Source organism: Microcaecilia unicolor, chromosome 3, assembly GCF_901765095.1.
Source record: "Microcaecilia unicolor chromosome 3, aMicUni1.1, whole genome shotgun sequence".
Lineage (NCBI taxonomy): Eukaryota > Metazoa > Chordata > Amphibia > Gymnophiona > Siphonopidae > Microcaecilia > Microcaecilia unicolor.
The window spans coordinates 198985985-199108211 of record NC_044033.1 but is presented as its reverse complement, the minus strand read 5'-3'; the positions used below and the strand labels follow the sequence as shown (position 1 = coordinate 199108211).

The 122227-nt window shown below is 45.5% G+C and overlaps 2 protein-coding genes across 3 annotated transcripts; both read left to right on the top strand.

Annotated features, from left to right (window-relative positions):
• The first annotated feature begins 19916 nt into the window (after positions 1-19916).
• On the top strand, positions 19917-58938 carry RAVER1 (ribonucleoprotein, PTB binding 1). Its single transcript, XM_030197077.1, has 14 exons — positions 19917-20193; positions 39197-39263; positions 39354-39823; positions 40615-40806; positions 41250-41379; positions 43452-43555; positions 45458-45569; positions 46256-46485; positions 47182-47329; positions 47654-47799; positions 48106-48204; positions 55098-55256; positions 56202-56282; positions 56616-58938. The coding sequence occupies exons 1-14, from the start codon at positions 19948-19950 to the stop codon at positions 56760-56762; spliced, it is 2331 nt and encodes a 776-aa protein (XP_030052937.1). The 5' UTR covers positions 19917-19947; the 3' UTR covers positions 56763-58938.
• A 7263-nt stretch (positions 58939-66201) lies between these two features.
• ZGLP1 (zinc finger GATA like protein 1) lies at positions 66202-84345 on the top strand. 2 transcript variants are annotated; one of them, XM_030195294.1, is made up of 7 exons: positions 66202-66942; positions 67093-67454; positions 74405-75163; positions 78965-79077; positions 80769-80862; positions 81949-82080; positions 83286-84345. In XM_030195294.1, coding segments are annotated over exons 2-7 (1458 nt in total). In that variant the 5' UTR covers positions 66202-66942; positions 67093-67095; the 3' UTR covers positions 83287-84345. The 2 variants fall into 2 exon arrangements, with proteins under 2 accessions (XP_030051154.1, XP_030051153.1); XM_030195293.1 differs by having other exon boundaries at positions 66202-67454.
• Positions 84346-122227: the final 37882 nt, after the last annotated feature.

The window sequence follows — 122227 nt, the reverse complement described above, 5'->3', positions numbered from 1 at the left end:
AAACATTTCCTTACTGTGAAAATTGGGTGGTGGTCTGCACTTGTGTAGCATTGAATGTGATGACCTCTTACGAACGTAAGGTTCATCTGAGTGAAGTACTAGCCAGGCTTTTTCCGGTCTCAGATATGATCAGAAGGAGACTCAAGGTTTGGAACAACTCCAATGGCCGTCCCACTGGGATCTGATGAGTTTGGGTTGACTTGTGATGTGGCACGTGACATCATCAAACTGCATGGGCCAATCAGATCCCTCTGCATGTAGGTTGCTGCTACAGCCAGGGCTTCCGAAAAGACCCACCAGTGCCAGGCTCAGAGGATCGTGTAGAGCTACAAAACCATCCCTGCCTCTGGTCGTATCTGCGCAATTGAAATTCAGTAACGCACTGCTGATCTCTTCATGAGAAATCACTCGGTATTGTCTGGTGCAAAGTTCCCAGGACGGAGCCACAGGTACTTGAAATGCTAATTTGTGAAGTTCTGTTACGTCGCATGTTGGAAGTTCACTTGTTAGGATTTTTTTCAGCCATTAAATAAACAGAAGTAAAGTAGAATTGTTGTCTTTTAAATCTTCCATTTAATTGATAATAAAACAGAAAAACAGTTTTGTCTATACTTCTGGATACTGATGTTCTTACACCTAAACTTCTGAAAAAAACTGAAAACCAACCTGTTCAAAAAGGCATACCCCGCAGGCCCAACTTAAATGCCTGAACTCTACAACACAACATAAGTAAAGTTCGTAATGGACATACACAACTCTTCCGTTGACTGTGCCACATGAACTTTGTCTTACCACAACATCATTTTGCATTTGTTCACACCGGAGTCTGCGAATGCCTCTCCGGTACTATGTAAGCCACATTGAGCCTGCAAATAGGTGGGAAAATGTGGGATACAAATGTAACAAATAAATAAAATAAATAAAACATTAATTCATCAGCAAATTATAGAACAAGGTGATTCAGCACTGCTAGCGATGGGACTGGTTTCAGGAAAGGGTGAGTAGGGTGACTCAGCACTGCTCTAGAGATGGGACTGGTTTCAGTATAGGTGACAGCATGGCTGTTGAGAATGGGGCTGGGTCTAGAGACAGGACAATCAGGGTGACCGTTCAGCTCTAGAAAAGATGTTGGCTTTAGGGATAGGGTAAGCAGGGTGACAGCACAGCTGTAGAGATAGCGTTGGTTTCAAGATAGGGTGAGCAGTCTAAGCATGGCTTTAGAGGTAGGGCTGCTTTCAGAATACAGTAAGCAGGGTGACGGCACAGTGCTAGAGATGAGGCAGTCACCTGAAGAAAGCACATACCTCCCTATACCTCCCACTCCCCCGATCCAGCCTGCCTTGGGCATAAGCTAACTAGGGGAGAATCCCAGGCCTTGCTGGAGACCAAAGCCACAAGGATTCGATTCTGGTCTAGGGCTCCCTGGAGATCACAGCAGATATCAGCATCTCCAGTACATCTGTCTTATCGACAGCTGTGCAGCCAGGGAAAGGACATAAGGACCACTACTACTACTTATCGCTTCTATAGCACTACAAGGCATACGCAGCACTGTACACCAGACACAAAAAGACAGTCCCTGCTCAAAGAGCTTACAATCTAAATAAGACAGGTAAACAGAACAACTAAGGCAAGGGAATAAAGAGGTGGGGATAAAAGGACAGGGTTAGGAGTCAAAAGCAGTGTCAAAGAGGTGGGCTTTTAGTCTGGACTTGAAAATGGCCAAAGACGGGGCTAGCCGTACAGGCTCGGGAAGTCTATTCCAGGCGTAAGGTGCAGCGAGATAAAAGGAACTGAGTCTGGAATTAGCAGTAGAGGAGAAGGGGACAGACCAGAGGGTAAAGCAAGGTATCGAGAATATCATTATCTCTGCATAAATCCCTGGTGTGTTCACTAGGTGAAGTTCTAAACAGTGCAACTAGAAAAGATTCAGAAAAGGGCACAAAAAACTAATAAAGGGGGTGGAACCCCTCCCTTATGAAGGGAAGTTAAATAGATTCAGGCTCTTCAGCTTGAAGAAAAGAGGACTGGGAGGGGATATGACAAAAGTTTATAAAATCACGAGGGAGAAGGAATGGGTAAAACTAACGACCAGCAGACTGGAAAGGCGTTGTAGAAAGATTTTTTCACGCAGCCCTTAGTTGAACTGAGGGAGTAGTTAAGACTGACATAATGACATTCAAAAGTTCCTGGAGGAAAAATCCATAAAAATGGTTAGCCATCGTGAATGAGGGAATATTCCGTGACACTAGCCGGGTGCCACTGAATATTCCCTTGGGGCACGGCTCAGCACGTTAACCTGCCAAGAGGCTTGTTTTTAATTTGTCCTTATTTTGTTTTATGTATGTATTATTGTTAGAATCTTGGCTAGTGCAGGTAATAAATATATTGCATAAATTAAATACTTGCAACCCAGATTGGCCAATGTCAAAGTATGCAGCAGTAAATGTGGTCTGACTCAGCGTGTTGGCAAGTTAATGCTCTAGTACCAGTAGGGGGCAGTCTCTTAACTGGAAGGGCTGTCTCACAGGTGCTGTGATGGCCATAGCAAGGATGGCTGTAGTGAGTCTTTCAATGCAGTTGTCCTGCTGCAGTAAAATCATCCATGCAGAGGTGGAGTCGTTTTGCTTCAGCCTTGATTTGCCTGTGCTGGGTTGTGTCTATTTTTTGTTGTTGTTGTTGTTCTGCATTCTTAACTAGTGAAACAGCAGCTTTCAATGTAGCCTGAAGCAATCTCACCCTTCTGATGTTAGGGCAAAGTGCAGCCTGCTCAAACTGGCAAACCTCGATCTGGATTCCAAGAGGTGGGGTTTACTAAGCCTAAAGCTTAAGTTTTGGTTCTTGTAAAGACATAAAAGATTAGCAAACCCGGTTAGTGAGATCTTTTCATTAGCCAAAGCCTTAAGGATGAATTTCTAAGAGTTAGACACTGTTCTTCAAATCAGTTCTTTTTTTTTTTTCATTGTTTATTTTCTTTTATTGAGAAGGTAGTACGATAATACAAAATTATCAATAAAAAATACAACCAAACCAAAAAACAACCCTATTGAATAAAGCATAGGAATAAATGCTAATAGCAGTGTAACCCCAAATCCCCATTCCCTCTACCTCCCCTCCCAAGATGGAACTCTCTGATCTAGGTATTAGGTGACTAGGAGGTGTCCGGTCGTGAGGTCCATTTAACATACAAGTCCCAAATTTTATGATATTTAGTTAAATGTCCTGTGCGCATAGCTGTGAGTCTTGACATCGTGAATATTGTCCAGCTTACGTAAAATTGTTTGAAGGCCAGGGAGAGTGGGGCTCCTCCATGCCGCCGCTAAGGCCATCTTGCTTACCACAAACAGCTGTGTGGCAAATTGGTGAATAGGCCTTTTAACTCCACGAGGCTTAAAGTGTAGGAGACAAGCATCCATTTTCATAGGATAACTAGCAGCAGTTACATTAAAGATAAATTTCAGAAAATCCACCCAGAATGTCTGGGCATGTGGGCAGGACCACCAAATGTGAAACGTATCTCCCTCTTAACCACATCGGCGCCAACAAAGTGCTGAACCCAGAGTGGAATATCTTAGCCAAGCGCTGGGGAGTATAGTACCAACAGTAAAGTATTTTGTGCCCATTTTCCACCATTGCACTTGAAATAGAAACCTGAAGTAAAGATTGAAATACTTGCTCCCATTGTGAAAACTCGTATGTTACACCCATAGCCTTCCCCCACTTAGATAAGTACTCAATAGGTTTACAGAATGAGAGGAGAGCTCTATATAGTCTAGAAATGCCATCTCTCCCTCCCCCACACATAAGCCCTTATTCAATTAAGGTTTCTGACAAGCTTAAGTCATCTTTTGCCCTACGTATGATGAGGTCTCGTAGCTGGTGATATTGAAAGGCCTGCAAGGGGGACAGCCCATATTCTTTACCTAGCTCTTCAAAAGGCAAAACTACACCCTCTTCCCATACTTGACCCAACTCACAAAGACCCAGGCCCTCCCATAAGCAATAACAAGAATCCTGGGTACCTGGGAAAAAGTGCGGGGGGGGGGGGAGGGGCAAATTGGATAAACGTGTAGAAAATATGTACAGCCTGGGAAAAATTTTTTCTCGTATCCTACTCCGTGGTCAAAGGCCATTGGAGCAGAGGTGGGCAATCTCTAATTATCTCTCCCTGGACCTGCCTAGGTAGCCATGGTATTGCTGTCAGCGGGTGAGGATCTAACCACCCCTGCTCAAGCCGCTTCCAAATCTTCTCAGTACCCTGAAGTCAATCTGCTTATATTCTAAGATGGGGCTGCTTGGTAGTACAATAGAAAGGATGGGACTCCCATTCCCCCCCCCCCCCCCCGGACTCTCAACTGGTACATCACCTGTTTATGCACCCGTGGTGGCCTTTTCTTCCTTATGGAGAAAACTGTACATTGCAAACCCCGTAGCAATTTGTCTGGCAAGGAAATAGGCAATGCCATGAATACAGTAGTTTAGGTAGTATGATCATTTTTACTGCGCTGATCCTCCCAACCCAGGAGAGTGTCAACTCCTCCCAACGGTCTAGCTCTAGGAAAAGTTCCCGCACCTTAGGAGGGAAGTTAACCTCATATAGCTCATCAATCCGATGAGTTATATTCATTCCCAAATATTGTATGTATCGGGTTGCCCATCGAAATTGGAACCGAGATTGCAATATGGCTATGTGCTGACTAGACATGCTCACATCTAGGGCCTCTGACTTATCAAAGTTAATCTTAAAGCCTGAAACTGCACTGTAGTCTCACAGCACGTCTGAAATTACTGGAAAGGAAACCATCGGTTCCACCAGGGTAAGAAGTACATCATCAGCAAAAAGTAGAATACGGGTATCAATGTCCCCATATCGCGGACCCTTAATATCTGGATGTGACCGAATAGTGATGGCAAGGGGCTCCATAACTAGTGCAAATAGCAAGGGGGGACAGTGCACATCCCTGACACGTGCCTCGATACAAAGAGAAGGAACTTGAGTATTGGCCGTTAACCCGAACAGAGGCACTTTGTGTTTCATATATTAACTGGACCCAATGAGCAAACTGACCCGAGATACCAACCCTTTCTAGGACCGCAAAGAGAAATGGCCAACACGCCCGATCGAACGCGTTTTCCACATCCAGCGATAGGAGACATAGGGGAGTATTCCTAGCGTGGGCATTATATATCATGTGAAGGGCTCTACGAATATTATCGAATGTTTGCCACCCATGGACAAATCCAGTTTGGTCTTCATGTATCAGGGAGGGAAGATACCGCTGCAAACGGGAGGCCAAGATCTTAGTGAAGATCTTATAATCTACTCCCAGCAGAGAAATAGGTCTATACGAGCTGCATAGTTGAGGATCCTTGCCTGATTTGGGTATGACCGTTATAGTAGCCAGATTCCAGGTTTCTGGTATCGGTTGACCCGCCTCAAAAGAGTTAAATATCTTTAGTAACAATGGAGCCAACAATTTTCCAAAAGTCTTATAGAACTTATTAGTGAAGCCATCGGGTCCCGGAGCTTTATTAACGGCTAATCCCCTGATTACTTGCTCTATTTCCTCCAGCTTGATAGGCCAAGATAGTATCTGTCCAGCGCTTTCCGGTAGCCTCGGTAGATCGATTTTATCAACATACTCAGCAATAGAGTCTACAGAGGGGTCAATATCTGGGGAATATAGGGTTTCGTAGTAGTCCCTGAACACCGATTTCATGTACTCAGGTTCTGAATGTATCTCACCCCCCCCCCCCCCCCCCCATGTCTAAGATTCACAATTTGGGTTCAACTAGCATGTATTTAAGTTTGTAAGCTAAGAGTCTGCTAGCTTTATTGCCAGATTCAAAGTGGGATTGACGAACCCGCTGGAGTTGTTCAGAAAGATCAGCCAATTCAAGCTTGGTGGTTGAGACTTATGCTGTTGTAGCTGGCTTTCTACTCGAGACAGCCGCTTCCTTAAGGTGTCCTCAACAAGGGATCGTTGTTTCCACACATGAGTTCTCAGCGCAATAAAATTACCTCACATTACAGCTTTAAAACCCTCCTAGAGGATTCCTGGTGTGACCTCCCCATTATCATTAAACTGTATGTATTCCGTAATCTGTTGCTCAAGTTTGAGATGTTTGCCAAATCTGAGAGTAGCGTATCATCTAAGCGCCACTGACGGGAAACCCGATGTATCCCAGCAAGAGTTAATTGCAACAAGACTGGTGAGTGATCTGACCATGTGTGGGATATTATTTGGTGTGTACTAGCCTGGCCCGAAATTGATGCATCCCCCAGCCAGAAATCGATCTGGGAAAAAGACTGATGAACTGGTGAAAAGTATGTATAGCTACGTGTGGTGGGGTTATCCTGGCGCCAAAGATCTGACAACTGGCAACGTGCTAAGAACGCATGGAGTCTCTCTCTGTCACACCGGACGTGAGGAATTATCAAACTGTGGGCGTAGGGTGAGGTTGAAATCCCTTCCCACCAACAGGGAACCCTCCCCATGGTTCAAAGGTAACTGATCTAGGCTGGAAAAAATATTCCCCATGGTCAGCATTAGGGCCATATACATTCACTAGAGTGTAGACATGACCCCTAAGTGAGAAAACCATTAGTATCACCCTCCCCTGTCTCTTACGACTTTCAAAATTTCCCATGGCTTGGAATCACTAAAAGCAATCAAAACTCCCCTATTTTTAGAGTTATCAGTGTTAGGATGCAAAATATTTAGTGGAGTACCTTCGGTGGTGGCACAGATGCTCATGGGTTGGTTTTAAATGGGTCCCCTGCACTAGAGCCACGTCCACCCGAAGGCGGAGCAACTCCCGAAAAAGGAGCTGCCTCTTCCTAGGTATATTCAACCCCCTAACATTCAGAAGTAACAATGTAATATCAGACATCTTGATCAATACATGTCCTCCTTCCACTCACCTCCAGAGAACCCCATGCATCCATCATTCCCCCAAGTCCCTCGCTCATTCCACCTCCTCCCATTCATCTCCCAAACCCTCCTCCCTCTCACTCCCAAGTCCACTCCCAAGACTCCCCATCTGAATATGGAAGGTTGTCAACAGAGGAAGTACGAGTTAAATACCTGTCCACCTTATAGCCCACAGAAACAGCAAACAAAAATTTGGCTATCATTTATACAAGGCAGCCTTAAATATTATACATAGAACTGTGAAACCCTGAATAATACAGGAAGGAGCAACATCAAAGGCTCCCCACAATACACCCCAAACCCTCGAGCAAACCACCTTAAAAGGCATGCTTGTTACCCGCCTCCAGGAACGAGCATGGAAAAAAATGAAAGACGAATACACACTTAACGCATGGAAACAACTACAAAGGAAATACAAATACTCAATAAGACAAACCAAAAGAGTATACTACAAAACCAAAATAGCACCAGACTACAAAGACACAAACTCTACCAACTCGTGAACAAGTTAATAGACACCACACCGATGACCACGGCCGGCACAGACATTCCATCGGCAGACAACCTTGCCAAATACTTTAATGAGAAAATTATAAAATTACAATCCACGTTACCACTCTATACCACTGATCACAAAAAATTCATGGAATGCTTGGACCCAACCCCAGGTGAATACCCAGCAGATCGAACCTGGACTAACTTCGATCTGTTAACCGAAGAAACCATCACTCAAGCAATCAGCAAATTCTGCAAAACCCACTCCAAACTGGATATTTGTCCCAGCAACCCAATAAGGCTCGCTCCCCAACGCTTCATAACAGATCTTACATCATACATGAACTACATGTTGCAACATGGACTGTTCCCCAAGGACAAAGGAAATATACTTCTTACCTCTATATCCAAAGACTTAAAGAAAAAATTAAACGATACAACTAACTATCGACCAGTAGCATCTATCCCCCTGGTAGTCAAACTAATGGAAAATATGGTAACCAAACAACTTACCAACTACTTAAACAAATTCACTATACTACATGAATCACAGTCAGGATTTAGATCCAACCATAGCACTGAAACAGTTCTAATCACTCTCATAACCAAATTTAAAGAATTAATTGCAACTGCAAACAATGTGTTTCTCCTACAATTTGACATGTCCAGCGCGTTCGACATGGTCAGCCACCAAATACTCTCGAACATCTTGGACTACTTTGGGATTGGAGGAAACGTACTTAGATGGTTTGAAGGCTTCCTAACAGCAAGAACCTACCAAGTGATATCAAACTCAAAAACATCAACTCCATGGAAACTTGAATGCGGAGTTCCACAAGGATCACCGCTCTCACCAACTCTTTTTAACTTAATGATGACAGCATTAGCCAAATCGTTCTCCAACCAAGGACTCAACCCATACATCTATGCAGACGATGTCACGATATACATCCCGTTCAAACAAGATATAACTGAAATCACAAATGAAATCACACGCAGCATCCAAATAATGAACTCGTGGGCGGACACATGCCAACTAAAGCTAAACGCTAAATGCTACAAATAAATAAATAATATGTTATGGCCAATATAGCCAGGTAAGAATGTCGTTAAAGTTCAAACCAGTCATGTGACCCAGGTGGCAGATTGCTGGCGCTGCAGTTGTCTAGGGCCCTTCCTCACTCGTTGCCATTTAGGAGGGGGTGCCAAAGAAGGAGCTATCTTTCCAGGGCCCGAGGGTGTAGGCAGCACTGTTGGGCCCTCTTCTGGGAGAATCTCCCGGGCCTCTGATATCGATTTAACTTGATGCATCTTCCCATCTTTATAGAAAACTAGTGCAAAGGGATGACGCCATCTGTAGCGGATGTCTAGTTCTCGAAGCCTCCTGGTGACAGGTTTTAACTCTGCTCGATGTTTAAGTGTGGCTGCTGCCAAATCTTGGAATATTTCTATATTGTAAGAGTCACACCGAAAGTTCTGGACCTGATGCGCCGCCTTCATAACTTGTTCTTTAAGTTTATAGTCTTGAAAGTATGCGATATCTTTAGATAGACTGTTTCGCGGTGGGCCAAGCACTCTATGAGATCTTTCCAATAGGATAGTTGTGGGTCGAGCGTGACCCAACAGATCGCTTACCAGCTTTTGAACTATGGACTCGCAATCTTGGTAGGTAGGAGTTTCGGGAAGACCCCTGAATCCTCCAATTTATCCAGTAGTTGTTGTTGACCTGTCTGGAGATCCGCTACCTGCTGATCTAGAGTTCCAATTGCCTCTTGAGTGCGCATCTATATGATTTTTCCGCATCTTCTAACCTGGATCCCAATTTGCGTATCTCCCCCTAAGATCCGCCCCGAGCATCGCCAGGTCAGCCCGAAGCGCTTTTAAGTCTGACCTGATTTCTTGCAGCCATTCCTTCAGATCTGGGAGAATCGCCACCGATTCTTTTCCTGAGGTAGGTAAGTCTATTTGAGAAGAATTCCCAGAGATTGCCTTTTTGTGCTGTGTCGTGGCCTCCAGCATGCTTCCTTGTTGCGTCGTCCCCCCACCGGGGTAGGCAAATCGAGAGAAGTCCACTGCTTCCTGCCGCAAACTCATCGTTCGTCAAGCTTATCAACTTCGTTATTGACCATCTTCTCATTCATAAATTTAACGCAAGGTGCCTGGATTTTGCTCAAAAGTTCCTGTGGGCTAGCGGGAGCTCAGCTCTTAGGCGGCCATTCTGCTCGATGACCCAAATCAGTTCTGAGTGTGAAAAGGTGCTTACTTCCTTGCACTGCCTTATGTAGCAAGGTGTTAGGGGAGGGAAGGAAGAGAAGAACCTTAGCTGCTTTTTTTATATTTCAACGGTTTTTATTGATGACTCTTCATACATAACTCACATTCCACATTCTGATTATACATAGATGTTTCCCAAGACATGTAAATCATTGAATCAGTACGTTACTAACAGTCATCAAATTTTTTTATCATTTTATCTCCTCCCCCCCCTTCCCGTCCCTCTTAATATTCTTCAACTATTAATTAAACAAGTTTCATGGAACCTACACAGAAACAATGCAACCATTAACTCATGTCAAGTGTTCAATCCCCCCCCCCCCCCCTTTTACATTATTATTCTCACTTCCGCTGTTTGCGAAGCATAGTCTTATAATCATCAATCAATTTTGTAGACAATCATCAGTCATCACCAATTCAGTAATGTCGATAGGTCTCCAATGCTTCAATGACTTAAACAATGGAATCAAGCCTCCAGGTCTTCCCTAGAGACTAGTATGTGTCCCATCCTTTAAACATTAGTTATATGTTCATCCCATAATATCATTAATATTGATAGAAATTGTAGTCCCCTACTATATTCTTTGCCCCAATGATACCCATCACCTCAGTAGCTCCCTTAGGCTCCCTTTATATCTCTTCCTTGTCCCCCCCCCCCCACCCCCTCCCCCCTGATTCACCGCTCATGTCTGATTCCAACCTAATCAATTGCATCCCCTACAGTGTATTAAGGACCAAGCTTCTCCCTCTTTGAGACAAAGAGTCTATATATTTACCCCAAAGTTTCAAGAATTCAATTTTCCGTTTAGGCCCACGTTTGGCTTCTTTTGCTTCCCACATCATCAACTGATGAACCAGGTTTCGCCAATGCCAAAACTCCGGCCCAGTATCAGATGTCCAATGCTGCAAGATACATTTCTTTGCCAGTAAGGTAAGTTTACAAAATAAGAGTGTCCCTTGATGTGCTCCCTCCCCAACCGACCCCGGCATATTCAACAACAGCTGCTGGGGTGATCCCACTATCCTGTATCCTAATAATGTAGATAAGTAGTTAGATATTTTCCCCCAAAATGCTTTGATTTTCCTACAGCCCCAAAAGCCATGATAAAAGGTGTTTTCCGCATTCCCACAACGCCTACATATCGATGTCTGTGTTCCTCCAAACTTTGCTAGTTGTACTTGTGACATATATGCGCGATGGATAAAACGAAAGGCACATTCCCTATATTGCGCACCACCAACCACCCTTGGTATTCCTTTCAACTGCTTATTGATATCCCATGTCGTTAGACTAATCCCCAAATCTTTTTCCCAGCGCTCTTTCAATTGTTTCAGATTCCTAGTCCCTGCACACTCCCACAGCGCCTTATGTAACCTGGAAATGGAAGGATCTGTTATGGAAATTTTTTCAAAAAAGTGTTTCACCTTAGCTCCCAGATTCTGCACAAGTCGTTCTTTATTTAATGATTGAAGAAAATGTTGCAATTGACAATATGCAAATATGTCCTTCCATTGTGCATTATCAGTACCTAACAATTGTTCCCGAGTTTTGATCTCTCCATTTTCATTCAAAACATCTCCTAAGGTGATCAATCCCCGATCTTCCCAACTTCGAAATACCTGGTTTGTTATACCTGCTTCAAATAACGGGTTCCCTCTAATGCTTACAAGCTCAGTTATGCCTTTTCCTAGTCTCAATTTATTCCCCATAAACCTCCATGCCCTCCTCAAGGGATACAACAACACGTTTTGCTTGTATCTATCAGGTATCTGAGATTTCTCCAATTGCAACAAGGTTTGCGGTTGGTAAGGTTCAAAGAGTGCTTCTTCTATTGCAAGTGGAGTATGGCAACTGGTTCCAAAGATCCAGTCTCTAATATGCCGTAATAAGCAGGCCATATTATACAATTGCAAATCTGGCAATCCTAGCCCTCCTTGTTCCCAGCCTCCCTGTAACCATGTATATTTCACCTTTGCCTTTTTATTTGCCCAGCAAAATTTCCCCACCAACTTGTAAAAGGCATTAAGATCCTTGCGCAGTAAGCATATTGGGATAGTTTGCATCACGTAGAGCCACCTGGGTAGAATTACCATGCGAATCAGACAGATGCGTCCTATTAACGGCAGTTGCAGGATGCTCCAACTCTCTAATTGTTGTCTAGTCTGGGCTAGTAACAACTTAATATTAGCTGAGTAAAGATCCGCTGTCCTGGGGGTTAACTGTATTCCTAGATATCGGAATGTATCTGTCGCCCATCTAAGGGGAAATCCACCTTGCCAAGCTTCTCTGTAGCCAAAGTTACTAGCCAGTGCCTCGGACTTTTCTAAATTTAATTTAAACCCTGAATAAGTTCCAAATTCTTCAAATATTTCTAATAGGGCACGTAAAGACTCTACTGGGTTCGTAAGCATGACTAACAGATCATCGGCAAAAGCAGCTAACTTGAATTCTTGATTATTGATTTTAACCCCTCGCACTGCAGGCATAGAGCAGATATCTCTAAGCAGGGGATCCAAATAAAGAGCAAATAACAAGGGTGAGAGTGGGCATCCCTGTCTAGTACCTCGCTCTATGGCAAATTCCCCCGAGCAGTTATCATTGACCATAATACGTGCTATCGGTTGGGCATATAAAGTTGTGATCGCCTCTACAAACCACCCTGCGAACCCATATGCTTTCAGTGTCTCAAACAGGTACCCCCACTGCACTCGGTCAAAAGCCTTCTCTGCATCGAAGCTGACCATTATTGCAGGTTCTGTTTCCATCCCTATTTTCTCCAAGGCTGCCAAGATCTTTCGTAAGTTTTTTGATACTGATCTCTCTTTAACAAACCCTACTTGCACCTCCTGCACGATATTCGGCAAAATTTTCCCCAGTCGTTTAGCTAGTATCTTAGCAAATAATTTCATTTCACAGTTCAATAATGATATTGGTCGATAGGACTCTGGTAAAGTTACATCTCTTTTAGGTTTAGGAATTAAAATAATTTGTGCCGTATTTAATTGCCCAGGCAAGTTACCCTCTTCCACCCATTCCGTAAAGACTTCTACTAGAATTGGTTCTATCTCTGCGCCCATCAACTTGTAAAACTCAACTCGCATTCCATCCGGTCCCGGTGCTTTCCCCATTTGGCTATTAGCAATTGCCCAGTGAACCTCCTCAACTGTAATAGGGGCATTTAACTCATTTCGTTCGTTATCTGAGAGTGTTGGGTGTTTCACAGCATCCAGGTATAGATTACTCGGTAGACCTGTATCTTCTTCTGCCTGGTATAGTTTCTGGTAGAATTTTTTGAATATGTCTCGTATCTCCTTATCTGTATGACATAGTTTACCTGTTTCATCTTTTAGAGATGTGACTTTTCTCGAAGCTTGCTTACGAGCAATCAGTCGGGCCAGCATCTTCCCTCCCTTACTACCATATCTGTACAGCTGAAATCTGTAGTAATCCTGAGATTTCTTCTCCCTCTCATGAATGAGAGAGTTCAGGGCCACTTGAACCGACATAAGATCTGTTTTCAGCTGTACAGTTGGCCTCTCCCCATATATTTTCCTCAATTCCCTAATTTGCTTCTCTAGTCTTAATATTTCTTTATCTCTTGTTTTTTTAAAATGGCTAACAAAACTAATGATCTCTCCCCTTATCACTGCCTTTGCAGCTTCCCAGAACATCATAGAGCTCGATGTAGTGTGCTCATTGAAACGTTTGTATTCCTCCCAACTTTTCATCAGGTGTTCTCGAAAACCACTGTGATTGGTTAAATAGCTGGGAAATGTCCACTGTCTGTTCTTGGTTCCCACTCCCTCTGGGTTCCATATCGCCCAGACCTCCGCGTGGTCTGAAATGCCATACGGTCCAATCTGAGTGTCTTGTATTTCTCCCATTAGGGAGGGAGACATCAGCAAATAGTCTATCCTAGACTGCGTGTTATGAGCCCTAGACATGTGTGTATAATCTCTCTCCTGTGGGTGAAGGACCCTCCAAACATCTAATAGATCCAACAGGGAGCAAAGATTTGGCAGGCCCTTTGACATCCACCGGGATGGCATGGGAGTAACAAGTGATTTATCTACCTGTGGGTTCCAAACCATATTGAAATCCCCCCCCAGGATCAGCGGGACAGAGCCTTCTTTTGATAGATGTCCCAGCAGTTGCTGATAGAAATTATTATCTATTTGGTTCGGAGCATAGATACTTCCTAGTATAAATTGTCTTCTAGCCATCTCTACCTTACAAAAAATGTACCTTCCTTCAGTATCTTTAACAATATTGCTAACATTCCCAGCTACTCCTTTTCGGATCAAAATAACCACTCCACCCTTCCTTCCTTTTGCAGATGACTCAATGTAATCCCCCACCCACCATTTTGCAAGCTTAGCATGTTCTGTGGAGTTCAAATGTGTCTCCTGTAAGAAAGCCACATCTGCTCGAATCCTCTGCAAATATCTTAGAATCTTAGATCTCTTCACAGGGGAACCTATCCCTCCCACATTCCATGTTACTATTTTAATCATAGCTATCAAAATTTTTATTCCCAATCCATTTTACTATTATTTTATCTCCAGTGAAGCGCCACCCCAGCCCATGGCCCTCCCCACTTTCTTTATGCCACTGTGTGAATTCCCCAGCTTCAGCATGAGCGGATGAATCCCTCCCCCCCTCCCTCCCCTCCCTCTGCATCCCTATCCCCCCCATTTTACCCGTTCCTATGAACCGAGTCACTTTAACGCTTCCTCCAACATTCCCCTATTTTCAATACTTATGTATTCATTACCCCTCAAGGATATCTTATAATCTCCCCACTCTATCTCCCCTTGGGGATTTTCCACAACTGCTTACATTCCCACCTTCGACTGTCATATATAATAATCACATATCTATACATTCAACTTTATAACAGTCTTAATATGCAAATCTCAAGACTCTCCTATAACGTGTATTATAAACAGTTAACTTGTAATAATTTTTATCCGTGGATCAGGAATTTCTTATCCCTACGGATTGAGGTACACATCACCAACATAGTTCACCTGTGAGTCATCCTAACCTTCTCAACCCAGCATCAGATCTATTTCAATGCCTTGCTGTCCCATTGATTAAAGATTAATCAGGTCATTCTGCCCCATTAGCATTTCAATAGCCATCTATCAACATGTCTCCTTTATCTTTTAACGTTGTCCTTATAGTCTTACACATTACACCCTACCACATGGACAGGATCCCATTGTAGTTGGCTCTGATGAGCATCAGCCGCAGAATTGCCATGTGGTGCGGATTTATTCCCCTTTTTCTTCAGGTGTTATCCTCTTATTGCATTGTCAAAGCTCCCCATTCCTTGTGCATTGCCAATCCTCTTTAGTCACCACGGGTCACTTGTAAATTCTTATTAGAACTGAACAACAATTGTAATCCAAAATCCAACTGGTAACTTACTCTCCGGATCTACTATAAATGAATCCATTAGTCAACTGTTCATTCATCTCCACTGCTTAGTATTTGTTTAACAAATTGCTGGGCTTCTTGAACCGAATTGCATATTTTAGTGTTGGATTGGTGAAAGATTTTCAGCCGTGCCGGGTATAATAAAGCAAATTTTATTTTATGCTGTATAAGTTGGGAGCACACCGGGGCAAAATTCTTTCTCTGTGCAGCCACCGCCATAGAGTAATCCTGAAAACATAGAATTTTGTGATTATTGTAGCTCAGCCCCGTTCCTCCTCTTATGGCTTGCATTATTGCGGTTTTCTGCACGAAGTTGAGTAGCCGGCAAATGACGACTCGAGGCCTAGTGGAATTTGGTCGCACTGGCCCCACTCGGTGTGCCCTCTCAATTATGAGAGGGCCCATCTCTGCTGTTAATTTTAGCTCCTTTACAAGCCAAGATTCCAAAAATGACCGAAGTTCTTTCTCTCCTAATTCCTCCGGAAGTCCAACGAAGCGTAAGTTGTTGCGCCTTGACCGATTTTCAAGGTCTTCAATTTTTTCTGCTTGCGTCTCCACCATTTTTATTAATTTGGAGCACTGCTGTTCCATGCTAGTTACTTGGTCCTCCAGAGTTCCTGTTCGCTGTTGGAACGATATCATATCCTGGCTTATCTGTGACATATCATTTTTAAGCCCTTCCAGCTTTACATCCAAGCCCTGCAATTTTTTATCCAATATTGCTTCTAGGGCTGTAGTCACTTCACCAACAATTTCAGCGGCCCACGCCGAGCTAACTGATGTTCCGGGCGGGCTCGGTGGCGCCGCCATCTTGTCTTCTCCTGCCTTACTTTTTTCTTTGTCTCGACGCAAGGTTTTAGTCGCCATCGCCGCTCCTCAGCCCCCAACTCTTTTTAAGTCAGAGTCTAGCTATGTTTATAGTCTAGTTCAAATCCTCAATCTTTATCTTGAAGGGATTTGTCAGCGGGAAATGTGGAGAAAGCACGGAGCAGCGCGATCAGCAGCCGCTCGTGTGCATCGCGTCACGTGACTCCCCCTAGCTGCTTTTTTTAAAGATTTTGGTAATTTTAGCCCACCGCCTGGCCGTGATGTGTTTGATAGTAGCAGACCACTGCAAAATCCAGTCTACAGCAAGGCTACAGCACCAGCTGCTCCCTTACCTGTATTAGCCAGGCCTGCTCCTACTGCGTTTATGTTCAGGCTTATCCAGCAGTTCAGTTCCAGGGTACCCATGGGACATGATTTTAGGTGCATGCACCCCTCTTCCTCCAGCCCCAATAATAAATGATACATCAAAATTATATTGTTATTGGGGCTGGGGGGAGAGGGGGGTGCACCTAAAATCATGTCCCATTGGTACCCTGGAACTGAGCTGCTGGATAAGCCTGAACATAAACGCAGTAGGAGCAGGCCTGGCTAATACAGGTAAGGGAGCAGCTGGTGCTGTAGCCTTGCTGTAGACTGGATTTTGCAGTGGTTTGTTACTATCAAGCACGTCACGGCCAGGCGGTGGGCTGTGATTACCAAAATCTTTTTAAAAACAGCTACAGTACTTCTCTTCCTTCCCTCCCCTAACTCGCACCGTTTGAGCAGCAGTGCATGGTTCTGATCTAGTAGGTATCTTCCTGACCTCTGAAGACTTACAATGTAAGGGGATCCTTTTACTAAGGCACACTAACAGGTTTAGCATACACTAGAGAGCTGCACAGGAATGGGGTTAGCAGAAATCCCGCAGGGATGGATATCCTGTGGGGATGGATACAGGTTCTGCTGGGTTCCCAGGAAGTGTAACTTAGTAGATGACGGCAGAAAAAGACCTGCATGGTCCATCCAGTCTGCCCAAGACAAACTCATATGTGTATAGCTTACCTTGAATTTGTACCTGTCCTTTTCAGGGCACAGACCGTATAAGTCTGCCCAGCAGTATTTCCCGCCTCCCAACCACCAGTCCCGCCTCCCATCATCGGCTCTGGTACAGACCGTATAAGTCTGCCCTCCCCTATCCTAGCCTCCCAACCACCAACCCCTCTTCCCCCCACCTGCTCCGCCACCCAATTTCAGCTAAGCTTCTGAGGATCCATTCCTTATGCACAGGATCTGTGGGGATGGATACAGGTTCTGCTGGGTTCCCAGGAAGTGTAGTGCCAGACCAGCTTACCTAGCCTTTCCTTGTGCTTCTAAGCTAGCTTAGCTATTATAATAGCACTCAAAAAATGTAATGGATATGGTTGATAGCATTGAAATCCCTATAAGCACGTTATCAATATGGGCTACTGTTAAGTTGGGTTATTTTACCACAAGTCAGGTTATTTTTGTACAGGGGATGGGTGGGATGGGTGAAATGTCTGTTCTCGTGCAAGTTTCTAGCCCGTCTAAATCTGTTAGTGTGCCTTAATAAAAGGACCCTAGTTTGTATCCGATGCAATGGAGAGTTAAGTAACTAGCCCAAAGTTTTACTTCCTGTTCCTCTAACCACCAGGCTACTCCTACTGGATGGGACTACTAAACATTAATACATTTTGTCTAAATAAGCACACTAAGGGACTTTTTATTACACTAGCAATAGTTTTCTTGGCTAACTTTATGCCTTTTTCATAAAGACAAGGTTTAGTTTCAGATTCCTTTATTACCATGACATTTACATGTGCTGCCAATGTAAAACATTTACTGGTATAGGAAGCCAGCTCTGTGGATGCTGAGCACCTCCATTATTGAAGCAAGTTCCCTGTGTCTAGGGAGGGGAAATCTGTATTGTTTGGCACTCCCAATCATTTTTGTTGGATAGTCAGGGCTTTTTTTTCCAAGGGGTACTCAGGGGTACTGAGTACCAGCACCTTTTCCACCATTGCCTGCTAAAATTGACTCATGGTCCCCAAGTATTAATGAAAAAGGCCGGGCTTTCCACACCAATGCTGCTTTTCCTATATTGTATGGCTGGTTGCAGGGGGTCTGGTTAGTGTGTAGGGTAGGTTCCTCAGTTATCACCCCACCCCTGAAGGACAGCTTGGCATTTGAGTACTGGCACCTTTTTTGTTAGAAAAACTGCACTGGCTACAGTAATGTGGCTGCCTTGTTAGTTTACTTTAAATGTAATGGTAAAAACAAAAGAAAGAAAACAAGGTGACACCTTTTTTAATTGGACTAACAATTTTTGGCAAGCTTTTAATGGTAGAACTTTCCTAAGGTTAAGTATGAGCAAAAGATGAGAAACGTCAAAAATTATCTGCCACTTTTTTGAACAAATTCACCCAAGGCAAATAAGCTGAACCCAGGCATAAGGCAATTGCAGCATTAAAAATATTCACATAACAGTACATAGCATAGCACAATCAATGGTCGACCATAAGCCACATAAGTATTGCCATACTGGGACAGACCAAAGGTCCATCAAGCCCAGCATCCTGTTTCCAACAGTGGCCAATCCAGGTCACAAATACCTGGCAAGATCCCAAAAAAAGTACAAAACATTTTATACTGCATATCCAAGAAATAGTGGATTTTCTCCAAGTCCAATGTAATAATGGTCTATTGACTTTTCCTTTAGAAAGCTGTCCAAACCTTTTTAAAATGCCGCTAAGCTAACCGCCTTTACCACATTCTGTGGCAACGAATTCCAGAGTCTAATTACACATTGAGTGAAGAAAAATTTTCTCCAATTCGTTTTAAATTTACTACTTTGTAGCTTCATCGCATGCCCCCTAGTCCTAGTATTTTTGGAAGGAGTAAACAAACGATTCACGTCTACCCGTTCAACTCCATTCATTATTTTATAGGCCTCTATCATATCTCTACTACTACTTATCATTTCTAAAGCGCTACTAGACGTATGCAGTGCTGTACACTTGAACATGAAGAGACAGTCCCTCAGCCGCCTTTTCTCCAAGCTGAAAAGCCCCTGCCACTTCAACCTTTCCTCATCGATGGAAGTGCTTTGTGGAGTTTGATGTGCTGCCTATGTGAGTTGCTTCTTGTGTGTCTCCCCCTTCACACATTGCTTTGCAGTAAATACAAAACAAAACATGTGAAGGAGAGCATGAGTGGAAGGGGTGTATCTAGGTGGTTGGCATGGGCCCCCACAGATTTAGCCCTGGCCCCCTCTACTTTCGACCCCCCCCTCCCTCCCTCCTGACGCTAGGTAGCTTTGTTGGTGGGGGTCCCTAACCCCCGCCAGCCGAAGTCATCTTCAGTGTCGGAGACCGGTGCTGAAGACGACTTTGGGGTGGGGGGGGGGGGGGGTTGGGGACCCCTGCCAGCAAAGGTACCTGGCAGCGGGGTGAAGGTCAAAAGTGGCGTGGGAGTGTCGGTGGCTAGTGGGGGGAGGTGGTGGACTAAAATGTGCCCCCCCCCACCTCGGGCTCTGGACCCCTCCTCCTGCCGAGGTCTGACTACGCCAAGGATCCCATTATGAAGACTGGGGGGGGGGGAGAATATGCGCTCGCATAATTTGCAGTTTGCTGTGCACTGATATACAAGATAAAAATGACAAACGACGTGGGATCGTCCCCGTTGCTCTCTAACGCGGCTTGTGCTCACTTCCCCTAACCAGCGCCACCATCCACTACCCTTCCCCTAGCCACGCCCCAGAACGTTCCGTTCCTTACGTTCACCGCTCCCCTTTCTAAGTTCCTCCTTTATGACGTTCACTACCTCCTCCTCCCGAGGTCACACCATTGGACAGGACAGTAGTTCGGAGGTCCAATGGGAGAGTTCCTTGTTGCGGAGCGGCGAGTTGTTTTAAACTAGGACCAATCGGCGAAAGCTTTGCTGTTGCCGCTGCTCGGCGCGCGTCGCACTTCCAAGATGGCGGCGGCGGGGTCTATGTGGGGCCGCGGCGGGGCCAGGGGCTCTTCGGGAAACGAAGCGGCGTCGGCAGAGGAGGAGGAAGATACCGGGGTGCGGCAGCAGCGGGTGAGGCGACTGGTCGAGGAGGAATTGCCGCCCCTGGAGCAGGAGGAGATCGAGGTGCGGCTGGAGCGAACCCGTCGCGAGTTCTTCAACCGCCGCAAGATTCTCATCAAGAACCTGCCCTCTGACGTCACCAACCAGGTACCCGAGGGGGGGAGGGGAAGGAGCTGTGGAAAATAACCAAAGCGGGTGGGGATGGGGCATCAGTTGTCACGAATAAAGTGGGGGGGATATCTAGGATTAGGATGGGCCCGTGAAAAATGCGTAAAGCGGAGTGAGGGGAGGGGCTTTAGTCGTCACAAATAAGGTGGTGGGGGAGGGGGGATTAAGGGGTGGGATCGGAGAGAGAGGGGGCCTGGCCTGTAGTGTGAAAAAATTATGTAAAGTGAGGGGGAAGGGCATTAGTTGTCACAAAGGGGTGGTGTGGGGGGTTAGGTGTAAGTAGTAAAGTGGGGTGAGGGAGGATTGGGGAGTGAAAACTTAGGAGAGAGGGATTGGGCCCCGCTTGGCCTGTAAAAAAAAATAAGGGGGAGGAGCATAAGTTGTCACAAAGTGGTGGGGGAGGGGTTAAGAGCTAAGGAGGCTTGGCTAGTGATGGTGGGGGAGGGGTAAAGTGCTGAGGGGAGGGGCATTGGATAGTTAGTGATGGTGGGGGAGGGGATTGGGCTGGACCTGTGAAAAATACATAAAGTGGGGTAAGGATAGGGGTAATAGCTGTTAATGGTAAAGGAGGAGAGGTGAAATGGCTATGGGAAATAGCTAAAGAGGAAGGGGGTGAGGAGCATTAGCTGTCCCAAATAGTGGTGAGGTTGTGTGCTGAGGGAAGGGGCTGTAGAAAAGAGCTAAAATGGGCAGGGCGTTGGGTTTCAGTAGTAAAGGGGTAGGGGAGGAGGAATTGGGCTGTGTCTGGCCTGTGAAAAATACATAAAATGGGATGAGGGGAGGGGCATTAACTGTCACAAAGTGGTGGGGGAGGGGTAGAAGGCTAGGGAAGTGTCTGTGGAAAATAGTTAAATCGGGGGGAGGGGGATTCATGTGTCAGTAATATAGGGATGGGGGAAGGGGAATTGGGCCTGGCCTGTGAAAAATGTATAAAGCGTGATGAGGGGCATTAGCCATCACAAATAAAGTGATGGGGGGGGGGGGGGTAGAGGGGCTGTGGAGAACAGGTAAAGGAGGGGAAAGTGGCTATGGAAAATACCCAAAGTGGAAGGGGGGGGGAATTAGGTGTTGGTAATAAATTGGGGAGAGGAAGGATTGGATAGTGATCACCCAGTAGGGCTGGCCTGTGTGTTAAAAAATAAAAAGGGGCATTAGCTGTTAATAATAAAGTGAGGGAGAGAGAGGGACTATGAAAAATATCTAAGGCAGGGTAAGGGGAGAGATTAGCTGGCTGGAAACTGTTCCTTGGTGGCATGCAGGGCGTAGCATGAGAGGTGGTGGTGTTGGGTCCCCTGGGAAACAGTGATCATAACATGATCAAGTTTGAACTGCTATCTGGGATGAACCCACAAAGGAAATCTGCTGTAGCTGCATTTAATTTTTGAAAGGGCGACTATATTAAAATGAGGAAAATGGTTAAAAAGAAGCTAAAAGGATCGGATGTGGACGTTATTCAAAAATACCATTTTGGAAACCCAGACCAGATGCATTCCACATATTTTCAAAAGTGGAAAGAAGAGAAAGCAACAGCCAGCATGGTTAAAAAGAAAAGTAAAATAGGCTATTACAGCCAAAAGATTGTTGTTCAAAGAATGGAAAAAGGACCCAAATGAAAAAAAGAAGAAGCAATATAAGCACTGGCAAGTCAGATGCAAAGCATTAATAAAGAAGGCTAAAAAGATATGAAGAGAAAGTTGCCGCAAAGGCCAAAACTCACAGTAACAACTTTTTAAGGTACATCAGAAGCAGAAAGCCTACGAGGGAATCTGGGGGACTGCTAGATCACGAAGGAACAAAAGGGACACTCGGGGAGGACAAGGCAATAGCGGAGAAACTGAATGAATTCTTTGCTTCTGTCTTTATGGTAGATGATGTAAGAGATCTGCCTGTACTGGAAATGGTTTTCAAGGGTGATGATGCGGAGGAGCTGAAAGAAATCTCGGTGAACCTGGAAGATGTATTGTGCGAAATTGACAGAGTAGTAAATCACCTGGACCGGATGGCATACATACAAAGGGTACTCAACGAACTCGAGCATGAAATTGCTGATCTGCTGTTAGTAATATGTAACCTGTCGCTAAAATCATCTGTAGTATCTGAAGATTGGAGGGTGGCCAATGTGATGCCGATTTTTAAAAAGGGTTCCAGAGGTGATTTGGGAAATGACATATTGGTAAGCCTGACTTCAGTGCCGGGCAAAATAGTGGAAACTATTATAAAGAATAAAATTACGGAACACGTAGACAAACATGGTTTAATGAGACAGCATGGGTTCAGCCAAGGGAAATCTTACCTTACCAATTTGCTTCATTTCTTTGAAGGCGTGAATAAACATGTGGATAAAGGTGAGACGATTGACCTTTTTCTAGATTTTCAGAAAGCTTTTGATAAAGTTCCTCATGAGAGACTCCTGAGAAAGTTAGAATCATGGGATAGGAGGCAAGGTTCTGGTGTGGATTAGGAATTGATTATTGGACAGAAAACAGAGGGTAGGGTTAAATGGTTATTTCTCTCAATAGAGGAGGGTGAACAGTGGAGTGTCGCAGGGATCAGTGGTTGGACCAATGCTATTTAACATATTTATAAATGATATGGAAATTAGAATGACGAGTGAGGTGATTAAATTTGCTGACTACACAATACTATTCAAGGTTGTTAAATACGTGCGGACTGTGAAATACTGCAGGAAGACCTTAGGAAATTGGAAGACTGGGCATCCAAATAGCACATGAAGTTTAATGTGGACAAATGCAAGACGATGCACATTGGAAAGAATAATCTGAATCATAGTTTCCTGATGCTAGGGTCCACCTTGGGGGTCAGCACCAAAGAAAAAGATCTGGGTGTCATTGTAGATAATACACTGAAATCTTCCGCTCAGTGTGTGGCGGTGGCCAAAAAAGCAAACAGGATGCAAGGAATTATTAGGAAAGGGATGGTGAATAAGACCGAAAATACTATAATGTCTCTGTATTGCTCCATGGTGCGACCATACCTTGAGTATTGTGTTCAGGTTGCCGTATCTCAAAAAAGATATAGTAGAATTAGAAAAGATTCAAAGAAGAGTGACCAAAATGATAAAGGGGATGGAACTCCTCTTGTATGAGGAAAGGCTAAAGAGTTAGGGATCTTCAGCTTGGAAAAGAGACAGATGATGGGGGATAGGATTGAGGTCTACAAAATCAAGAGTGGTGTAGAACAAATAGAATTAAATTGATTTTTTACTTGTTCCAAAAGTACAAATACAAGGGGACACTTGAGGAAGTTACATGGAAATACCTTTTAAAAGAAATAGGAGGAAATATTTTTTCACTCAATGAATAGTTAAGCTCTGGAACTCTTTTGCCAGAGGATGTATTAACAGCGGTTATCATATCTGGGCTTAAAAGAGGTTTGGAGAAGTTCCTGGAGTAAAAGTCCATAGTCTGCTATTGAGATAGGCATGGAGAAACCACTGCTTCCCCTGGGATTGGTAGCATGAAATGTTGCTACTATTTGGATTTTTGTCAGGTACTTTACTATTGTAAGAAGGCTACTGGGCTAGATGGACCATTGGTCTGACTCAATATGGCTGCTCTTAATTTCTTATGTAAATTGGGGAGGAATGTCCAGGGAGAGGGTGGGAGATGGGCCTGTGAAGAAAAACTGAAGTGGGGTAAGGGGAGACACATTAGTTGTCAGTAATAAATGAGGGGGGAGGGGGTTGGGACTGGGATGAAGTTGAGAAAAATAGCTAATGTGGGGTAAAGGAGCTGTCAGTAATGAAGGTGGGGGTGGGAGAGATTGGGAATAGCTGTCGCTAATAATGGGGCTGTTTTACTAAGCCGCATAAGCGTCTACACGTGCCAAAATGGAATTACCGCATGGCTACTACGTGTCTCTTGCAATAATTTCATTTTTGACGCATGGCCAAAAAATGATTTTTATTTTCTGCCACATGTATTGGAGGCGCACCAAGTGGCATTTGGCATGTGTAGGTCATTACCGCCAGGTCAATGGCTGGCCGTAAGGTCTCAGACCCAAAATGGACGCGTGGCAATTTTCACTTTGCCACATCCCAATTTTTGGCAAAAGTTTTTAAAAAAAGGCCTTTTTTACAGGTGCGCTGAAAAATGATTCTGTGTGCGCCCAAAACCCATGTCTACAGTTCTGCAGGCCATTTTTCTTCCTGCCTTTGTAGAAAGACCCCAGTGTGAGGTGTGGTGAGTGATGACTTGGGGAAGAGAATGGGATAGGGATTAGTTGTCATTATTAAAGTTGGGGGTTCAGAGTGGTGGCTCTGGGGCAGAGTAGGGGAATATGCTGTCAGTAATAAAGTAGGATCGGTGTAATGATCTGGCAATATTTTCATCACTGATAGCATTCCTTTCCTTTTCTAATTAGATTGTAAACTGCTAGTGTCCCCTGTCTAGTTGCATATCAAGCACCTTGTAAACAATAAACAGTAATGATTTATGGACTTCCCCCAGGAATGTGTCTAAACCTTTCTTAAACCCAGATATACCAACTGCTTTTACCTCATCTTCCAGCAGTGAGTTCCAGAGCTTCACTGTTCATTGAGTGAAAATATATTTCCTCCTATTTGTATTAATATATAATTTCATGGTGTGGCCCCTCATCATTGGACTTTTTGAAAGAGTAAACAATTGATTTCTGTTTTGCCTGTTCTGCTCCATTCTGGATTTTGTAGATCTCTCATATATCCCTTCTCGGCCCTCTGTTTGCCAAGCTGAAGAGTCCTACCTCTTAAGCCTTTCCTCGTATGAGAGGACTTTTGTTGCCCTTTTTAGATGAATTTCACACAGTGCTTAACTTATGGTTGCATTATAGAGTGATAGAAACATAATATTTTGTTTTATTTTCTGTACCTTTTCCTAATATTTCCTAACATTGATTGCAGTTTTGTTTTTGTTTTTTTTGCTGTTGCTGCACACTGAGCAGATTTAAATGATTTGTCCAAGATGACATCTAGATCCTTTTCCTTGATGGTGACTTCAAAATGTGAACTTGCCATCATATAGTTGTTTTGAAATGTAATATGGATATTTGTAAGAATAATCCATCTACCATCCGGATGCCCAGTTTCAATCTTTTAGTCGTCCTCAGTTTCATGCAGTGTGCATGCTGTTTAACAACATGGAATAATCTTGTCATCTGCAAATTTGATCTCTTTACTCATTGTTCCCATTTCCAGTTCGTTTATAAATATGGTAAAAATCACCGGTCCAAGTATAGATACTTGTGGCACATCACTATTTACTTTCTTCCATTGAGAGACTTGTCCATTTAACCCTACCCTCTTTTATCCATTAAGCAGTTCCCGATTCACTGCAGAGCTTTGTCTCCTATCCCTTGGCTTTTTAATTTTCTCAGGAGTCTCTCATAAGGAAGTTTATCAAAAGCTTTCTGAAAATCTAGATAACTACATCAACCGACTCACCTTTATCCACATATTTATTTATGCCTTCAACAAAACATAAATTGAACGAGGCAAGACTTCCTTTTGATTGAATCCACATTGACTCTGTCCCATTAAACCATGTTATCTGCATGTTCAGTAATTTTTTTCTCTATAATAGTTTTTATCGTTTTGAGGTCGAGCTAGTCCTTTAGTTCTCTGCCCTTGGGGTGAAAGGAGGAAATGCTTGGCTTACTGGTTATGTCACTGGTCACTGGGTATTAGTGTTCTCTGTGTGTCTGGGAGTAATTTTGATTTGTACAGCTGAGATGGGATGTTTTATCTGTAGGGCACAGGATGAGCCCCTCTAGATCTTTCAGCAGGGCAGGATCAAACTGTAGTGGGCACCAGGTGGTGGGAATTCTTGCAGCGTTCGTGATCTGTTTTGGAAATCTGGCACGCTACGTGTTTTTCCTAATATTAGCATACGGCATGACTCTCATTAGCAACCAGCATATTCTAAAACAGATTTGATTTTGCTGCTGTAGAGATGGGATTCTCGGGGCTACTGGCAAAAGGCCTGCTCTGGAAAAACTAGGAATTCATAGTAGGACTTCCTGTAGGTGGTGGTTTGTTGCGAATGTATTTAACAGGAGACTTTGAATTCATTTTGCACCTTTTCAGTAGCAGCTCTAGGCAGGTTTCATTTAGGTACAGTAGGTATGTTACTGCCGCCAGGGACTGAACATTCTAAATTTATACCCGAGGCAATGGAGGATTAAGTGACCTGCCCAAGGTTTCAAGGAGCAGCAGTGGGATTTGAACCAGGCACCCCTGGTTCTTAGCCCACTGCCTTAAATAATAAACTGTTCCTTCATGTCTTGCAGTCTCGCAGGGCCCTTGCAGATTTCTAGCAGGATTGATTGGTCAAATCCAGAGCAAACTGAATACTGCTGGAACCCCTGAATGAAGGGGGGAGGGGGGTTGTATCTGAATAAAAGGCTTGTTCTGGTGGCAGGCTGAGGATTGGACCAGTTCACACATTCCTCACATGACTAGTCTATCATCAAACTCTTAGTTCAGAAATAAGCCACTTCTGCAGACTGGTACAGCGTGTGTCCTGTGCTTCACAGATTCTTAGCATGTTTTGTTTTGTTTTCTTTTTTTTTTTTTTAATTCGTTGATTTTAAAATTAAACTTGCAAGTGTGTGGCTGCTTCTTTTTTGGCTTTCCTTCGGCAACTTTGATTTCTGCTTCAGGGTTTTTTGATTGTTTCGTAAGGGTGGCCCTACTTGCATCCTTTGTTAGGCAGAATGAAAACCAGCATGCCCTATCCCTGAGAAGGAGCAGCCTAGCAAGCAGGAAGCCCAAAGCAAGGTGCCCTGCAGGGTAGAGCTTCACACAAATCAGGAAACAGGCCTCTTGCTGTCTGTAGATTTACTGCATAAACGTACATAGCTAGGTAAAGTCACTTATTGGGTTGATAGAGTAGGGAGCTCTGTTCTTGGTGTTTCTTGCTGAGAGGCATTTGATTGTAAGCCTTCTTGAGCAGAGACCTACCAACTGTACCTGAATTTGTAAACTTACCTTGAGTTCAGATTTGAAAAAGGCCAATAATTAAAATGTTTAAAAAAAAAATCCCTAAGTAGCATTTCTAGTCTTCTGTTTTCACACCCAAAGATTTGCACCTCTGACATAATTGACTAGAATGTTTTCTGAAGTTTAGTAGGAATCTTTCTGCAAGTTCATGGTTCAGTGCTTGGGGAAGCAGGGCATCCTGGGATTGGTGCATGCGCTACAGCATAAGCTGGAAGCATGTGAAAACATTTCAGTATTCCTTAGCATTACTCCAGACCAGTCTAGACATACAGGTTATGCACTCCTACCACCAGATAGAGACCGAGAAAAACTGACTTTTGAGAATCCTATACCCACCATGTGCAGGCCTCAGGTAGTCAATATTTCTTAGTCTTCAGCAAATGGTAGGCTTCCTCCACGACCCTCCAGACTGGTCAAGATGCGTGGTTATGTCCTCCTACCAGCAGAGGGAGACTGAGAAACACTGAGCTTTTGAATACTGTATATATAACCTGTGCAGTACATCCACTAGCCAGTATTTTCTCCGTCTCAGCAGAGGTAGAAGGACAGCCTGTGCAGTCTTCAATAGTCTGGTGAGGTAGTTTGGATACTAGGAGGCATATTTTCAAAGCACTTAGCCTCCCAAAGTTCCATAGAAACCTATGGAACTTAGCCTCCCAAAGTGCTTTGAAAATATGCCTCTAGGTCACGGGGACTGGTTGGTTTCCTGACCATTTTCTGTTTCTTGACATACCCTGTACGTGTGTTTAAAAAAAAAATCAGAAGAATAAGTGCTTCGGGGCCCTGGGTCCGGTGGGGCCCAGTGTTTTCCCCCTGGGGTGTCACACCTATTTTGGGTCCCTCCCCCTGTGCTGCTCTCTGTTTGAGAACTTGGCAGCTTTGTGCCTCGGCTGCTTTCCTGGTACTGTAGCCTTGAGTGCCTCACAATTCTCAGCTGCCAATTTGATGTTCCTGTCTCTTTAGGGGCAACAGTGAATTTTCTCCTGCTCGGAATGAACGGAGTTTCAGTTCTTTGTTAGAGCGTGAGAGCAGCGCGAGTGTGTTGAGTGAGGGAAAGCATTTTGGGTCCGGCTCGCGCGGAATTGTTTTTTGTTTTGCCCTCGTGTTTGGATGGCGGGCAAACTGCTCCGGTGTCGCGCGCGCTGTGGTGTGGAATCCCCGGGAGCTCAGTGCCGTCTTTGTGACGAGGCGAAGCAGGTGCCGGTGGCAGCGGCTCCACCCGAGTTAACTGCGGAGGTCCTGGCAGTTTCGGGAGTTGCTGGGGCAGTGGGGACGCCGCTCGGGACATCGTCGGCGGTTCTGGTTTTGGCGGGAACGGCCGCCATTTTGTCAGTGGCACGCACTGCGGAATCAGCGGTTTTTGGGCTTGCTTCCCCCGTTTTGGTCGCAAAAGGCCCGTCTGAGGCTCCTGGAGGGGTTGGTTTCCCCCCTGAGTATGTGTGGACCCTCTATCAGGCATGGAGGACGGGACCCCCCCCAATTGGAGGAGGGGGCTAGTACCTCGTTGGCAAAAAGACCACGGGTGGATTGGTCAGAGGACGGGGAGTTTTTTTTCTCTGGGTGGTTCTGACGGAGCGCTTAGTGAATTGGGGGACCCAGAGGGGTTTGAAGGCTCGCAGGATGCGGAGTGCTTAATTCCTGGTGAGGATCCCTCGGTGGTTCGTATTTTTCACAGGGATGAGCTGTCTGAGCTTATAGGTCAGGTGTCGGCCACCCTTAAGTTTGATCAGCCAGAGGTAGCCATGGGGGAGGCTAGACAGGTGGATCCCTTAGTTAAAGGTATCCAGAGGAAAGCCCGGTCCTTCCCCATGAACAAGGATCTCCGGGATATGGTTTTTCAGGAGTGGAATGTTCCGGATGCGCCATGTAAAGTCGCGAAAGTCATGGCGAGGCTTTATCCTCTTCCGCAGGAGGATAGGGATTCCTTTAAGGCTCCCACAGTGGATGCCGTGGTGACAGCAGTTACTAAAGCCACGGCAATCCCGGTAGACTGAGGTACCGCTCTCCGTGACCCCCAGGATAGGAGGCTGGAATCATTTCTCAAGCGTAGTTTTGATCTGTCTGCTCTCGCCTTGCAGGCATCGGTGTGTGGGGGCCTGGTAGCTCGGGCTTGTTTTCGCTGGGCTGAGAAGCTTCTGGATGATTCGGTGGATGTTGGCTCCTCGGGGGTCCAGGAGTTAGCCAAGCTGGAGATGGGATCGTCCTTTTTGTCGGACGCTCTTTATGATTTATTGCGGACTTCGGCAAAGAATATGGCTTTGGTAGTGGGGGCGCATAGGGCCCTTTGGTTACGCGGTTGGGTCGCGGACGCGGCCTCTAAGGCTAAGCTGTGTTCTCTTCCCTTCAAGGGGTCTATGCTTTTTGATGAGGAATTGGATAAGTTGGTGAAAGGTCTCAGTGATGCCAAGGCCCCTCGGCTTCCGGATTTTCGTTCCAAGGCGGCTTCCAGGGGTACTTCCTCCCGAGGTCGGTTTAAGGAGGCTCGTCGGTATAGGCCAGGGAGGTCTAGTGGGGCTCCTAGAGGTCGGTTCTTCCAGCGCACCCAGTCCTTTCGTGGGAGTCGTCGCGGAGGGCGTGACTTTTCCACGGGAGGTCAGGTCTTGGGGCGTAATGCACAATGAAGGTGTGTGGGCCCAGGCTTTGGTTCGGGTAGGGGCTCGTCTGAGTCTTTTTTACCAGAGCTGGGCCCAAATCACTTCAGATCAGTGGGTTCTCGAGGTGGTGCGAGACGGCTATGCCCTGGAGTTCGACAGTTCGCCTCCCGAAAGGTTCTTGGAGTCCCCTTGTCATTCGATGCTCAAGCGGGCAGCAGTGCGGGACACTTTGGCTCGTCTGATCAGGCTGGGGGCGGTGGTACCGTTTCCCCTCGCTCAGCGCGGCTCGGGCTGCTATTCGATCTATTTTGTGGTCCCAAAGAAGGAGGATGCCTTTCTGCCTATCTTAGATCTAAAGAGGGTCAATGCAGCTCTCAAGGTTCCCTCGTTTCGCATGGAAACGTTGCGGTCGGTCATTGTCGCGGTTCAGGACGGAGAATTTCTAACGTCTTTGGATTTGACGGAAACTTATCTCCACATTCCTATTCATGCTGCTCATCAGCGATTTCTTCGCTTTTCGGTATTAGGGAAGCACTTTCAGTTCTGTGCTCTACCTTTCGGACTAGCAACGGCTCCCCGAACTTTTTCCAAAGTTATGGTGGTAGTGGCGGCGGCTTTGCAGAGGCAGGGTGTTCTGGTGCACCCGTACCTGGACGATTGGCTGATTCGGGCCAAGTCCAGGTCGGAGAGCAAGATGGCTACTGCTCGAGTGGTTCAGTTTCTTCAGTTTCTGGGCTGGGTAGTGAACTTCGGCAAGAGTCATCTGGTGCCGTCGCAGTCTCTGGAATATCTGGGGGTGCTTTTCGATACCAAGAAGGGTCGAGTATTCTTGCCGGGTCCCCGGATTCGCAAGTTGCAGGGTCAGATTCGTCGGTTTCTGGCGGACTCAGCACCGACGGCCCGGTAGTATCTGCAAGTCCTGGGGTTGATGGCGGCCACCATAGAGGTAGTTCCGTGGGCCCGGGCGCACATGCGGCAGTTGCAGTCAGCTCTTCTCAGTCGTTGGTCACCACTGAGTCTAGAGTTTGACATTCGTCTTCAGCTGGCGGTAATCCCACGCCTCAGTCTCCGGTGGTGGTTAGACACAGACAATCTGGAAAAGGGAATGCCGTTGGAGGCCCCGCAGTGGGTGGTCCTCGTCACAGACGCCAGTCTACAAGGCTGGGGAGCTCATTGTCTTGGGCAAGTGGCTCAAGGTCGGTGGACTCAGAGGCTCAGTGGTTCATCAATCGTTTGGAAACTCGGGCCATTCGGTTCGCGCTTCAGGCTTTTCAGAGTCTCCTGTTCCGGAAAGCAGTCAGGGTGTTCTGCGACAACGCCACCGCCGTGGCCTATGTCAACCGTCAGGGGGGCACGAAGAGTCAGGCGGTCGCGGAGGAGGCGGCGCTGTTGTGCCAATGGGCGGAGAGTCACCTGCTAGCGCTCTCTGCGGCACATGTGGCCGGAGTGGACAATGTGGACGCAGATTACCTGAGCAGGCATACTCTAGACCCCGGAGAGTGGTCTCTGCATCGGTCGGTGTTCGAGCGCATTGTGTCGGTCTGGGGTCTTCCCGAGGTGGAACTGATGGCAATGGCCCACAATGCTCAAGTGCCGAGGTTTTTCAGTCGTTGGAGGGACCCTCGAGCGGAAGGGATCGACGCTCTTCTGGTGCCCTGGCCTCAGGAGTTGCTGTATGTTTTTCCTCCATGGCCGTTAGTCGGACGCGTAGTTCAACGCATAGCTCGGCACCCCGGATGGGTGATTTTGATAGCCTCGAATTGGCCGCGTCGGCTGTGGTTCAGAGATCTGGTACGGCTGGCGGTAGCAGACCCTCTTCCATTGTCAGATTCAGTGGTGGTGTGTCAGGGACCAATAGTTATGCCAGATCCGGATCGGTTCTCGCTTACGGCCTGGCTCTTGAGAGGCACAGGTTAAAGAAGAAGGGTTTTTCGTCCAGAGTTATCGCCACAATGTTGAGCTCTCGTAGGCAATCTACTTCGTTGGCTTACGTCCGGGTCTGGAGAGTTTTTGAGCATTGGTGCGCAGGTAGACAGGTTCTTCCTTTTCGTGCGTCTGTGACGGATGTATTGGAGTTCTTACAGGATGGTATGGACAGGGGTCTGGCCTTGTCCTCTTTAAAAGTACAAGTGGCAGCTTTGTCCTGTTTCGGGGGAAGGTTCAGGGGAAGTCTTTAGCTTCTAGTCCTGATGTTGTTCGTTTTTGAAGGGTGTTAAGTTGCTGCGACCGCCCCGGCGGCGGATGGTGCCTCCGTGGGATTTGAATCTCGTTCTGGATGCTTTGGTTAGGCCGCCGTTTGAGCCCTTGGTTGCGATTTCGGACAAGAATCTTTCCTTAAAGACGGTTTTCTTGGTGGCCATTACTTCATCTCGGAGGGTGTCGGAGCTTCATGCTTTGTCTTGTAGAGAACCCTTTTTGATTTTTTTCCAAGGAAAAGGTTTCCTTGCGGCCAGTGCCGTCCTTTTTGCCCAAGGTGGTCTCAGAGTTTCATGTTAATCAAGTCATCTCCTTGCCAGTTTTGGGTAATTTTGCGGGGGATACGGAGCAGCGTCGTCTATCAAAGCTAGATGTGCGGAGAGTCTTGCACTGTTATATTTCCAGAACTCGGGAGTATAGAGTTTCTGATCGTTTGTTCGTTCTGCATGGTGGTGCAAAAAAGGGCGCGGCAGCTTCCAAGGCAACGATAGCAAGGTAGTTAAAGGAGGCGATTGTTTCGGCTTATTTGCTAAAAGGTCGCTTGGCTCCTAAGGAGTTTTTGGCCCATTCTACCAGGGGAATGGTGGCCTCTTGGGCGGAGTGTAGTATGATTCCTCCGTTAGATATTTGTCGAGCGGCGGTTTGGTCTTCTTTGCATTCCTTTGTTAAGCATTATAGGATTGATGTGCATGCCAAGGAAGAGGCAGTCTTTGGGGCTGCAGTGTTGACCTCTGGCCTTCGTGGATCCCGCCCGTAGGATATTTACTGCTTTGGTACGTCCCAAGCGTCTTGACCGGTCTGGAGGGTCGTGGAGGAAGGTGAAATTAGATCTTACCTGCTAATTTTCTTTCCTCTAGACCCTCCAGACCGGTCTGTCTGTATTTTAGGCCAGGAGGTATGTTTGGTCTGTTGTTATTTCTTGGCAGCTGTTGATTGTTGTGTCTATGGATTCAGACTCTGGTTTACCAGTTTTTGTTGGTTTGAGTCTGGACATGTGTGACAGTGTTTGGTAGTCCACCTGTGGAAGCGCACACGAAAAAAGGGACACAGTAAGAGAATTAAAGAAAGTGTCCAGTTGGCAGTGACCATGTACGGGGTTGCTCAGTATAGTTAGTGTTATGGTTTCTCTGCTTTGTTAGTGTTATACTGGCTAGTGGATGTACTGCACAGGTTATATATACAGTATTCAAAAGCTCAGTGTTTCTCAGTCTCCCTCTGCTGGTAGGAGGACATAACCACGTGTCTTGACCACGCGTCTTGACCGGTCTGGAGGGTCTAGAGGAAAGAAAATTAGCAGGTAAGATCTAATTTCACCTTACCATGTCTGCAGACCATAGGGGAGTGGAGGGGAGATTTGGGGTTGCCCTGGGTGTTCTGTTTTGGGGTTTACAGGTTTAAAAAAAATAGCTTTTGCTTAGTTTGTGGTGTGAACCCTCTCCCGGTTTAAGTGGTACCTTCGAGCCAGTGGGACAGAGATTCCTGGGGGCTTCTAGTGCTCCGGGGATGTCATACCCGAGTAGCCGTGTCCTTCCTTTTGCATTTTTGCCCTCCTAGGAGTCCGGATTTCATGGAGGGCTGCACTGACCTGTGGCTTCTTGCTCCCTGTCTTAGGCTTTAAGGTTTCCTACCCAATTTCATACTGGCAACAGAAAACTAAAAGGCTAAAGCAGTTGTACCCTTTTACCAGGCAAAGACATTCCAGAAAAGTGAGTGGGTTACTGCACAAGCGGTTCAGTTTGTGGAGCATCTGGGCTGGGTGGTCAACCTGGCCAAGAACAGTCTACAGATGTCGCATGTATAGAACACGCAGCAAGGATAAGTCTTTCTGCTGGTGGTATGGATAAACAAGTTGCAGGATTGTTTTTTCAGTCTTCTGTCTGAGAGGGCTTTGCATCCTGGCAGGTACCCGGGTTGTATAGCAGTGACTACTGGAGGTGGTTCAGTGGGCTAGGGGCTCACATATGACCACTTCCTCCTAGGAGCTCTTCTTTATCATTGATCTTCCAGTTGCAGGAGTTTGGATATGAAGTAGCTGCTCTGGGGTAGGTGAGATGAGCCCTGCAGTGATGGCTGTACAGCTCCAACTTGGACAAAAGCATGAGCCTGGAGCCTATGGAATGGATGAGAGCAACAGTCTCCTTAGATGGGGCACCTATTTGTCTCGGATAGATGACATAGAGCCTATGGACACAGGAGGCACATTGGTCCTTCAACAAACTGGAGACTAGGGTGATATATTTAGTGTTAGGGCCTGCACTGCTTTTCTTTCCGCCAAGGACTGGAAGTCCTGCCCAGCAATGTAATGGAGGTGGCTTACATGAATCTTCAAGGGGGAACAAAGAGTCATCAGGAAGTGGTAGAAGGCAGCAGGTCTGATGGTGTGGGCAGAGCAGCACCTGTTGGATCTGTTGGCGACACAAGTGGCAGGCATAGACTGTTAGAGCATGAACACCCAAGACCCAGGAGTCTGGGGCATCAAGATTTGATCTGCATTATGCAGACCTGGGGTTTGTCTGTGATGAATTTAATGGTGTCATCTGCCAATGCGAAGGTTCCCAGATTTTTCAATTGTGGGAGGTGGTCAGAAGGCATGGATGCTCTGGTACAACTGTGTCCTTGGAACGACCTACTCTACATTTTCCTCATTGGTCCAGAGGATTGAGGGTCAAAATGGGCAAGTGGTCCTGGAGGCCTTGGTTCGGCTGGCGACAGGAGTCCCTAAGATTTCCAGGGACAGTAGCCATGCTTATCCAGGGGCTGATACAGATGCCTGATCCATCTGTTTTGTCTTACAGCCTGCTTTCAAAGGCTTGACTGCAGAAAAGAGGATAGTGAGAGTGATTGGCACCATCTTGCAGTTGTGCAAGCGGTCTGCTTTGTTGACTTACGTTAGTGTGGCACATCTTTGAGGATTATTGCCAGGACAGGAGTTGCGATACCTTTAAATTCATCTCTTGTGGAGGTCCTAGAATTCTCGCAGGGTGGTTTGAATTGAGGCGTGGTGTTGGCGTCCCTTAAAGTGCAGATGTCAGCTCTAGTATTGGGGCCTGGTTCACGGCAAGCCATTGGTCTGGCATCTGAATGTGGTGAGGTTTCTAAGAGGAGCTAAGCTTATTCAGCCACTGTGACATTCCATTGTACTGCCATGGTATCTGAATTTATTCTTGTTTGTTTTGGTTCAATCTCCCTTTGAACTTTTGAGGCAGTGTACTCTAAAAGATGTAGCTATGTTCCAGTCAGAACTTATGCTAGAGGGATGGTGAAGTTAGTGGCCAAGCTTGCCACCTGTTATGGCTCAGAAACTGATCAGTGGATACGGCCGCAAAAGTTTGCCTTCCCTCTAAATGGTAGCCTTTGTTTGGAGAGAAGCTGGAGAAGATAGACTTGGGAGGAGAGCCTAGTCCTCAGAGCTTATCCAAGGATAAGCCAGGGTTTTCATCTTGAGACAGCTTTTTAAAGCAAGGTTTTAGATACAGACTAGGTAGTTCAGCGACCTTTTGGTGTCCTCATTACCAGTCCTGGGCATTTTCCTTTTGTGGAGTTAGGAAAGCAGCAGACTAGGGAGCTCAGCCATCTGGGTCACTCACTCACTTTTAATGATAGGTTTTGAATCCATTTCCTGATGCAGATAAGATGGCGTCTCTTTCTTAAAATGGGCCAAATCACAGGATCTGGATGTGATCAACTATGGCTATAAATTGGAATTTGCCGGCTGGTGGACTCCTTCCTGATATTACTGTGTTGAGCAGCCATAAAAAACAGTGCAGTCTACCCTGCAAGACTTCCTGTACCTTGGAGCAGTGGTCACTGTTCCAAAAAATGAGTGGGATACAGGAAGATACGTCCATTCCTTTTTGAGAACCACAAAATAGATGGCATATCATCTTATTTTGGATCTAAAATCAGTAAATCTAGCTCTGTATGTGCCTCATTTCAGAATGGAAATGCTAAGAACTGTTATTGTGGTGGTGTGACCTGGGGGAGCTCCTCACACCTCTGAGAGCCAAGGCTGTATCTGCATATTTCAGTTTTGGCCACTGCATGTTTGTGATTCTAGGTCAGCATTTTCAGTTCAAGGTGTTACCCTTTTGGTCTAGCCACAAATCCAAGGACCTTTTCCAAAGTGATGGTGGTGATAGTGGTCTTCAGAGGGAGGGAATCAGTCCATCCCTGTTTGGACGATTGGCTGATAAAAGCGAGTTCTTATTCAGAAAGCAAGCAAATGACCTCCCAGAGTTATTCATCTTTTACAGTCTCTTGGATAGCTCATTAACTTGGAATATCTGGTGGCCAAATTCTTATCCATCACTTGAGTGAAAACCAATTTGCTGAACACCCAGTTGGGAATTTTTGCCTTTTTTCTGCACAGAGAATAGAGAAGCTTCAAGTTGCTCCTTTCCCAAAAAGCTCCCCATGCTTGGAGTTGATGTGGCTGCCATAGGTAATTCCTTGGGTGCAAGTGTACACAAAAATCTTATAAGCATCTTATCTTGGTCGTTGGTCTACAGACTCCCAGGGTTTTGACTGTCACCTCCTAGGCACAGCATGAGCCAAAGCCAGTAAGATGTAGGTTAAGTCTCAGAATATGTATTTGGGGGGGGGGGGGGGGGTAAGCGTGCCTACTTACTAACGGATAGTAGTGACAGATGTCTGCTTGTATTGTTGGGGAGCATGTTGTCAGGAATAGACAGCACAACATGGTTGGATCAGGAGAAATCTTGGTCCATAAATTGTCTGGAACTTGGAGTGATTGACCTGGCACTCTGTGTTAAAGAACAAAAAGGTTGAGTTTTTCCCAACGGTGCCACAGCAGTAACTTACATTAACAAGCAAGGAGGCACCAAGAGCGTGGTGGTGTCAAAGAAGGCAACCCTGTTTTAGTGGGTGCAGAAAAATTTGCTAGTGCTCATGACAACCCACATTGTGGGCGGGCACAATATCTAAGTGGATTTTCTGAGTAGGAATTCGGTAGATCTGAGAGAGGCTGCCTTCAAGGTCTGATTTGTGATGGAGACTCAGCTTCATTTTGTCTAAGGGCCTGGCTGTTGAGTGGTCAAGACTTAGGTGCAAGGGCTATTCTGAAGTTGGTTGTCACCTTTCTATAAGCTAGAAAACATTCTAAGTCCAAAATGTACACAAGAGTATGACGCTTATTTGAATCTTGTTGTGCTGAAAGAGCAATATCGCCTTTTCAAGCCTCTATAGGTCACATTTAGGCGCTTTTGGGGGCTGGTCTACAAAAGGTTTGGCCTTGGGTTCCTAGGGTTGAAGTAGGCCTGTTTCAGAGGTCAGTTTTCCTTAGCGGTTCATCCGGATGTCATCTGTTTCTCAAGGGAGTGTTCTGTATTCATCCTCCATATCATTGTTTCCAGAATGGAATTTGAATCCGATGCTCGAGGCATTTGAGCTTCTACCATTTGAGCCACTGAGAGTGCCCATAAAAGATCTCATTCTGAGAACAGTCCTTCTCTTGGTTATTTCTTTGGCACAGAGGATTTGAGTTTCAGGCTTTTGTCTCATAGGGATCCTTTTCTCAGAATAACTGAACAGGAGTGATCGTTATAACTGTTCCCTCTTTTCTCACTAAAGTAGTATTTTTATTTTATGTAAATCAGGATGTCTTCATTTCTTCTATAAGGAAGATCATGAGGATGAATTCAAATTGTTCTATTTGTTGGTCCTTCTCAGATATTTGGAGGTTGCTAAAGAGTTTCTCAAGTCAGGTTATTTTTGTTTGGAGGATCTAAAAAAGGGAGAGGCAGCCTCTAAAGCCTCCATTTCTAGATGGATTAAAAAGATATCTTCCGCTTACATTTTGAAGGGAGAGCAGCTCCTTGTAGGGGGATACAAGCTCATTCTACTAGCGAGGGGGGGTGCTCAATCCAGTCAGGTTTTCAGAATATCCACAATGAATACGCATGAGATACATTTGTATACATTTTCAACCTTTTTTATGCAAATTTCTCATATGTTTTCATTGTAGGTATTCTGAAAACCCGATTTGCATATAATGGAGGTAATATGAAAACCCGATTTGCATATAACAGGTAATATATGCAAATTTACCTTGCACATATTCATTGTGGATATCTTGAAAAGCCTGTCTGGCTGGGTGTTTCCTAAGGACTGGATTAAGAACCCCAGGGATGTCGGCATTCTGGGCTGAATGCAGCTGAAATTTGTAAGGCAGCCAGCCACTGGTTGTGTCTCATATTTTTGCGAAGCATTACAGATTATACATGGAGGCAAGAATGGAAGCTGCTTTTGGCATGGAAGTCCTTATGGCAGGGAATTTTCTTCTTCCCACCCATCTTGACTGCTTTGCTACCACCCACAGGTTCTGGACTGGTCTGTTATGGACTATAGGGAAGGAAAAAACTATTCAGATAAGTCCTAATTTCTTTCTTTAGTCCTACCAGACCACTCCAGGATCACACCCGATGACTGTACTGTTGAATTCTACATGATAAGAAGGTTTACAGTTTTTTCTCTTGCTTTATCGACATCCTTTTCCAGGTTTACAATGTGTTTATTTTTCAATTCTGTTGAATTTTTCAAAAGTTGCAGTTCTTGTATTAGTAGTCTCCATTGTTTTTGTCATTCGAAATATTGAAGATATATGGCTGCAGAGTTCCTAAATAGAGCAGGTTGCACAATCCTTTGTTCTCTTTCTCCATCTACTGGTCGATGGGCACAAACCCACAGGTTCTGGACTGGTCTGGTAGGACTTAAAGGAAAGAAAATGTATCAGGTAAGCCCTAATTTCTCCATTCTTTGCGCAAGAAGCATAAGCATTTGGGGAGATGAGAATATATAACTATTAAATATGAATTGTAAGTCTCATAACAAGAGCCCCCTATAAGAAAGGTTTTAAAACCCACAGTAGATTGGTGCAGAGGCAGCCTTAATGGTCTGTCTGGAATCACATAGTGCATGAACTACTGGATTGCATGCTGTGCAAGATTCTCAGTAGCATAGCTCTGGGGGATTTAGCTTTAAAGTTTGCTGCCTGTGTTTTGGAGACCTGGCATAGTTCACAATTTTAAGTACATAAATGCCTCTATCCTAGCAGTTGAAGGGTTGGTGCCCAGGTCTGTCCATACACAGCTTCCTTTTCTTTTTCTTTTCAAGTCGGTTCTCCTGGGTTCCTTCTTTACTGGCCTGACTTTCTCTTTTTCGTTATGTTTTGACTCAGGATGTTCATGATATGCTGCGTGACTATGAACTCAAATATTGTTTTGTGGACAAGTATAAAGGGACAGGTGAGTGCTCTACTGATTATTATAATGATATCTTTTGGAGATGCCCCTTCTTCTGTTAAGTAACCAATTCTTCCCATGTTTTCTGTGCAGCGTTTGTGACCTTGCTGAATGGGGAGCAAGCAGAGGCTGCCATCAAGGAGTTCCACCAGAGCTTCATGCGAGACAGAGAGATCACAGTGCAGTTGCAGCCCACGGATGCCCTCCTCTGCATTGCCAACTTGCCCCAGACCTATACACAGCAGCAACTGGAAGAGCTGGTCCGGCCCTTTGGCAACCTGGAGCGCTGCTTTCTGGTGTACAACGAGCAGAGCGGCCACCCCAAGGGTTATGGCTTTGTGGAATACATGAAAAAGGACTCTGCCTCCCGGGCTAAGTCAGACCTGCTGGGCAAACAGCTGGGCACACGGACGCTATATGTCCATTGGACAGATGTGAACCAGCTGACCTACGACCTCATCCACTCCAGGTGCCTTTGCGTGGAGAAACTGCCCCACGCCTACCATGACTTGGAGGAGCTCAGGCAGATTTTCTCGACCATCTGTCCACCCGTCTTCTGCCAGGTATGTGCCAGCTGGTTTTCTGTAACTGCAGGGCAGAGCAGAGCCACTGGAGTCATTGTGTCCTGATCGGGATACTAAATGTTGTGCACCAGGAGTGTTTCTTATGGAGCCTCCCAGGTGAAAACTTCATCACATTTCAAGGTAGTAGCATCTTGTCACGCAGTGGTCCTTTTCATTTAAAAAGGATTTTTGATGGCTGGGTTGCTCGGTAGAAGCCTACTGGGAAACAGTCTGAGAATACTTGGAGGAAGTTGTGAGCTTTTGCAGCATAGGCATGAACTGTTAAAGTTCGCAGCTGCTGATGGGGTGGGGTGGGTGAACTCATGGTAAAATCTGGGATAGCACAGTGCGGGGGGGGAGAGCTGCTTATGACCCATGTTCTGCCTGGGTAACATTGCACTTCACGGTCTTTTGTGGGATGGTTTTATCAGCTGGGCCTGCCAGGTGATCATGTGTGAGGGGCAGTAGTCCTTTGTTTCAGGAAACAACCTCTTTCTCCTCAAATGGCTGAATAATCACAAAGGCTCAGCGGAAAAGTGCCTCTGGTTAGCCTAGTTTTCCTTGTCTGCAGTTGCCCCTTCCCCTGCCTTTACCTTTGTCCCTGGCATGCCTGTGTTGCTATTACAGTGAATGAGTATTTCCTCTGGGCCTTCTCAATGTTATATTACGCCTCTTTTCATTGGTAAATGCTGCCTTATGTTCTTCCCCCCTTTTTCTAGCATGCCAACTCATTTTTCTCTATATTCAGTGTATTGTGCTGACGTCTCATTTTTCTACCCCCATTTGCATAGCTGGCATATGGCCAGGATGGGCAGTTTAAAGGATTCGCTGTCGTGGAATATGAGTCGGCAGAGATAGCAGAAATGGTTCAGGAGGAGACAGACGGGCTTCGTGTGGGCGGAAATCATATCCGGGTCTCCTTCTGTGCCCCTGGCCCCCCAGGGCGGAGCATGCTGGCAGCCCTGATAGCAGCAGAGGCAACGGTAAGTCTGTGGTTTTATTTTAACACCAGACGCAGTATTTGAAGAGAGACTGCACAGTGTTGTATGCAGATTACTTTGTAGACTTAACAGGGAAATGCAGGCACATTCTGAGGTGTCTACAGAGAACCTCTGTTGCAGGTAAGCAGCTTCTTTCCCTTCATCTTCTGCAAGGTAGTCCGCTTTTGTGAGGTAGAGTCCAGCAATTACAGAGCAAACCCTGAAGATCAGATCAGCAGGGGCCTGAGTCCAGCCTTCCACAAGAGGGCTTTTTCAAACATTAACGGAACAACTTCAGGAATAGTTATTATCCATAGACCTTGATTGCTTATTAGGAGAGAAATTTGTGCTGGTGGGGGTCTCTTGTCTTTTGTGAATATTTATGTGGTAAGTCGTAGCTGAGCTGCTGTTTAAACGGTGCTCATTTCTCTGGATTTTTTGTTAAGGCACTCAATCGGGGGAAAGGTCTTCTCCCAGAGCCCAATGTCCTTCAGTTCCTGAACACGCTTGGGACCTCTGCTTCCTTGCAGCTTCTGCTGAACCCACTACTCCATGGGGCAGTAGGAGGGAAACAAGGTGAGAACACCTATAAATCTAATCAGATAGCGAATATTAGGAACATCATATTGCTGATTTGGTCTGTGCCAGCTGATTTGGTCTGTGCCAGGGATTTTCAAACTTTTTGGACTGAGGATTACATTGAATCTTTCAGATAACTGAAAGGGCCGTTATGTTTGCTGAGCAGAGGGAGGGAAGTGCCTCTTGGTCCGCAACCCATGTAACATGTTCCATTATTCCAGAACCTGTGGAATAGTTGTATTCATCAGCCAACAGGTGGAGATAGAGAACTGAAAACTGAGCTGAGACATATCCCTCTTGGCATCCAATCCAGCTCCTCGGTATTTTCTGTCTCTAGCAGATGGATGAGCACACTTTTCAGCCTATGATTCTGAGTGATTTGTTCCTGGTCCAGTTGGTCATTTCAAGTTTACATTTATTTAATACTAGTAAAAAAGGCCCATTTCTGAAAGAAATTAAACGGGCGCTAGCAAGGTTGTCCTCTAATGGCAATTACGTTTTTAAGGGAACTGTTAGGAGTGAGTATGTGTGTGAGAGAGAGTGAGTATGTGTGTGTCTTTGTGTGAGTGAGAGAGTGTAGTGTGTGCACCAATTATGCTCTCTCCCCTGCATTCATCCATATGCAGGATCTCTCCCCTGCCCCCTCCATCCATCGTGGTGCAGCAAGTCTCCTCTGTCCCTTGGCCTCCCCCCCTACATGTGCATCACACCTCCCCCTTCCGAGTTCCAGGCCCTCCTCCCTCCCATTTCCAGGCCTTCCTCCCTCTCTTTGAGTTCGTGGCCCTCCCTCCCTCCCCTCTCTCTCTCCTTTCCCTCCCCCCCATCCAAGTTCCAGGGTCCTCCCCTCCCTCCGACCCTCCCTCCCAGTTCCAGGGTCGTCGTCCCTCCTTTCCTCCCTCCCTCCCTCCCTCCCTTCCAGTTTCAGACCCCTTCCTCCGATTTTTAAAACTCATCTTCACTCACCACATCGGCGTTACGGCAGCAGCGGTACAACACACACAGGCTCAGCCCGTCTCTCCGTCTTAGCTCTGGTCCTGCCCTTGCGGAAACAGGAAATGAGGGCGGGACCAGAGCTAAGACAGAGAGACGGGCTGAGCCTGCGTGTGTTGTACCTCTGCTGCCGGCTGCTGTAACGCCGACTTGGTGAGTGAAGATGAGTTTTAAAAATCGGAGGGAGGGGGCCTGGAACTGAAAGGGAGGGACGACGACTGTGGAACTGGGCGGGAGGGAGGGGGTACCCTGTCACTAGCGTTAAACATCTGAAGCAGCTCCTCGACAGCAACTTCTCTGTAGTAACATCTCCTGATATCAGGCAAGCAGGTTTCTAGTGCGGGCCAGTGATGTCTGGAGATGGTTACGATCCCAGTGAGACACATTCGAACGTTGAAGGAGCAAATTATTATATTAGATACCGCACCAACAGTACAAGCCATAAGAAAAGCCATACTGGGTCAGAGCAATGGTCCATCTAGCCCAGTATCCTGCTTCCAATGGTGGCCAATCCAGGTTACAAGTACCTGGCAGAAACCCAATTAGCAATATTCCATGCTACCTATCCCGGGGCAAGCAGTGGCTTCCCCCAAGTCCTATTTTCGAAGGCCCCCGGCATAAGAGGTAAGCAGTCCAGTGCCTGTGGTCCAGCATCTATTCTTTCCTTTCCCTCAACCAGTTCTCCTCTTTACCTTCCTTTCTCATCGTAGTCCAGCATATTTTCTGCCGTCTGTACACCAGATGGAAGTCTTCAGGCAGGTAGTATTTTCTTAAAGTTCTGCTGTAGTTATGGGGGGGAAGGGGTAATGGGATAGGTGCTACATGTAGCAGGGTGGTGATGATGGTAACATTTAAATGAGCCAGGATCCACGTGGGCTGTGATAATTGCTTCTGCAGGCTGTAGTTTGGGGACACCTGCCCTTTTACCAAGTTAAACTGCTGAATCTCTGAGCTGGAGCCTCATCAGAAGAAATAATTTTAACTGAGCTCCGTGAAATGCGTAGACATTGTCCTTTGCTGATACTTGTATGATTTTGGTTCTCCCCCCCCCCCCCCCCCCCCCCCCCCTTTTCCTTCAGCGGGGATCCTTGGAGCAGCTCCCATGCTGCCACTTCTGACTAATCCAGTGCTCTCCACAGCTTTGCTCCAGCTGGCCTTGCAGGGCCAGAATCAAACACAGCAGGTATGTGACCTTACACTGTTTTTAAATGTGTTGCTTATGGCTGTTTTTCTGTGTTCATTTGGAAGTAGACTAAATGTTTCTTGCAAAATTAATGTCTCATCATTCCTTTCCATCTGACCCAGCTAATCCTGCGAGAACTCCAGGCAAACGTTTGTTTTATGTTAACGATTAAAATACAATAACACAAAATTGAAAAGAACATCTTTTCTAAATAGGAAAGACCCGACCCATGCATTCAAGTTCATTCTCAGAGACAAAAATTGCAGGATCCAAACTTGTGTACTTCTGTGGCTCTAGTGGAAATCCAGCTGCAAATAGCATTGCTGGGTTTTGAATTCTTGCCTGACACGTCAAGGCCACATCCTGAAATTCAGCCCTCGCAGTTAGATAGAAAAGACCCAAATGTGAGGATGGAAGTATTCCACGAGATCTACCTCTGTACGCTTTCTAGAACACTTTCTTTGTGGCGTTGAGCTGAAATGAGCCTGTTCCAGCCTTGGTACAGATGCATTTCAGTTTATCATGCAGTAGCCCTTCGTTCCTGCAGTCATGCCATTTGAGATGAGGGCCACAGTTCTTGATTTGCTGTATGCAAGGAGGAGGAAGAGATGAGAAAATCCTCTTGTAGAAATGAAAATTAGAGGACTTCATTCTTGGTTAGATTAAGGTGATGAGATACAATTTTGAACTCTTGTCCCTTGCAGTTGTCCTGTACTTTTGTGGCTTTTAAATAGTCGAGGTCTATCGTGTTGTGGCAGTTAATTTCTCAGGATGGTGAGATGTTTAGTTTCTTACAGGTGTTAACTGCTCCCATGATAAAAGGTGGAATTATGTGATGGTTTTTAAAGGCTCATTTTGGTAAAATTGTTTTGCTCATTGTTTTTTTTTACATTTTATCTAGACTGCTCTTTTTTTGTGTGTGGGGGGGCGGGGTTTCCTGTTCTGGATCTTGCAGATCGTTTTGTCTGTCTATTTTCTGGGCATAGCTCCTACAGAACATGGAAAACCAGATCATTCTTTCTGTGAGTCTTAATGTGGTGGGCAGATTTCCTGTAAAATCTATGCCCGTACGGGTCTCTCTTGTTCAGTGCCCTGATGGGGGTACAAAATCTGGCAGTGCAGGTGTGTGGTCTGACGGTTTTCATCGTGTCCAGTTTTAGTAGGGTTGTATGCAGTCTAGGTAGATGAAATGATTTGCCCAAAGTAAGATCTGATCCCTGACCTTAGAGCTGTCAAGTTTTTGAATCATTGCATCATAGGCTGAGAGTTCTAGTGTGTGTGATTTTGCTGATGGCACACAGGAGTAGTGGGGCTGAGTTTAGGGGCTTTTCCTTCATCTGTGTCCCAGTTGAGGCCTCAGAAGCTGAAACAGCCTTCACAGAAAAGAAAAGATGAAAGGAAAAAGGCCTGTTTGTGGCTCCTCTCCCATCCCCTCAGACTGCATGAACCCCTGACACCAGGTTTGTTTTTCCCATCATTTTGGCTTCTGCTTATGAATAATCTGAACTGCATTTCTGTAAAAGGTTCTTCTCCTGAGACCATCTCCTTCCCTTCCATGCTCCCTAGCCCATAGACACATTCTTGAAAATAAATCACCCACTCATCTAGGACTGGTTAATAGGAGAGTGTTTTCCCCCAGTACTTACAAATCATAGCAGATGGGCCATATCCCAAGGGAGTCAAACCAGAACTGAACTGTGGCGGGCCCCCCACCCCTTCCTCACCAAGTGCTGACGGGAACTGCTGTATCGCCCCCCCCCCCCTTTTATTTAAATCTAGTGTCAGAGGTGCCCTTTGCTTGTATACTCCTTTCTGCTGTATTCATCTCTAGGTTACACCTTATCTGTGCTGAGCTTCCAAGCCTCTAATATCTTATGTTTTTTTTTTTTTTTTTGTCAAAAGCCAGGGATTATGGGAGAGACTGCTCTGGGGTCCCTGCAGCAGAGTGCACTGGGACTGCCTAACCTGCCCGGTCCACCGTCCAGGAAAAAGATGATGCTAGAGCCACCTCCTGGTAAAAGCTGCTTCCTTATTGCACCTTAGCAATTGTCAAATGTGTGTAATTTGGTCGTTAAACATCCAGTCTTGCAGCAAGCCCACTTGCACCTTGTTTCCCCTACATTCAGATTGTAATCATCTAGTTAACAAAGGCAAACATAGTGGCTTCATGTTCTGGCTTTGTTCAGTAAAAACAGAATCTCTTGGAGCAAGTAGCATCCTCTCAGAGCAGGGAACCACAGGGTGAAGTACAAACTCAAAGTTTCCGTGGGACTGACAGTTGATACGGCTTGACCTTCCAGTCCCCATCCCAAAGGGCTTGTATTCAGTGGTGAGCCACGAGAATATTTTCTTGCTTGCCGAAGAAGGGTGTCGGTTGGTCATAGGATTTTAATTTGCATCTGCAAATTTCACAGCACGGTGACGGGCTTATTTTGGATTTTCCCAAGCTTAGGCATAGACACACCCAGCTAGTCCTGTTTTCAGCATTATCTGCAATGAATGTGCACATAGATTTTTTTTTTGTGCAGCGGATTTCCTGAAAACCAGACTGGGTCCTGACAGATGATGTTGTTAAGCTCATAGACCGTTAGCCCAGTCCCTTAAACTTCAGTTTGTCTTTTCCGTCTTCAAATTAAACTCGGTCTAAATTCTCTTTCTGCACATATATTTATAATAAATTTGTGTTTTATTTGCCCCCAGTCAGCTGTCTGCCCTCAGACATCACACAGGGGAGCACTGGAGGGCATTTGCAGTCCTATCTGGGCCAGCTGAGCCGAGAGCGGGAGAGCCTTGTGATGGGGTCATCATCATCTCATGGCCTTTCTTCACCCATCTCCCAGGCAGCGCTGCAAGGCTTGCCCTCATCCGTCCTGGGGTCTCTGATCAGCGGTTTGCAGAAGAGAGAAGAAAGTGGGTCTGCCTTATCTGTGGTGAGCAGCTCTGGCCTCAAACCTGATTAAAGGTGGGGGAGGGGGGATGGCAATATACTGCTGAATGAGGCATCGTTACAGTGCATCACTGTGACATCAGAGCTTTTAATGAGGGGTTCAGGTAGCATGCTTTGTCTGGACATCAGTTAGTACATAAGTATTGCCATACTGGGACAGGCCAAGGGTCCATCAAGCCCAGCATCCTGTTTCCAGCAGTGGCCAATCCAGGTCACAAATACCTGGCAAGATCCCAAAAAAGTTCAATACAATTTGTGCTGCTTATCCCAGAAATAGTAGATTTTCCCCGTCAAATAATGGTCTATGGACTTTTCCTTTAGGAAGCTGTCCAAACCTTTTTAAACTCTGCTAAGCTAACCTTCTTTACCACATTCTCTGGCAACAAATTCCAGAGTTTAATTACACGTTGAGAACGTTTTTCTCAGATTTGTTTTAAATTTACTACTTTGTAGCTTCATCACATGCCCCCTAATCCTAATATTTTTGGAAACATAAACAGACACTTCACGTCTACCCTTTCCACTCCACTCATTATTTTATAGACCTGCCCTTCCTCCTGTTGTTTTTCCCCTTCCCCCACCCCCTTGCGCTGTTTTCAGTGACTGGGATCACACAGTGCTGCTTCAGATTTGGGGGAGGGGGGGACTCGTCACCTTCACTTTTGTCTGTATGTTGCAGGCATCTCTGTTGGGGAACCCACCTCGGGACTTCAAGATCCCTCATGGTCCGCCCCTGAATGTTCATGGCTTCCGTTCCTCTGTGAATGCGACGAGTTCCAGGGTGGACCCTGGGTGGCAGAAATCAGATGGATACTGTGTTGAAAGAGGTAAGAGGATTCTGTGGATTTTATTGTGACACCTGCTTAAGGAGCTGTGTGTCATAATGAAGACTCTGCAAGCTTTAGAGTAAGAGCCCCTGGGGCCTCAGGTGTAGGAAGAGGAGCAACAGCATTTCAGAAATAAAGCAGCAACACAAGCTTTACCCAGAGAGATGTGCAGTGGTGGGAATTAATAAAGAAGCATTATTCAAATGTTATGAAACAATGGTCAATGCAAATGAAGCCATTTTAATCTGTTTGCTTTGTTTTATTCTCCTCCACCCCTGTATCGAGTTTGATGGTCTGACTGCTCTTTTAAATGGCTTTCTTCAGGTGGTCCCAGCAAGCCAACGCTTTATAAACAGAAACTTGGAGAACAAGGCAGCAGCAGCTCCCGGCTCCCACCATCCTCACTTACAGATCCCTCCCTCACTCCTCCAGGGTACCACACAGATAGTTACTCCTTTGACTACCAGCAGGTACGGTGAAGGATGAAGACCAGGGATGCCTGCCAACTGCTTGTGTATCATGTTTGTGTGGCGGAAGGGAGGGACCAATGGGGAGTGGTGAAGAAGCTGATTTGCAAGGCGGATGCTTAGGTTTGAGCTTCAGAACTAGAGAACATAGCGGTGTTGGGCCTGGCTGTATTTTTTGTGTATCTCCTCAGCAGCAGGGCATCATTGTCTTATTAGTGAGGGAGGAGAATATCCAGATGTAGATTTACAGTTGAGGCATGACGCTATCACATTTGTTTATAGAAATGCATCTCTGTGCTCTTTTCCCAGGATCTGAGTCCTCGCATGGAAGTGAGTCCTCGCATGTACTCGCAGTCCAGAGAACGTTCATCTTCTGCAATTGGGGGCTTTGGATACACTAGGCACAAGGTAGAGGTTTGTTTTTTTAGAACAGAAAAGCAGTGAAATGAATTGCTGTGAAGTGCAGCGGCTTATGATAAATTGCTGAGCTGTTTTCTTCTAAAATCTTGTGCTGGAGTCTGAGGTAACTGCTTTGGCCCATGAGAGCAAGAGTTTATATGCTTCTTTTAATGTTTTCAGGTGGGAGCAATCCCCCTCCCTTTCCCATCTCTCTGGGCCTCGAATGGGTGAACAGTGCTTTGAGAATTGTACTGGGGTTGTCCTAGTGATCCCCTGCCTTGCATAGCGAACAGAGATCCGCACTGAATAATTTGGTGTGTGCGCTTTCTTACGGCTAGGGAGGGAAGAGGTTGATCCACAAGTCACAAATATATATGCTTATCCTGTGTTAACGTGTTTTCCCAAGTCCAGTCCTGAAGTACCCCCTTGCCAGTCAGGTTTTCGGGATATCCACAGTGAATATGCATGAAAGAGTTTAGCATATAATGGGGGCAGTGTATTCAACTCAAGTTCATCCATATTCATTGACTGGCAAGGGCTACTCCAGGACCGGACTTGGAGAAACACTGCCTTCCTCCACGACCCTCCAGACCGGTCAAGACGCATGGGTTATGTCCTCCTACCAGCAGAGGGAGACTGAGAAACACTGAGCTTTTGAATACTGTATATATAACCTGTGCAGTACATCCACTAGCCAGTATTTTCTCAGTCTCAGCAGAGGTAGAGGGACAGCCTGTGTAGTCTTCAATAGTCCGGTGAGGTAGCTGGATTATACGGTCAGGAAATTTATTATCTGGTTGACAAATTTAAGGTGTTTTCTATAGTCCCTGTACGTGGTTGAAAAAAAAAAAAAAAAAAGTGCTTCGGGGCCCTGGGTCCGGTGGGGCCCAGTTTTTCCCCCCTGGGGTGTTACACCTGTGTGCAGGTCCCTCCCCCTGTGCTGCTCTCTGTGGAGACGCTGGCAGCTTTGTGCCTCGGCTGCTTTTCTTATATTGTAGCCTTGAGAGCCCTCACTCCTCAGCTGCCAAAAAGAAATTTGGGTGCTGTCTCTTTAAGAGAGCTGAAGTGTTTCCTTCATAGGAACGGACGGCAGATTCATACTCTGTTCGTTGCGAGTGAGAGCAGTGCTAGTGGCTGTGCTGGGGAGCGGTGTGTGAGAGAAGTCTTTGGCGCCGTTTTGTGCACAGCGTGTTGGGAGATCGGGGCCATGACAGGCAAACTCCTTCGCTGTCGCGCCGCGGAGTAGAGGCTCCTGGAGGTCAGTGCCGGTGGTGCGGCGATCTGAAACAAACCTTGTCGGTGGCGACGCCCCCGGTCTTGAGTGCGGAAGTACCAGCGAGTACGGGGGTGTCCGGGCCGGCAGGAGCATCGGCAGGGCCGGCTCCAGCGAGTGTAGTTTTGGCGGGAACGTCCGCCATTTTGGATTCCGCGCGTCCTGCGGAATCAGCTGGTTTTGTGCCTGCGGCTGCCGTTTCGATACAGAAAGGAGTGCCTGAGGGTACAGGCGGCGCTGGTTTTCCGCCGGAATTTGTTTGGTCTCTCTATCAAGCCTGGAAAGCGGGACCCGCTCCTTTGGGGGAGGGCCTAGTTCGGCAGTGCCAAAAAGGCCTCGGTTTGAGTGGGACGAAGAGGAGTGTTTCTCTTCTATCGGTTCTGAAGGTGCTTTTAGTGATGTAGGGGACCCTGAGGGATTTGAGGGTTCTCAGGATCCGGAGGTAGTGGTTCCTGGGGAGGACCCCTCCGTAGTGCGGATTTTCCACAGGGAGGAGCTTGCGGAACTTATTGAGCAGGTCTCTTCAACTCTTAAATTTGAGCAGCCAGAGGCGTCTTCGGGGGAGGCGAGACAGGTGGATCCCCTGGTTAAGGGGATTCAGCGGCAGGCTAGGTCTTTTCCTATGAATAAAGACATCCGGGATATGGTGTTTCAAGAGTGGCACTCGCCGGATTCTCCCTGTAAAGTGTCTAAAGCAATGTCTAGACTGTATCCGCTTCCACAGGAAGATAGAGATTCCTTTAAGGCTCCCACAGTAGATGCGGTGGTGACAGCAGTTACTATGGCCACGGCGATTCCGGTAGACGGAGGGACTGCTCTCCGGGACCCCCAGGATAGGAGGCTAGAGGCCTTTCTCAAGCGGAGTTTCGATTTGTCGGCCCTGGCCCTGCAGGCCTCGGTTTGTGGGGGGCTGGTCGCGAGGGCGTGTTTCCGCTGGGCCGAGAAGCTGCTTGATGATTCGGTGGAGGTTGGGACCTCCGGGGTGCAGGAGTTAGCCAAATTGGAAATGGGATCGTCCTTTTTGTCGGATGCGCTTTATGATTTGCTCCGTGCCTCGGCCAAGAATATGGCTATGCTGGTGGGGGGCACGTAGAGCACTGTGGTTGCGAGGTTGGGTCGCAGATGCGGCTTCCAAGGCCAAGCTTTGTTCGCTTCCCTTTAAGGGGTCCATGCTTTTTGGTGAGGATTTGGATAAGTTGGTGCGCGGACTCAGTGATGCTAAGGCCCCTCGTCTTCCGGATTTTCGTCCTAAGACGGCTGCCAGGGGGTCTTCCTTCCGAGGACGGTTTAAGGAGGCGCGCCGGTATAGACCCGGGAGGACTAGTAGCCCTTTTAGAGGTCGGTTCTTTCAGCGCACTCAGTCCTTTCGGGGCAATCGGCGCGGAGGGCGTGATTTCCCCACAGGAGGACAGGTGTCGGGGCGTACTTCGCAATGAAGGTGTGCGGGCCCAGGCTCTGGTTCGAGTAGGGGCTCGTCTGAGTCTGTTTTACCAGGACTGGGCCCAAATCACCGCGGACCAATGGGTCCTCGAGGTGGTGCGAGACGGTTACGCTCTGGAGTTCGACGGCTCGCCTCCCGAAAGGTTTCTGGAGTCGCCTTGTCATTCGAGGCTCAAGCGGAAAGCGGTACGGGACACTCTGGCTCGTTTAATCAATCTGGGAGCGGTTGTCCCGGTGCCTCCTGCGCAGCGCCGCTTGGGCTGTTATTCAATCTATTTTGTGGTCCCAAAGAAGGAGGATGCGTTTCGGCCTATCCTAGATCTGAAGGCAGTCAATGCAGCTCTCAGAATCCCCTCTTTTCGCATGGAGACATTGAGGTCGGTCATTGTCGCGGTGCAGGAAGGGGAGTTTCTCACGTCTTTGGATTTGACGGAGGCTTATCTGCACATCCCCATTCGGGCCGCTCATCAGCGTTTTCTGCGCTTTGCGGTTTTAGGAAAGCATTTTCAGTTTTGTGCTCTTCCTTTCGGTTTAGCAACGGCACCTCGTACCTTTTCCAAGATCATGGTGGTAGTGGCGGCGGCCTTGCGGAAGCAGGGTATTCTGGTGCACCCGTACCTGGACGATTGGTTGATTCGGGCCAAGTCTCGGTCGGAGAGCGAAGTAGCCACGGTGCGGGTGGTGCAGTTTCTTCAGTCTCTGGGCTGGGTAGTGAACTTCGCCAAGAGTCACCTAGTGCCGTCGCAGTCACTGGAGTATCTGGGGGTGCTTTTCGACACCAGGAACGGTCGAGTCTTTCTGCCGGGCCCTCGGATTCGCAAGTTGCAGGATCAGATTCGTCTGTTCCTGTCGGAGGCGGCCCCGACGGCCCGGGAGTATCTGCAAGTTCTGGGTTTGATGGCGGCCACCATCGAGGTAGTGCCGTGGGCCCGGGCGCACATGCGGCAGTTGCAGTCAGCCCTTCTCAGTCGGTGGTCACCCCTGTCGCAGGGGTTGGATGTGCGCCTTCAGCTGTCGGTAAGCCCACGCCTCAGTCTCCGGTGGTGGTTAGACCCGGGAAATCTGGTCAAGGGAATGCCGTTGGAGACGCCACAGTGGGTAGTGCTCGTCACAGACGCCAGTCTAAAGGGCTGGGGAGCTCATTGTCTCGGGCAGGTAGCTCAAGGTCGATGGTCCCAGATAGAGGCTCGGTGGTCCATCAATCGTTTGGAAACTCGGGCCATTCGGTTGGCGCTGTTGGCGTTTCAGAGTGTTCTGTTGCGAAAAGCAGTCCGGGTGTTCTGCGACAACGCCACCGCCGTGGCTTATGTAAACCGTCAGGGGGGCACAAAGAGTCAGGCGGTCGCGGAGGAGGCGGCGCTGTTGTGTCAATGGGCGGAGGTCCATCTTCTAGCGCTCTCCGCGGCACATGTGGCGGGAGTAGACAACGTGGAGGCAGATTATCTAAGCAGGCATGCTCTAGACCCCGGAGAGTGGGCACTTCATCGGTCGGTATTCAATCGCATTGTCTCGGTCTGGGGCTTTCCCGTGATGGATCTCATGGCAACCGCCCACAATACTCAGGTTCAGAGGTTTTTCAGTCGGCGGAGGGATCCTCGGGCGGAGGGCATAGACGCGCTTTCTGATGCCTTGGCCGCGGGGGAGTTGCTGTATGTGTTTTCCTCCATGGCCGTTGGTCGGGCGAGTGGTTCAGACGCATTGCTCGGCACCCCGGTCAAGTGATTTGGTAGCCCCGAATTGGCCGCGTCGGCCGTGGTACGGAGATCTGGTCCGATTGGCAGTAGCGGATCCTCTGCCGTTGGCAGGATCAGTGGTGTTGTGTCAGGGACCGATAATTATGCCACATCAGGATCGGTTCTCGCTTACGGCCTGGCTATTGAGAGGCACAAGTTAAGGAAGAAAGGTTTTTTCGTCCAGAGTTATCAATACCATGTTGAGTTCGCGTAGACAGTCCACTTCGTTGGCGTATGTCCGGGTCTGGAGAGTATTTGAGCATTGGTGTGTAGATAGACGAGTTCTGCCCTTTCGGTCGTCGGTAACAGATGTCTTGGAGTTTTTGCAGGATGGTATGGACAGGGGTCTGGCTCTGTCTTCTTTGAAGGTGCAGGTGGCGGCTTTGTCGTGTTTTCGTGGGAAGATACAGGGGAAGTCGTTAGCTTCTAGTCCGGATGTGGTGCGATTTTTGAAGGGCGTTAAGTTACTGCGTCCGCCCCGGCGGCGGATGGTACCTCCGTGGGATTTGAATCTCGTGCTGGAGGCTTTGGTGAGGCCACCGTTTGAGCCCTTGGTTTCTGTTTCGGATAAGGATCTGTCCTTAAAGACGGTGTTCTTGGTGGCTATTACTTCAGCCCGGCGGGTGTCGGAGCTTCAGGCTTTGTCTTGTAGAGAACCCTTTTTGTCCTTTCCAAGGAGAAGGTGTTGTTGCGTCCGGTACCGTCTTCGTGCCCAAGGTGGTGTCAGAGTTTCATGTGAATCAAATTATTTCTTTGCCAGTTTTGGGTGATCTGGCGGGGGATGCGGAACAGCGGCGTCTGGCCAAGTTAGATGTGCGAAGAGTCTTGCGCTGTTACATTTCCAGAACTCGGCACTACAGACGGTCGGATCGTTTGTTCGTTCTACATGGTGGTGCTAGAAAGGGCGCGGCAGCTTCCAAAGCTACGATAGCGAGATGGCTGAAGGAGTCAATTGCGTCGGCATATTTGCTGAAGGGTCGCGTGGTGCCTAAGGAATTTTCGGCTCATTCTACCAGGGGTATGGCGACCTCCTGGGCGGAGAGTAGTATGATTCCGCCGTTAGATATTTGTCGGGCGGCGGTTTGGTCATCATTGCATTCGTTTGTCAAACATTACAGGATTGATATACATGCCAAGGAGGAGGCAGACTTTGGGGCTGCAGTGTTGACCTCTGGCCTACGTGGGTCCCGCCCTTAGGATCTTACTGCTTGGGTACGTCCCATGCGTCTTGACCGGTCTGGAGGGTCGTGGAGGAAGGTGAAATTAGATCTTACCTGCTAATTTTCTTTCCTCTAGACCCTCCAGACCGGTCAAGGCCCGCCCTGTCTGTACTGGAGGCCAGGAGGTTTGGTTTCTCCTTTCTATCTTGGCAGCTGTTGAGTGTGATTTCTATAGTTTCAGACTTTGGTTGTTATGAGTCTGAGTAGGTGTGACCGTGTTTCAGAGTCCACCTGTAGAAGCACTCACAATTAAAAGGACACAATGAAAGAAATGAAGAAAGTGTCCAGTTGGCAGTGACCACGTACAGGGTTCTTAGTTGTAGTTGGTGGTTTTGGTTTCTCTGCTTTGTCAGGGTTATACTGGCTAGTGGATGTACTGCACAGGTTATATATACAGTATTCAAAAGCTCAGTGTTTCTCAGTCTCCCTCTGCTGGTAGGAGGACATAACCCATGCGTCTTGACCGGTCTGGAGGGTCTAGAGGAAAGAAAATTAGCAGGTAAGATCTAATTTCACCATAGATGATGGATTAGCTCTGCAGTTATCCAGTGATATTGCTACATTATTGGTTCATTCAGCTCACTTATTACACATAGGTGTGGTTTATGTGCAAAATTTGGCCAAAAGAAAAAAGCACAACTGGGCCTTCAAGGCGATGACAAATCAGACTTCTTTATTCTTCAAGATTCGACACAGGCCGTGTTTTGGCACAACAGCGCCTGCCTCGGGTGCAAAATGAAAGAAGTAAAAACTGAAAGGCCAAAATATCCTTACGCAGGTATCGCAAGACTTTAACTGCACATCAAACCATCGTGGTGAACGCTGTCTTACTCATAGCTATGGAAAGTGATTGTGGCCCAAGAATATGCAGATCCCAGCCATTGCTTTATAGCATAAGATGCTCAATTTCCACACTACTTGAGCCTTATGTTATTAAGAATGTCTGTCTGGTTGCATATTTTAACTTTTGAAGACAAATGTACAAGACTTTCATCTCTAGGGTCAAATGCTGAGCATGGGGAGAAATTGTGTCCTGATTTAGCTTTGCTGTAAATAATGAAGAAAAATAGACAGATAGAAAAATCTGTTCTTGCTTGGGGTAGCACAGGGGTTGGTTATACTCGCATCAGCAAACCTTGGTGTTCTGAATCTAAAGGAACAGCTGAACACTGAGCTTGATTTGCCAAAACTGTCAGTTTGGGTACTTGTCCTTACTGTCTCATCTCTCTGCTTCAGATCCCACCTTCCCCCTCCTCCTCTTCTTCCTCGTCATCATCTGGGTTCAGCGAACGGAGCAGTTCAGTACCTTCTGTGGGGTCGTACTTTTCCAGCTCCCCATCATCCTACTTCACAAGTGGCTTACAGTCAGGACTGCAGCAGAGTCACCTCAACAAAGTAAGTCGGACACTGCTTAGGAAAGGTTCAGCGCTTCCAAGAAGCTGTTTGCATGAAAAACAGGGAAACCTAGTTCTTCTGTATAACACTGAAGAAATTGTCCTCAGCTCACTTCCATAGATATTGGGGATTTTGGATTTGACTGAAATCTGAGCTGAAGGGAGTTGGATTAGGTACAATAGGTTATTTCCCTCCCCAGAGCACTCGCAGTATAAGTATCTACATAGTTCTTCCAAAGTTGTGGGGGAAAATGGTGGTACCACTAAGGCCAGCAAGTGACTGGAAGCAGTACAAAGACTGCCAAATGATGCACATCTTAAAACGTTTTGTTGTAAGGTGTGTATCGTGTATACTTGGGAGGAAAGATGGGACTCTCAGGTGACTGAAATCGTCTGTAGAAAAACTTTCAGTGGAAAGGGAGGGAAACCACGGGGTTTGGGCATATGGAGGGTCAAAGGGGAGAAAAAGCAGCAGGTGACAAGGCTTCGAACATAGGAGTCTCTGGTTCTGGTGTCACTGTGGATTATTCGAAAGGTGGTAGGTAAAATGTTGGGAGGGGAACCAGACCGTTGGATTAACATTGAGACATGTAAGTCTTCCAGTGCTGGGGAGGCACATGTAGAGGGCTGTGCTAGGAAATGTGAAAGATTGCCCTTATCCTCTGTCCCCAATCTGCTGTGTCCCAAGTATGGGAATCTGAACAGGACTGATAGAAAAACAGAGCTTTGGTCGTCTTCTCTCGGTCCTCAATGGCTGCCAACAGGCCAGGTTTTCAGGAGATTTGCATGTTCATTAAGGATATCCCGAAAACCTGACCTGGTGGAGGTCCTCAAGGATTCAGAGAAGAAACGGCAAAACAGACTGCTAGTAGAAGGGCGACGGAGAGCTGCCTTAGTCATGCTGTTTGGAGTTTAATTTTATTTCTTTATTTATTTTGTGGTTCAGGCTTTGCGAGCATCTCCCAGTAGTTCTGGAGCCAGCATGCTGGGTCTAGGACATTCCAGTGCATCCAGTAACCTGCTGAAGGTGAGTTACCTGGCATGAACCCTTCTGTCATATGTCGTATCTTCCCTGGCATGTGGTTTGCCACCTCCCCTCGTTTCATGTGAAATGTTTATTGAGGTTAAGACTGCCACCCAGCGCAATGCAGGGAAAGCAATATGATGCCTTTAAACAACCATTTAGTTCAATTTAGATTCTATAATTGGACAACTTAACCACTTCCCCCTTTGTCCCCAGCCAATAATATTATTTCAGTTTTAAGATGTATTTCACAGTGAGGGGGAGGTGAGATATTGTCAAGCTGCTGTATTAAGAATGTAAGTGTAAATGTTTGTTTTTCTTTTATTTCTCTCTCAGACTCCAATTGGAGGCCAGAAACGCGGCTTCTCGCACCTCATCCCTTCCCCGGAGCCCAGCCCTGAGGGCGGTTACGTAGGACAGCATTCCCAAGGCCTGGGTGGGCACTATGCCGACTCGTACCTGAAGCGCAAGAGGATTTTTTAGGCATGCCCTTAAGATTGGGTGGGAGGGTGCAGTGGGGAGGAAGAAGGGGTGCCAGATTTCAGAAAAGTCAAGCCTGCTGGTCGGTTTTGGGATTTTAAGGAAGCTTTGTCCACTTTAATCACTCAAGTACCAGTGAGACCCACATATTATCCTGATCATACCATGTGTGCACAGCGTAGGTGCTATCTTGTCACTGCAGATCTGACTTAACTGCCAAAGTGCAAGCTGTGTCTTCAGTCCCCTGCTACTTACATCTAACAGAAAACATTCTGGGCTGATGGGATCTTGGACCTGTTAAGGAGCAGGTGTCACACGCTGTCCTTGGCCAGGGTCACTCGAAAGTTTTGTTAGCTTTAGGCCTGAGCAGGCATGGTGCAGAGAACAGGTTTTGTGAATCTGGGGTCTCATTGGTACTGTGTAAAATGATTTAATTAGACAAGTATGCTAAGTTCTCTGCCTTGTTCCAAAATACTAAACTGGGGTGGAAATGAGGGGAGATGTTGCCTTGGATAAGGGAGATTTTAATCTGCCAGCAGAGCAGACGGGGCTGAAAGTTGCCTGTGCATGTCAGTTTGTTTGTTTGTTTTTTTTTTGTTTTTATTTTTTTTTTTCATCTTTTGTTAGCAAAAGGACACATGTTTTTGTTGTCTCCTTCCCCAGAGGTGTGAGTCTTCAGACTTCCTCCCGAGAAGCTGTGGTGAGAGCATAAACCCCCCCCCCCAGCTCAAGACGACTCTCCCATCGTAATACATAGTCATCCCGGCTCTGACCCTTTTACCATGTTTATTTTTTAAGTATCTTCTACTCATTGCTGGACTTGTTTCCTGCTTCTCTTGAATCCTTTTGGATTTTTTAAAACTTTTTTTAAATTATTAGTTGACATTTAGTCCTATTGTAAATGTTTCTGTGAATCTGCTAGGTTTGAGTAACTTGAAATTTTTTTCTTTTTGTGTCCTGGATTTAATTTTTTTAATTTTTTTTTTTCTGTGGGAATAGAAAGTGTTCCCTTGCTCTAACTGCAGTTGATGCAAATTTTTTTCTGGCTTGCTAGGAGAGGGTTGACACTTTTTTTTTTTTTTGTTTGTTTCTGTGTGTAGAAAATAACTCCGGCTTTGCCCATTCCAGTCACTGGACCGTAGTTTGCTATCACTGATAAACATGGTCTGATAGCAATGGCAGTTTCTGGTGCTTTCGTTATGCTGCCTTTTTTTTTTTTTGCCACTCCCCCCTCCCAATTTTATTTTTTATAATTTTTTTTTTTTTTTTAATGAGCAGGCCTTCCTGTCTCCCCTTTAGAGAAACCTAAACCAGCACCTTGTGGATAGAGATAAATACTAGATTTCAATAATTTAATTAATCTTAGGGAGGCATGGTGGTGGCGTATCCTACCATATTATACATCTTTTCACAACCCCTCTCCAGCAGCTTCCTGCCCTTCCCTGTTAGGAGAGTGGGTGACATTTAAAATAATAATAATAATTAAAAAAAAACTAGCTGGGTTTGTTTTTAGGGGAAGGAGTTGGTTATTCTCTCACCAATTCCTCTAACTCAGATAGATGCTTCTTGTTATTTCCTGTGTGAACTGGCAGGGGTAGGGAGGGGACGAGGAGGGTCCAACTTAGGCCCAGCTTCAAGGTTAAAAAAAATGTCCATTCGCTGTCTTCAGTTCCTTTTCTCATTGTGTAAATGTGACCAGCTGAAGCCTGTTGCCCTTCTTCCTCCCCCAGGTGTTGAGACTAGCATGGAACGTAAGCTGGTATGTAAAGGTTGGAGGTCCAAACATGGCTAATGGGGGGGGGGGGGGGGGGGGAATACTCCATGCCCCTTAACGTTTGGTGCCACTAGAAGTGTATAAATCCTGCTCCGGAGGGGGAAGAGATTTGTAATGTATGATTTTCCATCTATGCTTGAGATCTCGCATTAAAAAGAATAATAAATTCCATAGCTAGGCACAATCTTTTTTTTTTTTCTGTATTCTGTGTGTAGGGGGAGGTTTCCCCTTAGTTTAATATATATACATATCTATATATATACTCTCTCTCCAACCTTTTACGTTCATTATTTTTCTTTGTCATTTTCTGTATTTTAAAATTTTTTTAAAGATTTCTTTCCACATGGAAGCTTGACTTCAGGGTAAACCTATGTTATAAAGACCCTGTATGTATAAAGGAAAAAACAAGTTCACTTTATCCAAAACCTTTCATCTCTTGTCTTTTGTTTACTGTGCTGCACATGAAATAGAAACAGAGTTTGTGGGGCTGGAGACTAGACATCTTAGGGATCCTTTTAAGATCTTTCCCTGTCAGCTGCTGCCAAATGCCATATCCCCTTCAAGTCACGGACTGGTTAGCCTTCACTTTCTAGGGCCTCAGCCCATCCATCTCCCTCACACCTGTGCCAGCTTGTATTTTATATGTTTCCATAGTTCCTTAAATTTTAGTTTGTAGTTGTATGTGTCTGTACTTTTATGCCTCCTGGCTGCATTGGGAATACAAACACCTCTTCCAAACTGCTCTGGGGTGGGGTTCAGTCTCGCCTGCATACACTGCTTCTTCACATCCCTACAGATCATGTGTGTGGGATGAGGGTTTTTCTGACTTTTCTACTACCTTCTTCCTTGAGGATTTTGGACATGGAAGCGTGTTCTGGCTCCCTGCTGCCCCTGCTCTGTTTTTTTTTGCACTCTCAGGTGTGGGGTGGGTAGATTATCTGTAGCAAACACATACATTTTGAATGGACCAAGTCTTGAGGGGCAGGAGGCTGCAGTGTAGCTTTTTATAAACGGTTTCACTTGAATGTTTTTATCTGCTGAAGTGAGAAGTTTTAAGTAAAATAATTTAACAAAGTGTAGTGTGCTTGACTCATTTGTGGCTATGTCTTGCCTGCAGTGATTCATAAAAGCCCCAACCCGTTTCCCCTCATTGGTTTAAAGTAGGGGTTCTTAGCCCAGTTCTTAAGATGCTCACAATGCATATGTATGAGAGAGATTTGCATACAGTGAAGGCAGTTCAAACAAATTTCATTTGCATCTTCATTGTGGAGAATCCAGAAAACTGGCCTGTTATAGAATCCCTGGTTTAAATGGGTTTCAGTATGTTTCTAAACAGGTGAAAATGAGTCTTTAAACCGATTCTAAAAACAGAACAGTAGCCCTGAGCTCTGGTGCAGGCTCTGCTTTGACAGAAGCCAGGTGGGTGAGGGTACATAAAGTACTGTTTCTGCAAGTGTTCTCACGTGTGGGTAGACTGGAGCTGGTACCAGAACCGCAGCTGCTCCTATGCTGAAGGATGGTCCCAATACTGCCTTTAACAGTTCACTGCAGCAGACAGAGCCACAGCAACCTCTATCTTTTGGGGGGGGGGGGGGGGGGGGGAGATGACTGTTCCTATCTTTATCAAGGGTTGGGGTATGAGGGCCAAGGCTCTGCTGGGCCCCCTGGGGAGTTGTGCTGAGTGTTGCACAGTAGATGAATAAATCTCTGGCAGTGTGATGAACAATAGAGGTAGAAAAAGGGAGTTTGATAATTCCCAGAACTGGTAATCCCATAGCCAAAACTTGCCAGATGTGGTATAGGTAATACCCTTTAAAACCTTACCTTTTTAACTGCTGCCACCAAGGAGGTTTGATTGAGAACAGGAGCCAGTATGGTGTCAAAAAGTTGAAGCCACTTAGGTTAGTCAGTTTGTCCCATTCTGCATAGTCAACAAACCAACCTCCAAGCTGCTGCATCCAAGTAGTCATTCTTTATTTTTGGTAGCATTTTTATTTAATCTCGCTTATATTTTTCAAACATGCCAGTGTCTGTATCATATGACTGTACACAGAGGAAGTATAATAAAGGAATAACTTTTCATAGGTAGAGTAGTAATTTATTATAAATTGTAATCAGTGTGGCATTTGGAGGGGCTAGTTCTAGGGACACCCTAGCAGCTGTTGTATGTGTGTAGAGATTTTTTTTTCTTGTTATGATGGCTGTTGCAGTGGCCTTTTTGTTATGAGAATCAGGTGCTTAACATACAGAGTCTCTATTTATGACATTTATACCCCCACATTAAATGTGAATTAGGTTGAAACCTAGGAGCATTTAGAATTCCCCCTTCCTCCCCCCCCCCCCCAGATCAAAAGATAAAGGATGGTTTGTAGGAACTTGTTCCTTTTTAGGGCATGCAGTTGTATATTATAAAAATGCACTTAATATGGTTTTATTACTGCTATTTAGAAAACAGATATTCAATAATGAGGGCAGAAGTCCAGTCAGTCTAAATATGCCACCATTTTCTAGTTCTCGGATAAATATTTATTTCTTCTTGGTCAGTTTTTAGTAGCATTTTCTCAGTTATTACCCAGATGTGAGCACAATTTTGATGTTAGTAAGTTCTGGATATTACTAAAGTCTATTATTCTATCTCACTGTATTTTCAGTTTTAGCACAGTGAAATCCACCACATGGACAAAAATATAACAAACCAATTGCCTGCATTAGGGGCTTATAGCCCATTTTGTTATGTTTAAACAAGTGAGATCTGCATGAAAAAATGTTTATTATTTTGACTTATGAAAACTACTTGTCTATGAAACATGGTCAAAACAGAATAATTCATTTGTATAAAAAAAGAGATGAAGTAATTCTACAGGCCCTCATGACAGGAGCATTTAATTTTACTTCCACTGTTTGTAACACCAGGTTTCCTAAGGCAGATAACAACAACACTTAAGATGAACCCATCACTACATAGGCTCTCCTCACTGAAATTTGACCATATATTAGTGTATAGAACAGTGTAGAAAAATGAGCACAAAATACAGCCTTTATTAGTGCTTTTCCACCATTTTTTAAAGCTGTTTTGATTTCATGATATATATACACACACATATACACCTTTTAAGGTACTGCCTATTCAACTGGAACAGTGTTTGACTTTTTACAGATGGCCCAGGTACAGGCAGTCCATTAGTCTACAGTTGTAATCTTCTACTATTGCTTTCAAGAGCATTTGCTATTGTTTTGGGTGTATGTGTGGCTCTGCCTACTAGCTTTAACCTCTATGGCTGGATAGCTTTCTGCCTCATTTTCTCAATCTAACCTCCTGTGCCGCTGCTTAGCCTTAAAGGAGAATTTCCTAAGTTGCTGCTCAACCTATAGTGGAGATTTGGTTACATAAAGAACCAAAGAAATTAGCAACTGAATTTGTGAAAGTGGGATAATCTCTTAACAAATGGGATATGGGAGTGTGGTTCATTCAGCATGGAAACATTACACCAATAATGGAAGTTGGAGGCAGCCCAACCAACCACAACCATGGCTCTGCCAGTGCTCCTGCAGCCCAGCCTCCATTGGGCTTGCTGCATGTAACTGTTACCATTTTGAAATTGGGAATGGTCTGAACAGCAGTGACTTGCTTTGACTAAGGCCAGAGCAGCCTTGTGAGATTGCCACAACATCCCACACTAGTCTCAGTTGCTGGTTTTTCTTTTTTTTCAAGCACAGGAAGGGGGTGTAGGATGCTCCTGCTCCAAAGCCATTTAACACAGTAAGGGCTTACTGCAGGGAGCAGGCTGGCCTGCAGCAGAGGCCACGGCTACAGTTTCAGTGTTGAATCTGAAAACATTTGTCAGCCTTGGTTCCTGTTGCCATTCCCTGGTGAATGTGTGTCTCACCACTACTTTATTAGGAATTAGTAGAGGGCAACTTTACAGAATTTACATGAGCTGCTTAGAGATAGAAAGACACCATGAGGAAGAATACAATTGCATGTTTTTTGATTCAGTTTTGGGAGAGGGGAATAAAATCTGGTTTTCTGTCCCAACAGTGGCCTAGTGGTTGGGGTGGTGGACTTTGGTCCTGAGGAACTGAGTTTGATTACCACTTCAGGCACAGGCAGCTCCTTGTTACTCTGTGCAAGTCACTTAACCCTCCATTGCCCCATGTAAGCCTGCCATGAGTGGGAAAGTGCGTGGTCCAAATGTAACAAAAAAACCCAGCTTTAAACAGTGGTGGCAAAGCTTGAGTAATAAACAGGACCGAGCCAAAAGCAGGAAACTCAGCTCAAATGCTGAGTCCCAAGGCTGCCCTATACTGACCCGCACACTCACAGACCTTACTAGCCATCCCCTTAGTGGTTGTCTTGAAAAGATTCAATTTTCTTGATAACCTTTTTATTAGGTGAAAACTTAAAATACATAGTAGATGGCAGAAAAAGACCTGCACGGTCCATCCAGTCTGCCCAACAAGATAAACTCCTATGTGCTACCTTGATTTGTACCTGTCCTCTTCAGGGCACAGACCGTATAAGTCTGCCCAGCACTATCCCTGCCTCCCACCACCGACTCTGCCACCCAATCTCGGCTAAGCTCCTGAGGATCCATTCCTGCTGAACAGGATTCCTTTATGTATATCCCACGCATATTTGAATTCCGTTACCGTTTTCATTTCCACCACCTCCCACGGGAGGTTATTAAAAGCATCCACTACTCTCTCAGGGAAGAAATACTTCCTGAGTCTGCCCCCCTTAAATCTCATTTCATGTCCTCTAGTTCTACCACCTTCCCCTCCGGAAAAGGTTCGCTTGCGGATTAATACCTTTCAAATATTTGAACGTCTATCATATCACCCCTGTAGCGTATACATGTTCAGGTCAACAAGTCTCTCCTCATACGTCTTGTAACGCAAATCCCATACCATTCTCATAGCTTTTCTTTGCACTGCTTCCATTTTTTTAACATCCTTCACAAGATACGGCCTCCAAAACTGAACACAATACTCCAGGTGGGGCCTTACCAACATCTTATACAGGGGTATTAAAACCTCTTTTCTGCTGCTGGTCACACCTCTCTCTATACAGCCTAGCAATCTTCTAGCTACAGCCACCGCTTTGTCGCCTTCAGGTCCTCAGATACTATCAACTCCAAGCTCCCTCTCCCCATCCATACCTATCAGACTCTCACCGCCTAACACATACTTCTCCCTTGAATTTCTACTCCCTAAATGCATCACTTTGCATTTCTTTACATTGAATTTTAATTGCCAACCCTTAGACCATTCTTCTAGCTTCCACAGGTCTTTTTTCATGTTTTCCACTTCATCCAGGGTGCCCACTCTGTTGCAAATCTTGGTGTCAGCCGCAAAAAGGCAAATTTTACCTTGTAACCCTTCAGCAATGTCACTCTCAAATATAGTGAATAGAATGGGCCCCAGCACCTATCCCTGAGGCACTCCACTACTCACCATTCCTTCTGAGTGAACTCCATTTACCACCACCCTCTGGCGTCTGCCCGTTAACCAGTTCGGGTCCTATCTTTAGCCTGTCTAGTTTATTCAAGAGCCTCCTGTGAGGAGGCTTGTCAAAAGCTTTGCTGAAATCTAAATGGATTACGGCCATAGCACATCCTTGATTTAATTTGCCGGTCAGCCAGTCATTTTTTCCTCTTATGTCCCCAAAACAGCTCAAAGCTCCCTTTTTGTATTCAGGCATCAGCTACCTCCCACACTTTAAAAACAAGACAGGTCTACCACATGAAGTCATTCCTTCTTGCCCTGCTCCCATTTTCCACAAACCTGTTTTTTTTTTTTGGGGGGGGGGGGGGGGGGGCAAGTTTGCATTTCCACTTTATTAAGGGATTATGTCCTTCCTATCAACGTAGGCAGGTGACGTACAATTAAAAGCACTCGAGGAGTGAGAATGTTCAACAATCGATGAGGGGGATTGTGTAGTTCAGATTAGCAGCCCGTACCCTCCTACACAAGCAACATGAACAGAGCCAACCTATGCACAGTTACAGCTCTAGATTCCTTAGACTATTCCTTTACTATTGTCCTCTTCAAGGACAGCTAAGCTCCTAAACCTGTACCCTAGCTAGCCAAAATTCAGGTACATAACTTCTCAGCTAAATAAGAGCATAGAACTTAAGGTTAAAAATGAGCAGTGTTTCGCACCTGACATCCAGATGTGGTGTTCAAATACTACTGCTGCTTCTTTTCATCTTGGGCAAGTCACTCAACTCTGATATAAACTTAGATTTGTGACCCTTCCACGGCCAGGGAATACCCAGTGTATCTGAATGTAACTCCCCTTACTACTGAAAAAGTGAGCAAAATCTTTTAAATTAAGCAAAAAAATAAATAGATTTCAGGCTAGTGCTGAAAAGTGCTAAGCTCTTCCTTACTTTCTATGCTCCTACAGTTAGGGGGTTAGGAGGACAATTAATGAGCATTAAGTTTAAAGCAAAAAATCATTTTTAAAAATATTGGACCCTGTGGTAGTTGCAAACAAGCACAATAGACCTATCACAGTTTAACTTTGATAGACCCACCCTTTAATCAAAAATATAACTAGGTAATTTACTTAAAAAGGTTCTGCAGTACAGGATAGCTGAGAACTCTAATCAAAGACAGGGCAAACAAGTTCTAACGGTAATTTGAAGAACAGGATCAAGGTAGTGGGATTTTTCCTAGCTTTTCACTTTGTAAACACCCCACCAATCCAGGCTCTGCAGCCTACTAAAACCAAACTAGTTTATCTAAAGTGCATCTGTACTATTTCAGCTCAGGACTGTGCGCCTTACTTCAGGGAAGGAGGAATGGGGTAAGGAATAACACTAGCCACGCAGGCAACTGAAAAGGTACAAGTCCCCCAAAGCACACTTCAAACATCTTGGGAGATGCTGGGGAGGATTTTATCCCACCTTTTTAAACTATTAAAATGCAGTAAGTCCCTACCCAGAAGAGCATACAAGCAACTACATCAGGCAAGTGAAGACAGTTTATTAAATAAAATGTTAATATAATCACCATACTAACTGGCAGACATGAGCAGTATTCAATTAAAAAGAGTAGAAAAGAATTCCAATGTAAAATAGGAAAGATACACAAGCATTCATTCTATATGAGCAATGGGAGCTCAGCAAACAGCATTTTCAGAGTTCAACTAATACAAATAGAATAAAATAAAAGAAAATAAGATTGATATCTTCATTGGACTAAATACATTTGATTCATAGGTAGTCTATCAGATCAGACATAAGCAAATGTTGATAACAAGTGAAACATCAAAGCATTTCAGTGACAGTCTAACAGAATGAGGGTGAGATGGTATTTTCTATTGCTTATCTTTAAAAGTGGACTAACAAGGCTACCACGTCTCAAGAATTTGGCTGGAATGCAACCCCAAAGCGCTCACAAGTAGATACATCAGGCAAGTGAAGACATTTTATTGTTTATTAAATAACATTTTAATATACTACCCATACTAACTGGCAGACCTAAGCAGTACACAATACAATAAAGTCAAAAAGAGTAGAAAAGAACTCCAATGTGGAGGAGTGGCCTAGTGGTTAGAGCACCCTCTTGCAATCCAGAGGTGGCTAGTTCAAATCCCACTGCTGCTCCTCGTGATCTTGGGCAAGTCACTTAACCCGCCATTGCCTCAGGTACAAACTTTAGATTGTGAGCCCTCCTGGGACAGAGAAATATCCAGAATACCTGAATGTAACACCTTGCAAACATGCCAAATAAAAGAGGGAGACTAGAACATGTTTCACATTATAAAATAAGCCAGTTACTCTGGCCTTACCAGGCCTTCCTAGGTTTGAATTAGGTTGGCCAAGAATGTAACCTTCTAGCGAGCTTATAAACAACACAATAACTACAAACGTCGCGTGAGACAACTAAACGAACCCATTCACCCACCCTCAGCTCTGTCCTGATTATCTACTCTAGGATTGTTTTTTTTAAGGAGTTTCCTCTGGGAAATGGGCAGTACTTGATACAACTCACCTTGAGCTACTATTGAAATTGGTGCAAGTTAAGACCAATAAATAAAGACCAGCTTCTAACAATATCACCACCACTCTTACCCCAACTATACAGACTCTGGGGCAAAAGCACCTGCCTCGCTGCTGTAGGGTTTTATACTTTCTGGACCCCCACAAGCCCCCGCTCCCCAATCAGCCCTTAATTTTATCCAGGTGCTACTGGAACCGCCCCCTCCCCATCTTTCTTCCTGATCTTCTTGTCTTGGGGGTAATCTGCAACTTTATTCTTGTTGGTCGGGTCCCCGGATAGGACAGAGATAACATCTAGAGATCTACAGGAAATCTAAAATCGGGGATCAGGAAGCGCGATCTGTGTTCCCCGTTTACCAAAAGAGAGCCGATCCCCCTCCAGGAGCCCTGCTTAGATGAGGTATTTGGTGGCTCTCTTTTTTGGGGGGAGAATCTGAGCTGCCAGCCCAGATCCGCTGCTCGGAGCCTGTGATCCAGCCTGGGGCAGGCAAACGCCATGCGTAAGTTACGATCGCCTGTTTATGTCCCCTTTGCATCTGTTCTCTTGCAGGGCATGGAAGCACCGGTGTTCGCCGAGGGCCCGGAGCCGCCCGATTTCTCCCTCCTGAGGGAGCTGCTGTTCCCCCCCTGCCTGGAACCCGATCCGCCGCCGCCCGGCCTTCAGGAGGAGGAAGTAGAAACGCTGCAGCTGCAACAAGAGGAGCGCGTGCAGCGTGCAGCAGACCCGGAGGAGCGCGAGACTAGTGGCCACGCGGCGGCGCGAGGCTGCGCAGGGAGCCGGCCGCGCGCCACCAGAGGCAGGAGCTGGAGCCCGCGTCCGCCGCGTGCCTGCAGCGCTCGCGCCGGCCGCCAGGGGCAGCGGCAGGAACAGCAGCGCGGCCGCGGTATGAAGGGGCGCGGAAGCGAGCGCAGGTAGCGAAGGCGCGCAAACAAGCTGTTTCATTCATTGAAAATAAGCAGTTTATTTGTTCGCGCCGTTGTTTTTGCTGTGGGATCCAACGAAAGCCTTTTTAAAAGCCACAAGCTCCTGGCCGTGGTCATGAAGGAGTTAATGGAGCAACGCCCCGCCCCCTCCTGAGGAGAGGAAAAGGCGGGAAACCCGCGCTTTCCCTTGTCTCCTTCCATAACAGCAACACGACATATTCTGTTCAAAAAGGACATTTCACCCCCCCCCCCCCAATTTATTCAGGAACTCTGGGTTTCTTCTAAGCTCATAACCAGGATTTGTTTTCTATTATGTAAACAATGAAACAACTCTGCACATTTTTAAAGAGTTTGTTTGCAAAATAGAGGTGGAAGAAGCTACACAATCAGTCCAAAGAAAGCTTTAGCTTTCATTGGGAAAGAATGGAGCCCTGATCAGCCCAAACTCAAGCACAGGAACCAATTCTGTGGGTGCTGAGCACCCCAATAATGAGCAACCTCTTGGTTGAACAGGGAGGGGTGTTCTTGTTGGTGTTTAGCACCCCAATCATTAAAAAAGGTTGGCAGACGTGAGGTGATAGGCACCATGAATGCCTTATATTTGGGGGGGGGGGGGGGGGTCTTTTACCAAGGTGTGCTCACGTTTTTAGCACATGCTAAAATTGGGTGCGCTCTAAACAGAGACACCCATAGGAACGCATTGGCATCGCTAATGTTTAGCGTGTGCTAAAAATTAGCGCGCCTTAGTAAAAAAGGGTTTATGTGTTTAAATACTTTAATGTTGTTAAGGATATCACGGCTGATGAAACAGCAGGGCCATCCTGATAAAATGCAAAATAAACCCAAGAACGCGGAGTTTCTAAAACAGTGGCACAGGTCAGTGAGTTGGTAGGTACCAGATATGGCTTCCCAAAAATAAAGGTGCTAATGTGGTACGTTGGCGTAGCTAGGTGGGGCCCCAAAATTTATTCTGGGCCCCTGGTTTTGCTGGCGGGGGTTCCTAACCCCCACCAGCTGAAGCCTTCATCCAGCACCGGTCTCTGGCGCCACCACATTGCCTTCCCTGCTCTCTCTTCCCCTCACATCCGGCACGCTCTTTTTAGTGAAACTGAGCATGCTCAATTTCACTAAAAGGAGTGTGCAGGACGTGAGTGGAAGAAGACAGCAGGACAGGTAATGCGGCGGCGCTGGATGAAAGCTTTAGCTGGCGGGGGTTGGGGATCCCCACCAGCCAAAGTATTTGCAGTGGCGGGGTGGCGGCAGGATAGCACACCAAAATGTCCCCCCCCCCCCCCCCCCCCATACACACACACTTTGGGCTCTGGCCACCTCCCATCTCAAGGTCTGGCTACTCCCCTGATGTGGTGCTGCGGGGCTCATGCCACTTCCCCATGGTGTCCTCTATTCTCTTTCAGTTCTTGATGCCCTGCCCAGACCAAAGGGTGAGAAGAGTCCAGAGCAGTAGCCATTAACCATCCTAAAGCGTATCCCACACCCAGTGGCAGGATGAAATAGGCTTGGTTTTTAAACCCAAACTCGACACTAATTGCATTTCAGGCACTGTTGCTAGGTCCCTGCCAAAGAAGGAAAAGGACTTGATATATACCGCCTTTCTGTGGTTAGTCCAAGCGGGTTTACATATTATGTACAGGTCCTTATTTTGTATCTGGGACAATGGAAGCCTATAATTTTAAAAACTCACCCATAATCATGAGACACATCAGTGGGGGAAAGCAGGATTTAACCTTTGCTTGCTAATTACTAGATTGCTCCTCCGCTTCACTTTCTGAGAGGCTGTGAAGGCCTGCTAATCTGATTTATAACATAGGGGGTCTTTTATGTAGGCGCGCTGGTGTTTTCAGTGCACGTTAAAAATAGGCACGTGCATTTAGCACGCACCTATTTTTAACATGCGCTAAAAATGTCAGCACGCCTACTTAAAAGACTCCCATAGATTTTCTTTCTGTTCCATTCCATTTTGGGGGTATTTGTGAGCCACTTGACTTTGGTTTTGAACTCACACACATGCGAGGGGGACTCCTTGCTTTACTTGACCTGAGCAAAGGGGTCTTGGCAGCCCAGAAAGCTTGTGTCTGGAGGCTGGTTAACATAGCTGCCAACGGATCAGGTTTTTGTTTATATAATTTTAATTGTCTATTCCTTTTATTGATATTGTAAACTGCTGAGACGGCACACAGTTCAGTGGTAGGTATATCAAGTTTGGATACAGTTGCCAACTGAATTACTACTACTACTACTTAACATTTCTAGAGAGCTACTAGGGTTATGCAGCGCTGTACAGTTTAACAAAAAGGACAGTCCCTGTTGAAAAGAGCTTACAATCTAATGGGCGAAGTGTCAAGTGGGGGCAGTCTAGATTTCCTGAATTAGAGGTATGGTGGTTAGGTGCCGAAGGCGACATTGAAGAGGTGGGCTTTGAGCAAGGCTTTGAAGATGGGCAGGGAGGGGGCCTGGCATATGGGCTCAGGGAGTTTATCCCAGGCATGGGGTGAGGCGAGGCAGAAAGGGCGGAGCCTGGAGTTGGCGGTGATGGAGAAGGGTACTGAGAGGAGGTATTTGTCTTGAGAGCGGAAGTTACGGGTAGGAACATAAGGGGAGATGAGGATAGAGAGGTAAGGAGGGGCTGCAGATCGAGTGCATTTGTAGGTTAGTAGGAGAAGCTTGAACTGTATGCGGTATCTGATTGGAAGCCAGTGAAGTGATTTCCCTTGCAGGGTTGATCCAGTCCTGGCTTTGCCCCATTGCATTCAGGGACTTTAAATTTCTCCACTGCATTCCCTAAAAAAAACAAGACTATAAGTCTGTGCATGCAGTGGGATAAACCCAGAACTGGATCAACCCTGTCGAGTTAAATCTGGATCCAGTTGGCAACCTTAAATACACTTTAAACTTTTCAGGTTATCTTTAATGAATATGCATGAAAGAGATAGATATACATGCCTACTAGTCCCATTGAATGCAAATCTCTTTCATGCATATTCACTAAGGGTATCCTAAAAACCTGTCCCCTTAGTGGCCTGTGAGGACTGGGAGTGAAGACTGCTGCCCTAGGGTGTTACTATGCTTGGCTGTCGTCATAAAACCATGTTGTCTTGAGACTCAAAGGTATATGCCCGATGGGCCACTGGGGAGGGATGTTAGCGTGTGTTTAAAAGCAAAGCACTACAATGTGCAAACCTTTTTATGTTATTTTTAATTCCAAATGTGTTAATTGCAAATTTTGGAGGCAACAGAAAGGAGCTCTTGGATTAAGACTAACAAAGCAGAGAAGAGAACCTACAAGCAGGCAAACGGATTATTTGATAATTCTAAGGAAATGATATTTGATACTGTAGTGAACAATTATTTTTGTATAGAACTTTCTATGTGTATCTGCTCCCAAAAGAATTTTAAAAAGTCAATTAAAAAAATTTTTTTAACACAAATTCCAGTAGTTTGGTGAGAAATTTTATAATTTTAAGCTCTATCAAAAAGAAAACAAAACCAGCAAAAACAGTTCTATAGACAATACATATTTTAAAATTTCCAGTTACGTGTTATAACATTGTAGAAATTATACACAATACTCAATGTACCAGCAATATAACATGTAAAAGTTGGTTATAATGTAGAGGAGAGTACATAATGTTCCATTATTCCATCTATATTACTTTAGTTAAGGGTGTATTAAAATGTCACTCCTACAGAATTGACCATCTGATATCTCTCCCTGTCAGTCTTCCTTCTTTGGTTCTCTACTGTTTTAGCTAAATTAGCAGGCAAAAAAAGACATACAGTGGAGGTGCGATGATTCCTACGGAAAGTAGTCAAGCCGGGGGAAGGTGTAGGACAGGTAGAATCTATCCAAACACGAGGGAGATGTATGGATTCCAAATCTTTACTGAGGAACAATCAAATAACTCTGAGGAGTCTTTCGATTGTTCCTCAGAGTTATTTGATTGTTCCTTAATAAAGATTTGGAAATCCATACATCTCCCTTGTGTTTGGATAGAGTCTACCTGTCTGACTCCTTTCCCCGCCCCCCCCCCCCCATCTTAACTAAATTAGCATACAAGATTCTAGACTTAAACCATCCAACCCCTCCGCTGCTCCTCTAAATATTTCTGCAAACTATGGGGGTCCTTTTATCAACCAGTAGTAAAAAGGGCCCTGCAGTAGCGTTAACACGTGTTTTTTTTGCTGTGCGCCGAGGCCCCCTTTTACTGCAGATGGTAAAAAGGCCGAAAAAAAGAAATGGCTGTACAGCAAGTTCACACTTGCCATGCAGCCATTTGGGGGGGGGGGGGGAGAGCACTTACAGCCACCCATTGAGGTGGCAGCAAGGCCTCCTACGCTAACCCGGCTCACCCCCTTTAGTAAAAAGGCCCCTATAATATCTCCCCAAAAAAGGATATGAGACATCCTGTTGGAAGTTACACAATTTTATCAAAAAAAAAAAAAAATCCACCCTGACACAGCTGTGTCCTAACTGGCCTTTTTCAGGAAGAACTAAATATAAATTTCTGCTTGTGACTGCCGAGGCCCAAGTTACTTTGTAAAAGTTATGTTTTACACTTACTATTTACTTGTTTAATAAAAGTAGTAAGTTAAGTTACTGTGAAAGTAATGCACCACATTTACTAGTTACTTGTAACTTTGTAAATGTAATATATTACAGTTACTTGCTTGATAGTAACATAGTAAATGATGGCAGATAAAGACCTAAATGGTCCATCCAGTCTGCCCAACAAGATAAACTCATTTTACATGTTATGCGATACTTTTATATGTATACCCGAGTTTGATTTGTCCTTGCCATTCTCAGGGCACAGACCGTATAAATCTGCCCAGCACTCTTCTTATACTAAAAGTTCTGAATTTGGAGGGGTTGGTTATAGAGACACCCTCTTGCATGTGTTGTATTTGTGCAGATATTTTTTTTCTCTAGGTAAAGGGCCACTAAAACAGATACCATGTTATAAGAATCAGGTGCTGCATCCACGTTGTCGTTCTTTATTGTTGGTAGCATTTTTAATTGAATCTCACTTACATTTTCAAACATGCCAGCTTTTGCAGCATACAGATGTACACAGAGGTCAGAGAAAGTATAGTAATGGAATAACTTTTCATAGATAGAGTAGTAATTTGTATAAAATAACATTAAAATTACTGTCACCATATAAAGTAATGAGACATTATGGGCTTCTTTTACAAGGCTGTGCTATCGATTAGCAACATGCTAAATGTAAAGAAGTCTGTTCTATTCCCATGGGCTTCTTTGCATTCAGCATGCTGCTAATCGGTATCACAGCTTTGTAAAAGGAGCCCTATATTACTCATTAGTGGAAAAAGTCATGGTTAAAGTTATTTCTTTACACTTGCACAAAAGTGATCATTACAGTTACTTTTAAAAGGTAATATATTACTTGCCCAACATTGCATATGGATAAATACTTCTCTTCTTATCGGTGGCACAAGTAAGTTGCAGCAAAGCAGTTCCTGCTGGCGCTCCCAGATTTTCTGAGGCAGATTGTCATCATATGGGGTTCCACAATTTGAAATTACACCGATGGCTCATACAGTCATTTAAGAATATGTCCCTACATGTTGACCCAGCCTCTGGGACTCGAGTTTTGCTTTTTTTGTTCTGTTTTGCTTTTGGTTTCTATCCAGTGCTTATCAATGTTTCTATGGCTGCAACCACTCCTAGGTGTGGGCCTGTGATGTCTTTATGGAGGTCCCGCCCGGGTTGTGACCCCAAATATGGGTTTCGTGACCCCATTTGGAAGGCCTGCTTTGTACCTTTTTTAATAGAAATAAAACAAAATAAAACATGGAAAATAAAATAAGATGATGCTTTTTTTATTGCACATAACTTAATACATTTCTTGATTAGCTTTCAAAGGTTGCCTTTCCGATCTGACGAAGAAGGGCAACCTTCGAAAGCTAATCAAGAAATGTATTAAGTTATGTCCAATAAAAAAGGTATCATTTTCCATGTTTTATTTCTGTTGATTACCTTTAAAAGTGGACTAACACGGCTACCACACCTCTCTACCTTAAAAAAAAAAATATATATATATATAAAACCCTTATTAAAAAATATATATATTGTTAAGTAGTGGGCCCAATATTCTGAAAATAAATAAATAAACAGAGCTCCTACATTTCTGCCCTGCTTTTAGTCAAAATTAGAAGTCTAAATTTTCAGCTGAAAATTCATCTTAACGTTGGAGCTTAAAAGTAATGTTTATAAATTTAAGCCTGCCACTCATTTGCCTGAATTTGAGGCTAGTGTTAATAATAATTGGTGTTAAATTGCCTTTTTTGCCCCTGTCCTAAATCCACCCTAGTTGCCACCCACTTTATGCTCTTAAATTTAGGAGTTTAGTGACATTTTGAGAGAAATTTGTTTTTTTTTTTTGGGGGGGGGGGTCTTTTACTAAGGTACGCTGGCATTTTTAGTGCACACTAAAAATAGGAGCACGCTAAACGTTAGAGACACCAATATATTCTTATGGGCGTCTTTAGCATTTAGCATGTGCCTGTTTTTAGCACATGCTAAAAATTCCAACACACCTAAGTAAAAGACCCCTCAGCCTTGGTAAATTTTCAAAGAGGCCAATTTAGAGCCCAACTCTCAAAATTAGAAGCAGGCTGGTGTGTATGTGCATGTGTGTAGTAAGCTTTATATCATTGTTATTTTAAGGGTAGGAGGGAGCTGTGGTTATGTGTGAGCCACAAGAAGTATTAATCGATGATGGCAACCCCTCCCCCTCTTAGAAGTGATACATCGCATATGGATTTTATTTTGCTGGTTTCATCCCTTCTTTTGATATAGTGTGCATGCACTAATTAATGCACCAGATTCCTTTAGTCTTTTGCAGCATGATTGCACATAGACGTTACATTTTCATTTATATTCTTTTAACTTTTAGGTCTGCTTTTGATCAAACGGCTGCCATGGACCCCCTGCGTAGTTTCAGCATGTCCTGCTCTTTGCAAGCACCCGATCCGAGCGTTCTTTTCTTCTTGCAAGAATCCGCAAAACTTTTGCCAAAGCCAGAACTGGATGCTGAAGACTCGAAGGCAGCGGGTCAAGCAGTGTCATCGAGCCCTGGCACAAGCGAAAGCCACGTGTTTAAAATGGATTATTCACTCTTGCCCATGTGTTCCAAGTTAACCTGCAGTTGCCCTCAACAGAGTCACCCTCAGGCTTTCAGTCTTTTGCCCACAATGCATTGCTTCAGTGCAATGGATGCCCTGAATCTTATCAGCATTCAGTGCACCGACCTGGTGAATTCCAGGAGCCTGATGGGGAATCACTCACGAATGAGCACAACAGAAGCCATGCCGGAAGGTGATCTACCTGTGATGATGGAAACATCAGAGGATGACCTTGACATGAGCTTGACGGAGAGGCTGATGCTACATCACAAGAGCATTGGCACCTCTGGCGAGGAGATGAGGTCTTCTCCAGCAGCGACTGCCCTCCAAGGGAAGGATGGGGTGGCAGTACCAAATGACACCAGTCTCACTTCTATAGGCTGTGCAAAGATGCCGAGGAAACAGAAGAGGCCAACCAAAGGCGCTGCGCCACGGGATCCCACTTTTGAAGGGGTTTGGTTTCAGATGCGACTGAGGTTTGGTGAAGGGGACTATGGAAATTGCCATCTTTTAACCACGTTCCAGTACAGGTACACATGTCCTCTGTGATGCTAGATAGGGTCCATGTCTGCTTTCAGGTGCTCAAGTGGTCAGCTTTTCAGCGCACTATTACTCTCCCCCTGCTGGGGCTACTGACCATGACCTGATCAGCAGTGGAAAGGCCAAGCCATTACATGCAGGGATTTTTAGTGCCTGTTATCCCATACGGACCTAATAATAATAATAATACATAAATAAATAAATAAATAAATACAACCATTATAATAGTACTAACAACAGTAATAAATAAAGGTTGAGATAGTATAGGAAAATGCTATTAATGGTATTATTAATAACTCTAGAGGGTTTACATCGGAGAGGTCTAACAATAAAAAAATATTACAGAAAATAAAATTTAAAATGTGTTTATTTAAAATATTTATAGCCCACACTATCCATCATTCTAGGCAGTTAACAATAAAAGATATACAATGAGCTAAATAAGACAAAACTAGACAATGATAATCAAACCTTTTCATAAAATGTAGTTGTATCCTCAAACCATAGCATATTTCATTCTAAAAGCAAGCCCTTAGTCATGTAATTAATTCTTACCATTCAAAGTCAACGTATAGATGGTTAATTGACTATTTCTTTACCATTAAAAAGCTTCAGAAAATAAAAAAAGCTTTCAAGTTCTGGAACTGGAGAAAATTCCTCATAAATCGTAGCTCCCGTGGAATAGGAAATTATCATAAAGACCAGATTCATGAAAATGTTTAAGTAAACGGCCAAGCTTTTAACAATTTTCTAAAATGCAAATAGTTCAGTTCACATCTGATTTCAGGGGGTGGGGAGTTCCTTAAACTTGGAGTTACTATATATTTTATTTATTTGTTGCATTTGTATCCCACATTTTCCCTCCTTTTTGCAGCCTCAATGTGGCTTACATATTGCCGTTATCGGCATTAGCCGATTTCTGTCTGAACAAATACATGGTTTGAATGAATACAAAGTGAATTGTGGTAGAATGAGGTACATATGAGGTATGTACAATTGGGGGAACTTAGAGAGGGAGAGGGGAGGAAGATTCAGGTAATGTCCATTACGGTCCTTGGCAGACCCGTGCCAAGGGTCTGTGCCGCCCCCCCCGCAGACGAACAGTTGGCGCGCCCCCCCCCCCGCAGATGAACAGTTGGCGCCCCCCCGCCGCAGATGAACAGTTGGCGCCCCCGTGAAGATGATCGTGGCGCGCCCTGGGGGGCCTTTAAATCTTTTACTTGCAGTCGCAGCAGCGTCTGTGAAAGTGGAGCGCTGCCGACGTCTCCCTTCCCTTCGCACTGTTGGTTCCCTCAGTGTCCCGCCTTCTTCTGACGTCAGAAGAAGGCGGGACACTGAGGGAACCAACAGCGCGAAGGGAAGGGAGACGTCGGCAGCGCTCCGCTTTCACAGACGTTGCTGCGACTGCAAGTAAAAGATTTAAAGGCCTCGGCGGCGCGGGGCGAGGGTAAGCACCGCGGCGGTGCCCTCCAGAGGTGGGCGCCCTCCTGCGGTGCTTACCCCGCTTACCGCATCGGCACGGCCCTGGTCCTTGGTTACATTGTGTCACAAGTGTCCGGTATTTTATGTTGGGTCGGTGGGGTATGCTCTTCTGAACAGTTCTGTCTTTAGTACTTTCCGGAAATTAAGGTGGTCAAGTGTAGTTTTTACTGCTTTTGGCAGTGCGTTGTACAGTTGTGTACTTAAGTAGGAGAAGATGGATGCATAGGTGGATTTGTATTTGAGTCCTTTGTTTCTTGGGTAGTGGAGATTTAGGTATGATCGTGCAGATTTTGTGGTGTTTCTGGTTGGCAGGTCAATAAGATCTGTCATGTATCCCGGTGCCTCGTCGTAAATAATTTTATGAACAGTTGTGCAGATTTTGAAAGTGATACGTTCTTTAATTGGTAGCCAATGTAGTTTTTCTCGGAGTGGTTTGGCGCTGTGAAAATGCATTTTTCCAAATATAAGCCTGGCTGCTGTGTTTTGGGCGGTCTGAAGTTTCTTTATTATTTGATCTTTGCATCCTGCATAGATTCCGTTGCAGTAGTCTGTGTGGCTTAATACCATTGACTGTATCAGGTTACGAAATATTTCCCTCGGGAAGAATGGTTTCAGGCGTTTGAGTTTCCACATTGAGGAAAAACATTTTCTTTATGGTTGATTTCACTTGGGTCTCTAATGCTAGGTTATGATCGATTGTTACTCCGAGAATTTTCAGGTTGTCTGAGATAGGGAGGGTATGTCCTGGGGTGTTTATACTTGTGGGTTTGTAAGTATCGTATTGCGATGAGATAGTGAGACAATGCATTTTTTCTGTGTTGAGTTTTAGTTGGAATGCATTTGCCCATGAGTTCGTAATGTTTAAGCTGAGCTTGATTTCATTGTTGATTTCTGCCAGATCATGTTTGTAGGGGATGTATAATGTAACGTCGTCAGCATATTAAACAGAAGAGACCAAAGGACCCTTTTACTAAGCTGCGTAGGCGACTACGCATGCCCAACGCACCAGGGGCGTAGCCAGACACCCAATTTTGGGTGGGCCTGGGCCTAAGATGGGTGGGCAGAAGAACTCTGCCTTGTCCCACAAGTGATTTGGTCTCTCCCTCTCTTGCCTGCATGTCATATGGTCTCTCAAACATCTTCCCCTCCCCTGCATACCTTTTAAATAGCAGATTTTCATCGACAGCGAGCAGTAACTAATACACACTGCTCATGTTGGCCCCACAGCCTTCCCTCTGATTAAACTTCCTGTTTTCGCATAGGTGGGAATACATCAGAGGGAAGGCTATGGGGCCGGTGCGAGCAGTATGTATCAGTCGCTGCTCATTGCAGGTGAAGATCTGCTATTTACAAGGTATGCAGGCAGTTGTTGGGAGTTTTCAGCTGTTGGAGTTTAGGAATCCCTGCCAACCACATCATAGGTGTGCTGCTACTGGGTGGGCCCAAGCCCAAAGTGGGTGAGCCTGGGCCCACCCAGGCCCACCCTTGGCTACGCCACTGCAACGCACATCAGTTTGGAGTTACCGCACGACCCTTGTGGTAATTTAATTTTTGATGCACATCTGCTACGTGCGCTGGAAAATAATTTTGATTTTCTGGCACGCGGCAGAAACTGGGCGGTAATTGTCATTCTACACATGTAGACGATTACCATGTGGTTACCTTGTGAGACCTTACTGTTAAGTCAATGGCTGGTGATAAGGTCTCAGACCCAAAATGGACGCGCGGCAATTTTCATTTTGCTGCACGTCCATTTTCGGCAAATATTTTTTAAAAGGCATTTTTTTTTACAGGTGCACTGAAAAATGATTCTGCACACGCCCAAAACACGCGTCTACACTACCGCAGGCCATTCTTTTCAGCGTGCCTTTGTAAAAGGACCCCTCGGGCTTTGAAAATTCACCCTCTAAAAGGTCCAGTGTATTAACTATTCAGTTCTGTAAGGTAGGGGGAAACCTTAGAAAATTAGGTGAGTGTGTGAACACAGCCAGACCCCTTGTGGATATAAAAAAAGGAAAGAATGATTATTGAATTAAGACTTGCAGTCACCCGTCTCCATGTCTTATCTGTACTAGAAATTGGAAACTGTATCCAGTTACCGGTCTGTTATTGATTCTTTAAAACAAACACATTGTAACATTTGCTCTTGTAAGTGTTGCATTTTGTAACAATAAAGGAAACGGAAACATTTTTTTTTGTAGTGATCTGGTCTCACCCATCGTAGCTCTGCTTGTTTGGTATTCAGACTGGTGTAATTCCTTGTTCCTTTATATTGTAGTTTTTTTTCCATTTCTGATTTTGTTTTGCAGTGTCAGGTGTTGGAAAAGAAGCCACCGGTCAAAATCTGGCCAAATCCGTTCGACAAATGACACAATTAGGCCGAACAGCTTTGAGGAAGCCCAAGGTGCTTTTTGTGCTCTGAGTACGTAAACTGGCAGGATATTTTTTTAAAAATAAAATTTCAATTTTGGTGCTCGTCTGCTACATGCATCTCTGGCGCACATAACGGACGTGCGTCAAGTGGCATCTGACGCATGTAAGTCATTACCGCGCAGATTCTTTACCGCTAGGTCTATGGCTGGCAGTAAGGTCTCAGACCCAAAATGGGTGCATGGCAATTTTGATTTTGCCACACCTACATTTTCAGCAAAAAAAAGGGCTTTTTTTAACCGGTGCGCTGAAAAATGGATTGGCACGCACCCAAAACCCGCACCTACACTACCGCAAGCCATTTTTCAGCACGCCTTTGTAAAAGGAACCCATAAAGCAGAGAAATGCATAGTGTAGGGCGGGGAGGGATGTGATGGAGAGTTAAGGTACAAAAAGAAGGAACATTTATTCTAAAAGAAGAGTTTGTTGCATGAGGTTCCAAGGGGAATAACCACAGAAAATATTTAGAAAGGATGGCGGATGCAGGAAAGAGGTTTTCCATGGTGGTGGTGGTGGGGAAACATTACCAGAGTTCAAGAAAGCCTGGTATAGGGTGGAATCTACACAAAATAAATAATGAGCTGAATAATTATGTAAAGTAATTCATACTTATGCACTCCTAATTAAAGTGGCACATCAAACATTTTGTAATTGCATAGCCTTTACCGTGAGAACGTAGCTGCAGTTAAAGGAGGGGTGGGGGGAGCATTATTTTTTGGCCTTAATGTTACCATTAACATATTAGTTTTAACCTGAGATATTTGTCCTAGGGCTGATTTTCATGAAATCACTGTGGGCTGATAATTGCAAGATAATTAATGTATGATAGTGGCTTATTTAGCACATTGGACTCGGGGTCAGAGGGGGAAATTGCAATGGGCGGAGGAGGGGACAGGAGATCAATGTAATTTTATGCAATCATGTTCTAGGTTTTTGATGAGGTAAAACTGTGGTGGGGTTTAAGCAAGGATGGGGCTTAGAAGGGGTCCACAGTGTTTCAGGACTGGGAGATGGAGTGGGTCATGGGGGTGGAAGCAAGCCATGATCCCACCAGGGATTTGAGGCCTCCTAGGGGGATTCATTCTGACCCAGCCAGTGGTCCCTTTTAAATTAAAGCTGTCACTACCAGAAGGGGGATTCTTTTTAATATTTGGGTTCCCATGGCCAGGAATGTATGAACTTACCAGCTGTGGTAACACAGAATATTATAGGATATTTAGCCAGGAGCTCATTTGCATCCCATAGTTAAATGCTATATTACAGAAATGCAGAAACAAACAGGAGAGACAGTCTACTGCAGAAGCAGAGCGGACAACCAAACAGCAACAGCGATATGAGGACAGGGGTCACATAGGTTTCCACAATATCAATGCAGGGCCTAGAATACCTCCACAGAAAAAGCTCTGGCCCACTTCCAAAAGTCAGTAACTTGGCCAGGTTGGGTCCTGTTTCCAGTAAAGTTGACATTTGGATAAACTCTTGCAGTGTTTGTCCTTCCTTGGATCGCTGTTGCCGTTTTGTTGTCTATATTACAGAAACGGCCAAGAACCTGTTAAAAATGTGTGGGTCAATGTATTGGCCTGCAGAAAACCTCCCTATGGATCTATGGAAGTGCTGTTGACTGACCCCCATTGTGTGAGAAGGAAGAGAAAATGATACCTTCTGGTGCTTTCTTTGTTTTAGGGAATAAGTGTTGTGCGTCCTGCAGGACTGAAAAAACTCCTTTGTGGAGGGATGCTGAAGATGGGACTCCACTCTGCAATGCCTGTGGCATCAGGTATAGACAGCAAGCTTACATTACTGGATGGGGGGGTGGGGTGGGGAAAGATCGAGTGTATCTTTATTGAAGAGGGACTTTCCTGTGGACAAAAAAAAAATCTATCTTGAATTAGATCCTTTCAGCATTATTGGCTGGGCCTGGGTGATTGTGCAACCCCCCCCCCCCCCCCGCAATAATCTGACCCCTTCCGTTCCTTCCTCAACCCCCTTCCCATAGGCTGCCCTGCCACTGGTCCCGGCCTCTTCTCTGTACTGCAGTCCGCTTCTCTGCTGTAATTTACCACTCGCTGTCATATCTGGCGCTACAAAAGTATTTTTATTTTTCTAGTGCCGGTGTGTACCTGGTGGTAATCGGACAGTGCCGCTGGGTTAGCGTGGGAGCCCTTACTGCTACCTCAGTGGGTGGCAGTTAGGGCTCCCCCCAAAATGGCCGCGGGGCAAGTGCTTCAATTGCCGCACGGCCATTTCCTGAAGAAAAGAAAGACCCTGCCTTTTATCTGCTGTGGTAAAAGGGGGCCTCAGCTTGCGTCAAAACCAGTGCATGCCCCCCTTTTGCCACAGCTTGGTAATAGGGGCCCCAAAACACCAAAGAAAGTGCTTTAAAAACAATGATCCCCGGTCTGGCTTGCTGTCTTCCAAAGAGTTTTTTTTTTTTTTTTTGCACTAACATAGTAACATAGTAAATGATGGCAGATAAAGACCTGAGTGGTCCATCCAGTCTGCCCAACAGATAAACTCATTTTACATGGTATGTGATACTTTATACCCAAGTTTGTGTTGTCCTTTTTCAGGGCACAGAGCGTAGAAGTCTGCCCAGCACTTTTCTAGTACTAAGTTCTGAAGCTAAAGTCGAGACCCCTTAACATTTACACTCCAGCCCATCCCTATCTATTCAGTCACGATCAGGGCCTAGACTGTAGAAGTCTTTCCACTAGAAAGTTTGCATATCCCAATGACATCACCAGTCGTTAATTTCCTGATTTTTATGTTTTAAAGAGCAGAGCTCAGAATCGTGTGTGTTACTTTAACTGTTTGTTTTCATGCTGCTTTTACTTGCAAGTTGACAACTGCACTTTCGTTTTAGGTACAAAAAATACGGGATAAGATGCTTCAAGTGTTGGAATATTCCCAAAAAGGAGGGGAAAGCTTGCAGCAAGTGTTCAAACTGTGGAGGTCGCCTGCATGTCTCGCTATCCAAGTGCAAGGCAGGGAAATGGTAAAAAAAAAAAATATATATCCACACAGGCACATTGTATTTTTAGAAGAGAGACTAACAGATTTCTTTTGAAGATGCAGAGAGGGCTGTGCCAAGAATGTTTTCCTAACTTGCCCTGCTGGGCTGCATATCCTGAGCTACTTCTTCCACAGCAGCACAGGGAGGAGAATAGCTTTTATTTTACTGGCATTTCTGAGGGGTAAAGCAGTGTATTAAGGGGTCCTTTTACTAATCCTTGTAAGTGTCTACACGTGCCAAAATGGAGTTCCCGCCCGACTACCGTGTGGCTCTTGTGATTAATTTCATTTTTGGTGTGTGTCCGATATGCGCGTCTGAAAAATATTTATTTTTTATTTTCTGGCGTGCATAGCGGACACGCGCCAAGTTGGCATTTGACGCACGTAGGTCATTACCGCTCGGATTCTTTACCACCAGGTCAGTGACTGGCGGTAAGGTCTCAGACCCAAAATGGACATGCAGCAATTTTGATTTTGCCGCACGTCCATTTTTGGCAAAAAGGCCTTTTTTTTTACAGGCGTGCTAAAATATGGATCGGCACATGCCCAAAACTCGCACCTACACTACCGCAAGCTATTTTTCAGTGCACCTTTGTAAATGGACCCCATAGTGCAGAAATACTCTTCTATAAGATTGCCCACCTGAGATTCGGTTTTAAGTACCAAATGTACAGCCTGCGTGCCTAGAAGTTTGCCTGCTGTTTGAACAGGCTTTCCCAGGGTCAGCTTTAGGGAGGGGTTTGCATGTACATTTGAAAATTCAAATGCATGCATGCATTTTAATCCAGAAAAATTGTGCACCCCAAAGAGCAGGCTAATTTTCAGAGTGGAGGTGTGTGCTTTGAAAGTCCAGCAGAATCTGAGGAATGAAAAGCAGGCATGCACTTTTTTACCCGTTCATACAGTTCTATAAAACTCGCTCCAAAAAGCGAAAGAGCCTTTAGTACCAGGATCAGTTAGATTTAGGCCCACTGTAGACTCCTTGATCTAAGCAGGTAGACAGGCCACACCCATGAGGAACTCTCCACCCCCCCCCCCCCCCAGGCTAGAGAACAAATTTGAATCGTATGGAGGAAGAGGGTGGAAATGCCTAAAGAGCAGGTAAAAAAGTTATGATGAAACTAGGGTAAAATCTGTCCATATATCTGTTCAGAAATGCATATGAGACATTTCTCTCTTATCTTTCAGAACCCCCCCTCCCCTGATTGGTATTGGTCAAATACATGGGAAAGCCGACTTCTGCTCTCCAGGGACTCTGCACAGGCTGAAACCTCTAAAGAAACGGGATGGACAGAGCAATTTCTGTTAAATACATCTGGAGCCAAAGAGTGAAAGTAGATTCACACAAGCACCTTTATTTCTAAAAACATTTCCTTCCCTTTCCCCTTAAAAAAAAAAAAATCCCACTACTCTGCCTTGAAATAGTCGGTGATTCTGAGGTGAAGAAGCTCTTATTCCAGGAAAAAAAAGGAAAATACGTAGGAATGTTTTCCTGAACTTTCAAAGCGGTGTATACCTATTTTTCTCTCCTAGTTTAAATTTGTTTTTTGTTGATGATGTTGTTTCTTTTTTTTTTTGTACTTAACCTGGCCCATTCCAGCATTGTAATTTACCCCTTCCCATTCCTCCCCCACACCAAAGATGGCCTTCTTACATGAACTGATTCTTGTGCCTGTGAATGGTACTTGCTATGGTAAAGGCTGATTTTTTGCCTATTAATGTACACATGGAATTTCTGTGAACCTTGGTTTGTAACGCTGCGACCTAACTAAGGGGTCCTTTTACAAAGGACTTACCCACGTGCTATTTTCGAACTACCGTAGGAGCCCAGCGGTAACTCCCACCCCCAGTGCACGCCATTTCTGGTGATACAAAAAATGGTGTATTTTTGTAGTGCCAGGGCTTACCTGGCCCTAATTGGGCAGCGCCTCGCACCGCCCCATTACTGCTGGGATAGTGCAGCAGCCCTTACCCTCACCTAAAGAGGTGGTAAGGGCCCCCCCCCTCAGAAATGGCCACACACCAATCCCTGTGATTGGCATGGAGACATTTCCTTAAAAAAAAAACCAAACAAACAGCCTTTTACCCATTGCAGTAAAAGTGGTCCACAGCTGGTGTCAAAAACACATGCAGTAATCATAGAAGCAAATTGTGAAAGGGGAAGTGGCCATTATACCCCTCATTCTGTAAAACTAGATGAGAAAGAGGAAGGAATTTTCACCAAAAGAGTTTCCTTTAATCAGTGGCGTTCCTACCCTCGATGACACCCGGGGCGGATCGCCGATGCCCCCCCCCCCGTGAAATGACACCCCCCTGGGTGCATGTCGCTGGGGGGGGGGGTGCCGCGTCGCGCGCCTGTGGGCTCCGAGTTCGCTACGCTAACTTCGCTGGTTCGCTGCAGCTCCCTCCCTCTGCCCCGGAACAGGAAGTAACCTGTTCCGGGGCAGAGGGAGGGAGCTGCAGCGAACCAGCGAAGTTAGCGTAGTGAACTCGGAGCCCACAGGCGCATGCCAGGGCACCCGGGGCGGACTGCCCCCACTTGGTACGCCACTGCCTTTAATCATGAATGGACGTTATCGTCCATTTCACTGAGACAGCTTGCTAAGAATATACTACTCTGTACCTGGCCTCCTTAAAGATGCTCCAAAAACATGCTACTGCTTCCAGCCCCTCTTGGAATGGTGCATCTATGCTTTGAGGAGGGGGATAGCAGTACTCCCTGTTCAATTCTGTCTTTTACTTTACAGAGCTGAGAGCCTTCCCCCCCCTTTAAAGTTCCTTGTCCCATATGGCAGTGCTTGGCATTAAAAGGTTGGGGGGGGGGGGTACTGCCCCACTACCCCTTTGTAAAAGTCCTCTTCTAAAGCTGTGGCCTCCTGGAAGCTTGGTCAGTGAGATTAAAGGCAATCCAGGTGGCTTCCTGTTGCCAAGGTTTTACACAAGTTTTGTTTCCTGAAAAGATGCAGAGACTATAGTCCTGGTCACACAGATAATGCAGTGCGTGGCTGGGCTACCTTACCTCAGGGCAGTGGTTCTAAACCCAATCTTCGGGGCACACCCAAGCCAGTCAGGTTTTCAGGATGTCCACAATGAACCTGCGTGAGAGAGGTTTGCGTGCCAAGGATCCTTCTCATGTATATTCATTGTGGAAATCCTGAAAACCTGTCTGGCTGGGTGTGCCCTGTGGACTGGATTCAGGAGTTTTGCAGGTTGTCTTTATTTACTTTTACTTATTTATTTTTTTTCACTTGCCTTTGTGGATTGAAAATGCACAGAGCGATCGCGGCTGTGACCTTTGAGATTGCCTGATGTCTTTTTTCCCCCCTTTGTTATTTATTATGATTATTTATAATTTGTTGTATTGTTATTATTATGATGAACTATCATTTACCCGAGGATATGTAAAATAGAAAACCTCCGGTGCTACCTAGCATTTCCGATTGTGTTTCTTTAGGACAGGATGCTGGCGTCATGTGCAATAGAATCTGCTAGTAGTAAATTTCTTTATAATTTTGGTGTTGGGGGAGGAGGGGGATACCCAGATGAGGTTGGTAAAGGAGCAGCATCCTTTAAAAAAAAAAAAACAACAAAGACTTAAAAACCAGCAGTGATTTATGAAGGAAAAAGACCAAATCTCAAGCCCCTTGTGCAACATCCATCTGCTGCCCTTAAGAAATGATCACCGGTTTCACTCCTTTATGTACAAATGGTTAAGGAGACTTTAATGTCAGTGGGGCTGAGGCTTAAATTTAGGTGCCAGGTTCCCCAAAGTCCACTGTAAAGTGGGTGGTGAAGTGGAAAACAAACCAGCAGATCAGTATAATATCCCAAAAACTTTATTGAACATACCGTATTTGAGACAATTGCCCGTCACAGGCCGTGTTTTGCCCAACAATAGGGCTAAACTGTATCTTTCGTAAATAAGAGCGGTCACAAATTGCATATCAGGACAAGGATAAAAGGAATTTCCTTTACAAAAAACCAGCATAAGCAGCATGAAACAGTGTATCCTTGATTAAGAACCTTCTTGGGTGCAGAGAATCCAAGGACGGAAGAAGATGTGAGGATCTGGTTATTGGTCAGCTATTCGATTTATTTGCGGTGCAATATAAACGAGTCAAGTTTTGTTTCATGATTATCTTGGAGGAATACCTGTAAACGTCAGATTCAGGACCCCTGAGGAAGGCCTGCTGGCCGAAACACGGACCGTGTAGGGTCCTATTAAACTTTTCTGGCGCTCTAACTCCCTTGTTTTGGGTTGTCTTCCGCCTTTTTTTGTGTTTTGTTTTGTCTTCACGGGAGATTTGGACTTCTCTTTTTGTATGCTTGGCAATTTTTTGTCCTATTATAACGCCAGATGATCGGTAATTAGTCTGCTACCAAAGTTTACTGTAAAGTGGGTGGTGAAGATGGCAGAGGTTTTGTTAAATGCTTTTTTTTCTCTGGTGACTGACCCCCTATCTCTTTCAGGTTTGCAGGATATCCCTAAGATAAATTTGTGTATGCGGATTTCTCATGCATCTTCCTCATATCTAATATTAAAAACTCCGCTGGCTGTGGGCGTCACCAGGACACTGACTGTCCACCCCTGGCTAGGTGGAAGCATTTACAGCAGTCCTTTGCCTGGCGTTAAGCACTCGCGTCTAAAGTTAAACACACGGTAACACTCTGTCAGGGCAACTGAGACTCTGTGCTTAGCAGCCAACCTTGGAGAAGGTGGCAGGGGTACTTGAATCTTCCGGCAGGGGCCCTTGTGGTTTGCACAGTTCAGGTTTACATCTGCCCTTCTGCACCTCGCCAGGCTTCTCCCTGTGCCTGAAAGCTGACTTGTAGGTATCGACATAAACCAGAGCCGTTACTAGCTCATTCCAGATTAGGATTTTGGTATTTATTGAGCTTATTTATTGTAATTCTAGATGTGGTACGAAGAGTATATTTTACAGTAATATAAAGTACAGTTGTTATCATACTTCAGTCCTGATTGTGTCTCTTCCTCGGAGCTGGAACACAGGTGGCATCTGATTTTTTTTTTTTTTTTTTGCAGGGTTCAGGGGGCTGTGAATGCACAGCCTTGTGGGGCTTGAAGGATGTTGGGTTCTACACAGTGTGTTTTGTTTCTAGCAAAAAAGGTGATGGTACTCAAATACTAGGCCACCCTTCAGGGGTGGGGTTATCACTGAGGGATCCACCCCACAATAGCCCCTGCAACCAGTCACAGAATCTATGACAAGGCAGAATTGGTGTGTAGAGCCTGAGCTCTTTCATCAAAACTTGGGGTCCATGGGTCAATTTTATCAGACAATGGAAAAGGTGCCGGTACTACTACTACTACTATTTAGCATTTCTATAGCGCTACAAGGCGTACGCAGCGCTGCACAAACATAGAAGAAAGACAGTCCCTGCTCAAAGAGCTTACAATCTAATAGACAAAAAATAAAGTACTCAGTACCCCCTCAAAAAAAGCCCTGCTTCTACAACTAGGCAAAGTGTTTTGCAGATCATGAACTGGGTGTGGTATTTTGTGAACCCCCAAAGGCAATAACCGCTCCCATGAAAAGGAAAATGCTGCTGGTCTCACATGTAATAAATGGGCACCTCGAGGCCAGGCCGTGAGAACCTACTCTATAACGTCATATGGTACCTTCAAATTGTGTTTATAGAATGCTAGCGTAGCCCAGCTGACGTCACTGCAGAAACCTGTCGGCAAAAGCGTGCACAACTTCTTTAATTCTGGGAAGTGGCTGCCCTGCTCTTGCCCCTCTCATGCTGTGCCCATGTCAGTGTCCCCTTCCCCCTTTACACTCGATGGGGCCCTCTTACTAGACTGCGGCACAAACTGGCCTTAAAGGACCCTTACGCAGGTCTTTCCCGCACGCTAAGGCCATTACGGTTCCCCCCCCCCCCCCCCCCCCATTTTTTTGTATTGATTGTCATGTGTTAATGTTGCTGTTAGCGCAGGAGACAAAACACAAGCAGCAAAAGACAAAATAAAAAAAACAAACCCCCCACAGCTGGGCCTTCCAGAATGCTCACCGTAGAGGTTTTATGCGTGGTAAGTTCTGCAAATATAATATAACACAATAATCTCTCTGAAATGGTGGCAAAATAGTACTTTAAGAAAACTAAATTTCTGTGAAGTGCATTAAGTTTTAAAAATAGAAAAAGGGAAAAAGCCTCTGAAACCGACACAACCTCCAACCCGAATACTTGTTTTCAGTAACAAAGGTTGGAAAAAGTCAATGGGTACCTTCTTATCATTGGCATTAAAAAAAAAAACCTTAAATTCTTTAATGCAAAATGCCAAAACTTCACAGAACTGACTGTGGATCCAAAAAAGAAGTGAAAAGATTTCTTCACTTCAACTTCCAAGTGCAGGTAGGAAACAACGTTCAACTTCCAAGTGTATGTTCGAGAGCATCATTTATTTTGGACCCCTGAGGCAGGTGTGGTTAATGCCGAAACACGGCCCGTGTCGGGTATTGACTCTCATTTGCCACAGTCTTGAAGGCCCAGCTGTACTTTTTTTTTTTTTTTGCTGCTATTAGCGCAGGGGCCATGGTTTTAGATTAGGGCATGACCGCTTACCGCCATCCATGTTATAGGCAGCAAGGTCTCACGCGGTTTTTGCACGCTAACCAGTTCGGGCACATTAATGTAGCTGTGCTAAATGGTTAAGGCAGGGACGCCCGCTCTCCGCCCCTGACTCACCTCCTGAAAATGTATTTAGTGTACACATACTTGGGAGTTACTGCAGGGTGTACGAGCGGGTCCCACAGTACACCATTTTAAGCTGTGCTTGGTGCTCATTAACATTTAACGCACCTTAGTAAAAGTACTGCTATGCCACTCCCATGAACCTTTGTAGAATATTGCTAAGGTGTTTTTTTTTCTAGCCCCCTACTACTACTTATCATTTCTATAGCGCTGCTAGATGTACGCAGCGCTGTACACTTGAACATGAAGAGACAGTCCCTGCTCGACAGAGCTTACAATCTAACCAGGACAAACAGGACAAATAAGGGATAAGGACAAAGAGTAGCCAGACTCCGGAATCCCAAAGAGTTGTAAGATTCCGGAATCCCAAAGAGTAGCAAGATTCTGGAATCCCAAAGACGACGACTACTACTGCTTATCATTTCTATAATGCTACTAGACGTATGCAGCGCTGTACACTTGAACATGAAAAGACAGTCCCTGCTCAATAGAGCTTACAATCTAATTAGGGCAAACAAACAGGACAAATAAGGAATAAGAACAAAGAGTAGCAAGATTCCGGAATCCCAGAGTACCAAGATTCCATGTAGAATCCCAGAGATTAGCAAGATTCTGACTACTACTACCACTTATCATTTCTAGAGCGCTACTAGATGTACGGAGTGCTGTACACTTGAACATGAAGACAGTCCCTAGTTGACAGACCTTACAATCTAACCAGGACAGACAAACTGGACAAATAAGAGATAAGGGAATATTAAAGTGAGGATGATAAAATAAGGGTTCTGAACAAGTGAATAAGGGTTAGGAATTAAAACCAGCATAAAAAAGGTGGGCTTTTAGCTTAGATTTGAAGTCTATACCAGGCATATGATGCAGCAATATAAAAGGAACGGAGTCTGCAGTTAGCGGTGGAGGAGAAGGGTGCAGATAAGAGAGATTTACCCAGTGAATGGAGTTCCCGGGGAGGAGTGTAGGGAGAGATGAGAGTGGAGAGGTATTGAGGAGCTGCAGAGTGAATGCACTTATAGGTCAATAAGAGGAGTATGCGGAAATGGATAGGAAGCCAGTGAAGTGACTTAAGGAGAGGGCTAATATGAGCATAACGACCCTGGCGGAATATTAGTCATGCAGCAGAATTTTGAACAGATTGAAGAGGAGAGAGATGGCTAAGTGGGAGACCTGTGAGAAGCAAGTTGCAATAGCCTAAGCAAGACCTAACCTGCAAAACTGATAGTATTCTATACACTTATGCATCCAAGAAGATGCCATGCTGGGACAGATTGATGTTGTGCTGCACAGCCCTGATGTGCTGCTGCTGTTGAAATTAAGTTGATACGAAGACAGCTTTGCGCAGGTCTGTATTGTAATAGAAATACTTCACACAATTGTCCACTTGAATGAGCTGTTCTCAGGTTAACTGTTCTCCTTTTGAAAATGTCTTTCTTGTTGCTATTAAGGTCACAGTTGTTAAAAAGTGGTTCCAGTCATGCATCTCATTTTCCAAAATAGGGTGCAACATTTATTGTTTATCAAAATATACTGCCTCTTTTGCACACAAGTTAAGTTCAAGGTCACACCATTAACAGGCTTAAAAAAAAATTACCTCCTCTCCCCCTCTGCTTTCAGTCACCAGTTAACAGTAAGAAAGGTTAGCCAAAAATCTAAATGCATAAAGGTGAGACCCTTTTTACTGAATCAACTAAATACATTTCCTAATTCTTTGAGGACAGGAACTGCTTTTTTTGTTTTACAGCCATTTATAACTGATGCTGTCATTAAGCAGGTCAGTGGATTCTTGCTTGGTCTCTGCAGAGTCGACCCTACCCTAGGCGTCTGCTTGAAGGGGCACAATCTTTGATCAGTGTTGGCACTGATGCAGCTCAAATGCAGACAGTGTGGCAATGTGCCTTTGAACACATGCAAGGGCTCAGACCTGCTGGGTTCTACCCTATCCAAACAACGGAGTAGGAAGGGACTGGAGATCTGCTGGACAAGGGAGGAAGAGGAAAAAGGGACCTGAGGGAAGGGACAGAGCTGCTGGACAAGGGAGGAAGAGGAGGAGGGGACTGGATGGAAGAGAGAAAGCTGCTGGACATGGGAGGGAGAGGAGGAAGGGGCTGGAGATCTGGACAAGCGGAAGAGGAAGAAGGGACTGGAGGGAAGGGAGACAGCTGCTGGACATGGGAGGAAGAAGAGGGGGTTGGAGAGAAAGAGCTGCTGGATGTGGGAGGAAGAGGAGGAGGTGACCTGGATGGAAGGGAGAGAGCTGTTAGATGTGGGAGAAGGAGAACTGGAGGGAAGGGAGAGAACTGCTGGTACAGCACAAAGAGGGAAGGGAAACAGAGATACCAGACCAAGGAGATGAAGGAAAAGGGGACAAATACTAAACCTACAGTGTGAGGGAGGAAGGAAAGGAGGGCGGGCAGGCAGGGAATCAAGCAACCAAACCAGATGCTGGAAAGGGGAGGGAGTGAGAGGGAGAGAAGCTGGATGGGGTAGGGTCAGAGAGGGTAGAGATATAATGGCACTGGGGACAAAGAGAAGGGAGAAGCTGGACAGAAATATAGAGACACAGAGTAAGGGAGATACTTAACATGGAGGAAGATAGAGGTACAGAGATGGAAGAAGATGGATAGTGGACATGGAGAGATAGTAGAAATATCAAATGGACATGAGACCTTGGTGAGTGAGTTAAGAGAAGACAGAAGGATGTAGAAACCAGAGCCTGGTACCAACATGACTTGGAAAAATAAAATGAGCAGACAACAAAAGGTAGAAAAAATAATTTTATTTTTCTATTTTGTGATTAAAATATGTCAGATTTGAAATGTACATCCTGCCAGAGCTGGTGTTAGAATATGGCTGGGGCCCAAGGCAGATATTTAGGAGGGGACCCCAAAGCTTACTAACAGGCTGCACCTTCTTCAGCTTCCAGCTGGCCTGGGGTTCTCTCTGGCTAGGGGGCCAAACCCAGTTGCCCTAGTTGTACCTCCCCTAACACTGTCTCTTGCATGTGCTATCATATTTTGCACAGTATAGGAGAAAATGCATCTCTTTGTATTTCTCTGTGCTGTGTTAAATGCAAGGTCTGGCCTCTTGGGATTTTGATTTAATTTGTTTATGGTTTGTGGTCACTTATTCTGTATTTGGCATTTGTGTTCTGTGTGTGTGACCAAACTGTTCTGTTAGCATCAATTTTCTATTTAGTATTATTATTAGCATTTGTATAGCGCTACCAGACGCACGCAGCGCTGAACACCTGATACAAAGAGACAGTCCCTGCTCAAAAGAGCTTACAATCTAAATAATACAGACAAGACAGTTACGGGTGAGGGAAGTAATGGGTGAGAAGGAAGGAAGGGACAAGGGGAGGGCAATTGAGTAGTGGCTAGGAGCTAAAAAGCAGCAGTGAAAAGGTGAGTTTTCAGTATAGATTTGAAAATAAGTAGAGATGGAGCTAGACGTATAGGTCCAGGAAGTCTATTCCAGGCATAAGGAAGGTGCCACGAGAGAAAAGGAGCGAAGCCTGGAGTTAGCAGTGGAGGAGAAGGGGGACGACGAGAGATTTGTCCAGTGAGCAGAGTTCACGGGGAGGAATGTAGGGAGAGATGAGAGTGGAGAGGTAATGGGGGGCTGCAGAGTGGATGCATTTAAAGGTCAGTACGAGAAGTTTTAACTGAATGCGGAAGTGGACATGGAGCCAGTGAAGTGACTTGAGGAGTGGGCTAGTGTGGGTATAACGATTCTGGCGGAAAATAAGTCATGCCGCAGAATTTTGGACAGATTGGAGAGGAGAGAGATGGCTGAGTGGAAGACCAGTGAGAAGTAAATTGTAATAGTCCAAGCGAGAGGTGACAAGGGTGTGGATAAGGGTTCTGGCACCAAGGTATTTAAACGTCTCATCATATCCCCTGTCTCCCAGCGCATGCATGTTGAGATTTATAAGCTTGTCCCTATACGTTTTATGACAGAGACCTCTTACCAATTTTGTTGCCACCCTCTGGACCGACTCCATCCTGTTTATATCTTTCCTTAGGTACAGTCTCCAGAATTGCACACAGTACTCTAAATGGGGCCTCACCAGAGACTTCTATAAGGGCACTATCACCTCTTTTTTTTCCTGCTGGTCATCCCTCTCCTTATGCACCCAGGCATCATTCTGGCTTTGACCGTTGCCCTTTCTACCTTAAGGTCATCAGACACAATCACCCCCAAGTCCCGTTCTTCTTTCGTACACAGAAGCACTTCACCCCCTATAATGTACAGTTCCAATGGATTCTTGTAACCCAAGTGCATGCCCTTGCACTTCTCAGCATTAAATATTAGTTACCAATTTTTGGACCATTATTGAAGCTTCACTGGATCCTTCCTCATGCTATCCACATCCTCTGGGGTATCCACCTTGTTACAGAGTTCGGTATCATCCGCTAAGAGACAAACCTTATCAGACAGTCCTTCTGCAATATCATGAATAACATCCCTTTCCTCAAAGCAAGCTCCCGTTACCACTACCCTCTGTCTCCTCCCATTTAACCAGTTTTTAACCCAGTCAGTCCCATACCGAGGGCATTTGTCAGTCGCCTGGCTGTGCGGGACCCTATTAAAAGGCTTTGTTGCCTGCAATCCAAGTACACCACATCTAGCACCCCTCCCAAGCCCAATTGTTTGGTCACCCAAAGAAATCAAAGCAAACTCTGGAGCACTGACAAAAAAGATTTACAATATAACCCCCCCCCCCCCTCACTTCACAGACCCCTTGAAAACTCTCCAACCCCCCCCCCCCAAGTCCTCTTACATCTCCCCACCCAATCCCCCTGGTAACAGAGAATGGCAAAACCAAGGTGCTTAAATAAAACCTCACAAGTTTGCTGATGTTTTCAATAGCGTTTTGATCAGGCCTATATGGTGGTAAACTCCGCCCACTGCCTTCAGCCCAGATAATGGGCGACATAGACTCCTGCCGTCTGCTGTTATTAAACCTCCCTGCACAATGCAGCCGCCATCTTGGTACTCCCAAAACAATGGCAATAAGGTGACAAGCTCCGCCTATTGTTTTCAGCCCAGATAGATTGTAAGCTCTTTTGAGCAGGGACTAGCTCTTTGTATCAGGTGTTCAGCGCTGCGTGCGTCTGGTAACGCTTTACAAATACTAATAATAATAAACTCCTGCCGTCTGCTGTCATTAAACCTCCCTGCACAATGCAGCCGCCATCTTGGTACTCACAAAACAATGGCAATAGGGTGACAAGCTCCGCCTACTGTGTTCGGCTAGCTAGACTCCTGTCATTAAACCTCCTTGCGCCAAATGTAATACAGTATATCATACAAATATTGGGGGGGGGGGGGGGCAGACATGTCTATGTTGGCGTCTATGTCCCCAATAAGCAAGTCCACCTGGATGTGAAATTCTTCTTAATGAAAAAAGCAGGGACGATTCCCTGTTGTTCCTGGGAATTTACACACCTGGGGGCTTCTTTTTCCTTCCCGCTTTTAGGACATCAAACAATAGTGAAAAATCGCATTTCAAACAGGCATGGCTGTGGCCAGCTCTGTGGGAGCAGGGGTCCTCCCGTTCAGGGCCGTAAACCACGTGACTGTTGCTATTTACAAGGGGGCCCTTGGCCGCCCAGCGCCTGTTGAATGGTAAATGTTTGTCAGAACTTTTCACACACATGGTGGATGGGAGGTGGGTGAAAACAACGGCCGTGAAGTCCAAGGTTCAGGTAATACACGAAGGTGGCGAACGCCGAGCGCGGCTTTTCTTTTCTCCGGTGGGTAAGTCAGGCACGAGGGAGGGCAGGCTGGTGCATACGGGGTCCGGTTGCTTCTTTCTCGCCTCTCGCTGGTTGGTTCTTGGTTGTTTGCGGATGAGGGTTTTTCTAGGAGGTTTAATAGACAAGAGTGGAAATGAGCCTATATAGTCCACTGTAAGCAAGGAAGCCAGTTTGGTTAATCTCTGTTTCCAATATCCCGTGTCGCCGTCATTGCCGTTCACTCAAAATAAAGCAAGCAAACCTATGAGTTGTCGTTCTTTATTGTTGGTTCAACTGTGACAAGTCTAAAACTGTTTCAGTTGGATAGGCGGTGGTTAAAGGTGGAGGACAAAAGGTTTTTTTTTTTTTTTTTTACTTATTGGATGGACAGCGTTTTAACTTATTTGAAAGCTTCACATATGTAGATATTAACTGTTGTAATCTTCATCTGTTTGTAAAAGTTTTTTTGATACCCTAATGTAGTATTCTGTTTTTGAACGTGTTTTGGGGGCAAGTGGCTTTAAGTTAAAATAAAAATATTTTGTTTCATGCAGATCTTTTGTTTCAACATAAATGTGCTATAAGCCTGTAATGCAGCCTACTGGTTTTCTTAAATTTTGTTCTAGTAATTTATACTGTGCCCAAACTGAAAACTTATCTAGATAAAAAGCTCATTGTGAACACTATCCACCCTAAAAGGTTGTTTTGTGGCTGTACATGAAGAATTGTAATATCAAATAAGTGTATATTTGTGTCCCTAGTCATGCATCCTAATTTATTTATTTTATTTGTTGCATTTGTATCTCACATTTTCCCACCTTTTTGCAAGCTTAATGTGGCTTACATAGTACTGTGTTGGCCATCGCCAATTCCGGTTTGAGAAAGAGTGGTATTGCGTTAAGTTACATAAGTGACAGATTAAATTAGATAGTAAAAGAAGGAAGAGTTAAGTTTTGTCCAGATCTGGTCTAAGTTTTGTTGTGTTGTAGGGTTCAGGTGTTTAGGTTGGATTGTTATGGTATGCCTTTTTGAACAAATTGGTTTTAATGCTTTCCGGAAGTTAGGTCGTGCATTGTCTTCATGACGTTTGGTAGTGCATGGGTCCAAGAAAGCACAAAGGCAGACGGTCTGCAAACTCCAAGATGGAAAATGAACAGAGCAGATCGTTTAACAAGCAAAAAAAGAAGTTTATTATTGGAAAACAAATTGCACAATATGTATACACACAAACAGCCCGACACAGGCCGTGTTTCGCCCAACAGGGCTGCTTCAGGGGCTATACAATAGTCCTTCGTTATCAAATGTAAGGACAAATACGAAAAGTCCTACCTATGGAATATAGAGAAGACCTCTTTAATCTGAAAAAAACAGCTGGATCAGAGATGCCAAAACATAAACTGCTGACTTGGAGTCAATACTTCAGTCACATATCTCCGAAATCACTAAAAGCGATTTCGGAGATATGTGACTGAAGTATTGACTCCAAGTCAGCAGTTTGTTTTGGCATCTCTGATCCAGCTGTTTTTTTCAGATTAAAGAGGTCTTCTCTATATTCCATAGGTAGGACCTTTCGTATTTGTCCTTAAATTTGATAACGAAGGACTATTGTATAGCCCCTGAAGCAGCCCTGTTGGGCGAAACACGGCCTGTGTCGGGCTGTTTGTGTGTATACATATTGTGCAATTTGTTTTCCAATAATAATCTTCTTTTTTTGTTTGGTAGTGCATTCCATAGTTGCATGCTTATGTAGGAGAAGCTGGATGCATATGTTTTATATTTTAGTCATTTGCATCTTTTGGGTAGTGGAGATTTAGGTATTTGCATGCTGACCTTTTTGTGTTTCTGGTTAAGTCTGAGATCTGCCATGTAGGGGCCTCGCCATGAATAATTTTATGAACCAGGGTGCAGATTTTGAATGCAATTTGTTCTTTGGGAGTAAATGTACATTTTTACATAAGGGTTTTTCTTTCAAAACCAAAGGCATGGTATGATTGTGTTTTCAATATGGTAATACTAGCGCCCAGCTAAGGAACAGGTTATTTTGAGTTTCTTCACTGGACCAAACTTGTTTTCCTTGTGCCATCACTATCCTGGATAGGCAGTGTCTTAAAAGGTGGAGGATAAAGGATTTTTAAAACATTTATATCACACATTATCTGAAGCAGACTGGCGCAATGCGGCTTACATTTGAAAATAGTTAGAACTGAATTCTATTATTGTCTATCATGGGAACAAATAGATGGCTACATCTGAAACATTTATCAAAGTTGAGATTAGCATATATACCCAACTGGGCATTTGAAAGTTTGTCCTTTAATGATACCACATGTTCAGAAATCCATAGCCATTAGTATAGACAGTTATTCAAAGATTCACATGCCCACACCAGAACAGGCATCCATTACATTGCAAAAGTAAAAAAAAAAACCCCAAAAAACTTCTATAGAGTACATCCAAAATGTAATTTATTTCCTTATTTCTAGCTTCCAAAATTCCAGATGGCCGATGTTCAAATCTGTATAATGCACAAGCTGGCATGTTTGAAAATACAGTGAGATTAATAATGTTTATCCACTCCTACTGAAGGAGTGGAACGCCGGTACTACCTGAATACTACTGAGCAACAGGACAACCTCATGTTTTGTGCCTACTGATGGACTTTTACTTATGCACTCTACCTCTGCTTTTGGCTGTTTGGCCACACCTTATTACTGCACTGGACATTTGTGCCTTATCCAGTTTTACTGTTTACTAATGAAAGAAGTTGCTGTTTACTAATGAAAACACAGAATGCAGGGCTATTAGACATATAGCTTGTAACAGTAGTTAGCAAGGCCTATACAAGACCAGCTTGCCTGTAGCAACGCCATCTGAATAGACGACCTTGGAGGGTGCTGACACCCCCCTGCATTCCTGAGCCGAACCTTATCTCCTGTGCTAGAAAGGAGCATTGTGTGTGTGTGAAGAATAAGCTGCTAAGTTTCGTTTTTCTTGCCAGTATCATTTCAGTGTTATGACGTGTGTACGTACTGGGACTACAATTTTGTACTGTAAGAACTACAGATGTTTACTGCGCATGACAGGTATGACGTGTAAGGGGCCAAATGCGCAGGCCCAGTAGGGAAGTATAAATGTAAGCGTCAGATGATTTATGACACACAGTGTCCCGAGGCTACTCGGTGCTGTTCACTTGCTAGCAATAAAGTTGCCTTGTTTGGAACCAAAATTTGCCTTTCGTCTCCTGATTTCCCACCTGTTTCATTGGCGACCCAGATGGGACAGAAGTAGAAAGGGGAATCGGATTATATTCTTCCCCTCCCCCACTGCGGTCGGATCGGGTCATCGACCCCCACCTGAGAAGGTGGTGAGTGGCCACCGCTGATTTCAGCGTCCATCTCCCGGAGGAGGGCCGATCCACTCCGCCTGACTGTAGAGGGGGCTGTGTGGTTCCGACAAGGCACCTTTTTCCATTTCAGAGAGAAGCGTACGACGGCGCAGCCTGTGACCCCGGCGGACAGGCGAGTATACTCTACGTAGTGACCGGCCCAGTAAGGACCGAAGAAGAGGCGTGATCACCCTCTTTTAGCCAGTGACTAATACGGACTATTGGTATCCGACTAGGTCCCGAAACTCACTAGGCTCCGGCGACGAAACCGAGCGGCGAACGAACGGGGGGGTTTCTTGTGGCGTATGAAAGTGTGTGAGTGGGCTTGCAGTTCCAGGCCGGGCGACCGCGTCCTGGTCAGGCCGAGTGTTGACCCTTCTGTGTCTGGTGGAACGAGACCCCTTACTCCTCCACCTCCCTTTTCCCCCTTTGTCCGTCACCTGTCCTTTGGCACTCAGGTTAGGATGGGCGGGGGTGGGTCTTCACCGTTAGATTTAATGACGGAACACTTTAGCGAAGTGTTCGACCTAGATAAATGTAGCAGGGCCGGGATGATACAGAGATGTCAATTTATGTGGCCAGGGCTAGGAATTGCTGGATGGCCCCCGGAAGGGTCATTCGAGTATGAAAAAGTGGCGGCGGTCATGAATATTGTTATAATTGAGGGGAACCCAGGCTGCCCCGAGGACATTCCATACATAGAAGCGTGGTTGGATGTAGTCCGGGATCCGCCGGCTTGGGCCCAACGGAAGGTAGAAAAGGCCGCCCTTATGTTGGTAAAGCAGAGAAAAGGCCGGAAAACCAAACTTAGAACCCTGCCGACCCATGCCTTCGCTCTCCAAAGCTCGGCAACCGCTGCCGTCCCGAAGGCCGCAGGGACCGCCCCCATACGGCCTACCGCCCCTAGCACTGAAGCCACTGAGGCCACGCCCCCTGCTACCAGAGTTAAGGCAGGAACTACGCCCAGTACTACCAACACACTTTCTAGGAAGAAACCCCCAAAGAAAACCGCAGGGAAAGTTCAGGGTTCGGCCGAGAAGAAGCCTCCAAAAGCCCCGATACTTGCTACGGCGGAAGCATACGAAGACGACATTGCGCCGCCGCCCTATGCTCCTATGTACCCTGACCTTACGGGCCTAGCAGAAGGCCCCGCTGACGCCGGGACTTCCGGGTCAGAGTCGGATGCCGGGGAGACGTCCCGCCCAGCCTCACCTGAGTCACCTGGCCTCGCAACCACACGGAAGAGTAAACGGGTTGTGAAGAATATTACTCGGTTCCCCCAATCGAGTCCGCAACAGGCCCTTTCGTCCAGCCGAAAAGGGGAAACCTCTCACTTATTCCCAGTCCGACAGTCCACCACCTATACCCCTAACCCGGCAGAAGGGGGGGGCCAGCCCATCGAATCAACAGTCTATAGCCACGTTCCCTTCTCAAGTGCCGATTTGTATAACTGGAAATTCCATGGGCCGTCCTACGACCAGAAACCCGAGCAGCTGATAGAGCTGGTGGAAGGCATTATATACAGCTACAATCCAACTTGGGCCGACCTTAGGCAGTTGAGCGCCCACATCCTGACCTCTGAAGAACGCCGCCTTTTACAACAAAATATGGAGCAAGCCATCCGGGATGCGAATCCGGCCCATGCCAATTTACAGAACCTACTAGAAACGGAGGCGCCCATCGCTGCCCCCACGTGGGATTACCGAACCGCCGAAGGCCAAACCTTTATCCGCCGATACCAACAGGCGTACCTGGCCGCCTTAAAGAAGGGGAAGCAGAAGGTTACCAACATGGGAAAAATCCACAGTGTAGTCCAACAAAAGGACGAGAGTCCAGGGGACTTCCTTGAACGACTTATGGAAGCATTCAGAAGGCACAGCCCGATAAATCCCGAAGACCCTAAGAACCTCCCAACCGTGGTTATGAGTTTTGTTAGCCAGTCAGCACCGGATATACGAAGAAAGCTACAGAGAACGGAGGGGTTCGAAGGGATGAGCCTAAGCCAACTGAAAGCTATAGCTGATCGCGTATTCGGATATCGCGACCAGGAGGAGAAGGTGGAGGCCCGGAAGGAATCGACCAGACGGATGCGGGAGAAGGCAGATGTGTTGGCCACGGTGCTGGAAGAACGAATGAGGTCTAGACCAAAGGGGAGGGGCAGGAGAACAAGAGGAACGCGGTCCCCCATAGGGCGTAACCAGTGTGCAAATTGCCGACAAGAAGGACACTGGTGGGCTGATTGTCCAGAGGAGATACGGGACAACCCGAGAGAAGAGGAATCATGGGACCGGCAGAGAGAGGAGGAGCCCGGCGACCGCACGGGGGCCCCTAGGCGAGGCCGTGGAAGGGGCCGAAGAGAGAGAGGACGGGATGACCGGAGGGAATGGCAGATGGCTGTGGACGCTACCCGAGACGGCACAGCATGAAGAAACCGGGAGGGCAGAGTCCCCACTGACCCTCTGGTGGAAATTCGGGTGGGGACAGAATCTATGAAGGCCTTACTAGACACAGGGGCCCAGCGATCTGTTATCACCACAGCCATAGCCCCAGCCACGAAAGAAACTATACCAATTGTGGGAGCCTCCGGGAAATCCCTTGCGGCCCCCCTCCTCAAAGAGCGCCAAGTCCAGATCGGAGGGACGATGGTGTCCCATCAGTTCATACACATCCCTGGATGCCCGGTCCCCTTGATTGGTCGAGACCTACTCTGTAAGCTCCAGGCCACCTTGAAGTTCAAGACCACGGGTGAAGTGGAAGCTCGCTTTGAAGATCGGCCAGTGACACTTATCTGTCCAGTAAGAGAAGAATGGAGACTACACGTTCCCCCAACTGTAGGACCCGGCGACTGCCGTTACGACCAGAACACCCCTTTCGCCCAGCAGAGGCGAGCCATAATGGATGAAGTGCCTGATGTATGGGCAGAATTGAACCCCGGCGGACTGGCCGTTAACGCTATCCCCATCTGGATTGAGCTCAAACCAAATGCTCAAGTTGTCAACCAAGGACAATACCACATCCCCTATGCAGCCCGGCATAGTATGCATACACATCTACAGAAACTCCTTCAACAGGGAGTCCTTAAACCAATCAGATCCGCATGGAACACCCCATTGTTGCCCGTTAAGAAACCAGGGACATCCGAGTACAGACCCGTCCAGGACCTGAGGAAAGTCAACAACCAGGTAGCCGACATAGTTGCCCTCGTACCAAATCCATACTCCATCCTAGCCCAAGTGCCATCTCAGACCAAGTGGTACAGTGTCATTGATTTGAAGGACGCCTTCTTCTCCATCCCTCTTGCTGTCGACAGCCAAAAGTTGTTTGCCTTCACGTGGGAAGACTTGCAGACGGGAACCAAGCAGCAATATACATGGACCCGTCTTCCCCAGGGGTTCAAGAACTCGCCTACCCTCTTCGGCGACCAACTCGCCCAGGACCTGAAGACGTATCAGGACGAGTATGGGCCGGTCGTCCAATACGTGGATGACCTGTTGGTGGCCCGTGAAACGTACACGGACTGTGCAGAAGCTACCCTTTACCTCTTGAAGACCCTGGAAGCCCAGGGGTACCGGGCCAGTCGCAAGAAGGCACAGATATGCGAGATCGAAGTCGAGTATCTGGGGTTTCGCCTCCGAGAAGGAACCCGAAGGCTCGGTATCCCCCGAACCCAAGCCATCCGCAACCAACCCACTCCTGCAAATAAGAAGGAACTACGGGCACTCCTCGGAGCCGCTGGATATTGCCGCATTTGGATTATCAATTTTGCTGTCCTGACCCAAGACTTGTACGCCAAACTGAAAGGACCTGAACTCGAGGGCCAAGATCTCCGGTGGGAGAAAAGCGAACTGAGAGCCCTTCAGGACCTTAAGGATGCCCTTGCGGCTCCACCAGCGCTCGGACTGCCAGATGTGACTAAGCCGTTCCACTTGTTCATCGACGAAAAGAAGGGATTGGCACTTGGAGTCCTCACCCAACTGGTCGGTACCTGGCAACGCCCTGTAGCATACCTCTCCAAGAGCATGGACAACGTGGCACGAGGATGGCCGGGCTGCCTACGAAGCATTGCGGCTGCTTGTCTCCTGATACACGAGGCCAATAAACTCACATTCGGCCAAACACTTTTTGTGACCACACCCCACACCATCCGCGGCCTACTCGAGAGCCACGGACCCAGATGGATGACCAACTCCCGATTGGTCAAATACCAAGCCCTCCTGTGCGAGAATCCGGAGGTGCGGATCCTGGACACGACCAACCTCAATCCTGCCACCCTCCTTCCGGCCCCTGAACCACCACTCCACGACTGTGAAGAGGTAATGGCCACTGTGCACTCGAGCAGACCTGACCTGAAGGATCAACCCTGGCAAGGGGGCATCACCCTTTTTACCGATGGAAGCAGCCAGGTGATAGAGGGAATTCGAAGAGCTGGCTATGCGGTGGTATCTGAGGACCATGTGATCGAGGCTATGGCTCTGACACCCGGAACATCAGCCCAGAAAGCGGAGCTAATCGCCCTCACCAGAGCCCTCCTGTGGGCTGAAGGAAAAGTTGTCAACATTTACACCGACTCCAAATACGCTTTCCTCACCCTCCAGGTGCACGGAGCCTTGTACAAGGAGAGGGGATTTCTGACAGCTGAAGGGAAAGGACTTGCAAATGCCGCTGAGATCTGCCAATTACTCGAGTCGGTATGGAAGCCGAAGAAGGTGGCTGTGATGCACTGCAGGGCCCACACTGGAAGAACGGACCCTATCGCCCGGGGAAATCAGCGGGCAGACGACGCTGCAAAAAGGGCAAGTCAGCTCCCCTACTCCTCTCACCCTCCTGACCCCGTACTCGTCGTCCAGCTCCCTACGGAGACCCCTATTTACACCCCCCAAGAAACGGAATGGGCCCAACAAGAGGGTCTACAGTCACGCAATGGCTGGTGGATACTACAGGATGGGCGCATATGGATACCCGAAGCCTTGGCCTGGACGGTGGCCAAGGAGGCTCACGACCGCACCCACCTGGGAAGGGACGCCCTGGGGCGCTTACTTGAGAAGACCTACTACATCAACAAACTATCCCTGTGGACCAAAAACGCTTCCAGCCGATGCGCGACTTGTGCCCGGAACAACCCTCGAACGGGGCCCGGCCCTGTGCCAGGACATGTTCTCCGAGGCACCAGCCCTTTCCACGTGTGCCAGATTGACTTCACACACATGCCCCCGGCGCGCGGCTACAAAGCTATCCTCGTCGCCGTGTGTACCTACACCGGATGGATTGAAGCCCAGCCTACTAGAACGGAAATGGCTAAAGAAGTTACCTCCCTACTGCTTCATCAAATCCTACCCAGATACGGCCTCCCCAAGCAAATAAACTCTGACAACGGTCCCGCCTTCGCTAGCGAAGTAACACAACAGCTCAGTACCAGACTGGGCCTCGATTGGAAGTTGCATTGTGCCTGGAGACCCCAAAGCAGTGGAGTAGTGGAGAGGGCTAACCGATCCCTGAAGAACCAGCTAGCCAAGCTATGCCAAGAAGCAAAAGCCAAATGGCCCGACCTGCTTCCACTGGCCTTGCTGCATCTTAGGTGTACCCCCAAGGCTACCGGCCTTACTCCCTACGAGATGATGTATGCTAGGCCACCACCACTACCCTCCTTTCCCGACTCCTTGCAGATACAGGGTGAGAGTTCCTTAGTGAAACAGATGAGAGCCTTACACCAGGTAGTGCAAGACATCCAGCAGTACACTGAAAGAGTAGCTCCCTTGGTCCTCACCAATCCTACGCACAGGTTCAGAGTGGGAGACGAGGTCTGGGTAAAAGAGTGGGATGAATCTGACTGCCTAAAGCCAAAATGGAAGGGGCCCTCCCTTGTTCTCCTAACGACCTCCACCGCTGTTAAAATTGCAGGAAGCCCAGTGTGGATACATTGGACCCGATTGAAGCCTGCTGCTCCCACTGGCAGCACCCTGAAGCGTTGGACTGCGCACCAACATCCTGACGCTCCATTACGGCTGACTCTAAGAAAGACGTGAACCACCAGATTCATGCCTGCCCAGCAACAGGAACTCAGTTTCTGGACCCACTGCGTTTTTGGCTCTCTCTTTATCGCAGCCTTCATCGTGGGCCTCATTATCTTCTTGCTGCAAAAGCTCGGATACCTCCCACCACATATATAATGCTGACCATCTTCCTTCTCCTGTGTGCAGTTCCGAGCTATTATCCTGCCACCCTGAGCCTGAATTGCACTGAATGTTTGCGCCTCGTGCGCCATCGTATAGAGGGAGGATATCACCTAGTCACTACCCTCATTCACCAGACGCAGCCCCCGGAAGGCGATTGCCAGTTTCTCCCGACTTGTGCCCTCATCACTCCGAATGGCCTCCAACAGTTCCACAGATGCCTCCAAGGAAATCTCACTATCTGCCACAGCCCTACCAAACCAAGATACTACAATATCACCCTCAGCGTAGGACTACCTGCGTATGTGGCCGGACCTCCGGGAGTCGAGGGAGATGGCATTCTGTATTACATTAATTCTACTCGTATCCTTGTCGGAGGCATCCAAACTGTAGCAACCCTCACCTTCGACGTCTGTGCCGCCATGGACAAGCACCCTTGGTCTCGCAAGTGTGGTAGCCAGAGTTGGCGAGAGGCATACGTTAAGGACCACAAATACGTCTGCCCCTTCAGTCCAGACATGAGATGCTGCTCCCCGTGGGTGTGGCTCCCATGCGCCGGCGACACTCGAGCCTCGGGCTGGGACCGAGTATGTGCTTATACGGGAGGAGGATATGCCGGATGCGCCGGCCTGGGCGAATTTCGTCGAGGTTCTGGTAACTATGTGTCCCTAGACTGGCCCATCCGAGGACACGACATGCCCTGGAGAGGAACGTGGGGCCTCGGCATTGACGGCGGAGGAATGGATCCGTTGACATATATTACCATATATCAGAGTCTCGAAACGAAGCCTCCTACGCACTACCAGACTACTGTTGTCGGCTACCAAGACGTATTTGATGAAATTGCTCGTGCTGAGCAGACCGAGACTAAATTCCCCATTTCCCCAGAAGCCCGAAATATGTTCCTCAATTTGGCTGAAAACATCGCCCTCTCCCTCGGAATTGCCAACTGTTTCGTCTGTGGAGGCACCGACATGGGTGAACAATGGCCCTGGGAAGCGAGAGAGATCCGACAACACACATGGGATGCACTCAACACCACTAACATTACCTTTCCCCAACGGCCGAAGCCGTACGAATGGGCCCTGAGAACAAACATCATAGGTACCCTCTGCGCTAGTCGAGCGCCATCGAAGCGTTACTCTGTACCAGTGGGAGACTCTGCTTGTACGGGGGTTCTTCAGTATAATGGCAGCCGGACGACCTGGTGGCAAACGGACAACCTGCCCGCCCCGGAGCCTATCTGGACAGAACCCACTTTGAACACGACATGGACATACGGAGGGAATGCCTCCCTCAAGTGGGTAGCCCCGGCGGGCTACTACTATATCTGCGGACGCAGGGCCTATGAACAACTCCCGACCCGCTGGTACGGTACCTGCCTCTTGGGCACGGTCCGACCTAGTTTTTTCCTTCTGCCCATACAAGTCGGCGAAACTTTAGGAATCCCCCTATACGTGGAAAAGGGGCCTGATAACCCTACCCGACGAAAACGGTCTTTCCCAATCATCAAGCCCAAAGTCCAGATTGGAGACTGGAAGGACAACGAGTGGCCGCCTGAACGTATCATTCACTACTATGGACCGGCCACATGGGCTGAAGATGGTACATACGGGTACCGCACCCCTATCTACATGCTGAATCGCATTATTCGCCTACAGGCCGTACTCGAAATCCTTACTAACGATTCTGCCCTGGCCCTCAATATCCTAGCTCGACAGAACACTAAGCTCATTACCGCCGTCTACCAAAATCGCTTGGCTCTTGACTACCTCTTAGCCCAGGAGGGCGGGGTGTGTGGCAAGTTTAACCTCAGTAATTGCTGCTTACAGATTGATGACCAGAGCCATGTCATCAGGGAGATAACTGACCGGATGATCAAACTAGCCCACGTCCCCGTCCAGACCTGGAACAGTGCGTGGGATTGGACTTCCTCCCTCACCAGCTGGCTCCCAACCTCCGGGAGCCTGCAAGGCCTCCTCGTCATGGGTGGCCTGTTCTTGCTGTCTTGCCTAATAATACCTTTGTCTCTCCCCTTAGTTTTCAGGTGTCTCCGCTCCACCATGGAAAGCATCGCTGACCGCCGTGCTGCTGCCCAACTTATGGCTCTCCAGATGTACTCCCCCATTCCCCAGTCTGATGAAGCTGACGATGAAGCACCTTGTGGCTGATGTGCACTTTGAACCCCCTGAGTCACTCAATGGGCCATCACCCTTGTGCCAGCAAAAGACCGGCTACAAAGGGGGGGGGATTCCACTAGGGGCCCTCCGTCTCAACCCCGGCGAAGCAACCAACGGCTGCGCAAGGGCTTAGGGCTCGCTTGTTGCCTCCCTCGCTAACTATCCTTGTCCTTTCTTTCCTTTTCAGGGTTCATGGAGGTGATACTCTCCACCAGAATGGATGTTCAAGTATCAAAAGGGGGGAATGAAGGAGTGGAACGCCGGTACTACCTGAATACTACTGAGCAACAGGACAACCTCATGTTTTGTGCCTACTGATGGACTTTTACTTATGCACTCTACCTCTGCTTTTGGCTGTTTGGCCACACCTTATTACTGCACTGGACATTTGTGCCTTATCCAGTTTTACTGTTTACTAATGAAAGAAGTTGCTGTTTACTAATGAAAACACAGAATGCAGGGCTATTAGACATATAGCTTGTAACAGTAGTTAGCAAGGCCTATACAAGACCAGCTTGCCTGTAGCAACGCCATCTGAATAGACGACCTTGGAGGGTGCTGACACCCCCCTGCATTCCTGAGCCGAACCTTATCTCCTGTGCTAGAAAGGAGCATTGTGTGTGTGTGAAGAATAAGCTGCTAAGTTTCGTTTTTCTTGCCAGTATCATTTCAGTGTTATGACGTGTGTACGTACTGGGACTACAATTTTGTACTGTAAGAACTACAGATGTTTACTGCGCATGACAGGTATGACGTGTAAGGGGCCAAATGCGCAGGCCCAGTAGGGAAGTATAAATGTAAGCGTCAGATGATTTATGACACACAGTGTCCCGAGGCTACTCGGTGCTGTTCACTTGCTAGCAATAAAGTTGCCTTGTTTGGAACCAAAATTTGCCTTTCGTCTCCTGATTTCCCACCTGTTTCACTACCCTATCTGAGATATTTAACCATCTCTGACCTCAAATCAGTCACTTTACTTTCTAACTCTTACTCTTACCTATCCATATGTTACATCTTTGCTTTACCTTTCACTATCAATTAAAATGTTCTTTTATGTATTAACATTGTAAGTAGTATACCATGCCATACTTTGTATTGCTTTTGAATATTTTTACTGCTTTAATTGCCTATTGCTCATGTTTTGATCTTTTACTGAACACCACCTTGAGTGAATTCCTTCAAAAAAAGTGATAAGTAAATGCAACAAAGAATGACAACTTAGATGCATCAGCTCATAGGTTTACTTACTTTGTTTTGAGTGTACAGGGATGACAGCTGTGCAGGGAAGGGGAAAGTTACATTAACCTAATTGGCTTCAACGTTTTGATGTGACTTGGTCTCCTGTCTATTAACCTCCTTGTTTTGAACAGTGTGGGAGTTGCTAACCTGGATGCAGAGGGCAGAGAGGGGGAAGGAGTCTGAGTGCTGGGGGCCCCCTCCCTCACCCATGGGGAAAGCTAGCTGTAATTGACCTAACTGGGGTCACTTCCACCCCCTTTCTTTAGATCAGAGGTTCTCAACACAGTGGTTAACCAAAATGAATATTCATGAGATATTTGTAAATGTTTCATGTATAACAAAAAACAGAAGAAACCAGTCTTTCGCAAAAAACACCAAAAAAGCAAAACAGCGAAGATGACAAACAAAAATAATCAAAAATTAAAAACAAGAAAAAAATCAAATTTGTATTTAAAAATACAAATGCATAAAAAATAATAAAAAAAATATGAAAAAGATGACGCTTGTTTATTAAAAAATTAAAACACTTTATTAACCAAAGGATAGCAGGGAGAAAGGGACTCGACACAGCTGTGTTTCGGCCGTACAGGCCTGCGTCAGGAGTCTTCTCAACGCAGCTCTGATGCTTTTTGCTTAACTTTGTTTCAAGGATCATTTAACGCCACAGTTTAAAAAGAGACACACACATTCCCTTTACAATTGGATAGAATTAAAAATCAACACACGGTGAGAAGACTCCTGACACAGGCCTGTACGGCCAAAACACAGCTGTGTCGAGTCCCTTTCTCCCTGCTATCCTTTGGCTAATAAAGTGTTTTAATTTTTTAATAAACAAGTGTCGTCTTTTTCATATTTTTTTTAATGCATTTGTATTTTTAAATACAAATTTGATTTTTTTCTTGTTTTTAATTTTTGATTATTTTGTTTTAGTCATCTTCAATGTTTCATGTATATTCATTATGGATGTCTTGAAAACCATGCCCTGGGACTGAGTTGGAGTTGATGAATTCCCCTTTCATTTTTTTGGGGGGTGGGGGGGTGTTGAGTGCTGGTGTTGCACCTCCTGCTTTTGTCGTCAGCTGCCCCCTTTACCACAATTACCACCCATAGCGAGTCAGTTTTCTTCTGCTTGGCTTCCTTGTTTTATCATTGTCCCAGCGCACTCTGTCTTCCCTTTATTTAGGCCTCTATCCTGCTCTCCAGGATTACATTAACTAACTTGCCACCAGCAGCTTAATGACATGAACAGCAAATCTTGTTTTATTTTTGTCTACTTCTGTTACAGATCTTTCACCTCTGCTCTTGCTCAGAAGTATTCAGCAGCCCCCTACCAGTGTTTTGCCAGCAACAAAAGAAAAATTGTTGGGTAAGGATTTCTGTACAGAGGTGGAAAAGCAGAATTTAAGCAGTGACGACTACTTTTTAAACATTTAGTAGCTAGTAGTAATGAGCAACTTTGCCCAGTAAGGTACAACTGCCACTCTTGGTCCTGTGCATAATTCTACACAATTTGTAACTTTCTTATGCAGAATGTCTCCATTATAACTGCTGGCTTCTTCCCCCCACCCCTTAGCAGTTTCCCTCCTCAGGTTCTACCTTCTCATTCCTCTCCTAACAGGGGTAGGCATATGAGCTAAGTTCAGTCAGTCTTTCTCTACCTTTCTCCAGGGTGACTAGCTCCAATTTTTCTCCCCCTTTCACCCTTTTTTTGTTCACATGTTCTCTACACTCTACAGCACTCTTGCCATCTAGAGTTCTCCCTCCCCAGCCCTAAGCTGTTGCTGCCTTCCAAAGGATCTCCCCCTTCTCTCAGGGAAACACCTACCTTTTCTCTGCCCCAATTCCCATGGCATACACATCTCCCATCCATCTTTCTCCAGCCCCTCCAAATGATGCAACACACACCATCCATCCCCCCCCCCCCCCCCACCAAGGCACCTTGATGCAGCTCCTCCCCTCCCTCTGGCATATACCCAATCCACCTTTTCTCCAGGCATCCCTCGCTTTCCTACTTGCATACACACCACTCCAGCAGGAGGAGGAGCTGCTGAACCACACATCTCTGCCGTCCTGGGCTTGTTCTTTTGAATCACACGGCCCTTTGTACAGCCACTGGAGACCAAGGAGGAAAGCCTCATGTGCAGCAACTCCTTCTCTTGCCACAAAGTGGTATGTGTACAGGAAAGGAGCCAAAAAAGGAGGCATCTGTCTGCAGTGCATTGTGATAAGACTACTTAGTCTGCAGAGATAGGGATTTATATGCAGTAGTGCACACGTCCCTCAAATACACTTTGTACAGGTTAGGTGGGGGTGGCATGCAGAGAGGGTGATCCAGCAGTTACAACCCTACCATCACCACAACATTTTCTTAAGTGCAGAGCTGTTTTGAGCTGAAACGCTCTATACTCGGTTTCCACCCTCTTGCCATTTTGGGATTCTCTGCCTGTATCACTTTTGAATTCCATCACTTTGTCTCCAGCTCCCAAGCAGATTTTGTAACTGTGTTACACAATTGGCTGGTTGATTACACTGTATTCATTTTTTAAATAACTGTGCAGATTAACAAAATATACATCATAAAATTAAGATGACAAGAGAGAACAAGCCACACTAGTGGTTCCTGAGTGGCAACACAGATGGAGCCCCTTCAAAGTGAATGGGTTTTGTCTGCGTTGCAGCACTGGGAACCAATAGTGTGGCTTGATAAGAGCCTTAAATTAAGAACATAGCAAAAGACAAGCCATATTAGCATGGGAGATAAAAAGCAGATGAATCTGAATCTAAATTATCAAGTTGTTTCCCAAATTTGCAGGTTTTTTTTTTTGAAGAGGGCATCCTGTTGGTCAAATAAGCATGTTACTAATAAGCTTCAGCTCTGGCCGTCTTCAAATCTAAGCTAAAAGCCCACCTTTTTAATTCTGCTTTTAACTCCTAACCCTTATTCACTTGTTCAGAACTCTTATTTTATCATCCTCACTTTAATATTCCCTTATCTCTTGTTTGTCCTGTTTGTCCTAATTAGATTGTGAGCTCTGTCGAGCAGGGACCGTCTCTTCATGTTCAAGTGTACAGCGTTGCGTACGTTTAGTAGCGCTATAGAAATGATTAGTAGTAGTAGTACTATTTTTTTTATATAGTATAACCCAGTTCCACCACATACTGAGATCGGAATTGAGGACAATCTTATTTGACTTTTGTCCTTACCTGGAAGAGAAATTTTCAGTGCCAGTGCATTCCAAATAAGATATTAAAGAAGTTCTTGAAGCCTGAAAAATTGAGATCACTTTCTATATATCTGTTTAGAAGATGAGAAGATTAGCACACTCAGATGCTCTTAAGACCAGGACATCTGATGGAGAACAACCATACAGCTTGGCTTTCCTCAGTAGCCATAGAGCCAGATGAAATAGAAAAAACATGGATCAGACCAGTTCCCATAATTCATCAAAGTTGTCTAGAATATTGATTTCCCAAACTTTGAGGGTTTTTTGCTGTTTTGGAAGGCTTTGTAGGAAACTGATTCATTATATGTAATACAATTCTTAGAGTACAGCAATCGAGTAAACTGTTTTCAATGAGATAGTTGAAACCAATGTAAATATTGAACTGGGAAGGTGAAATTCAGATTGAAGTTTTACAAAGGTTTTAACCTTGTTGGCTTAAGAATCAAACACCAGTGTTGCCAAATTATTCCATAAATGGTGATTGAATTCCATTTCTTTTGCTTTATTAGATAAAATATTAAGAGACAAAAGTGACTTTTTTTTTTCCAACCTATAACCAAGAACTGTCATTTGAAGTAGGAGATATACAGCAAACATATCCCTTATTAAGAATAGACTGAATGATAACGTGCAAAGGAAAATTCACTCCCATGTTCCTTGAAAGCTTTAGAGTTCTCAATGTCAGGTGTGGTGGTTTATTCTTTCACAAGAATTGATAGTAACCTGTCAATGATTTTAGAGTTCAGTGGTACAGTCACTAGAAACATGCTAACGATATCATTCATTCTAGGAGCAAGTGTCATCTCTATAGTTTCAAGTTTCCCCATCAGCTCAGACTTTGCTTTTGTATGTTTCATACACTGGATTTTACATGACGACTTTTCATTCATGACTATATAAAAATCTCAAATATTAGGAGGAAAAACATTCTTAACTTGTCTGATGTAATTAATACTGGTTTCCAGTTTCTTGAATAGTTCTGTAAAGATACTTAAAGAATTGTGATTTCAGTTTTAAAGGGAAAGTTAGTTCTTGTGTCATGACCTGGTGCAATGGAAAACATTCCTATCCCAATTAATTTTGGATCCAGATGTGTTGGGATTTGATAATGGAGAACATGTCAGATGTAGAAGATACGGATATATACAGTAATCATCTGCATTTGTTTGCTGTTCTAAAGTGAATTAGTATTTCTGCATTTTTATTTTGCTGTGGACCAATAAAGATGAGTTAAACGGAGATTTTAACCTCCAAGTTATGTATTTAAACATATGATTTGGGGATTTTCACTGCTAAAGGTCCTATTGCTGCTGAATAAGTGTCTGTGTGGGGGAATGTTTGGCTGGTGCTGCTGGCCACAGAAAGGGAGTGATTAATGGTTAAACATTTTTGCTGAATGAGCAGAGCTTGGGGCCAAAACCAAACCAGGATAAGTTAAACTAGATACCTTCATTCTACCCTGTCCAAAGCATTCTCTGCATCCAGAGACAATGCAACTTGTCTCTTCCTTTATTAGCTAAGGGGATTTATTACAAAGTAGCCTGGTGTTATCAGGAGTTGCAAGGCTGAATACAACTTTTTCCAAAGGTATTTCCACCTTACTACACATTATTTAACTAGATTAATACTGATTAGATGGTACCCTTACTGAAGCACATAGCGTTTTTCCTAAACCTGGAAGAGACCCAAAATTGGTTTGTAATTACAGACCTATTTTTAACCTAGAAGTTTAGGAAAAGCAGTAAAGGTACCATCCAGAAACTTATCAGTATTAATCTAGTTAGTGTGTAGTAAGGTGAAATATCTTTAGAAAAACATAGTATTCTGCATTAAAACCATCCAGGCTTGGGATCTTAATCTAAATTAGTGAGCAGACATAATTTCTTCTAAAAAAACAAGTTTTCTAAATCATAACATTTTTGTCTTAACTGCTTTATCAGAGGCAGCCAGTGCTGAATAAAGATTTTTATATAAAAGTTTTGAAATATCTTGTATTTTCAGACGTTACAGAAGTTATTACAGAATTCTTTGAGATTTAATAAGGATTAGATGGTATTCTGTCTTAGGTTTGCAGGGTTTTTGTTTGGGGGGGGGGGGGCATAGGAGCCGACGCTGTGGGCGCTTGAGCACCCCCAATATTGAGAATATTCCTTGTATATGTCCAAGGAAGGATTATTGGCTCCTGTGGTGTGGGGGGGGGGGGGGGGGGGGGGCTGAGCCATTTCCCCACAGGTACAGAATGTGGAAACCTGACCCTTGATGCCTTTAGCTTCCTAATGAGGGATTTTCAAAACCTTTAACTGCAACTGCTACCTTCAAAAGGGCCATGATAAATCCTAAGGGTGGTGGGGTTTGATAGTTCTACCTTTCTATGCATGTACCTTTTTCTTTCCCTAGTAGGCTCACAATCTTAAGTCTTGGAGGGTTCAGTGAGCTGCACTGGAAATCAAAACACAATTCCCCAGGTTTTCAGCTCACTACACTAAATGTTGGGGCTCCTTCTCTGGGCCAGCCTGCTACACATTTTCAAATCAGTATTTAAAGGCTATTCAGGTTTTTGCCAAGCCCACTTAATTCAGAAGTACTCTGCTTTAAAAGTGCTGGATACATCTAAATATTTCATGCCTATTCTCTTGTGGGGGAGCAAGGTGACTGTGGTGTGACAGGGGTTTGGACAGGTAGATTTCTGTCCCCGTGCAGTTCTCTACTTCAGAAGCAGTGCTCCCTTCAGTTTCCTCGATGTGAGAGAGGATTTGTGGTTGCATTTAAACAGTCAGGCTTTTTGCTGGAGGTATCTTCTGCCTTTACTTTTTGCCTACTTTGGTTTTCAGAGTGACTACACTGATCGGTGCAGAGCAAGCCCACTGCAGGCTTCCTAATGAAAGTTAGGTAAGATTCCTGTCCTAGAAGCTAACACATAAATCTTGCCATGAAAGACAGTGACCCCAAGGGCACTCCTCCGGTGCTTCATTGGGGCCACAAAGGTCCACTGCTCTGTTTCAACGTCATAGCGCTCCATGCTGTTCAGCTGATTGGTGCCATCATAGCCCCCCACAGCATAAACAGAGTTTTCCATTGCACACACCCCTGCAACAGAGTAGGATAAATGCAAACTTCATTAGACCACCCTCACTGATGAGATAGATGCTGCTTTCAATGAAACGGTACATTGTGGAGGGGGAAGAGGGAAGGATGCAGACAGTCATTTATACAGCAGAATTTCTGGTTAAGACATGAAGGTCGAAAGCAGACAGACATTGAGATGTCCAGCCCAGACTGAGCTCAGTTCTTCAGCAGAGCTTTTTGTAAAATATGCCTAGGAGTGCCCGTGTATATTTTGTAAAACAGACATGGAGAATATATGAGTGACATGAACGCGGCCACTTCCATGTGGAAGTAGTAGCGATAATGTAATTGTCCCACATTACAAGCTTATCCATACACAGCGCAATTTGTATTTCATTTTTTGCATTTTGAAGGCAGACAATAAACATGATTAAGGAAAATTTCTCCCTTAATCCCTCATGGAAAGCCTTTAAACAGCTGGTACAAAACCCAACACTGCCCCCAACTTTCTGAAATTGCCATTTACACATGGATGCGATGTACACATTAAGGGCTGCGACTGACACACGGAGACACTCCTAAAATCAGCACCACCATGTCTGGACCTCGGAATGTGCAAAGCGCCAGAGAATTCCCAGCTAACAACATCCCTTCAGAAACTGGATCAGACTAGGCTTATTTCCAGCAATGCAGACCATGACCATCCTGTGATATATAAAGAGTCAGGGATTCAAGCCCCACATGTTACTCTAGTTACAGACATGACAGTTACAAAAAATGAAGAGCTCACAAGTTGCTCTTTTGTACTGAATGACATTTTCTAATAAATGTCTCTTTCTGTACCTGAGTCATCTTTGCATTGTATTTTTTCCTCTTGAATTATTGTAAGCCACATTGCGCCGGCTCCTGTGGGAAAATGTGGGGTACAAATGCACCAAAATAAATAATAAAGTTTTCTTTAAGCAGAGTTTCAGTAGTTTATAACTCCACTTGAATCCTAAGGTGCAGCTCTGGCACAAGCCCCTGATCTTCTCCAGTGTCGCTTCCCCCAGTACGCAGCCAGTGTCTCATGCCTGATTTCTGTTCAATGCATTCAGAGGAAGGAGCTGGTGGGGTCCCTGTATCATGCCAGCTTTTCATGGGACATCAAAAGGAATCAAGCTAGAAAGGTTCCCATTTTCTCCAGCACAGATCCTGCAATGAGGTGAGATCCTTGCAGCACTGACTGTGCTGAAGCTTCAGACATCTCTAAGGCGATTTCAGCTGGAGAGATGGATTATATCACCTTCCTGTTATGCACAGGACAGAAGCAAGAGGAAACAGAGTCAGTGTAAAGGAATGAGGTGTCCCAACTCAATCTTCTTTATTCACAAACCTCATATAGTTTTCAGACACTTACAGTTCTTTACAGCTACATTCTCTCCCAACCAATAACCCCTTTCAATTCACTTTACCCCTTCCTAGCCCTCTCCACAGCTCCACTACCAGCCCTTTTCTCCCTTACAGTTCCTTCCTGCCTTTTCCAGCCCTTCATAGCAGAATTCTCATTGGGAAACCTCAAGCAGCTCCTACCAGATACTCTTCTGGTCACACTGGATGTAGAATCACTATACATTTGAGGTTCTCAACCCAGTCCTCTAGCCACACCTAGCCAGTCATGTTTTCAGAATACCCACAATGAATATGCATGAGATAAATTTGCATTCAGTTGAGGTAGGACAAGTAGATCCATCTCATGCATGTTCAATGTGGGTATCCTGAAAACCTGGATGGTTTGATCTGTCCCGAGGACTGGATTGAGAACTTCTGCTCTGCAGCAACATTCCCCATGCAGATGATGTAGCTGCATGTGATAAATTCCTAAAAACATCCATCCTGAACCTCCAATACACACCAGAAACTATTACAAAATTAATCAAATGTATTCTGACTCACAAATATTTCCATTTTTAATAATGATGATACCTATCTGGAAATCACCAGGATGGAACCACAATACACAAACTTTTCATGGCAGAACTGGGAATTGTTGAATACATATCAGCCTAAGCCCCTAAAATACTACTAGTATACTGATTTTATATTGGTATTATATAATTTTACAATTCTTCAATGCATACCATCCTTCAATCACATTCAATATTGATTACTTCACAGAAAAAGTCAAGCTTGTAGACGCCACAGTTTCCATCAACAATAGCTATAAACAACCAACCAAATGACTGATGCAGCTGCCTCCACAACTTCAGCTTCCACCCTTCACACCCAAAACAATTAATTATACACAGCCAAGCCTCATGATACCATCCTAACACCTCAAAATCCTGACAATCCTTCAAACAAAAAAGACAGAACCCCTAAATAATCTCCAAGATTGCTTCTTCCCTCAAAACACCCAGAGAAAACCTATTGCAGTACAAAGAAAGGAAAACGAGAGAAACAGAGAAAAAGAAAAAGAGAGAGAGAGAGAGAAAGAGAGTCCCCCTTGTAGTGAGACAAACAATCCAAAACTGGAAAAACAGAAGAATCATAAAAGATCTACAGCAACTGTTATGGTATAAGGTAATTACATAGTAAATGATGGCAGAAAAAGACCTGCATGGTCCTTCCAGTCTCCCCAACAAGATAAACTCATATGTGCTACTTTTTGTGTATACCCTACTTTGATTTGTACCTGTCCTCTTCAGGGCACAGACCGTATAAGTCTGCCCAGCACTATCCCCACCTTCCAACCACCAGCCCCGCCTTCCACCACTGGCTCTGGCACAGACCGTATAAGTCTGCCCAGCACTAGCCCCGCCTCCTGCCACCGGCTCTGCCACCCAATCTCGGCTAAGTTCCTTAGGATCCATTCCTTGTGAACAGGATTCCTTTATGTTTATCCCACGCGTGTTTGAATTCTGTTACCGTTTTCATTTCCACCACCTCCCGCAGGAGGGCATTCCAAGCATCCACTACTCTCTCCGTGAAAAAATACTTCCTGACATTTTTCTTGAGTCTGCCCCCCTTCAATCTCATTTCATGTCAGAATTAAATGTGTAAGCAGAGTTATTGATTTTACTGGATCAGTTATACCAATATAAAAATACAGCTTTAAAAGACATATTGAAAATGCAGCAGAAACTGGCTTTCATTTCAAGCCCATCCTCTTTCCCCATACCGTTTTCTGGGAACTTCTGATAGCAGGGCTAGGCAATTACAAACACTTAACAGAGACAAAAGGTACTGGGATATAGCTTTCTACTCCTCCCATCTGAAACAAAGCATGACTAGGTGGATACCTGACGGCTCATCAAGACATCTCCGAAAACCAAAGACCCAAGAGACAGAAAGTCTGGAGAATCCATTGAAGACAAAGACTTCAGAGGAAAAGCATAAACAAGGCATTTGCTTGTTGCCTCAGATATGTATATCTGCCCCCTCCCATCAGCGAGGTCATGTGCAGTAAGGAAAGACTTGTAATGTGATCATATGAACAGACTGAAACCTGTGCCAAAGCCCTCAAGCTATAACCTGTGCAAAAGCCCTCAAGCTAAAGAAAAGCCATTTGCCAGCAGATATCCAGGAAACATATGACCATGCTTCCCTGCAAACTACAATACCCAAGATCCCCTGCAAACTACAATATCCAGGACTCAGGGAACATTATAAAAGCCTGGGAGCAGCCCAGCTAGCCAGGGTTTTCTCTTCTATCCTGCATATTCCTGGGACCTGCAGCCCACCTGCCTCCATCTCTGCCTCATGGCTCCTCGCTGGACCACAGCATGCTCTACAACAAAGACTGTTCTGTAAGTTATAACTTCTGATTTAGAACCCTGCTACCTTACTTAAGTACAGATTCTCTGTAAAGATCTGTAAGACCTACCTCTCGTTTGGTTTGCAATATTATTTACATGATTTGTACCTTAAATAAACCTTTTCTGCAGCTAAATTAGATGGTCTTTGTGTCCTGGGTGCATGACTTTAAATCTGGAAACGCAGGACACTGCATTTCAACAGACATAATATTTAATTCATTGCAATTGTGATTATTGTTGCTTTAATCGGCAACTGGTGGAGAATTAAATATATATATATAAAATTATAAACATTAGTGAGTGCTCTAGAGCTCTTCCCCCAAGATAAATCATTTCTTGTAACACAACTACTCCGAGAGGATGAATTACTGAGGGGCCGATTCTCACTCAGCACTTTAGTGAACAGCACTGGACCCATACTACATGAAAAACACAGAAATAAAGCTTCCCAATGCTCAACACTATTGGTAAATGAATTGTACTGAAAGTAAGGCAGAGGATCATGGCTGGCACAAGAGTTTCTCATTATTGGCGCTTATCATATCAAAACCAGAAAATCCAGAGAAGTCCTCAAGCTGGTGGTGGTAGGTTTCCAAGGTAAGGGCAGAGTTTGTTTGCACTGTTCTCTGAGCATTGGGAGGGAAGAGCAAATGACATCATTAACATTCATTTCACTACATTTGATGTGCACATTGTTTCCTGTGCTGGAGCCCTGTGGACGTTCTGCACAGATTAACACCAGTACTAGTTTCTGAGAACTGGGCCCTGAAAGAGATGTTCCCAGCTCCACCTATATCCACCTAATCTGAAACAAATGGTAGTGAAATCACATTCCTGATAGAAGCTCAAAAAGAAGAGAATGACACTTATCCCTGCAATATACCAAGCTGCAAACTGTGCCAACACATTTCACAGGACCCCACAGTCACTCAGTACATGGAAAAACAGTCAGCATAAGGGGATCCTACATGTGCTCATTTTCAAAGGCTCTGTATATCATTCAGTGCAAAAAAATGTGAAGAAGGGTGCTGTGTTGGCGAGACAGACTAAATGCTTAACATAAGAACATAAGCATTGCCATACTGGGACAGACTGAAGGTCCATCAAGCCCAGAAGCCTGTTTCCAACAGTGGCCAATCCAGGACACAAATACCTGGCAAGATCCCAAAACAGTAGAAAACATTTTATGCTGCTTATCCCAGAAATAAGCAGTGGATTTTCCCCAAGTCCATCTTAATAAAGGCTCCTGGACTTTTCTTTTAGGAAATTATCCAAACCTTTTTTTAAACAGATTTAATGGAAAAGTCTCTTTAATGTAGGGTTACCATATGGCTCCAGAAAAAGGAGGACGGATTGAGCCAGCCGGGTTTTACTTCCATTGCTTTCCATTGAAAGCAATGGAAGTAAAACCCGGGTGGCTCAATTATTTCCATTGAAAGCAATGGAAGTAAAACCCGGCTGGCTCAATCCGTCCTCCTTTTTCTGGAGCCATATGGTAACCCTACTTTAATGTTCCCCCCTCACATGAAAACCTCCCCAGTATCCTGATCTCTTCTCCATTCCTGAAGTTTTTAGAGCTGTCCCATTAAACTCATTAGCTGGAGTCCCAGTCCCAGGTCCTGAACAGATGGAGGAGCTGCAGGAAGATGGAGGAGCTGGAGGTTTAGTTTCAGGATAGAAAGGAGAGGAAATCCATTTCCCATTTTCTGCCCTTAGGACTGAGCTGTCAAATGGAATTTGTAGTTCCTGATCCTACCCATTGTTGCAGGTGCCATAATGCACCTGGATAGAGTCAGAAATCCAGGACTGGCCCCAAATCTCCCTCTTGGAAGTGGCTATTTTGGAAGCTCTGTTATGAGGAGTTTGGTTATAGGGGTGTCAAACTGCAATACCAGCGGGCCACAAACCAATCAGGTTTTCAGGATATCCTTAGTGAATATGTATGAATATAACATATGAACATAAGAGTAGCCATACTGGGTCAGACCAAAGGTCCATCAAGCTCAGTATCCTGTTTCCAATCTAGGTCACAAGTGCCTGGCAAGCTCCCAGAACAGTAAATCAGATTTTATGCTGCTTATCCTAGAAATAAGCAGTGGATTTTTCTAAGTCCATCTTGATAATAGGTTATGGAAATTAGCCAAACCTTTTTTAAAACCCTGCTAAGCTAACTGCTTTTACCACATTCTCTGGCAACAAATTCCAGAGTTTAATTACACATTGAGTGAAAAAATATTTTCTCCACTTTGTTTTAAATTTACTACTTAGTGGCTTCATTGCGTGCCTCCTAGTCCTTGTATTTTTGGAAAGGGTAAACAAGTGATTTACCTCTACCTGTTCCACTCCACTCAGTATTTTATAAACCTCTATCATATTTCCCTTCAGCCAAGATGAAGAGCCCTAGCTGCTTTAGCCTTTCCTCATAGGAAAATCATCCATACCCTTTATCATTTTCATCACCCTTCTCTGTACCTTTTCTAATTCCACTATATCTTTTTTGATGCGGTGACCAGAACTGCGCACAGTATTCGAGGTGCAGTTGCACCATGGAGTGATACAAAGGCATTATAAAATTCTCATTTTTGTTCTCTATTCCTTGCCTAATAATACCTAACATTCTATTTACTTTCTTAGCCGCCTCTGCACACTGAGCAGAGGGTTCAATGTATCATCTAGAATGACACCTAGATCCTTTTTCTAGGATGTGATTCCTAATAGGGAACCTTGCATCACGTAGCTATAGTTTGGGTTTCTCTTTCCCACATACATCGCTTTGCACTTAATCACATTAAATGTCATTTGCCATTTGGATGCCCAGCCTCCCAGTCTTATAAGGGCCTCTTGTAATTTTTCACAATCCTCTTGCAATTTAACAACTTTGAATAATTTTGTGTCATCAGGAAATTTAATTACCTCACTAGTTACTTCCATCTCTTGATCATTTATAAATATGTTAAAAAGCAACTGTCCCAGAATAGACCCCCAGGGAACCCCTTCTCCATTGAGAATACTGACCATTTAACCCTACTCTCTGTTTTCTATCCTTTAACCAGTTTTAAATCCAGAATAGGACACTACCTCCTATCCCATGACTCTTCAATGTCCTCTGGAGTCTTTTATGAGGTAGTTTATCAAATGTCTTGTGAAAATCCAGATACACAATATTGACTGGCTTACCTTTATCCACATGTATATTCACCCCTTCAAAGAAATTATCTGGGTCCCCCCTGAGGAGGTCCACCATCTTCTCACCAAGCGGCAAATGACCAAGCAGTCCTCACATCCACCAGCCACCTACATGCCTAATGATCGAATCGCCAACTACAATGGCCGTCCTAACCCTTCCCTCATGGGCAGAAGCCCCTGGAGACACATCCTCGGTGGGAGAGGATATTGCATCCCCTGGAGGGCAGGTCCTGCTACAGGATCACTTCTTACCTTTCCACAGTAATGCTCTCCCTTCAGGAGACCTTTCTTCTCTTCGGCAGAGGTTGCCAGACTGGAAATGGGACTTCTCTACTATGTCCCAGTAGGCGCTAAATCCTAGGACTTAAAGAATAAGAACTTTATGCATTGAAAAAAGCCCTAAATACCACCAATACATCATAGAACAAAAGAGACTGCTAGAGAGATCTCTACACAGAAACTACAGGCTAGCAGAATACGGCATCTTGGTCACACACAGACAGACCTTCAACAAATATGAACCAAGGGATCCCAGATCAGTAATAGAGATATAAAGGCAAAAAACATGTAAACCTCAAGAAGTCAGACTTGCATATACAGCAATACTAGAGAAATAGAAACTGAAATGCAAGATATTTATTTATTTTATTTATTTCAATTTATATACCGTATCTTATTGCAACTGCAAAGCAGAATGGTTTACATATGTAAAAAATACAACTCATATATACAAACAAATAGAACTCCAATCATGACAGGAAAGCACGGCAAGCCAGAAATGACAACAAAGGACAAAACTAATACAATATGAGAGATGCACATTTCCCGGTGCTGACATATTCCAATGAATACATTTAAAATAAAATATCTATAATGAAATCAGGTGCCCTGATTTTGTTATAGAATTAGCGCGCCCTGCACTGCATCCAGACACCCAAAAGGAGGTACCCGCTTTATAGACACGAATTTGAAGCTGGAGGCTAGACGGCAGGGACGTCGCTGGTGTCCGCTTCTTCTGAGTACTCAGACACCCTCCTTCAAGGTATGGCAAGGTTTATGCAAAGGATTTCCTATTTGCCTCTAGGATTAGTGTATAAACAGGTATTGGATGGACAGTGATATTTACAAAACAAGCAGTTCAATCATTGCATGTTTTAATGTTAACTATTTTCTATAGTCTTTATAACCTTGCTAGCTGAAACATAGTCTGTTGGGAAAGCACAGCTGCTTCTTTAAAATGTCCATGTAACTGTTCCTTGAAAGAGGAGCCGCCATTTTGTCCAAGATGTGCCTCAATTTTCACAGGTTGCCCAGTTGGCCCATTTCTGTATCGCTACTTGATGTTTGCTGTACATAAAATGCTTTTGAAGACAGTCTGGTCAGCAAAGCTTGCAATCTATTCAGGATTTATTG

What these genes read in the sequence shown, in the direction of transcription:
- RAVER1 (XM_030197077.1), top strand. Translation starts at nt 19,948, where the DNA reads ATGGCGGCGGCGGGGTCTATGTGGGGCCGCGGCGGGGCCAGGGGCTCT. An exon ending in GGACAAGTATAAAGGGACAG is followed by an intron (nt 39,264 to 39,353) that starts GTGAGTGCTCTA and finishes TTTTCTGTGCAG; the next exon opens with CGTTTGTGACCTTGCTGAAT. An exon ending in GGCAGTAGGAGGGAAACAAG is followed by an intron (nt 41,380 to 43,451) that starts GTGAGAACACCT and finishes CTTTTCCTTCAG; the next exon opens with CGGGGATCCTTGGAGCAGCT.
- ZGLP1 (XM_030195293.1), top strand. Translation starts at nt 67,039, where the DNA reads ATGCGTAAGTTACGATCGCCTGTTTATGTCCCCTTTGCATCTGTTCTC. An exon ending in GGGCGCGGAAGCGAGCGCAG is followed by an intron (nt 67,455 to 74,404) that starts GTAGCGAAGGCG and finishes TTTAACTTTTAG; the next exon opens with GTCTGCTTTTGATCAAACGG. An exon ending in TTAACCACGTTCCAGTACAG is followed by an intron (nt 75,164 to 78,964) that starts GTACACATGTCC and finishes TTTGTTTTGCAG; the next exon opens with TGTCAGGTGTTGGAAAAGAA.